Raw genomic sequence first — 135,118 nt, 5'->3', positions numbered from 1 at the left:
TCCAATAACAAAATGTATTTTTTTTTCTTTTGTTGAATCAAAGCTATGTCCAGGGCCCAGTCTTCAGCACGTGTGAGTGGGACTTGTGCCATCAACTCTAAAGGGCAGGGCTGGTTTCGCCAGTCATGGTTTGGCCTACTGCTTAAAGATGGATGTTCCCTCCCCACAGCCAATGCATTCTGTATTTTCACCTTCAGTCACTGCAGGGGTTTGATTTGTTCATCTGCAGAGATGTGGTTCCTTCATTCCCTGCTGGAAATATCCTTGGGGTGGGACATCTCGTTCAGGGATGTCATCATGGGTGAAAGCTGAGGCCATTGTCTTTTCTGCAGCCTCAGCTAGGGAGGAACTGGGGGGTGCTGGGGACAGGGGTGGAGGGCACGGTGCTCTGTTCCCCTCCAGTGTAAATATTTTCTGAGGCTAAACCAGGCAGGCTGGATTCATCAGTAGGACACAACAGGGAACACACATGAAGTGCAATGGTGTGTGGTCTGTTCCCTTTGCTTTGAGGTCTGGGTAAGTCCTCTGTGCTGTATAAGGTGATCTGGTCGACGCGTTTACATCCTTTGCCCCATGCACAGAGTAACACCCTATCGTGTTTCTTGAAGAGTTTATACTATTTTTGCTCTTTGTTTATCTAAGAGGGACTGGGATTAGAGGCAACTAAAACCACGTGGGTCAGGAAAGCCACTTCCCATCTGGATTGTCGCTCCAAGGCCCTGGCAGTGCCCTGACCAATGGGCCAGCCTCCGCTTTCCTTCCTCCTTTCCCTGCTGTCCCCATGGCACACTGGTCCTGCTGTGCCACTGAAGGAGAAGCATCATGCCCACTTGGAGGTGAACCCTGTCTCCATTGAAATAGCTGTACAGCTTTGTGACTGGGCTGTGTGACAGGGGATATCGTATGGCTCTGGATGGTGTCAGTGGGAGTGGGACGGGTCTTTCCCTCCACCAGCTCTCCTCCCATGCCCCCCTTGCTGGCCAAGACACATCTGCATCTCATCTCCAAGCCCTTGGCGCCAGCTTGGAGAGTGCCGTGTCCTCTCAGAGGCTCTGAGGGGTGTTGCATCAACCCTGCCTTCTTGTCGGAGTGATCCTTGAGGGAACAGGATGGAAGAGAGGATCCCCACAGAGAGAAAATACGCACAGCTTTTGCCTGCATCGCCTCTGGTCCAAGTCTCTCTGGGGCAGAGGGACGCCAGGGCCCTGCCTGGTGGGGAATTGTACAGAGCAGGGAAAAAAAAAAGGGAGAAAAACACAACGGGGGAAGGGGTGGGGAGGAAAAGACAGGCAAAGAAGTTGCTCAAAGCATTGTCTGGCCCTGGTCAGTTCCAGATGCTGATCTCTGATCACTGTACCATATTTTTGTGAGAATTGGGATTTCTGCCTCAAAGGCATCAGGAACAATTGCCAGCATGTGAGAAATGCCAAGGGCTCTCAGGGGCAGCCAAAGCCCAGCATGTGGAACCGAGATGCGAACAGAAGAGCTCTTTGGTAATGAAAGAAGCATTGGGCGTCTCTTGGAAAGATAATTGAAGGCCTTCGCAGGAGGTAACCCAGCCCACTAAACAATGTGAAACTCTCTTGGTGGTTCCTCCCTACTAGAAACTGCACGGTTTTCTGTCTCCAAAACCCATGTCCTTTTTTCTAACTGGGCTGATAGATGTTATTCATGTGAAGAGCTGTCTTCCTCTGGCAGAAGAGAATGAGGTAAATGCAGAAAGGAATGAGGCCAATGCTGCAGCAGCCCAGCTCTGCTTTCCAAGGCGAGACTGGCATCTGTGGATATATAAAAAATCCCACCCCTGGAGAGCAGCCAGTCTGCCTGAAGGCCCTTAGCTGGTAACATTTGAAAACAAAGCCATGCCTTGTACTGCTGCTGCCTTTCTCATTGTGCTTCTGTGTCCCATAAAGCAGGAAGAACTCCCGCAGGACTTGTGCCACATCACTGTGCCAGCTGCACCACAAAAGTCGGTGGAAAGTATGGCCCTGGTGGCAATGAGCACTTGGAGCAGAACGATGACAGAATTGTAGATGAGTGTGAGAATTGTGGTGTCACCATTGGGCTGTCAAGTGTCAAAGGCTATGGCAGCAGCCTGGGGTCAGGTCCTTGGGTACAACCAGTTGCCATGACTCCTCAGTGCCAGTTGTGTCACCCAGCTCCAAACACAGCCTGACCAGCAGGAGAAGAGCTGGGGGAACCTCCACATGGCCCACACCAAGGAAGCACGTACTTGTGGCAATGAAGGTCAGCCACAGACCAAGCTGTGTTAACAAGGACACAGTCAGTGGGCTCGGTGACATACCTTCCTTTCTTCAGCACGGGTGAGCCTGCATGTGGAGTACTATTGGTCCTCCAGTACAAGGCAAACTGGAGTGGACCAATGAGAGGGTGACCGCAATGGTTAGGGGGCTGGTGCACAGGATGTACAAGGAGAGGCTGAGCACTGGGTTTGTTCAACTTTGGGGAGGGAAGGCTTGGCTGGTAGTGTTGGATCAAGTCGATCTTCAACAGCTCAATGGGATTGTAAAGAAGATGGAATCACACTTTTCTGAGAGACAAATAGTGAAATCAAAAAGGCCAATGAACACAAACTCCAACATGGGAAATTCCAATGAAGCATTAAGAAAATATTTTTATCATGGGGGTGATCAAGCACAGGGACATCAACCTAGAGAAGTGGGGGAAACTCCATCCCTGAAGTTGCTCATAACTGGCCTGGAGAGGACCGTGAGTAACCTGATCTACCTTTGATGTTGGCCTTGCTTTTAGCAGTGTGTTTGACCTGAGTTGCAAAGGTTCCTTTCAACCTGAAGAAGTGTACAAGTCCATGAATAATACCAACCACTATGTCATGCAGCCAGACAAAACCATAGTCAAAATTTCACAGAAGCAAAGCTCAAGTTCCAGGAAGTTTTCACAGTGCATTTATTTATTGGGTAAAATGATCATAGACCTACACCATGGCTGTGGTAGGAATGGACCTCTGAGGATCATCTAGCCCGATCCCCCTCTGCTGAAAGCAGAACCAGCTACAGCAGGTTACTCAGGACTGTGTCCTTTCATATTTTAAATGAAAGGATCAGCTTTTTGGAAATACACTTCTTTTTTTTTTTTTCCTAAATGGAAGTTACAAGCTGGCTCCCAGAGGAAAGTATGACCATTTGTGAGGGATGCTGTGAGGGCAAGAGAGGGAAGGAGTGTAGTCTCCTAGAGTGTCATTAAGAATTCTGATCTTGATTTCTTGCTGTGAGTAGTTCCTGCACATCCTTTCCAAATGTGACTTGGGCAAGCTCACAGCTGCATCTGGGGATCAGGTCAAATGTGAGCACTGGAGATACCCTCATGCTTATGCAAAAAGCCTCTAGATGGCAGGAGATGCTATTTGGCCAGGCCTTGCAGCAGGCCATTACAGCAGGGGATGAGTGGCAGGAGTGCAGATGGCATGTACATTCAGCATTGTACACACATAGCAAGAAAATTGTTTTAATGAGAGCACTGTTTCGATTCAGGAGAAGCAGAGTCCATTCCCGGGTCTTAGAGAGAATCTCTGAAAAAGAGCCCATCCCTCACAAGGCAAAACTTGCACTCTGTTATGTCTAAAGCTTTGGAAGGTTATAAGTAAAAACAGACAAAGTGCAAATACACAATGTGCTCCTGCTGTGCTTTCTCAGGAGATACTTTCCTGAAATTGCAGGCTGATTTTTTCTGGAGTACTGTGGGCAGCAAGAATCAGTTTATCTTGTAGTAGGAGTAAAAGCATTACAGGCTGTTTCCAAGAGGCTTTCAAACTCTTCTTAAATGTAACTGCAGTAGCGTTTCTGCCCACCTAATTGCTTTCCACACCTCATTCTTCTGGGAGTCTTTTTTGCTGTGAACTGCAGGTCCTCTTCATCCATGAAAAATATGGGCTGTGTTTATTTAGGCTGCTAATTAAATCCCCATAAGCTTTCACTGATTATCCATCATTAACTTCCATTTTTCCATTCATTCTCCCTTCTGTAATTGGAGATTCATTCTTGGAGCTGAGCGAAGCACTGACTGTGTCCTGAAAGTATGGTCTAAGTTATGTCCAAAACTGCTTTACAATGGAGGACTTGGAGGTTGGTGTTCTCTCCTGGCACCCATGCACATGATCCATCTTGTCCCATTCGATGTCTTCTGGATGATGTTTAACCTGCCTTGCCCACACATTTTCCTCCTGCATAAACAGAGCAGATGTTAATGCCGCAACCCTGTGTGTCCCCCAAAACAAACCAGTAGCAGTATTTCCCCCTTCACTATGGTCAGTAGCATCATGAGGAAATGAAACGGAGACAATAACAGATACAGAGGACCTGAGGTTGAATCCTTTCCACTCCTCCAGGTCATCTCTGTCTTCATGCAGGCCCGTGTCCTGCCTGGCCCGTGCTGCAAAACTTCTCCTGTATGAACCCTTCTTCTGCTGCCTATGGGTGTCCCTACCAAGCAGTAGTGTTGGCATCATGTCTCTTGCTTGAGTCAAGCTCATGGGCTGGACTCAAGCACTACTGAGTCACCTCCTTCACCCAGGCTACATGTGCCATCACACTGAGTGGTGATCATTTTGGCCAGCCTTGGAAGGCTGGTATTCATAGATCAGCTGTGGAGAGGAGAATCACAGAATCATAGAATAACCAGGTTGGAAGAGACCTCAAGGATCATCTGGTCCAACCTTTCTTGGCAAAAGCATGGTCTAGACAAGATGGTCCAGCACCCTGTCCAGCTGAACCTTAAAAGTGTCCAATGTTGGGGAATTCACTGCTTCCCTTGGGAGATTATTCGAATGGCTGATTGTTCTCATTGCGAAAATTTTTCCTCATGTATCCAATCAGCATCTCCCCAGGAGTAACTTGTACCCTTTTCCATGGAACTCCCTGTAAAAAGGGTGGCTTCTTTGTAGCCACCCTTTAAATACTGGAACATGGTGATAAGGTCTCTCCTCAGCCTTCTTTGTCCCAAGGCTGAACTAACCCAGTTCTCTCAGCCTTTCCTCATGGCAGGTTTCCCGGTCCTTTGATCATCTTTGTGGCCCTTCTCTGGACCCTCTCCAGCCTGTCCACATCTTTTTTGTATAGTGGGGACCAAAACTGAACACAGTCTTCCAGGTGTGGCCTGACAAACACAGAGAGGAGTGAAGGGACTGCTCAAGATGGCTCCTCACAGGGTCCTGGCTGCACTACTTTTTGGTTGGGACAGCCTTGAGAAAGGCAGAGACCATCTGCAGAGATGCACCCCTCATCCCACCATGGGCATCCATGGGCAGGTGCTGGGAGTCCCATTGCCCAGGAAAGGGCAGGGTGAGAGCCAAAACCTCTATGACATGGTCACCTGTACAAGCAGAGCTGCCTAAAGGCACCAGCATACCAATGAGAGAGGCCCACAGGCTGCAGAGCTGTATTTGTTCTCTACCCAAACAGCAGAGTATATAAATAAAAGTCAGCTGAGGTCCTGTTTAGTTTATGCTAATCAGCAGTGAACAAACAACAGAAAACAGTTCCAAGCTGTGAATATGTTACCATTTTCTGCCCCCGAATGTGAGAAAAAACAAGACCTTCAAAATGAATAGTATTGTCAACACTGGCTTAGGCAGCGGGAACCTAAACAAAACAGAGAAGTGACTAACCAGAATGAGGACTTAATCTCAAGGAGCACTATGGGTTATTATTATTTTTGTTATCTTTGCAGTTCATTTTTTGGTACTTTCCTGCTCTGAATGTTTACCTTTCAAAACTGCACACTGATAACCTGGGCTCCTGCACAGAGTGTCCATGGTCATACTGCAGCCCACCAGGACTCCTGCCAGGTGCTGTACTAGCCCTCTGGCTGCAAAAGCTCGAAACTGATCTTTCCAACAAACACGGCATGACTTTCAAGGTGATGGGGGATCTTCCTCTGGTGGGAAAGATGATGATTCCCTGCTTTCCAGCTTCCTTTTGGCACAGAAGTGGTCTAGCTGAGGTTAGAGATCTTGTAACTGACCAACCATTTCCTGGTTGACTTTGCTGCTGCTGTAGCTCTCATTTTACGTTTAAAGGTTATACTATTCTTCTGGATTTTCAACTCTCCTGTTATAAATATGCTTTAAGATTCTTCATTCCAAACTGAAATCTGCTCAGGTTTCTTCCTTTTGAATTTTTCTTTTGAAAAATTATTCTGGAATCATGTGTGCTGAGAAATCTGCTTGGACTTGTTTTCTTTAAAAGTCCAGAAACAAGAAAAAACATGTTTCTCAGGGTAACTGAAATGCCATTTACTCACGTAATTATTGAATACTTGTGTACATCTGGAGTATGTTATAATATTGTATACATCTATTGATATATTATATTGCATCACATTTGATTAACCTTTACTGAAAACAGGATTGGTTCAAAGAACCTTTATATAAGATATATAGAGAAAAAGGTTTGTAAGAATGGTTTGAATTGCATCTGAGGAGAAAAATGTATGGTACTGAAGTATATAGTGGATGTACAACTCATGGTACTACACAGCAAATTCTTAGTAAATCTTAGTGATATACTGATGTTTTTAAGAATTGGATTATGTGTGTATTAGAAGAGTTATGAAGCTTGTGCATTTTGCCCAAGACTGAGTTTGTGTCACTGGATAGAGTGAGGGCACAGGGTTGCTGTTAGGCTGAAGACCCACCACCATACTCTTCTGGAGACTTTGCAAGTCTATTGGGCCTGCTTTAGAATCCCAGCAGCAGGAGGAAAAAGACATCCTCCTTAGACAAGGGAAAGATATGCTAAGTATGTATCAGTGGGGGAGTGACTTAGTGCATGTGAAACCTGTGTGCAAGGTGCAAGAACTTGGAAAATTCTGAAAACATTTGGAAGTCTTTCACTGGTCTACCTGCTGCAGCTCTCTCAAGAGGTTGCACAATGTCCCTTGCTACCGCCAGTGACCCCAAACAGCTTGGGGTTAATTCAGCTGAGTGATCAAAATGTGATGCACTTCTTGTCATCCTTCAGACTTTTGAGATTCCCAGGCCTTGGCTTCCTTTCCAAAAAGGGAGAGCTGAGCCAATGCAAGCATGTTTCCTTCAGGGGCCTTTGTGATCAGCAAAAGCAAGCTGCTGAAGACAGGTGTCTAGTTTCTCCACACTGAGGGGCGTTCCTATCATCTTGGTGCCTAATTGCAGTTTTCCGGTCTTGTCATCCAAATTTTCATTTGTACAAACATTCTGTGCACCTGAGGGGTTGCAGCTCCAAAGAAAAGCTAATGAAAAACATTTTCTTGAAATAATCGTATAATATATCAGTAGGGACGTAAAAATACTGTAATGCAGGTTGATGTCTGCACATACATGGGTCTGTAGTCCTTTTTCTGGGTCTCAACTACCAGCCAGAATTGCAGGTTCCTCTGTTATTTGGATACCCAGGGTATGGGTTAGCCAGCTGCCAACAGCTGCAAGGAAACAGACTGGAGCTGGAGTCTCCAGACCAGCTGATTAATCCCCACCTCTTTCCCTAGATTGCGGTAGAAAATCTTTTCACTTCCTGAAAATGCAAAATCTGTCTTCTGAAAGCTGAGGTTTCCCATAAAAAATGGCATTAATTAGCAAAATTTGATTGCCTCAGTACTGGGTTGGGGACAAGTTACGGTTTCACATCAATTGTCAGCCTCAGGAGAAGAACATTCAGTCATCTTGAATTTGAATTGGTATATAAAATTGGACAACTAACTGTTTACAGCTGCAATAAACTAAACGCTTGTGTTTGGGCTCACATTGCCATTTCTGCCCTCCTGTACTGCCAGGCGGGTAGAGCATCTGTGAAAATATACCCACATGATGTGTCAGCAGAGATGTCTCTGCTGTGGTCCATCTATGAGGCTCATTACTTCTAGGGTTGGAAGTCACTATAGAAAACGCAGTATTTTAGAAAGTATGAACAGTGCTGTGTAAGGTCTTGTTTGCCATTTCCCCCATTCCTGATTGATTCTAGGAATCTGTTTTACTCTCACAGGAAATGTGGCTTTCTTTACATGCATATTATCGCCACATTTCCCTATTTTATGAGAAATGTTTATTTGGCTACTGTTATGTTGCTTTGTGTTTTATAACGTTGAACTGGGAAGTGGTTCTCCTCCAAGATCTAAGGAGGTCTAATGGGAAATAATACATGCCAGAACATGCAGACGTGGTTCGACAGAGACAGTCAAACCCCAGACGAATTGAAATTCTTCCACTTAGGTAGGAAATGGGGATCTTAATATCTGGAATAACCACAGAGAAGCCAACAGAGCAGTGCCAGGTTTACATTTGGCTCCCTTGCCGTGCTGATGCTCCAGTTGTTGGCTCTATCAACATGGACAGCTTAACCCGCTCTTGAACTCCAGAGAGCCTCTCAAGGAATGGTGCATCCACATCTGAACATGTCTTGCTTGCTTAGACTTGTCTTCCAGAGCTTTCAGCTTTTCATATAGACCTTAAATGGGCCACATTCAGACACATGTATTTGCTTATCCAGTTTGTCCCTGTGAAACCAGCAGGAGCTAGCCAGCTGTTAGAGGGGCTGGAAGCCAGCTATAGAAGAGATGTTGCTGTTTCTGAAAACAGTCAGTCAATTAGTCACATGCTTTTTGCAATGTCGTATGATGAATACTTCATATGAACTAGCTACAGGGGAAACTCCATATAATAAATGTTGGCAAGGTTACCAACACTTGATATTTCACTCTTGCAAATGGTCTTTCAAACAAACTGCACTGTACTTCCAGAGTTTCTGAGCGAACAGCCTCAGACAGTAAGTAATTATAATCTAGAGTTGCATGAGAAGGAAATGGAGAGAAGTGATTTCTCATCCTCCAGAAAATAAAAGTGGCAAAAAAAAATGCATTAAGAAGCCTAATGTGGGTATTCAAAGAGACCTTTTGCAGGTCTGACATCAGTGTAGGAGGGATGTGAGCTTGGACAGTGCTGAGGTTGAGTCACAGGTAGATGTGGGTGTTACCTGAGACCATGGGACTTTGTTTTACTGTAACCTGCTCCTAGCACAAGGGGAAAGAGCTTCCAAATGCCAACACCTTCACTGGAACTTTGCTTTCAGGAGCCAGAGTGTTTCTTTTTAAGTCAGTAGCATAGATGGTAGTAAGAGAGATGAAGGCACGTAGGTATGGGTAAGAAAAGTTTCCATATAAGAAATGGTTGAAAGCAAGGAGATTTGAGTGTCACTTGGCGGCCAAGAAAATTGAGACAAGTCCATAGCAGACTGCAGTTGTCCCAGGAGAAACCTGGAGATGAGAAGAACCCAGCAGAGCCCAAGGACAGGATGCTGAAAAATCCCTTCCTCTTCTCTTGAGGTTGGTGTGAAAGAAGAGTAGCAGGAAACTTGGCATTCATTGTGTGGGAAGCCAACTCCTATTTAAGTGAGAGGAAGAAGAGTTAATTGCTGAGTGGGAGGGAGGCAGAACTTCACACTGGGAGGTTTTACTTATTTTATGGGGCTAGCTCTGGGCTGTAGAGCTTTTATGAGTCTCTGAGGAAACATCTGAGCTGGCTGAACTGGAAAAAGGACAAAAGTACAGTGAGCTGGAGATAAGAAAAACTACTTACCCCAATTTATTTTACCCTTTTTTGTAATCCACACATTATTCATATGCCAATATATACCTTCCCCTGCAATGATAAAGCTTTCAAAGCACTGAAGTGCCAGAACATTTTTTTTCCTAAAAAACACTACAAAAATCCCTGGAAATCTTAAATTGGAAAAAAAAATGTCACATTCCTAATCCCTGCCATTTCCAGGATGTTGGGGACAGGGACAGAAATCCCTCAAGAAATGAAAAGTCATCAGCTTGGTTTGACGTTTCAGCGGTTTCCCTGTTTGGCCTGTGCTGAGAAGTCATTCCAAAACACACAATTCCTGCTAACGCCACTGCCAGAACACTGCTCCCTCACCCATGTTTTAAAGAGTCTTCTCAAACATATGAAGCAGAAGAAAGGGCCAAGAGTAGAAAGCCTGAAGACCTAACAGAGACAGAACATTTCTGAGGTGGGTACCTACATTTTGCATCCAGACCATAAGTGGCCAGGATGAGTTTGTCTGATCTGTACTGCCAGTACAACACAGACTGGTACGGGGCAGCTCTGACCCCAAGCTTTTCAAACCCAATCACTTCCCTGTCAGGTTTCACCAAAACTGTCTCTTCTCCAGGTTGAGCAGGCCCAGCTCCCTCGGCCTCTCCTCAGAATGCAAGTGCTTCTGCCTTGACCATAGTGGTGGCCCTCTGCTGAATTTTCTCCAGTTTATCGATGTCCTCCTAGTATTGGAGCACCCAAAAATGGACACAATATTCTGGCTGTTCTCTATTGAGTGCTGAGTAAAAAGACCAGTCACTTCCCTCAATCTGCTGGCTGTGCTCTTGCCCATGCAGGCCAGGAACCTGCTGGCCTTCTCCACTGCCTTTGGACAGACAGAAAGGGCAGAGAGAACAGTCCAGACTTTGTTCATACTTAAATTAGTCACTAATTTTATCCCGGTGGACCCAAGAGCAGAATATGGATCAGACTAAATAGCTTTCGGCCTCAGTACTTGAGCTTTGTCTCCCATCATGAGCTGAGGAGAGCAACAGAGGGATGCAGAAACCAATTTAAAAGAGAACAAAAATACATTGAACCACAAAAACCAATGAATTTTTAAACTGCTAACTACTAAAATTTCAAGGGATGAAAGCAGAGGAAACTGCTATTTATCTGATCCAATCTGATCTGAACTAAGTCCAATTCCCAGCCACACACTAAGACCTTGCTAGGAAGGAACCTCCTTCCACCTAGCACCAGACCAAAGTCCATGGTGCTCTCAGCCTGAATCTTTAACCACTCATTTATTTTCTACACTCATATGATTAATGCACACAACTACAGCCATGAGTTTTCCGGGGATCAAGGGTGAACCACCCCTCTAGGTTTCCTCGAAAGCACTACCCATGCTCCCTTGCAAGTGGGTGATGTCCCCAGATGCATGACTGTACAGTGTCCCTGGTCATACTAGAGCTGCATCCACTATTGCAAAATGTGAGACTGATATGGAAATTCAGAGATGTGGTGAAATGCTGGCCCTACAAAGTCAGTGAGAGCCAAAGGAAAATGTTTGTATTCCTTCATCAAGCTGAGCTGCCCATTTAGATCTGTGATTCTTTTACATACTTTGCATACATGGTCATGGTACTGCCTGTAAAACATCTGCACTGGCTCAAGGTCAGCTGCCCACAGCATCCTGGAAGCCTGGCAGGATAGATGCCTCCAGCCAGCGGGACACTGGCAGTGGCATTACAGTGATGAGGGGCCTGGACTGGTGACATTGCATTTCAGAAAACAAGAAGGTTCAAGTTACAAATCCACTGAAGGGTTGACTGGCATGGACCTGGAAAGGCTAACCATTTCTCATAATGTGTCATATTCTTTCCATCTGCAACAAACTTTTATTACCATTTCAGCAAAGTTTGGTTAATTTAATTTCCAGCAATTTTTTTTTCCTCCATGATGCTCTTCTGCTCTTCGGCAGTCTGACTAATAGTAGAAGTGCTACAATTCTTTCCACTGTCCTACTCCTTGTATTTGCAGCCAAGTGTTGCCGATCCAGAAGGTTTACATAAGTGTCATAAGCATCCAAATCTCTGCACTGGACCCCTATCCATCAGGAGTTTTGCTGATCTTTGCTAAAAAGATTCTTTTTGGGGACCCAGTTGTGCAAACACTTACGTGCATGAGCCACTTCCATAGATTTATTGACTTAGGGACATTCGCAGAATCAGATCATGAAGTACTTGTTTTGCATTCAAGAAATTTCCTACTTAGGCCCAGGAGTTATGTCTTCATGGATCCAGGAAAAGGTTTTGGGTCATTCAAGATGAACATTTTGAACTCTTGTCAGGGTTGAGAATCCATTCTTGGGCAAGGAGGCAACAAGTACATGGGATATACTGACTTGATTTAGAAAAGAGGTTGAAGAGAGAGAGGCATTTAGGTAACCCTTAGCCTTAGAGTGTGCTCTTTAATTACTACAACTCACACAAAATCACCAAGAGACACTGTACATCTCAGCTGAAAGACAGTTATATCAATTAAGCATTTTTTTTTTAAAACAGCAAATTAAGAGTTCTCTTCATGTCCATTCTTGAGTTGGAGCACGTTGTTCTCACAAGGTTTCCTCTGAGATCACAAAAGCTGGGCACAAGAAATGAAATACCTCTGGTACACTTCTGCCACCTTGATTTCAGAAGTTACAGGGCAAGCAGAACATCAAACACTGTAAGAATTGCCCTCAAAGAAGGCAAATTTGCCCTTGAGACCTGACAGTGCTGCATCTGAGCAGCACTGTGCTCTCCCAGAACAGCTCAGGGTTGCACTGCACTACCTGCATCTGTCACCCTTGTAGGGATCAAGGTGGATCAGTGATCAGGGGGTTTCTGTGCTTTCTCTCTTTGCTGCCTACTCCTCCAAGCAGGAATAATCATATAAATGACAACTAAAGTGAGCCTGAACTAGTGACTCCTATCAAGTGCAGTCCAGAGGTTAAGTGGTTTATGTTTTTACAGGCTGGATGAACTGCAATCAGCCTGGTAGGTGTTACCTGCATCCTAACATGTAGCTGTCAGCACCTGAGCGCAAGCTGAGCTGGTGCCTTTTAGGGAGAGGTGACTGGAAAGGAGCTTTCTCCCTCTCCCTTTCTTAATAATGCCAGCTTAGTGCTTAACTCTTCATTAACCATTTCTTACACACTCATTTCTGTACCCCCAGGCGCTCTGGATGGGTTGGATTAGCATGGTTTGTTGTGGGAAAAATAGTTGGAGCTGCCTATAGCTGCCTATAGTTAACGTCTTGATAGCAGCCATATCTGACTTTGCAGGCTCATGTCCCATCTGGTGCCACACCAGCACTTCCCAAATGGCATTGCTGTAGCTGGGAGCACCGTGGTTCAGTCTGCTCTGTTGGAGCCAAAGGGGTGAGCTATTCTGTTGTCCCTGCATTACAGCTACCTGCGGCTGTGCTGCCACCAGCACTTGGTTGGAACAAGAGTGTGCTTTTAGAGTGAGTGTCTGCCTTCCCCGTGCCCAACCTGCAAGGATTTGTACTGCAGACTGGCCTCAGGGAGCTCAAGCTGGGTTCCTACCAGGTGAAACCAGGGTGAGAGTGGTCCCTGGGAGTGCCTGTAGCATGTGCCTCGTCGTCCCGGGCACCCAGTCCAGGCTGGAGCTGGTCTGAAGAAAACCCCAAGGTGATGAACAGTGTAAGGTGGGTCCTCAGCACTGACTCACTCTGCAGATCTGCTCCGACTGTGCTGCACTGCTTGTTGGTGCAGATGGAGCCACAGACTCCTCCAAAATCCACCTCGGTTATGAAGCGCAGAGTTTTGAAAACAGCTAAACATTCCTCAGAGTGATTACATACAGCAACAGGAAAGCTAGGAAATAATAACCAAAAAATAATCCTGCACACAGAGAGTGAAGCTAGGAAATCTGGTTTGGATAAAGGCAGCACAGCCCTGAACTTTCACCCAGTTTCAGGCTGTACTTTTATGGCCTTCAAAAAAAAGTCTTCACCTTGCCTTCCTCAGACCTCCTCCCGAACCACTTCCACTCCTGACAGCCTCCTTCAGCTCTTCATTGCTCTGCTGCTTTGAAATCCCTTTGTAGCATCCCTGGGCAAAGTGCGTGGCATTTGAGGGTATTTCTGCCCCACTTTAAGATCTCAGAGCTACTTGTCTGAATTTTCCCTGTGGTGGCCTGAGCTACCTCAGCTGGGGATCCTATGTTGGGGAAGAACTAAAGCCTGTGGAAGTGCTTTGATCACAAAAATTAGGGGCAAAATCTTACCCTTGCTGAAGTTCATAGGAGACTTTCCATCATTTTTGTCTGGACAAGATTTCATGCTGGAGTGCTGCTTGCCTTCAGCATCACTGTGAGGGATGCAACCACATCTTTGTGCAGCCAAACGTTGTGCAGCCACAAAGTTTTCACTAGGCTGCAGACCTGAAATGGGCAAGAAATGCATGCTAGTCAGTGTTGAAGAGATCTGTCAACCTGATATTTATTTTAGAACAAATAAAATAATTTCCCTCTTTTCCCCCACCGTCTGCCCCCAAATTCCTAAAACATTTCATTGGAAAGAAGTGTATACTTCCAAAGGATTTTTTTGAAACACACATGAAGAGCCCCTCGATGCTCACCTGGGGTGGTGATGGTCATGGCATGCCCCAAGATGGAGGGTCTCCAGCATCTGCAGCACAGCTGCTGACATCTACCCATCTGCATGGATGGATTTCCTGTACAAAGAAGAGAAATAGGCACACTTACGGAAATAGTCAGCTCATCCTGAAGCAGGGGAGGGATGTAGCTCTAAGCAAACACCTGAAGGTTGGTACCTACATGCTCTCTAGTGGTGGGAATCACTTGCCTGAATGCAGGTTTCTCCCCGAGATGCAATATCCTGTCTTGTGTGGTCCCTAGACACAACCCTGGAAGGTTGTAGGCCACCCATAGGACTTGTGCTGTACCTAACAGCCCCACAGGGTGCTTACCTTTAGACGCCTATATTTAGGCAAGGGAATGAAGATGAACTGCACAGCTCTCTAGGCTCTGCTGGCTCCATGGGGTAGCTCTTCACTTGAGGCTTTAAATGTTACCACAGGCCCTTACGTGTGGGCACAGACATTTAGGTACCCGTATCTGGACATAAAATCCATAGTAGCTACCTAAGTTGGTCAGATAGTTGTTATCCTAAGGTTTCCTGCTGCTTTCTATTGCCCTATGCAGAGAGGTTAAATTGGGCAAAATTACTTTTAGGCAGCAGCATAGCAGGTGGCTCAAGTTAGGTGGGATGAGTACCTTTTGAGGTGACCTGAGGTCAAACTCTTCCTATATCTGGTCATGACCCAGGCCTAGAGTGATGCAGGCTCCATGGAGAAGGTAGCTTTTCTGGGGCACCTTGCCCTCAGCCCCTTTCCACAGCTGGGGAAAGGCCCAGGATGCAGCCTCAGGAATTGGGAGCTAACATGGGCACGGCCCCTTTTAGCATCTGCTACCAGATCACTTGTCAGCCTGCAGCTGGCTTCCCTTCAGTCCTTTTTTTAATCTCAGCCATCAAATCAGAATCAGGTGAGGTCATAGCCTCCATGGTTGGGGGTCAGGGCTTGGTGATTTGCAGTGGATGGCTTGGGGTGCCAGAGGCTGGCCATGCAGAAAGACATTCATGTTTATTATTTTAGAAAATTTCATGCATTCTGAGCAAAGCCAATAGCTTGTAGGGCCCTTTGAACTGTCAGAGTGAGGGACACAGGATATCTGCCTCTGTGGAAGGACACTGGGTATTTAGGGCAGCTCTGAAACCCTACGATGTGGCACAGATTTATAACAGGGGTAAGAGAACAAGGGGTCTGAGAAGCTGAAGTTCTGCCTGGCAGCACCACTAGTGCCCAGGGAGCATCGCTGGGAATTTAGAAACCTGCACTATGGTGAGAGCAAAGCATTTGTCATGGCTTTGCATTTAGGTCATCAGATGGTCATTACATTTAGGATATCAGATGCAGAGTGAGAATAAATGCAGGGTTAAGTAACCCTATACTCACCGATAGCCTTATGAGCGAAGCCTAGAGATGTCCCAGCCGCCTCATGCTGTTGCCTTCACAGGGTCAGAGAGAGGGCACCACCAATACCTTACAAATCCCCGCTTGTCAGAAGACAACTTTTGAAATAGAGATGTTTTAAAAATAACGCCAAGGACAACAAACAGGTTAAGGCTGAAGGACAAATTGCAGGATGACTGCAGACACAGGGTTTCTCTTTTATTTTGGTATCCAAGTGCTGTAAGGTTTGTTACCAGTTTCAGACTTCAATTATTAGATTTTTTTCTTGACTGAGAGAGAAATGATGAAAAACAAGAAACTAGTAATAATGTTCTACATCTGTTTGGCAAACAATTTCCCCCTATTGCTTAAAGCGTGTTCAGCAGCTCTACATGTCTGCCGATCTGAGAATATTTAGTGAGCAGCAAGGGTGAAATATATTGACTTCTAAATAACTATGTTAAAATTGCAATGAGAAAAACAGAAAGAGAGAAAACTTCAAAGTTACAGTTCTTGTATGGCTTGGCACATTCCTCTTTATTTATTATCTGTACTGGTGTAGTGCCTGCATCAGGGAGCAGCAGCCCACTGTGCTTTGGAAAGCGGGTAATAGATGTATCCCTGCCCCGTGGACCTGACAAGCAAAGTCAGAGAAACTACAGGGAGCGTAAAATTCTCAGAATTCAAGTGACACATAACTGGGAGAAAGATAAGCCTTAGGTCAAGCCTGCGGAGGAGAGAGAGTGGGATCTTTGTTTTTGAATGACAAAGCTGTAGGAAATGGGATACAGTGGAAGCTGTTTTCAGCACTGATTTCCTTTATCACATTAAACAATAACTTTTGTTCTCGACATCTTTTTCTACTCTGGTGGTGGTTTCCTCTTGGAAGCAAATTGCTCAACTGGTTTACGGTCCAACGGCCCATTTCTCATGTGAATGATGCACAGAAGGGCTGAGTGGGAGAGGCTCCTCCATCCACACAAGGATTGTCAGGGTCTGACATTCTTTTCTGACCAGAAAAGAAGAAATGGTAAGTCCTTGAAAAAAAAAAATTATGCACAGCAAATCCAAAGGAAATGAACATTTCAGACTGGGTGAGTGGATTCTCTGTTTTCCAAATGTTTATTTTGATTTTGACCTTTTAAAAATGTTTCCAAATGTTTTTTCTTCTCAATTAACTTACCAAACCTTTGAAAAGGAAATGCCATTTCAAATGTTAGAAAGCGAATCTTTGGGATGCCAGAGTGTCCAAATATTCCAGCTATCCCTAAACTTCTCTCTTCGCACTGGGACACTGCACGAGTGTGAGAGCTTTGTGCAGTGGCAGCTCCTCAGTGAGGCGTGGGGATGGCTAGAGGGAGGGAGTGGCAAGAGTTTGCCCACGGCATGGCTCTGGTGGCCAGACTGGCATTGGCTGTTTCTGCAGAGGCCAGACCCAAAAAGACCCACATCCAATATCCAAGCCATGCAGAAGGTATGCACAAGTGATGTTTTGACCTAAAACCTCATATGTGTTTGTCTTCCTTACAGTGGCTGTGTGTCAGTGGAGGCAGCTGGAAGTACTTCTGGTCCTCAGTGGTCCTGTTTAGTTCCAGTTTGCTTCTGACCAGATCAGCTCTTCTTAAAAGACAGGTTTTGCCTCCTGTCCTTTCAGCCATGACCCAGACAGTGTATAGATGGGGGCTTCTCTGCTCATGTGGCCTGCTACTGTATAATTTGAAAGAAAATTGGCAAAGGATGGTCCAGCAGCTTGCAGTACCATGAGGAGCTGCTGTGAAAAGGTTATCGGTTCTTGGGGGATTTTAAGGTTATGAGAGACTTTCTCAACTGATCCTAGGACAGGATTCCTCAGCTTTAGGACTGAATCTCAGACTGATGTTTAAATAAACAGTTTAGTTGGTTTTATCCACCTGCCTATCAGAAACTACAATTCTTCAGCTCTCCTCCTCTGGAATACAGTTCATGGTAGCTTGAAAGCCCTCAGCAGACTCGCATCACATTCCCAGCACCTTCCAGGCATCCCAGATCTGAGTTCCCAGAACTTCTCTCTTCTAAATCCTTCCAAGCCAGGCTCCCTTACTCAGTGGTTTTGGCTGCTGCAGGGAATTTATGGCTTGAACTTTGATGGAGCCTGAGTTCTGCTATCAATCAAAGGAATATTTTCCTGCCACCAAAAAAAAAAAAAAAAAAAAAAAAAAAAGGGTATAGCATGTTAAGTCTGGAAAGTTCTGTGGCTCAGAAAGCAAGCTTAAACATTTAAGTAGAACCCACCCAGTCTTTATCACAATACCCCACCCTTCTGAACTGGAAGGACAATAATGACAGGATGAATCTCATCAAGAGCTACTGTCTCAGAGGTGTTTCTTCCCATTTCATAAAACAAGTGAAATCTTGGACTGCAGACATTTCCATGCCAGAAGGACTAATTTTATCTCTGTAAGTTAATGGGAGAAACTCAAGTCAGCCAAAGGAGGATGAGTCCTTATGGTAATCAGCAGTTTTGTAGCTCATTATCTCTTTCTTTCAACTCATAAGACTCTTTTCCCCATAAATATTTCAACATCCAGGAGAATGTGGTGGGAAGCCAGAAGCACAACATGCATTCAAACCTGCTCTCATAAATTTATCTCACACTGAAGTTGTCCTGGAGCCTGACCCAGCTGTGAGTATCCTCTTACACAAGCTGGAAGAACAGGAGGAGAGCTAGCCACCTTGGTCCTTCAGTTGCCCAGTGTAACTGGTTTGCCTTAATCATATAGTTTGGATGCACAGAGATGTAGGGTAAACCTGGCTCCCATCCCTCCGTCTGGGCAGCAGAAGTAAAGCCAGGCACATGGCCTGCTGCTGGTAGATGGAAATAACACCACGCCCTTTCACATTTTCTTGGCGTGGCCACTGAGAAGCAGATCTCCCAAACAGATTACTTCAGATGCCTAGGAAGAAGCTCTACAGCCCATTTTTGCAAGGAAAGGACTGCTTTGCTTGCTCCCTTTCCCTGCAGTGGATACACTGCTCCTAATGATCACTTACGGTTGTTAAAGACAATGTCTTTGGATGTATCAAGGCATATTCTGTATGTCTTATACCTCTTCAAAATATTCCTTCTCTCTTTTACTTTTTGCTCTGACATTCTTTATTATGCTGATCTTTCTTTGCACAAATAGCTGAGTTTCTTCTCTGATCCTGTGATTGACTCGGAGCTCCTATTTCCTCTTTGCATTCCTCTAAACCTTTATACCCTTTGTTAATTCAGTTGCTTCAGTCTCTTCTTGTTTTCATCTTCTTTAGTAGGTCTTTCAGCCCCAGTCCAGTCTTTCAAATCAGAAAGACCAATAAATAGTAAAGCTTTGATGTTTTTGAGGTCTTACAATGCTCAGTGGTAGGAGGCTGTCTAGATCCGGAAAGAGAACATTGCAAATGCTTGGAGGACGTCTTGCTTGACTTACTGGCCGTTTGGGATCCACTCTTGGGATACCTGACCCTGTATGCACTATACACTGTACGTATGGGGAGCCTGAAATCCAAATCCACCTTGAGGCCCCAGTTCAATTGGTTATGGGGACTGATTTTCTTCACCTGTGGTAAGGTGACCTAACTGTGCTGAAGCTGGTGCAGCCGTATGAGTTTAGATTCCTTCTTTTGTCTGTGAGCTGATTGATAACTGAATTATTTTTCATATCTTCCAAGGTGAACCAAGGTTCCCCATCATATCACCCTGCAAGGTGAATGCAGATATTATTTTGCACTAATCACTTGTCCTACATGGCAAAAAGCCTCATTTTCTCCAGGAAACATTGTCCCAGTTGCTCCTGCCATTTTTTTGCCACAGAACCGTAGACACCGGTAGCCTGCCAGAGATGTGTAACATTGAGCAGAAACATCAAGAGAGAGACAGCAGAGTCACCTGTTAATGGTGGGTAAGGCAATGAGGTGTAGCTGGAGGGGACACAACATACAGTCAGCAAAAAACACGAAAGATAAACAAAGAAGAGTCAAAGAAGATTAAAAAAACCCACCCTGATATCCACATTGAATCCATGGTGGCTTTTGGATCAGCTCCTGCATGGGCAGGAGGCAGGCAGGCTGCACAGATGTTATGTTTTGAGAGAACCCTCAACAATCTATTGTTGTTTAGGCAATTATTCTATCACCCAATGACCCTTCCCCACCCAGAAAGGGGAATCAGGGAACCCAAAGCAACACAAGGGTTGAAATATAAATAGACTTAATAGACTAAGACTAAATAATTGACAATAATACTAAAGAACCAGTATTAATCCCAATACTGATACAAAATATACAAGAATTAGCCAATTCTCTCAGCAGGAAGCTGTGAACTCCCAGCAGGGACAGCAAATGGTGGACACTGTGAGCGCAATGGCTTCAGGAGGAAGGGAAGGCCTCAGGAGGAAGGGAAGGCCTCAGGGGTCTGGCACCGGGGCAAGGAGTTGTCTGGACCCGCCGCCATCAAGGGAAAGAGAGCTACGCAGCAAACTTTTCTAATTTATATTGAATGTGACGTTCATGGTAGGAAATAATCCTGTTGGCCAGCCTGGGTCAAATGCCCAGGCCTTGCTCCTCCTTGTCCCTGCACCTGGCAAGGCTCGAAAACACTAAGACCTTGAATCCCACAGAGCCTGGCTGGCTATAAAGTAAATATTTTCACAAATTCAGACACTAGAGTCTTCTAGAAGTGCAATTTCCCCCAGCATTAGAAGAAAAGTTAGTCCTGTGTCTCTCAACCCGGGACAGCAGAGCATGTGCCGCAGCCTGTGGTAGCCATGCCTCAACAGTGATTGCAGGGACAGTAAGCCGCTAATTGGCAATGTAATGATATGCATCACGTAACAACAATCCGGTTACCAGATTTCAAGCTGGATGAGAAAGGAGCACAGGCCTTGGGGTGGGGGATGCTACACCCTGGCCCTGCAGCTCAGGGCAGCCGCTGGCAAGAGACAGGGCAGGGGCAAAGCCTGAGGGTCTGGTCCTGGCTGGGGAGGGTGGTGGGCAGGCTTGTGCCCTCCCGGGGATTGCTGAGAAGGGCACGGTGTGTGGCTGGGCCGGGGTGCAGCCCCACTGGATGCCGAGCAGACGTGTGGGCTGGTCTGGCCAGGACATTTCACGCTATCACGTCAAACAGTTTGACAACGGCCCCGCAGAGACTCAGCAACATCAGGTTGTTTTTACAGCAGCAGCCCCTGTGCGCTAAGTAAGTCGATCCTTTGCTAACCCTGTGGTATTTGGAATAAAAAGAAAGGAAGGGAATCAGAAAACCAAATCCTGAGTGTGCCTGAAGCAGGGCTTTGGGATTTTGGTCAGATGCTGAGCAAAAAGTGGCCTGGCCCCAGTGATGGCAGCCCTAACGCACTCCTGCTGGTGCAGAGGCTGCGAATCCCACCCAGCCTGCCCCACAGACCTTGGTTAGACCCCAGCCATGTCCCACTAAGCCTGCCCCACAGACTTTGGTTAGACCCCAGTCATGTCCCATCCAGCCTGCCCCACAGACCTTGGCAAGACCCCATCCCAGAGCCGCCCACCCAAAACCTTGGGGAGCACAGTGATGCCCAGGCCAGGAGGACACCTGGGGAAGGCTGGCAAGCCCACAGGATTGCAGCAGGAACTTCTCTCTGCCAGGGCATGGGAAACCTGCATTTTGGGTCATTTTGGCTGTACCTCATGCCCAGAGATCCTGGGGCATCGGTGGCCACACAACACATGGCCAGCTCTCCCTGCTTGTGGGAGGAGACGCAGCTCCTTGTGATGTTTCTGCTCCTGTGCTCCAGGAAACAGGACATCAGTGAATACAAAACCTTTGGTAAAACTTTTTGCCTGTTCACAGTGTGACCAGCTTCCACAAGTCCCTCCAACCGACTGATGCACAGCAGGCTTGAGGAAAGACAGGGGACAGGTAAGTCAAGATATGAAGGTTTAAACATGGTCATGGCTGGTCAATCTGAGCCCCACTCATCCCAGTTCCCTGGGATGCAGTGGCAAGGCCTAAAGACCTATGTGCCCCATGGCCACCTACACTGTGTCAGCTCAAGGAGGTACCTTGGGGATGAAGAGCTGGTAACCGGAACAGAGATGAACCTGTGCTAACAAGGTGCCTCCATTGCTCTTACAAAGCCTCATTGGTTTTGCCGGTGCATGTAACAACGCCCCTGCTCTGGGTCTGCCTCCAAAGGCAGGACGATAAATCCTACCCCTGGGTATCAGCACTGGGAATCAGATGGCCATCTCCAGCCCAGTTTTACACCCAGGATATCATTCTGCACTGCTGTCCTCCGTCTCCCCTGCCTTTACAGAGCAGAGGATAACACAAAGGAAGAGCTCCCAGGCAAGAAAGTCAGGGTTTTCCTCCGGCTTTCAGAGAGCACAGGAGAATAGTAGCTGTCCTATAGCCACATATGGCTTATTCCTGCATCACTCCAGATCCAAAGCAGCAGCTACAAACTTGTAAATGGTGTGGGACATGGTGAGGGGCAGAGTATAGAGCTATGGTGTGCCTGCACCCTGACACAAGCTTGCAGACTAGCCTGAAGGGCTACTAGTGAACAGATAAATGACAGTGGTCTGAAGGCTGACATGTTTTACCAGTTTTAGGTCAATCCAAGCCAGCAAATGGGAAGGACACAAATGATCATACATCTCCTTTTAACCAGTTTCCATTTGATGTTATGGAGAACACCGTTTTTTTGGATAGCTGGATGTCAGCATGGGGCACAGGGCTGTAACAAGATGTGGTGGTTTTAAATCAGCTCGTAGCAAAACTGGTGTGACCTCAGCTTGCAGCCTGCTGTCCAGTATCCTGGTTTGAAGACACACAACACTCTGTATGCCAAGTGCTGGATCCAGCGTCGTTCCCTAGGCCAGACCAGGAGCCGAGGCTGGTTTGCATTTGTCTTTGGCTGCTTCCATGCTGTCTGAACTCATACATGTCCATATTTATGATCTATTATCAGGCTGTTTGTTTGCTCCATGTCTCCTAAGATTCATATTTATAGATCAAAAATACATCTTATTTTCATATGACCAATGTTGTTTGGAAAACTGACCAAAGTAACAGAGGGCTGTGAGGCTGCGAAGGGGAAAAGTATCTCCAGAAGCAGCTGAAAAGAAGTGAAAGCCAAATCCACTTCTTCTTGAGAAGGTGATTATAGTTAGTATAGAGGGGTTCTGCTCTGGTCTGGGCTGTTTATGACCACACCTAATCACGACAACCTTCTTCACTGTTTTTGGACAGCTCTTGTAATATGCCTGAGCATTTCCCCATTCTTCTGGTTTACAACTATCGGTCAGCAGCTTGAGGTCGTATTTGTATATATAACATCAGAAAACAATAAAACACTCATGGATTTGGTGGTCACATCCCACTTACTATTACATTTTCTTCTCCTTGCTATTTTATTCAAACCTCAAGGACCAGCAAGTGTTTCCCAAGGTCTGGAAAAGATGATACGGGAACTGTGTTGCCCGTTGGCACAAAACTAGAAACAGGAATTGCAGTGGATGTGACAGTAGGAGGTGGTGTGGTGGCAATCGATGTGGATTTGCGCAAATTCAGTCCAGTATATGGAGAATAAGCTCTCAAAGATACTCTGGAAGGCTGTGTAAATTGTTATATGCTAAGACCAGTGTTGCATTTTACAAGGTCAGTCCATGCTCTCTTTTCTACATTGCAAAATCCTTTCATGCCAGAATTCAGCTCTTATGGGAACTTAATGCCTAGAAGGAGTATGATGGGATTGTATATAGTGAGGCCATGGATGCTGGGTCAGGACTTAAAGTCACAACTTAATTTAAAGACAGGTTTGAGCCAGGTCTTAGCTGCAGCCAACAGCACCTGGCAGAGGAATAATGCAGGAATATTGCAGGAGGAGAAACCAGGGTTTCTTGGACAAGGGAGAGCTGGAGGATGTTCATACCATCCAACTTTGGGCATCTGAGTCAGAAATATGACAGGAATCTCTTGATAGACTTTCAATCAAGACCAATCAAGACTACCTTGATGCCTCACTTAATACCACCATCTGTCTTCATACAACATATCCTTAAAGCTATGTGACTGGTATGGGAATTATCCATGCGATAAAGGATCAGAGTAAATGAAGGAAATCCTGGACTCCAATAGTATCATTTACCCTTTGGCACCACTTTTTACCTGAGAGAAAGCATGCTGAGCTCAGTGTGGCTTGTGACTTGGATAAGGTGAAACCCTTTATTGAAGAGTTGTTTTCTTTGCTGTCAAGTGTGGAGCAACTCTATGGTGGCCAGCCGTGCATGGATTTGGGAGACTGTGTGAAAAACTGTCAGGCTGGACTGACTAGACCCTGCACAAGGTGTTAGAGACTAGGCTGCAAGTGCAAAAGCCCAGGAGAGCTCAGGGGTTCTGGACAGATGGGTGAGAGCCAGTGCCAAGGGGCAAGAGTGCCCGTGTTACACAGTGTTCACTCCATTCTATAGCATTCAATCACTACTCAGAATTCAAATTTAGTGACTGTGCTCCAGACCTTGCAAAGCAGATACGTGTTGAGCTTTGCATCCCTTACAAGATCAGTTCTGGCTTTCTTGTTCACCACAAGCAACATGCTACTGCCTGTGCTGAAGGGATGGTCTTGCAGAGAACCTGGGATGAACCAGGCAGGGAAGCCTCCTTGCATGTCAACTGCCTGGTGCAGGAGGACTGCACAGGGTACAATCTGTACTGCAGCCTTAGACAGGGCCTCACTCTTCTTTCATTCCTTTCCAAACCTTGATTTTTCACAAATCTGTACAAACAATATTAGTCCTCACATGCACCAACAAGGCAATGAGCAAAGGAACCTTGGTTATTACCAGGCGGCCTGCCAGGGAAGAAGAAAATGAACCCCTATGGCTCCAAATGTTCAGATAGATGGCTGTGGTAAACAGAAATTTCCAGACCTTGGTAAAACACCTTCCTTCTTATAACACTGATGGAATTATGGGGAACTTACTGTGCTTGGTAATCGATCAAGCTGTTTAAAATAGTAAGAGAAAACATCAGTTGCAATGCCAGTGAAAAACATTTTTAAAAGTGCTGATGAATATGATTTTAATCCCATATAAAATTGTGGTGAGAAAAAGGAAATTTGTATTGGATGCTCTCCACAGAAAACCTTCCTTTTTTGGTTGGTATTAATCCTCCCTGAATAGCTTCTGGTCTGATTATATTTTACAATAATGTGAAAAGGAACACCAGGCCAGTCATGCCCTGTGCTTTGTCCAGGTAGCTTTTCACATGAAAAGAGAACAGGAAATTAATGCTGGAAAAATAAAAAACCACCCTTGATATTGACTAGACTTTCCTGGTCCTTTTAAACCTTCCACAGTTCAAGAGGAGAAGACAGTAATGAGTGAGCTGTCTGCTACTGGGAGGCTGTTGCATTTCACAAGCAAAACCTAGCCCTGCCAAACCCTTGAAGGGCCAGAAATTTTGAAGGGTAGTGTAAGGTTCTGGTTTGGTTTCTTTTCTTTGGGGGGTTTGGTGGGGTGTAACTGAAGTTTCAACTGAGATTTTGCAAATGCAGAACAACAGAGCAGACTGCAAGGTTTCAGTTCTTTTCTCCAAACATCTGTGACTTAACCTCTTTCTAACCTGGTTAGTACTCAAAGCCATTGACAAACTAAGCAGCTGCTCCTAGAATATTAGGCACAAGCTGCTGGGTTTGTGCAGTGTATTACTTATATCTGTCCTTTGTGTTTAAATGAAGAGGAAGGAAAGGTGTCACTCAAACTTACCCATCAAAAATGTTTTCTACCACGAGAAACATTTGCCAGCAGTGACTTCAAGCTTTTTCCTGTGAAGCTGAGGTCACTAAGTCACTTACTTAAGCACTTTTGAATATTGGTCATCACCGCCCGATTTTCTGTGGCTTTCACATTGGAAACAACATTATTTAGTTCGCTAAGTTATGGGTCCTGATGCAAGAAGCTCCATTTGCAAAGCAGCTTGCTTTATAGACATAAATCCTAGGATAAGAAAGTTAAGTACACAAAATGAAAGAAATTCAGCTTTCCCAGATTTAAATCCTTCTCACTTTATGCTTTGGATATGAAAAGAAATCTTGGAGGAGATTGGATTGGAAATAACATTGTTCTTTTGAATTACAAATTACATTTTGTCACAGAGGCACCGGAAAGACATTATCAGCAGGGTGTCTATAATTTGTTGACATGTACAACAAGAATCTGGAATTATGCACATTTTAATATAGATACTCACTTTGATCACAGTGTGCTATCAAGGATTTTCATGCTGGGATCTGACCTCTTCTGCATGAGACCTCTGTGTTCCCTAGTACCAAAATGGCTTGTAAACACTTTTAGCTGCCCTTGTGAGTGGAGCTGTTGATTCTGCGTGTTGGTGGGTGGAAGATCTATGAAAAGCCATGCACCCCTGTGAAAGGATCTTTGACTCCAGGCACCTGTTTCCCTTAGATTTGTTTCTTCACCTGTTTGTGTTTCAGTTTTTCTTTATTCTGCATTTGCCATGGCTTTTCTGTGTATCTAGGACTAGAAAGAGTAGATAGTGATCTAGGACTAGAGTACACTAGATCTAGCACTGGAAAGACTACAGTGACCCATTTAACTGATAATTTAACATGGTTTATCTTCTACATTTGTGCAATATCTGTTAAAGTGTGCGTTTGGCCTAGAACTGTCCAAGAAGTAGGCACTGCGAGAGTCACAACTCCACTCCAGGAAGAGACAGAGATTCAGAAAGTCAGGTGTGGGAAGGGACCAGCTATCAATGACGTGCTCCTGAAGTGGCAATTCACACTAAATGAAGGAAATGAAATACACTACCAGTTCACACATCTGGCATGGCGATGAATGATCACAAAATCGGCAGGGAAAAGCCAAGCAAAAAAATTGTCTCAAGATGATCCCTCACTCAGAAGATTTTCTTAGAAATAGGCAGGAGAGCAAAAGGGAAAGTCTGCTGGAGGCAGCAAAATCCCTGCCTCAGCTGTCCTGGTTTGGCTCAGTGCAAGCCAACCTTGATCGCAGCGGGGCAGAAAAGTCTGATAATGAAGGGATGAAATCTGGGTATTCCTAAACTACTTGAAATGTGAAATTGCTTTAGAAGACATTTATAAAGAAAGCTTTGAGATAAAAACAATGCCCTCTAAAAAATTTTCTTCTTTTTCCCAAACTAGGATGGCAATAGTTGACTTGATTTGCCTTGCTAAATCTCTGGGGCATCCTGAATTAGTGAAACCCACATCTGCTCTTAGCTTGGACAATCAGGCAACAGTGGGTCAGAAAAAGGCCACCTGTGCTGCTGGGTTCCTGTTTCTGAGTCTGGCTGGTGGCCAGGACCAAGATCCTTGTTCTGGGAGGGCTGGCAGATCCCACACAGGATCAGACACAGCATACTGCCCAACAACTTGCAGCAAACTCCAGGCCTTTAGCAGGTGAAACCAGAAGCCGAAAAAAAAAAGACCCTGTGCTTCAGGAAAGCAGAAGGCAAGATCAAAGATACCATCACTGTCCTCAGTCCATGCAACAGCAGAGAATTTATGGAGTTAAAATTGAGTTGTAAGGAAGTTGCCTGTGAAACAACTGGAGTTGCTTTTCTGCCATCTCGAAGTTTGAAACCTGGAGGATAGAAATCTGAGTTGCTGATGCTCACCAGGCTGCCTGCCACATCGGTCTGTTCAGATGGGGGGTCGTTTCCCTTTCTTCACTTCAGAGGTTAGAAATAGTTGGCAGGATTGTCCTACAGAGACCAGGAAGAAGACTTTATTACACATGAGCGTGGCCCAGGGCAGGGTATGGCACACATTGTGCACACATGCCAGGCTGTGGCTACTCAGGGATGGTGCAAATTTTGCCACACACACCTGAACCTGCCCAAAGTCCCCCCAGCTGGATGAATTGAGGGGGTGAAGACATGCACATACACAGCCTGTCCCCAGCCTGCTCCCCACGGCTTGCTGCCCACCAGAGGTATGTCACAGCTGTGTCCCTTGCTGCATTTGAGCTCTCCAGGTACCAGAAGAGAAGCGGGAGCTCCTGCTGCCTGCGTGCTGCCTGACGTAGCTGGCTGGCAGCCCCTCGGCCGTCTGCTGTGTGGCCAGTGGGTGAAGTCATGCAATTGTCTGCAGCGGAGAGGAATTCAAGATACCAGCCCAGTTCTAGTCTGTAAACACATTTATCTCAGTGCTGTTGTCACTAACATGATTAAAAGGGGGAAAATGGAGAGAGACAAAATGTCTGAGGAAGAATAGCTTGATGAAAAGGGGAAAAAAAAAGAAGAACAAAAAAGAGCTTGATTAATGGGCTGGTATTCAGGCCAAGGGATAGATACACTGGAGTGCTTTGATTCATTCCTATTCACTTCCCATTTTGATGCACATTCAGTTCATTGAGGAAGGGCTTATCTGGTCTGTGCCATGTGCACACTGCTGCAGTGCCAGCGGTGACAAGAAGGTGGTTACGCTGACATGTGTTGCTCTGCCATCTCTTCTCCCTCGGCTTTCTCAAAAGGTATCTGCAAAAGGATGGGAAGGGAGCCTTGATAAACCTTCACATTATGTTCCCACTCCTGACATACTAGTTTCCTTACTAGTTCCTTTGTGTCCTTGAAGTGACCACAGCCCAGGATGAACAGGCAACAATGCCACAGCAAACAATGAAATGAAAACTGCTTTGCAGTCACTGAAAACTGCTTCACCGTCACATTTAGGTACCATATTGTGCCTTTTCCAGACTTGTCATTAGTATGAAAAAGTGGCTGGATAGCGAAGGAGTGACAATCTTTGTCACAAAACTTTGGCTTAGTTCCTAGACATCTGTTGAATACTGTTATTTCCGGCCATAAAATGTAAGGTTCTAGCATTACTGGTTGGAAAATGCCATTGGGGTTTTTGAATTTGCTTGCAGTTTTGCCTTGTTAAAAGTTTGATTTGTTTTCCACGTCAGGAGACTTTGTTCTAACACAGGTTTAAAGAGCGTTCTCAAGCAGCAGTATTCAAAGCTATTTTTCCAACTTTTCATTTACTAGAAGGACTGACTTCTCCACTCCCTTCCCAGTGCCTGGGGGAGCTCTGCTGTTCGGGTTAGCATGGAAGAAGGCTGTGGTAGCCTTGGAGAGAATGGACAGGCCCTCAACCTACTCTTCTTGCAACATCATGCCGGCAATATATTGAGGGCCTGTTTCACTAGCTGACTCCAGCCCTGGGAGACATCCAGGCATTTTACAAAAGCAGTTTTTCATGGCTTTTGCTTTTAAAGAATCTGCAAATGGCCTGGATGCCCAGAAGAACAGATGCTGAGGCTCATCAGTACCTTGAAAGCAAGGAGCTACAACTGTTAAGTACAATATGGGTGCATGGATTTTTTAAGCATTAAATAGTCTTCAAATCCTGTTCCATGTCCCAGAGAAGAGGGAGTATACGCAGGCCAAACGCTGAGAAGAGGGAAGAGATTTAAGTAGTGCCTTGCAGTCTGGTTGCAAGGAATGCTTTGCACCCAGGACAACCAGAGACATGATGCTCAGTGCATCTGGTCACGGGACCAACTTCTGACTGATGTGAGACTGGCTGAATGAGATCATGTTCATGAAAACATGCAGAGCCATCTATTTGCACATCTCAGTTGTTCTTGTCATAGTGTATGTGATTAGTCCTGCTTACTCACCCCAAGGTACATAAAGCTATTCTTGTAGGCTGAATCGCATCTATAGGGCATGGAGTTGCCTTGCCAGTGACACTGTCCAGCTGGTGACTGGAGGAAATCACTTGGAGGACAGTTTCCATTAGGGTGAGAACCAGTTATACAAATGGAGGCTATCTGACATCACCTCCCGAGGAAGTAGGGGCAGCAGCAGTGGCTGCCAACTCTGTTCCCAAACCTGCTGGCCCGGCAGCTTGTCAAGCTCGATCTGCCACTCACATTGGGCATCAATCCTCCTGGCTTTGCCTGTTCAATACACATTCCCCAGCCCACCACCAGAGAAAACCCCTGTCTGTGTGCTGGGGCTGCTTGCAGTGTGGCTGGCAGCAGCCTGAGCCTCTTGCTCTTTTCCTTAGACGAAAGGTCTTGACAGCTCTTCAATCTGACAGCTCATTCTGCCATGGCTTTAATGAAGCCTGTAATTGTCTTGGACTACAGTAGTTAATTTTGGACTGTAAAAGCAGCCAGTAATTGGATAGGAAAAGAAAGGACCTTTATATTGCCTGCCAAAGCGACCTCCCTTTCTCAGACACTCTCTCTTCTCCCACAGAGTCTCAATTGTGACTTTCTTCTACTTCTCCTTTTCTCACTGGCTCCAGGCACCTCCTCATCCTCCCACGGAGGTCTACATGGCTCCCCCTTCCCCTGCCTTCCTGTGATGCTTTCCCCCTCTCCCTTTCCCAGGTGGTGCCAGATGCCATCTCCCTCCCTGTCCAGGTCCACTCTCCTGCCAGCACTGCCCCAGTCTGGGGCATGCGGTTGTGGCAGGGTGCTGGCCATGCCATGGCTGACAGCCTTGCCTGCAGAGCCTGCTGGAGCTGGGTTCCACCGGTCAGGCAAATGGGAGAAGTCAGGCAGAGTGCAATTTTAAATTGCCTTCGTTTTTAAATCTGACTGAATTGCATGGGTGCAGCCCCGTGGCAGAGAAGACTCGTGCTGTTAAGCAAGCAACAGCCCAAGGAAGGCCAGGAGCCTTTCCAAGTGCAGGAAACAGTTTCAGCTCGGTGAAGTCTCCTACCAAGGCTCAGTAGAGCACAGCACAGGTACTTTGAGTTGGGGAAGTGATTAAGTACTCTGCTATTTCAGACCCTCAAACTGTGCAGCTTCATGACAGCAAAGAAAGATGTCTCAGCAAAATGGAGCCAACTTTCTTTTACAAAACCTGTGACATCTTGGATACTGTTTCAGAGAAAAGCTGCAAGTATCAGGGAATGTACGACTGCCTGTGGATATCCTTGTGTTCCCATGTTGAGCACATTCCCTCATGGGGTTTGCTTGCCTTGAGATGGATTTGATAAAGGAGAACTCCTTACAGGAAAGACAAGTTTTGATGCTGTTTGAAGCAGGTCATCAGAGCAGAAAAGGTAATCTCGCGTGCAGGGCCACCTGTCAAGCTGTGCTTTCCTCTGCTCTGGGCTGGCAGTGTCTGTGCCAAGTGCCTGGCTGCCTTGCATCAAATGCCATCAGGAAAGCAGCCGGGGCAGAGGCTGCTTTCAGAGGCTGCAAGCGCCTGCAGCGTTCAGAGGAGTCGGTGGGCTACTGGTCTTGTTGCTTGCTTTTGCCTGGGAAATGCTGGTTTCTGCTTCTTTCGCACAGGACTAGTGTTATATTCTGCTGGGCATGATGACATTTTAAGGGATTCTGCAGGTTTCTTTGTTAAATCAGTCCCTGGCGATATCAGCGCTGGGTCCTGTTGGTTGGTTTCCTCAGGCACACTGAACTCACCAGTAATGACTGCAAATGCATTGAAAGGTTACTGCTCGCCACGGGTCTGCAGGGACCTCCAACGCGTCTACCCAGCTCTTGTAGGTTGCCTGATTTCGCTTTTTTTCTTCTGGGCCTTTTGTATTGCAACAGTGTAATGGAAAAATCCCTGTGGGGTCCAAGCCCCGGCAAGCCCTTTGCATTATGGCTCCTGCACTTTTGGAATGAGTGGATCCGTGGGGGCTTTGAGATGAAAGGGGACAGCTGAGCTGCCAGGTGCAGAGCTAATGCTGTTCAAGCCTCAGGGACTTCAAAGAAGAGAGATAAACCAGGAGTCGGGGGGAAAGAGGAGGTGTGGAAAGGGGTTTACAAGCTGTCTCACTTGGCAAGGCATTTTAGGGGCAGCGTCATGCAGAAGCCCAGCAGTACGAGGCAGACAGGAGTTCACTGCTGTCCCATGCAGAATTGTGCAAGTGACAGGGTGGCTGTTTCTTGGGGTGTCCTGTTGGTGCCCCTGAGGCTCGAGGGGGTCCCCAGACTGGCACTCCTGGCCATGCACAGAGGTGCCTCGATTTGAAAGTGCCAGCCGTTCTGCAGACCAGGAACAGAGCACACTTCTGGAAACAAGCCCTTTCCACACCTGGTCTGTTCCACTGCAGTGGGTAAGGCAAACCCTCTGTCCACAAGTTAAAACCCTGAGCATGCTCTTCTCATGGCATGTGGCACCGTGGGCTGGAGCTGCCCCAAACCAGGCAGGGTTGGAGCAAAGCCCTGGGCTCTGGTTTCACCAGTCCCTCAAGTAGGCACTTTTGCAGTTCTCCATCTAACAGCTACCTTATTAATGCTCCCAGAAAACAGAGATGGGGGATGTACTTTGAGGTGCAGCTGAAAGTTGCCTCCAGTTTCAGTTTGCTGGCTGCTGAGATGCTCCTGGGGCAGGGGTGTGCAGGGGAACCAAGGCAGCTCCGGGGAGCTGGCAGCCAGGGCTTCCCACGCTGAGCCATGGCTGATGCCGAGACCCATCTCGGTGAGATGCTCTGCACCTCCACGTGCCTTGGCCAGCGAGCACCTCAGCTCTGCAGGCTCACACCACTCCTTGGGTGTTATTCCGTGGGTGATACGGGAGATGATCCTTCCTTCTGCTTTTAGTTTGCTGACAGATATGTTGTTACGGGTCAGCAGAAAGCGTTTGTGTGGCTGGCTTTGCCTCCTCGTGACAGTCATTTATCTGGAAGCAGTGGTGATTACGCAGCCTGCCGCAGCGCTCCCGTACACTCTCTCAGTGCTGCACAACCATGTGGCCTTCGGTGGTGGTTTTGGAGTCAGATCCTCAGTTCCCAAGATAAATCTCAGGCACGGGTATGTCTATTTAACCCGATTTCTTCTCAACATAACAAGCCCTTTCCCGCCTCTGTCTTGTCATGTCAGCAGCTTCATTGTGCTCTGCTCTGGAGAGCATAATCAGGTTTGACCTGTGCATTTTTCACACTCATTTTCCAAATGGCCCAGAGTGGAGTAATATGTGTTCTTCCAGTTTTTCTCACAAGTACGTTTTGTTGGCCACATTTGATTATGGGCCAATAGTTATCCCGGCAAGACACCCATGGACCAGGGACACGGCTTGGATTCCTCACTAACAAAGGATGCTTGTTTTTGCCGAGGTGTTTCAGCGTGGAGACAATCAATATCCAGCTCTCAACATTGAGGAATGGCTGGTTTCTGGGTGAGCCTCATTTTTTCCTGTACGCTGTATTCTCATAGCTCCCGAGCAGACAGGAAAGTTTGGACTCTATGAGTGGAATTTTTTGTTCTCACAAGTGGATTTCTAGAGACACATGACATTGGATAGCAACATGCGAAGGGTAAATCATTAATTTCTGCTTTAAAAATGTGCTGTTAGAAATTGCTCTCCTAGCAACAAAGCACCTTTGTTTGCCAAGTGCTGAACCTTAACAACACCATATTTCTGCTAATTCCATCTGTTTCAGTTCAAGACAAGAGTTACTAAATGAATCAACGGCAAGCAATGTGCCAATTTCAGAGATTTAATAAAAAGTAGAATATCATTGCCATGTAACCTGTCATCTCTTTGAAAAACTGAATTATTGCGATTGTCCCAAAGCTTCTGCATCACGTGGAAGAATCATGCAAAGGAGGGGAAACGCTAGTATGAACTGCTAATAACTTTATGTTGCTCACTGATACACTGTTGGACTTCATGCAGTTATAAACCTCCATTTTTAGGTATTTCCCCAAAGTCTTGGCTAATGTAAACAGAAGACGCTGGATGGCTAAGTGCACTGAATAAATGTTTTCCTCCTCATTATATAGTGTTTCTTTAAATAACTATGGATCTCTGCTGGCTACGTGTGCTTTCCTCAAAGAGAAGAGACGGGGCTAGAGTTTCTAAAGCCTGCAGAAGTGAACGCTGCTGCAATTAGCTTCAGTTGTGGATGAAGGCACATTGCCTACCTTGGTGGGAACCTCCCTGCAGCCAAGGGGGATTGGGTCTCACCAGAGGCAATTCATGTTTCTTCTGGAAACTCCTTCTATCTTCTCCCAGTTTCAATTGCTTATTTCAACTGACAACAAGCAGCTTCCTTTCTTGCTCTGTGGTGGCTGGTGTCCCTTCTTAAACTGTAACATGCATTGCTCTGAAAAGAAGTGGGGATGGCAGAGGAAATCACTTAGTAACACAAATTTGAATAGTGGCACAATACCCTCTAAGGCCTCTTTACATCTTTTAATGCCTCTCTTCAAATTTCCTGTCTGCTGCATGGTTTCTGACACACAAAGACCTAATGAGGAATATGCTGGAATATTTCGAAGAGAAGTGCCAAGCCTCGAGATGGATCCATTGAGGGTAGCAAGGGTTACTTCCTAGGGCTGCTCTGCACAGCTGCAGTTTTTTCTCCTTGGGGTAAACCCATGGGACCAGAGACACACTTATTGAGGAAGGTCTTGGGAATTTAGTTTGGAGCACAACACAAAGCACCTATGGCTGTGCCTCTCCCCCAGCAAGGGAGGACTTCGCTGACTTTGGCAGACTGCCTCTTGATCTCTTCTCTGCAACCAGCCATGGGGGACAAACTGGAGCATGCTGTGAGCCTGGGCAGCCCCTGTCAGCAACACACGGCCAGATAGGAGAGGCAGAAAGTCTCTGAGCAATTGCAGAGCTGGAGAAGGGAACACATGCCTGTGGCATCTCCAGAGGAGCAGAATTCACTGATGTTGTCAATTATAAGCTTGTTTGTTATTGTTGTTTGTTTCCTTTTAAAAGATAGACTACAGGGTAATATTATAAAGCAGCAGGAAATTATTATAAGCTTAAGAAGCCTCCCTTTGCAATTGTTGGCCTGGCACAAGCAGGTTCAAATATTCCTCCTTCTGTCTTCCCTGTCACTCCCCTTCAGAAAGAAGTGACTGGTTTTGTGTGCAGCTGAGTGCATGTCCATTCAGAGGGACTGGCCACACATAAGCAGTGCTAGGTGCTAGAGGAAGGTGCTAGGATGAACTCTATTCTCTTACCCTTCCTAAAAATGTTACAGTTAAAATTTCCTAAGAACTATTTGGAAAGTTATAGGTCAGGGCATGATTTTCTAATGCTCACACATTAAATAAAGTGAAGATCTGTAAAAATCCAAATGTTAAGAAACGGGTTTTTTTCATAAGAAGGCATGGTCTTGGGCTTTTTTATTTATTTATATTTAGAATTGACATTTAGAAATACACACAGCTGAAAATGTCAAGAGTTATGGGACTGTGTGATCTAATGTGGCTAATGACAGAAGAATCAGTAAATGCATCTGACCCAGCAGAAATAGACCACGGCTGGCACAATAAAATAGCCACTTTTAATCTCATTCCAGATGAAGCTCAGTTTAGTCGTATTGTTAGCTGAGCCTTCCATCACACGGGCACTGATGACTCCAAAAGAATACTTGCAGAGAAATAAAGACAGCATCTGGGTACAAGGAAATGGGTTCATGTGTTCTCCAGACAGTTAGGCGTATGCACCCTTCCCAGACTCAAGGACTGTAAAAGCAAAATGCACAGCCTTTGCTCCAGCCTCTGTTAGATGCTTTCAGCTCAGCAGTCAGCTGTAGATTAGTCCATCTGAGCCAGGGTCCTGGCAGGATGGTGTCTTGCCAGGGAACAGGCAGAGAGGAATTCCCTGCTTGGCCTGGGTGCTCCCCGCCTGCGGCATCAAGGGCCCAGACCCCTGTCACCTGCTGTAAAGCGGGGTCACCACCCGTGTTTGGTGATAACGGGTAGTCACTTCTCCTGTGAGGTGTCAGTACCAACAGGGGAGGTGGCCTCTCTGTACATGAGTCTGTTACAGAGGTGTAGGCTCCTTTCGTGGCCATTTTGAGTAAGGGCAGGTGGACAATCAGGTACGAGCAATGGAGCACTGAATTTCTGAGCTTGCTCAGTGGGACCTGAGGGTACCATCTTCACCCAGTTTTATACCAGTACAATTACACTGATTTCCACAAGGAGTAAAACCACATTTTGTTCCTGCTTTGCCATCTGAAAGCTCTTCTTGTAGTTACCTGAAATGGAACAGACTATGACCATTTTCACTCACCTTTCCAGGAGCATATGGAAAGTTTTGTCAGCAGAGCTGGTCCAAATTACCTTAATTCTTTCTGCCACAGCTTATGACACAAACAGTGTATTAAGTAGAGCATATGATAGGAACAGACATAAAATTGGTTAAAGGAACCTCACCTAAATTTGTTCCCTGTCTAAACTGCTCAGTTTAGGTTTGTGTCAAAATGAGGAACTACAGATGGGCGGCAGCTCACTTTCAGTGACAGCACCTTGTCGTGACATACACTGGGGAGAGCATCGCTCAGCCGTGAGTGTGTTACAGGCACCGCACACAGCACCACGCAGGTGGGATGCAGAGTGCTTCCAATAAAACATTCCAGCTCTACGAGATGGAAAACAACTCTTCCGGATATCAGAAGGGCCTCAAGGCTAGATCCAAAAGGGATTTAGGCAGAGGCACACACAGGCTAAAAAATAACGCAGGATCACATGTGCCTATTAAGGAGTATTTAATTTTTGTAGGTAATGGCACCTCTTCTGAGTACCAGCCTGCACTACTGTCGTGGCTGGGGCAGGACAGCTACAGGACAACTGTCTTAATTCCTCCAGTACTTCTCAGATCTTAGCCCCTGAAGTAAATTTTCAGGTCTTTCCCAAACATATTTCCTACTTCTTCTCAGAGTTTTCTTATGTATTTTATAAAGCTGCTTCAAAGGAATAATTCTTTCCTGTATTTTTCCTGCTTTGTATCATCACATAGTGATTAATACCAGCCTCCATAAACTCCCCTTTCTAAGTCACTTTATAGTCTACATGCAAAACGCCATACCAGCTAAGATTATTAAATGGAGTGTATGTTTTTTTTCTCATGAGGCAGTTCCCAGTAGGTTATAGGCAAGTATTTGTATTTCACAGTATGAAGGCTTCATAAGCATCCTTTTAATTACACTCTGGTGCTCAGCAGAGATCATTCAAGACTGATCATTTTGGGCTGTGTGGCACTGCAGGCATAAATTTTTCATTTACTCCCGTCTGTTTTCAAAATTGTCTTTTTTCTGGAAAAGTGATAGGGGCTTTAACGAAGTCTGTGAAAGGTCAAAAAACAACCTCACTAATTGAATGCACTCTTGGGAATTCATTTGGAAATAATACACTTCATTTTTGTCTCCCTGTCTGGCTGCCAGTGTTGAACCACAGAATTATAGCAGCCCACTAAAATAAGCTGGCTTGTGTGTCAGGTCCAGCCACAGCCATCTCTAAACCTTTCCATTTGCTGATACCAGAAGAATAATGGAGGGGAAGCATGCAGCTGGGGTGGAGTGTGAAGATGGCTTAGCTGGATATGAGAAATGCCTTCCTTTGGTTAATAAGCCCCTGCAGTCCATATGTGGAGGACCAAGAGTGAAAGGAAAGGGCAAATGACAGTTGTTTCAGAAGAAAGCTGTGCAATTCGCTCCCTTATCTGGGGTACACAGGGTATAACTTTCCCTCCAAGTCTCCCTGTTAGTCTCAGTTTGCAAAAATCTTGAAGACTGAGGGAGACAAGCACGTGGGGCTCCAAGATCTAAAGCAGTGGATGACAAGCAGTGCACAGCAACCACTGTCGCTGTTGCTGGTGGCTCTTGGCTAGGTAGGAGCAGAGGCACCACTGTGGTCTCCAAGGGAGGGGACACACACAGCACTGGGACCGACTGAGACTGGCCTCACCCTGCCTCCGTCAGGGGCTGCCAGCTTGCAGGATCAGTTCAGAGCCGGCTGTCGGGTTTGCCAAGAGGCTGTGTAAACAGTAATTAGCATCTCCCACAGAAGCTTAGCTTACAGTGAATGGAAGACGGCCAAATCCCACGCCATCTCCTGCAAACCATCCCTTCCACATCCTTGGTGCTCCTCCAGCCAGTGACAGCTACTGAATGGTCCTCCCATTACTCCAAGCTCAGAGATGATCTGACATCTAGATATGATGTTTTTTTGTCAGTTTTTGACAAGTCCCTTGAGACATCCAGTCACCCACAGGCACAGCCATGGAGACACGGGCCTCTTTAAATTCCATGCTGGCAGATCAGGAAAGAAATGCCATCAGATTAGATCATTTTAGTGTGCTGCCAAACTTTTATTAAATTGAAAAGCTTAAATCTGAATGAATGAACAAGCATCTTCAGATACCAAAATGGACTGCATAGGGGCATCTGAGACTTTCCGTGTTCTACAGAAGGTTCATTTTTAACAAGTGAGATTGCCTGATGTACTTTCCTTCAGCCAGTTTGCTCTCATTTTTAAAAAGCCTCTTGAGAATTTTGCTCATGTAGTAAAACGGGGAAGGATTAATACTAAAGGAGTGCCAGATACATGAGTCCAAGACATAAATGAAGCTTTTGTTAGTTGTAGGAATATAGCGATTTATACTTCTAAAGACTGTTTTCTTGTGCTATAAACTTAACTAGATACTTGAACATGGTCTTCACAGCCTTATCTGTGTTGTTGTAATGTCTCACTTCTATGGGATTTTGTACCCCATCACTTCTAGCAGCATGGGAATGGTTTGCCATTAAGAGTGCTAAAATGACAGTGATCTGTATTCATGTCTTCTGAATTAGCTGTCACAGGCACTCAGGCAGGCGGAGTAGGAACCACATTAGGAAGTAAAGGAATTCTTCATTTCTACAGTGAGGTTAAAGCCATGATGTCTCTCCTGCATGGCAGAGTTCTTGCCACCCCTCAGGACACAAGTTGCTGAAAATCTGCTGCTCCCAGGATTTCCCATCTGAGGCCATCTCATCCTACCCATAAGTGATTCTCCAGAGAGAAAGCTACTCAGCCAGGCACCACATCACATCTAGGGAATCATGTTATTTGCGGTACTTGTTTTTGGTGAATTAGTTCCAGCAGGGCTCTGCTGAGACCCAGCACTCGACACAGTAACCGGCAGTTGGGCTCTGCTCACACAAATGTGCCAGGAGGATTTTATCAAGGTGTAATTGAAATAATTCATAATTTTCCAATACAGCAGAGTAGGACAAGTACGACTCTGGGCTTGCTCTAGGGCTAGTTATGGAGGGCAACAGACACCTGATTACAGCAAACAACCAAGAGCCTACTGTGCTTTTTTTTCTGTGCTGGGTCTGTCACCTCTGAAGGGATGGGATAGGAGATATGGGAAGGTGACAGCTGTGGGGATTGTCACCTGCTATTCTTTCTCCCTCCCTTTTTCACTCTTGTGACAGACGTGATAAGGCCTTATGGCTCCAGACCTGCCCCTCCTTCTTGGGACAGACACTTTCAATTTTCCTCCACTGCTGGGAAACCCAACACGAGCTCTGGCATGACTAGTTCAACCAGTGAAAATTCTGGATGAGCTGATTTGCTCCAGCTCTACAGCTCTTCTGTGTTAGGGTGTGCAAAATGTCCACTTTTCTTTATTGCCCTTGAAATGGCAACCAGAGCAAAGGTACACATACAGACATGCCTTTGAAGAGTTTGTAGACAAATGCAATCAGTCTTGAGTAACAGAAGTTTTTCCTTTTGACTAAAGCAGGGATGCAACATGACTTGTTTGCCTCTGAGCAGGGTGAGGTGGGAAATGTTGTCCTTTTCAATAAACTCCAGCTGTAGATTTTATAAAATAGACAATAGCTGTGGTCTTCAAGAGACATGTCCTGGGTGCAGCTGCGGGATCCACAGCTGCTCTGTTAAAGTTAAGCATAGGAATGCAGGATCGGTTCAGTGCTGGGTGACCAGGCCTGACAGATGTTCACCACATCTGCTTTTCAGAGCTTCCAGTGGACAAAAGCCCACCACCTCTCTGGCACTGAAGTGAACGTTTCCTCATCCCAGCAGTCACAATCTTTCCTCATATTGATCCAAAACCTCTTTTGCCACAAATTATGGAGATTTCTTCTTGCCCTTAAGCTATGTTGAGAAACCATTAAAAGAGAAATGAAAAGTGCTATAAGGCAGAAGTGAAAGGCATAGATATAAAGAGGAAAACAGTCAGCCAGACAGGAATGTTACAGGGAAAGGTCAAATAGCTATACACAATAAAAAATAGAATGAGTCAATAATGTAATTTTGGTATTGTCTCTCAGTTTTATTAAAATAATTTTAGATTTAAGGCCTGCTCTCACCTGTCTTGCCAATAAATTTTACAGGAGTTCTCTCTATGCCCAAGTTCAAATTGTAAATAGAAAAAGTTATGGAGCAGATCTTTGGATTTCCTTGTTGGATTGGACAGCATGACATACAGACAACTGCTCCTTGCACGTGGTTATACAACTGGTTGTGCACAGCAGTTCCACAGAGACTATTTCACTTTGTTTCACAAACGAAAATCAGAAATCCACTCTCAGGTGGAGAGCTTAAAAAACGTCAGGATAATCTGGCTTGCTTCCTCTTTACCCTCGATGTGAATTATCCCTTCAGAGGAAGAAATGAGATTGGTCTGAGGCAATCAGTTCTTGACAAGATCATGCTGATGTTTTTTTTATCCCCTCATTCTCTTTCAATCCTTATTAATTGTTTTGTTAACAGCCATGGTGCCATGGACATCATGCTGATGTCTGAGTCATTAAAAGAGCATATGACTGTCTGCTTCCTGCTGCTCTCTTTTGATGAAGGGGTCTGGGTCCTCTGGGGCTAAGACAACAGATGCTAGTGAAACACCTGCCAAAAGAGCAGGAGGGGATGGAATGATGCATGTGGTGGCATCCAGCACCAGACAATTAATAAAAACCAAAGCCTGACTCTTTCATCACTTCAACAGAAACCCACAACTTAAATGTAGATCAGAGAGTATCATAACACATTCTTGTGGGGCATCCCAGGCTCACTGCAAGTGTCCTTCCAAACCAGCGACTTCTCTCCAGAAGGATGCTGGTTTGGGCAGTGTCTCTGAGTAAACACAATTTTCAGTACCACAGGCAACACGTGCTCTGAGTCACCCAAGTACAGCATGCTTACCTGCCTCACCAGAAGGGTTGTTGTGCTGTACGTCCTGGTCTGTGGGGAAGGCTCGGCATGCTTGTGGCTCTCACACCGAGGAGGAATGTGAGGAGCAGCCAGGCTGGGGCTGAGCTGCTCTCCTCTGCCTGCTCAGCCCAGGCAGGCAGGCTGTCCTTCAGGTGACTTTCCCTTCCCGCCTGTTGGGGTGCCTGGAGGAGTTGGCAGGGCAGAAGCTATGGAACACATGGAAATGAGGCTTTAGGAGCATGTGTTGCTGCCCAGGTCCTGCCTGCCCCCTCTCTTGGACCAAAGACAGCAGAAACAGTAAATACCAAGTTTGCAGATGCCCCTTGACAAGACCCCTTGGGGTTATGCCAGACTGGAGGGGACTGCTCTCGCACTCAAGTCAGCAAAAGATGTGAGCGATCTGTAACAGTTTTCTTTTTATGCCATGCAACAAAACCCTGTCTTGGTCCTCACAATTTCCCTGCTTTTGTGCTCTTCTTAAACTCGGCGAGCTCCCTGCCATGAGGGGCTTTGTACTCCCGTAGGCTTATAGGTGGAAAATACTCTCTGACACTTGGAGTTGGCTGATCCTGACCTGCCTCAGCCTGGAGTTAAATAGCTGGATTTCAGGCTGCCAACACCTTGGCAAAGTTCTCAGGGGACAAAGAACAGAAACTTTTAAGAACTGAAATCCAGACCTCTCTAAATGACTCAGAGGCAACTACCCTCATGGGCATGGAAAGAACAGGAAGGGGGGCTAGAAAAAATAAAAACAAAACAAACAATAAAGATGTCTCTAGGGGAAGTGTAGAGTTCTGCTACTGCAGGCTTCTGGAGACATGTCTCTGCAGAGTTCCCCATGATTTGCTCCAGATTTATACACCCTCCAATGTAAAGGCAACTGACCCAGTGTCTTTCTGAGAAGAATGCTAAAATGAGGGGAATTTCCAAAAAAAAATTGCTAATGATTGAAACAGTTGTTTTACTAATGGTCACTCCTAATTACTTAGTCATGAGGAAACTAGAGGCCCAATTTATACTCAGAGATTTTTAAAACTGTTGCCCTGGAGGTGTTGCAATACCTTTTCCCTCAAATGCTAACATCGGCATATACATTTTCCTGCATAACTGTAGCAGAATATTCCTAGAAGATGCTGCCTCTATATAATTTTTATAACAATATTTTAAACATATGAACTACTTTCTTCCCAAAACAGTTTGCTGGATTCCGGGCTGAGTTCTTCCCTTACTTATGTCATTAATTGTCCTATTAGCTTTAATGGGTTGGAATGGGAACAGTTCTGTCCCCTGCAAATCAAATTAAACTCTTGTTTTCAGAACATAGACTTGCAAGGACAGAGAAATCCAAGCCTGCAGTACAGCAGTTCTAGTTCTAACTGCCCCAAAGCCCTATCTGAATAAGTATATGTCTTATTAGCATCATAAGGATGTTTACAAATATGTTAATATTTAAGTCATCGATTGCAGGAGGGAACTTTTATTTTTGACAGCGTTTGCTGCAAGGCAGTGGTGAATAAACATGTAAATTCAGTATTTTCAACAAGCATTGTGCTGAAGCTGCTCCTGTAGGCATTCAGATGTGGCTGAAAAGACATGCAATACCATATGACTGGCTAACTAGTCCCATAGCTCAAATATTTGATCTCAGATACGTGAGCAAATAGTTGTGGTGAACAACTCTTGAGCCAGTCACAGGCAGATGTTAACTTGTGGAAAACATTTAGCTAATAGTAAGTATTTCTGGAGAAGTCATGGAGTGTTTACAGGCAATTTCTGGCATGAAGGCACTGTATTCGTCAATTAAAATGTTTAGTCTGAATTGGTTTCCAACTCTAACTGAAAGTAAATGAAGAACTAGCTAATCTGGGTTGTAGTACTTTTCTTTTATAAAGCTCCAAGACATATGCCTCTTCTTGATGTATTGGTAACTATGCATGAGTTTATTCAACTTCATCTTTTCTCAAGGGTGTGGTAAGCATGCTCCTTTTCTTGATCTTCTGTGCTGGCTGACAGCTTCTTGGTGAAGCTTCTCTTAAAACTGAAGAAAGAAGGAAATTAGTAAGAGCAGGAAATTGTAGCATTTCCAAATAACGTTACTATATCACATAGGTCTTCCAAACCACGGTCACTCATAGCTAATCACAAAGTGGGTGTTTAGTTCAAGAAGGAGCATCCTCACCTTGTGCCTTTCCATGGGAGCTTTGTTCTATCAGGAGCCTGGCTGGGGCTCCTCGGCAGGCTGCACCACTCGCTCTGCCAGCAGTAGCTGTCACCCAGCCAGGGAGACCCTACTTCCCCTGGCACGTTTCTCCAGTCTCTGTAGCTGCATCATGTTGGGAAGGAGAGACCTCATGTCCCGCTGCAGCTACGTAACAGAAATAATCAGCTGTAGATGTCAGGATGCTGTTTGGCTGCAAAACCACTGTAAGCCAAAAAACATTGCTGACAACAAAAACCTTTGGGTAGGAGGGCAGAAGGACTCTGTAGTTCACATATGCTGCCAGAATTCATGGCAATCCGTGAAATGAGAAGCTCCTTGAAAGGTCTGCCCCAAAAGATAAAAGGCTATTGGGGTATGGGTTAATCACATCAGCACACACCCCTGGATCTCAGGGGTCACCCAAAATCTCAGACCACCACAGGGTGTTCTTCACCAGGAAAGTCTATAATAACTTCCCAAGTTGGCTTATCCATAGACAAATGCCAGACTAGGGCAAAACTAATGGGAACCCATTTTCTTCCTGCCCTTGTTTTCACACAAGAGAAACCCGGGTCGGGTGGGAGATAAAATGCTTACTCTCAAGTCAATTTAGGCCATTGCTCCTCAGTTCCCTGCTTGTAAAATGGAGCTACCAAAAGGTTTGTATAGACTGGTTCTGGCAGCCAAATGAGTAGTGTTGATGAATGAACTATTAACATCCTCATTGGGAAACTGAGGCAGTATGGGCTGGATGAGGGGACAGTGAGGTGGATTGAGAACTGGCTGTGTGACAGGACCCAAAGGGTAATTATTAATGGAGCAGGTTCAAGTTGGAAGCCTGTAACCAGTGGAGTCCCCCAGGGGTCAATACTTGGACCCGTGCTGTTTAATATATTCATCAGTGACCTGGACGAGGGGACAGAGTGTATCCTCAGCAAGTTTGCTGATGATACCAAACTGGGAGGAGTGGCTGACACCCCGGAGGGCTGTGCTGCCATCCAGCGAGACTTGGACAGGCTGGAGGGCTGGGCAAAGAAGAACCTCATGAGGTTCAACAGGGAAAAGTGTAGGGTCCTGCACCTGGGGAAGAAAAATGTCAGGTACCAGTATAGGTTAGGGGTGGACCCGCTAGAGGCAACTACTGAAGAGAGAGATCTAGGGGTCCTGGTGGACAGTAAAATGACAATGAGTAAACAGTGTGCTCTTGCGGCCAGGAAGGCCAATGGTATCTTGGGTTGTATAGGGAAGAGTGTAGCCAGCAGGTCAAGGGAAGTCATTCTCCCCCTCTACTCTGCACTGGTGAGGCCACAACTGGAGTACTGTGTCCAGTTCTGGGCTCCCCAGTTCAAGAGGGACAGGGAACTACTGGAAAGAGTCCAGCGTAGGGCTACAAAGATGATTCAAGGATTGGAGCATCTCCCTTATGAGGAGAGACTGAGAGAGCTGGGACTCTTTAGTCTGGAGAAGAGAAGGCTGAGGGGAGACCTTATCAACGCCTACAAGTATCTCAAGGGAGGGTTGAAGGAGGAGGGAGCCAGACTCTTTTCAGTGGTTCCCACTGAGAGGACGAGGGGCAACGGGCACAAGTTGGAACATAAGAGGTTCCACTCAAATATGAGGAGAAACTTCTTCACGGTGAGGGTGACGGAACCCTGGAACAGGCTGCCCAGGGAGGTTGTGGAGTCCCCTTCTTTGGAGATTTTCAAAACCCGCCTGGATGCAGTCCTGAGCAACATGCTCTAGCTCTAGGCAATCCTGCTTCAGCAGGGGAGTTGGACTAGATGATCTCTATGGTCCCTTCCAACTCTAGAAATTCAGTGAAATTCAGTGAACTTCAGTGAAATTGCGGCTGCTCACCCTTGGGATTTTCCAGGCATTTGAGAAAACCTGGATCTGTCTATAAGGGAAATGCGACATGCTGTCTCTTAGTTTTATTGTTGTCTTTGGCAATGTGGAAATATCTTCAGCATGCTCCATTACCCAATACCAGAAGAAACACAGCCGTCTCATAGAGAATACGGTTTCAGCTTGTATCTTACAGTGTAATGAGCAAGACAGATTTGAAAAATATTATATTTAATGGCAGTTTAACTGTATATACAGCCTTTGAAAATCATCAACAGCTAAAGAGAAAACCAATATTGATACTCAAATGTCTCTAAAACCACAGAGCTTGTGACTGGAGCCAAGAAATAAAGCCAGTATTCTCACTCCATGAGGATTAAAACAAGAGTCATTTGGGAACTGGAGGTGTTGACCGGGCTGCACAAACTGCTGGAATGATAGGGTGTGCTGGAATAGTCACAGACACGCTAATGTCTCATAAAGTTGAGACATTTTCAACTGAGTTGAAAACTAGTTGGTGCTTTTTGCATAAACTTGTTTCTGAAATGCTGGAAACAAATTTGTCTTTTGTTTTAGAAGGAAAGCCAGATGCAGTAAATTAGGTAGGCTTGCTGGGTACAGATCTCAGAATAAAGGTTTTCCTTTTTGCCAACTTCATTCAGGTTTTCTTCTATGCTGATGATGACAAGTATCAGAGGTCTCAGGTGACTAGAAAAATGTGACTAACCTTCCACAAATGTCTCCTCCAACTACACTGTGGAAAATGAATGGAGGAAGCAGAAAGAGCAGTCACTATTTTAGTGCAGTATCCAATGTCATTTCTTCAAGACACTGTTCCGTGACAGTGAGGGAATGCTGGCCTTGATCGTTAAAAAGTGATCCAGAGCAATGCAGGCTAGTAAAACTGTGTCTTGAAGGCTCAAAAACCTGGAGACAAGGAAAAAACGCCAAACCACCATATATATTAATTTTGAAATCCTGTGATTTCCTAAACGAACCTGATTTACGACTTCTGGGCGCTGGTCTTGGCTGCACAGCAGGCTCAGACAAGCCATAGCAGTCAGAGGAGAAGAACAGAAGGATGGCAGAAAGTGGCTCAGTTCCCTTGCTGGAGTAGCAGTGGTTCTGGCTGGGCTGGTAACGCAAACATAAAGTGAACAAAGCACCAAGCCTCTGCTGGTAAACACTGTTGACTTGACATCAGTGGGAAGACATGAGAAGAGCTCAGTGAGCCCTTCTGGGTGAAGACAAAAGCTGGAGCTTTCCAGGCAGGAGTATTGAACGAAGGAAAGTCCAAGGGGTAACTCCCATGGGAATGCTGTCAGCATTATCATGCCAGATGCTGGTTGTGGTCTGGACAGTGGACATGGGTCTGTACAGTCTGGACACAAACACCCTTCAGCCAAATGCTGTCCAAGGGGAGATGCCCTGCGCCCCCAGAGAAACCCAGTAGCTGTCCATGCAGGGATTTGGTTCCATTGGTGTCCCAGTCAAACATCTCCATATGTACTCGTTCATGTAGCCACCAAAACATTGCCGTAACCCAGAACTGGCCATAGGTCTGGCCAATTTGGAAGCAGGCTCTCAGGGGCTAGAAGGGCGCAAGTGAAACATCAGCTCTTGGAAAGCCCATAAAAATTTCTACAGCTTGTCAGCAGCTTTCTGAGAGAAACACAAATTTCTGAGGCTCGGTATCTTCTGAACGATATAAAATAATTGTGAGATTGGAGAGCCAGGCCAAAACCGTAGCTGCACCGAGCTCTTTCCCAGACGGTTGGAAATGAGCGTACATGCCTGTTAGAGACTTTCAGCCCCTTCACATCCCCAACACCTACTTCCTCCCCCAGCTTGGCAGGAGAAGACAAGCAGGGCTGAACTCAGCTCAGGTACAGCCTGTCCCTTGAAGGTATCTGCAGGCTCTGCATGCCAGGGGAGGGCTGCAAACCCTGGCCTCCCAGTGTGCTTTCCCACCTGGCACCAAACTTACTCATTATTTTGAGCGACAGGGGCTATGCTGCCAAAAGGAGATAGTTCAATTACTGTTTCCCTCCCTCATGAAGTGGCTTATGAAGTGGCTGTAAAACTGCTCACTGCTGAACCTGAGCCATCCCAAGGAACTGAGTGAGTTAAATATTTAAGAGGGCTATTTATTTAGGCATCAGCCCCACAGGCTTCCTTCATAGCTGTTTGTACAACTCTTAAGCCACCAAGTATTTCCATAGCAAATAGTACGATTTATTAGGACTATCTTGTAATCCTATGCACAAACTCTCTCAATCATCTCCATGGATGGATGGTGCAAAATGGAATCGAATATCAGGGGAGCTGGTTCAAATCAAGGGGCATCAACATGAGGCCTCCTCAGACTGGAAGGCACTCGGACCAGGGTTTCTGGACTCCCCTATTCTTGAACATAACAGCTTGCATGAAATCTTCAGGGGTGGGAGAAGACAGGATTAGTTTATTGGGAAACAAGAAAGTCAGCATGCATGTACTTACTCAGAGTGCTAGCTTGATCATAGCATCTCTGGAAGTTTTTTCTCTCAGTAAAAAGTCAGTTTAAGCTGTTGCAAGATTGCAATTCCCTTGCGCTATCTGCCAGCACACAGTATATGGAACATGTTGGTAGCCATCAGCCTAGTGAACCCAGCAGCAAGGAAGTGGGTTTGATTAGTAGACAAACAAAGTGGCAGATGGGAATAGACAGCGTGAGATTTTCAGACCACCAAGAAAGCTGGTTGTCCAGATAAAAAAAATTCTGAAGCATGAACACAATGTAAGCAAGACTTTGGTTTACTTATTGAACTTCCTTCGGGGGGGCTGGTAAAAGAAATTGAAAGGAAAGCAATTTTCTATCTATCTCCTACATGGGGGGAGTGAGGCAGGGTGAATAAAGCATTGATGCTTGCAGAAATTCTTGAAACACCTTGAAAGAGCAGAGAGGAGCATTGGAATATTGTGTCTTGAAACAGAATTTAGAGATGTAATATCAGAATATTCTAAGATACATATTTTTTTTTTTTAAACCTGAAAGCAAGAAACAGAGAGAGATCAAGCATCCAGAAAGCATTGATATACTTTGGCTCTCATCTCCCTATGTATTTTGAGGTACTAAAGCAGGTTCATATATGGGATCCGCCAGGATGAAAGAAAATAAATCTGGCCCCATAGACAGGCTTCCAAATGGCAAGAAGAAGAGTCCCCATGATGATGGCCATATCATGTACAAGGCCACAGACTCAACCTGGAGCAACCCAGGAAGCAAGGCAGAGACAAACCGAAGTAATAAAACCTGAAGGAGATTGTTCCTGGACATTGAAGAAGAGCAAACACAGTGCCCTTCCTTTAGAGAAAGGGGTAAGAGAGACAGGGAATTACAAAATAACCAACATAATTTTAGTTAACCAAAGAAATATCAAAGAAATTGTCGAACTATTTATTTTTGGGCTCCTGGAAGGTGAAAAAGAGTTGAAGAGCAATTAACACAGTATCTCAATGATAGATCATTGCAAACCACTCTTCGTTCTTTCAAGGAGAAATTAACTGGTCTCAAAAACTGGATGAAGCAGAGATGGAATACTTTGTGACTTTATAAGGCTTTCTCCCAGTGTTTTACAAGATATCCTTATAAGACAGCTTGGGAAACAGAAACCAAGTGGGTACAAAACTGGTTGGAAAGCCATACAAAAAGAGTAGCTATCACTGGTGCAGCATTGCATTTGAAGTTGGGTACTGAATAGACCTCTCCAGGGGACAGCAGTATTCAGTTTTCCTCAATGACTAGAAAGATGAAAGACAGAGAACGCTTATTAAAGTCAGATCTTCTGCCAAGTTTCCAAAATGCTAGAAGACAGGGTGAGAGTTCAAAATGATCTTGACAAGTTGGAGCAGAGGTCTGAACTGATGGAAAAAGGGAACAATTTGGGAAGCTGAATGTAAAATGCCATGCTTGGATAGAAAAAAATTGTCCGGTTCAGTATACCAGAAGATAAACCGACAAGACTGCAGGCATGTAGAAGATTGATCTGGGGATTACACACATGATGTCAGGATGGTTGAATCAACAGTGTCAGGCTGCTGCAGAAAAAAAACCCAGGTATTTTACTGGGATGTGTAGGCAGAATTGTAGCAAGGCATGCAAAATTAGGCAAGGTTGAAAGAAAGGAGGAGCCTTGCCAGAAGACTGAAAGGACATTCTCTAGCAGTATTCAGATACGTAAAAATGCATAGAGGAAGAAAATTAGCTCTTTTCTGTGTCCCCTCTAAGTAAGATATGGAGCACTGAATGAAGCTGAAGGACAGAAGGTTTGAGGTTAGTTAGATATTAGGAAATGTTTTCTCAAAGCAAGGCCAGCAGCCGCTGAAACAGATTCCCTAGGGGGGCTGTGAAATCTCTGCCCTGTTGAGAGGCCAGAAGTAGATGGAGTTGATCCTACCCTGAGCAAAGGGGACAGATACAAGTTTTTACAGAAATGCCTTTTCAGCTTTGTTTAATGTTCTGGGGCCAATAAAACAATGGCCCAAAACAGTGGCAAAATCAACTATCCAAGCTGAAGTGCGGAAGATACGGTGTGAGAGCTTCAGGCACAGGATTGTGAAACTTGTGGAACCGAAGACAGCAGCGGTGGCGTGAAGGGAAAGAGCACACAAGCCTGGGAAGGTGGGATTAGGGGCAGCACATCTGACCTTGAATGTGTCCAGGGATGGGGCATCTACCACCTCTCTGGGCAACCCTTCACAGTGTTTCACCACCCTCATTGTAAAAAATGTCTTCCTTCTATGTCGTCTAAATCTTCCCACTTTTAGTTTAAAACCATTATTCCTTGCCCTATGACAACAGCCTCTGCTAAAAAGTTTATCCTCATCTTTCTTATAAGCCCCCTTTAAGTACTGAAAGGCCACAAGAAAGTCTACTCAGAGCCTGCTCTTCTCCAGGCTGAACAACACCAGCTCTCTCAGCCTGTCTTCACAGGAGAGGTGCTCCAGCCTTTTGATCATTTTTGTGGCCCTCTTCTGCACTCACTACAACAGGTCCATGTCCTTATGTTGGGGGCTTCAGAGCTGGGCACAGTACTCCAGGTGGGTCTCACCAGAGTGGAGCAGAGGGGCAGAATCACCTCCCTTGACCTGCTGGCCACGCTTCTTTAGATGCAGCCCAGCATTGATCTGGGGATTACACACATGATGTCAGGATGGTTGAATCAACAGTGTCAGGCTGCTGCAGAAAAAAAACCCAGGTATTTTACTGGGATGTGTAGGCAGAATTGTAGCAAGGCATGCAAAATTAGGCAAGGTTGAAAGAAAGGAGGAGCCTTGCCAGAAGACTGAAAGGACATTCTCTAGCAGTATTCAGATACGTAAAAATGCATAGAGGAAGAAAATTAGCTCTTTTCTGTGTCCCCTCTAAGTAAGATATGGAGCACTGAATGAAGCTGAAGGACAGAAGGTTTGAGGTTAGTTAGATATTAGGAAATGTTTTCTCAAAGCAAGGCCAGCAGCCGCTGAAACAGATTCCCTAGGGGGGCTGTGAAATCTCTGCCCTGTTGAGAGGCCAGAAGTAGATGGAGTTGATCCTACCCTGAGCAAAGGGGACAGATACAAGTTTTTACAGAAATGCCTTTTCAGCTTTGTTTAATGTTCTGGGGCCAATAAAACAATGGCCCAAAACAGTGGCAAAATCAACTATCCAAGCTGAAGTGCGGAAGATACGGTGTGAGAGCTTCAGGCACAGGATTGTGAAACTTGTGGAACCGAAGACAGCAGCGGTGGCGTGAAGGGAAAGAGCACACAAGCCTGGGAAGGTGGGATTAGGGGCAGCACATCTGACCTTGAATGTGTCCAGGGATGGGGCATCTACCACCTCTCTGGGCAACCCTTCACAGTGTTTCACCACCCTCATTGTAAAAAATGTCTTCCTTCTATGTCGTCTAAATCTTCCCACTTTTAGTTTAAAACCATTATTCCTTGCCCTATGACAACAGCCTCTGCTAAAAAGTTTATCCTCATCTTTCTTATAAGCCCCCTTTAAGTACTGAAAGGCCACAAGAAAGTCTACTCAGAGCCTGCTCTTCTCCAGGCTGAACAACACCAGCTCTCTCAGCCTGTCTTCACAGGAGAGGTGCTCCAGCCTTTTGATCATTTTTGTGGCCCTCTTCTGCACTCACTACAACAGGTCCATGTCCTTATGTTGGGGGCTTCAGAGCTGGGCACAGTACTCCAGGTGGGTCTCACCAGAGTGGAGCAGAGGGGCAGAATCACCTCCCTTGACCTGCTGGCCACGCTTCTTTAGATGCAGCCCAGCATATAGTTGGCTGGCTGGGCTGTGAACGCACATTGTGGGCTCACGTCCAGCTTTTCATCCACCAGTACCCCCAAGTTCTTCTCAGCAGAGATGCTCTTAATCCATCCCCCAGCCTGTACTGATACAGAGGTTCCCTGACCAAGGTGCAGGACCCTGCACTTGGCCTTTTTGAACCTCGTGAGGTTCACAGGGACCTGCTTCTTGACCTTAAGGGGGATTAAGCTGGAAAAAAAATTCCAGAACCTTAACAAAACAGCACTTACGTGCAAGTGTAACATTGCTCAAATCAGCTTTTGAATATCTTATTATATTCACTGTCTTGCCCTTGAGAAACCTGTCATGGTTGACAGAGTGCTTTTGTGCCTGATGAGGGGTCAGTGACACTACAGTCAGTGGCTGGAACCAACAGAGATTTGAGCTGGCACTGAGGATCTACAGGGCTTTTAAAAATAAGCTTAGCAAGAGATACCAATTAAGTTTACCAGCAGTGCCTTTCTCATTTCAGCCTTTGTCTGCGCTTAGATTATAGGGATGGACACAAGTTTCCTGCTGCTTCAGATTTAGCAACAATTAATCAGCACCTTTCTAAATGTCACGGTTCCTGTAGCTCCTAAAAACACTGGCAAGGATTAGCACACATCCTATAGGGCTTGCTGTCATATATCACTGTATCTACGACATCTATGGAGAAGCTGAGAGACTTCTCCAACCGACTGCTGCATATAGCAAAAAGATAAAGCAATTGCTGCAGAAAGAAGTAGGTCTTTGGTACTACACTGTAAAAGCAGCACGCTAGGACTTCCCAGGGAGGTCAAAGGGAAACTGCTAATTTGTGAAAGAAGAGTCAGGGGCTGAGGGGGGAAGGCAGCAGGGAATGGTTGTATGACACAGATCACTGCAAATTGGAAAGAATAGGCATGGTTATGCTCCCTCCCTTCCCTGCTGGCCAAGCATCCCAGAGCAGCACTGACACGATCAGTGAAATCGAGTGACAGACTAGCAGGGGTACAAGAGGTGCTGGGCCAGACCATGGGCATGTTGTTATGAGCACCCACGTTAAATGGAGTTATATGAGGAATAAGCACAAGTCATTCATATGTGTGTAAATTCTCTGATATCCCTTAGCAGAACCAGAGTTTGTGTTTTAAAATTTTCTTTTCATGGGGGTCAGATGTTCTTATCAATGTCCCTCCACTCGTGACGCTTCTCATGAAAACGGAATGAGAAGTTTCCTCTCTCAGACAACCAACAGTAAGCTGGGTGGTCCCTTCCCATACAACAATGTTGGAGGGTCAGTTGGGTCAAGGGCATCCAGGTGCCCCTGCCAGGGCACCCTTCCACGTCTGAGTGCTGGCATTGCAGAAATGGGGACAGACACCAGGTGATGCAACTCCCTGGGCCCTGCATGTGCCACAGCTGCCCCCACAGCATCCCTCCTTCTCCATTGTGCCACTGGGTCAGATGCAGCTTCCTGCCGTGAAACCTGTGTCCAAAGCATCCCTGAGAGAAGGAAGCAGAAATAGCACAGAGAGCCAAAGAAGTCATCTGAGGACTAGGCAGTGATCCATGTGGTGGGAGATCAGCGTATTCAACCTTTCTGATGGCTGGAAGTTGAAAGCAGAAAAATTCATAATTTAAATAAGTCCCTACTTTTACAAGCAGGGAGAGAACTATAGTGCAGATTTATTACTGGCTGGGCTCTTGAAGGAGGGATTGGATATCTTCCTAAAGACAGGCTTTGATGCAGGATAAATCACTTGCCGTCTGTGTGTGCAGCTGGGTCAAGTCAGATAGCTGCACTGATCATTTCTAATGTTGGCATTTTATACATTCCCCTTCCTCAAGGCATTGAAGGCTACAGAATTACTCTGTTACCTTGCTGGCCACCTCATTCTTCAGCTCCTTTTTAAGCTGATGATTGGAGTTAAAGTGCATGTTTTGGGAGGTCAGTTGATCCCACCTGTGATATTTATGAAAGAAATTTTTGCCCTACCGCATCCTTCTGCAAAAGCTGAGAAGAAGTGTAGGTGAGGGTGGTATTTAGCAGGATGTGGGGCATGGGGACTCCAGCAGCCAGTAGTGCCACCAGGCTGTCACAGCCCCTGATTGGGAAGAGTGGTCTTCCTTCACCGCTACCTGCCACATTGGCCATGTCTCCCCCCATGGACATTTCCCCAGGACTACTTCAGCTGTGGGGTGGGTGTAGGGGACATGGAGGTGGGGTGGCATGACCAGCAGCTCCCAGTGCACAGGCAGGTGGCTGTCCCAGCCTCTTTGCAGCCCAAGCCATGCCACTCATGACACTGAGGGACATCTCTGGCCATCATCTCTTTACCTTTCCCTTGGAATATAGACCCTGCTGAAACTGTAGCCCTTATTGGGAGATAAAAGAGTGAAAGGCATGAAACACATAGGGAAAGGGTATGTTCCATCTTCATTCACCACACTTTGGAAAGTGTGTACCTGGGTTGTGGACAAGTCAAACATATAATGAGTGCCATCTGCTGGCAAATGCGAATAGGGTATTGGGGATAATGGAGTAAAAGGTTCACGGTTATTGCACCCTGAGTGTCTGCCCTACTCTTTGGTGCTATGAGGCTGTGTTTGCATCTCCTGGCTCCTGTTGCACCATGGCCATAGGTGTCAGGGACTAGATGGATGGCGTCATCTTCTGCATTCATGAGCTGGTGATCCCTATGGCTGTGTGCTGGCAGGGGCAGATGGACAGCTGTGAGAGCAGGGGCCTTGGTGTGTGGGACTGGCACCGACACGGGGCAAGAGGGAGCTGAAGTGGCCTGGTCAGAGGAAGGGCATTGGGAAGGTGTGGAGAATGGTGCTGAGCCACCACGGGAGGAAGGCAGCCTTGGGCAAGTCGCTCTGCCTGTGTCTCCCTTCAGAGCAGAGTCCTTATTTCTGGATAGATCTGCCACTGTTGCTCATCCAGTGAGAAAGAAAGCTTCCTTTTTGGGATGTATAGCTTTGGGATATTTCTGAGTCATTTCTGGGAGCTTTTAACCCTGTGACTGCAGTGGTAGGTGGAAGGAGGACAACACCCTGCAGCACATGGTCCTTACAGCCTGTAATGCACAACAGGCCTGGTCTTGTGACACGGCTTCTTCACAGGACTCACTGCTCTGTTTTAGGCCAAAACAGTAGGCAATTTTAGAGTGCATGTGTGGGTGTGTATGTGGTTTCTATTTACTTTATTACGTAAAAAACAAATGACACACAATCTAAGTAAATCTATTGTATTTATCTTTGTTGGTGAGAACCTTGAAAGATAAGAAAATACACACTGGTCACCAAGTATCAATTTTTTGTGCAAATACAGAGGTATAATAATGAAACAAACGTCAACCCTTTTTCAGGGAAAAGTATTTCCATGCAGGCATTTCCAAACCAAAGGCCATTCGGACAAGTGTTCTGTAGGAAGTTTTTGCTAATAGATGGGAGGACTGAGAAGCACTTCAGAGAGGTCATTTTTGTTCATCAATGGGATGGTGTAAATCCCAGGAGAATATAAGATAGCCATGTATTATCTACAAGGGAGTTTTACTCAGTGAAGGAAAACAAAAGCCTAATTATACATACCTTATCAGCTACAAGAGCCGAAGTATGATGTTGATTTGGAGGGGACTAAACTGCAGAACATTTTTTCTGTTATAACTCTCACGTATTACCCTTTAATTTGGCAAAATAGTTGTTTCTTTCCTGCCAGTTTTTCAGGGACACTGCTATACTTGGTCTGCCTGAGGATGCTGGAAACTTCCTAGAGAATAAAAACATGTACAATGTGTATGAAAACCCCTGCTCATAGTTTTCAAGTGAGCCTAAGTTAGACATTGCTTCCTTTACCGAAGGAAGTAATCACTAGTGTTGGTATGTGAATCCACCAGCACCATAGATCTGATCTTGAGATAGATTTTTTCTTACTTGCACTATGCAATGAGATGTAATTTTTAAGAGCAAAGTTGAACAAGGTTGTCAACCTCGAAGGCAATTGGTCTTACAACAGCCTTTGGGTGTGAACATGAAAGATCTGAAAAATGAAAACCATGAGCAGTATTTTTGCTGATTTGTTTTGAAGTCTAACTTCAAATTCAGTTTGGAATGGTTGTTCCAATTTTTCCAAACCAGAACTAGTAGAGAAAGCACTTCCTGAGTTAACATCTACAATGGCCCTGTGAAGCCATTACTACAGGCATAATGAGGAAAAGAGGTTTTTGCCCAAGTCCTCCAAATGTCAGTTTGGTCATCTGCTGTGCTAACATGTTACAGGCAGTGCCTATAAAAACAGTGTTGCCCAAAACATGTTTAGATACATGGCTTTTGTAAGACGTTATAAAGACAATGAAAACTTCCTAGGCAGAAACCTAAGGAAGGAAAGAAAATCACATTCCGTGGAGTTATTTTCACAGTAAAAGCAACTCAATGCAGGCAAGCTGGAGGGTGTTTATTTGCATTCTCAGAGGTACAATGGGCTAATCAAGGCTGAAATATGTGAGACAGACTACTACTAAACTAGATAGTAAGAAGGAAAAGTGAGAGAGGTCCTCAGAGATGCTTTGAGGCTTCATTGCACTAAGACAGCAAACAGAAAAACTCCAGGTCTAACCAGGGAAATGACCGACCAAGAGAAGAGATGAATGATGAAGGGCAATATTTTGGAGTGCTGCTGAATTGCCTTGTTTCATGGACAAGAAGATCCTAAGGACACTGAAGGTCCCTAGGAGAAGGTGAAGGAATGCACCTTAGATTAAGTCTACTCCTATAATTTGTTGTGATTTGCAATGAAGGATTCAGCCAGCTGCTTTCTAAACTGAATTTCCAAAAATCTCTGCTTTTGGCAAGGCTAGTGGGATGGGTGTGTCTGTTGTGTGTGTCTGCATGGCTGTTTGCATGCCCTCATGCTTTGGCGGGTGTGCAGTGTGATCTCAGGTGAACCTAGCAAGAAGGTGGCATGCTGTTGCTCCAGAAGCAACAGATTTAGATAAAACAGTGAGAGCAAACAAGCCTCTGGAGGTGCCTGCCTTGGGGAAGGGTTTGTGTATTTCAAATTCTGGTCTACATTTGCCATTTATCTGCAAAGATAAGATTAAAGACTGGAATTAGCAGGTGTCAGCTGCTGTAAAGAGATCTCCTCTGGCAGATGTAAGGACCACCTAGCAGTGGGATGATGGTGAGACAGCTTGCGGCTCTGAGCTGTCACATAGTGGCAGGAGCCAGGCTGACACCCAACCAGTCGAGGTGGCTTTAGACCCAGGGAACTCAACTCAGTCCTCTGCCCTCAGACAGCACAGAATGAGAAGTTGGGTTTTAAACCCTTTTCAATCTGTTCTTACATTTGTCACAAATGCAAATATACTAAAACCTTGATGTTGTCCTTTCTCAGTAGCTCTGTACGTACTATAACTATTTACTTATGCTCTTGCTATACCAGCCTAGAGTACTGATTTCCTCACCAGCAGCCAGCCTAGGGCTGAAGGTAGGTGGTGTTGCAGCGTGGTATGCCAGGTGTCCAAATACATGGCTTTCCTGCTGCACTTAATCTAAATCATTCTTGTTTTGGGAACTGAACTTAAAATGGTTGAACCACCAAATTTAGTGATGTTGGGAGGACAGCAGAGAGCTGGAAAGCTGATATGGCCACTGTAGTCAGCACAGCTGTCTGCTGAGTGGGAAAAAACAAGTTATATGCCATCAGGCCAAGCAGAATGTATAGCTCTGACCCAAGCTGCGGTCAGTAGATAGTTTTTCACTACCTTCAGTGGGATCTGGCCTTTGCTCAAGTATGTTGAAGTCCATGGAGAAAAGGGACGTGATGCAGAACATGCATATTATGTCCCAGTACAGAACTTGGCTTTGCTCAGGGGGGTGGGTAAGAGCTGTTAATAAAATGTTTTTTACACAAGGGTTATATCCATGGGTGTATATTCGCACATGGGATTGCAGCTGAAAGAGGAAAGGCTGTCAGTGCCCCGCGTCCATCCTTGCTCTCTGAGCTCTGTGTTATGGAAACATGATGGATTAAATGAGCAGCTTGCCAGCTGCTAATGTAAGAGCCTCTTTCAACCCAATTTATTTATACTTGAAAAAAAGAAAAAATTAAACTTCTTTGACAAATATTTACTGTTTATTTTTACAATATGTAAAATTAATTAACCTCCAAGTGTATTTCGTGATTGCTCCAGTAGCTAACTATTTATGTTCATAAGGAACATGCACATGCAGCAAAGGCAGATGCATTGTGAAGGGGACTCAATTCTTTGAGATTCATTTGTAAGCAGCTCAAAGAGAGGAACTCACAGGTGCTCCTGACTGAGAAGGATAGAGAGATCCTAGCTATATAGAGTCCATGAACTCTCTGCCTTATAGTCTGTTTTTTAAAGATAGTGTGTAAACAGAGATGCCTTGTTTATCAAAAAACCTCTTCATTTTAAAGAAATATGCACCTAGTTGTAGACAGTAGTGAGGTTTCAAGAGGTTTCTGCTGTTGCTCTTGTAATCTCGTGTACCTGAAGTGACACCCAGTTACTCCATGCTTAGAATTTTAAATAATAGTATATAAAATCTGAAATGGTTGAGAATAAGAAAGAGCAAAGTATGATGGACTCATATTTTGTAAAACATTTGCTCCACTTGGAGTCTGGGCTGGTCGAAAACGGATGGACTGAATCCAGTGTAACACAGATCAATCTGTGCAAATCCCAGCTACAGTTTTAGGAAATAGATGTGAAAAGCAGGACTTCTAGAGCAGGGTTCATCTCCCCTAACCTTGGATGTCCACAGTGCGTTTGCACAGAGCAAATAATCTCTGATTTAGAAGGAGCTAAATTCTCCCCATTTCTCACCATGTGAAGGTGGTCTGACCTACTTGTTCAGCTGTTAGGTGAAGTGGGTTCTACCCAACTTTATAATGCACTGAAGATCTCATCTTCAAAAGTACCAAGCTCCGTGCTTTCTTGGGATTACTGACTTTGGTCACTGGGAACTCCATCTTCCCTTCTCCACAGTGTTCAAATGCACCACTGGGCTCTATTGACACTGTAGCTACAGAATTCTGTTGCACACCTACCGATTTAGGGGAGCTCCAAGGATTCTCATGTGAAGGTATATTGTTCTGAAGACCCCAGCATGCTGCTGTTCTCTGTGGGGTTTGCAGCTCCCTCCGAGCATATTTGTGATTTGGACAGCCTCACCATTGACACAAAGAGTTGCCTGTAGGTTCCAGAAGTGAAGCTCTAGCACAGCTGGGAACCACAGTTGTCTAAGTGTACACATTTCCCAGATAGCCTGTTCCCAGCTTTAGTCCAGCTAACCGAATAGCAGTGAACAAGCTGGGGGGCTGAGTCTGAGGGGTCCTCAGGAAGGCTCACAGGATGGAAGCAGGCTTGTAGAGCCTGTGCTAAATGCCACACTGTTCTTATGGTCACCATCTCCTGCCCCATCAGACAGCGTGGGAGCCCTGGTGGTATGTCCTGCTGGGGGAGGTGAGGCGTGGGAAGGCAGTTCAGCCCACACATGGAGAACCCTGCACTCCGCACTAGCATCACACTGGAGAAGATCCTTCACAGATGGGAACACCCTGCTGCTCTTGGTCTTGGAAAGGTCTCTTTGACACATCTCTCACTGGAAGAGTGAAAAACTGTTTCCAGACATATGGCCTACATTTCTTTCCCCACTCCTCCATTCGCATCTAGATACCCTCTACCCTGCCCTCCCTGTACCCCTCACCCCGATCTTATTTGTGCAGTACCAAAAATAGAAAACTAAGATGGTTTATTTAATTTTGTAATGACAATTTTACAAACATTGTTGGTTGGCTAGCTGGATTTTCCGGGTGGATGTGGAATGTGGGAAAGAAAAGATTGTTTTTACTTTGGGATAAATTTTTTGGACTCTGTTACAGTTTCTGTCTTATCCCTATAACTCTTGGCAAAAAGACTTAAACAAGATGAGGAGAAGAACTCCAGATGAATAAGCCTGTGTGAAATTAAAAGATTGTTGGATTTTGTTCAACAGAGGCTAATTAATTAGTGTGTTGGAATGATCTCCTCATGGTGGACCAACTTCTGTTTTCTAGACACTTAAGTCTGGACACTGGAGAAGACCTTTGTACTGAGGTCCTTGTTTTGAGAATTCCAGTTTTATTGGATGAAATGAAACCAGGAATTCTGAACATATTGTGATAATTTTCAATGTAGTTGTGCTTTTCCTGGCGGATGTCTCAATGTTTGTAATGGACATATATTTATGATGCACATAAACATCCTCAGCTTACAAAAGGGAAGTTATTACAGATAAATGGAGAGTCAGCTTGTGCTGCTCCAGCAGTTCTGTTTACACACCTGACACATCACCTTCTGCATCAGCAGACAGGCTCTGCTATATTTGATAAAATACCTTTAAATTATCACTTAGCCTGAAGAAATGTCATGCAAAAAGAAATGTGGATTCTAGACCCATACATATAAAACAGATTTTAGAACCTTAATGAGGAAGAAAAGGATACAAAAGATAAGAAAAATTATGTAGATGAAAAGATAAACTCAAAAACTATTTGATAAATGAGGTAAAAATAAAGCCCACATCTGGTGTTATACTGAAACTTGAGGAGGTCTGGCAAGCAAAACTCTTAAACTGTCCTGTGTTAACTCTTGGAGATAACAAGAAGATAATGTCCATCCTTTTATCTCGACCCTTTGGACGCTGACAGGTCACATTAGCAGAACTTGCAGCTATGTTGTCCTTTAGATAGATAGAAGAAACAAGAGTGTGGTTTCTAAGTTTTGATAAAAACCTGAACTTCCTTTCCTGGTCCAAGGCATGGTGCAGGAGGTGAGGGATAACTGGGGAATTGCCCCTTGTGGGATCTCTTTCCAACTGACTGTAAGTACCTCTGGTAACAGAGACTCCCTGCTCACACCCTCACACAAAATTTCTTGTTTGCCCAGTGAGGACCTCACTGTGGCTCTTGGTAGGAGTTTACCAATTGGTTGAAAGAATCCTTGCTGAGTTGATGCTGAGCTCATGTTGTGGGGCAGTCCATCTTCCTGAGCACAACCAGGAAGAGAGAGCAGCATGAGATAAACAGTCAGTGAGATGCTGGCTGCTTCTTTCCTCTTCTGACTCAAGCTCTTGGACTCACCCACACAGAGCAATGGAGAGCAGCAGAGATAGTGCTCCTACCCACTGAAGGTGTTAACACAAAGTTTAGGTGAAGAAGTTAAAATCCCCTTACACCAGAAACTGAGAAGATTTAAGCAGCAGTGTGGGATTGCACAGAATGAAGATGGCAGTGCACAGCTTGTAAATGGTCATGGTATATAAGCAGTGGAATTTGGAGCTGTTTACTGAACTGGAAAGAAAAAATAGGGATCATGCAGGATAAAATTCAGGTCTCCTTTAAATTAACTTTATTGACTAGGGATGCATCTGTGCACACAGTAACTAGAACTGACCTTTTTAAGCAGCCTGGTAAATTTAATATAACTGGTTTGAACCTTTTTTAATATGTATTTTTTCAGTTTGTTCTCATTTTAACGGTGCAACTTCTTTTGTAATTTCCTAATTAATCTTAAAAGTCAAATTAATGAAAAAGAGACCTGTGATTTAGCAGTGTTGTCAGAGCACTGTGTGCAACAAACAGGAGTTAGCAGTGGACACCTGGAATAAGATCTAGTTTCAGTGAAGGTCGGTCCGTGTGCACCAGATTTGTAAGGTCCCATGATAGTCTACAGACCTGACTGAGTCAGGAGCATGTGCTAGCATGTCAGCTAACCAGCCACCAGTAGGTTTCAGTTGCCAAAGCACAAGCATCTAATGCCACCTGAGACACTATAAGACATGTGAGAAGTCTGCACAGGGCTAATAGATATGGTGCAGAACCTACAGAAGACCCACACCTTGCTGAAGTGGCACATGGGGGCCAGAAGGGATATGTGAAGGCACATAAAATGGCACGTTTAGACAACCCTAGATCTCCACTGACTAGCTTATATCCATGCCTAGGCAAGAAAATCTCTGTGAACAGTCTGTTTCCATGAAATTAGGCAGTCTTCAGATGTCCATGAAGCCATGATTTTCTAACAAGTTGCGTTCAGGGTATGTGCAAAGGTGCTCACAGACCTCTGAATTAATATTACATACAGGTACTTGAAAGCAGAACTGGGATCAAGCAGTAGAAACTTGGGCTGGCAGTTACTGATTTTTTACTTCTCAAAGAAAGATTAAATTGAGGATCTTGGTGGGATGAAGTCCCTGAGTAAGGAATTACTGTGGAATGGAAGTATTCTGTACTGTCACCCTCCTTTGTGTCCTTCCCAGCCACCTGCCATTGAACACGGGCACTAGTAATCCATCTGTGTAGGTGGACTTTGGGTCTGATCCAACATGTCTACTCATACTTTTCTATCACAATTTAGTAAGGGAATTCTCTCAATATCTTCAGACACAGTGGTCTGAGACACTCAACACCCAAGCCTCCAAACACCCAAGCCTCCCTCTATACCTAGTGAAGAGAAAGAGCTTTCCAGATGTCTTAAGGCAAGAAGAATTGCACCCAAAGGAGGCTTTTTCTCCCCAGGAGAGTTGAGGTGACTGACCTGGGCTTAGATGAGTAATTTTAGGCAGTTAAGTGAGATGACAGGACTTCCACCTGTCCTATTCCCAGGCATAAAGAGAGGTCTGGGAGACTCGGAGGAGAGGTTTTCAAGTGCTAACAGCTTCCACTCAGATCACGAGATCTCTTGGCACCCAATAAAAAGAATAAAGAGTATGTCTGATTCAAAGCCTTTCCCTTCCACCCCCATTCACTTGCCTTTTGACTTTGAATTTTCCTGCCAGGATTTGAATAATCTACAACATACTGACTGGCAGGGTTCCCTCCAGCTGAAAGACAAATGGGAGGGAGAGGGGAGACTGCTGCTTCATCTTGCCAGCAGGCTCGCTTTAAACAAAATCACTGCACCAGTCCGTGGTGGCAGCAACGCTGCTGTAAAACTGCTGCCTGTGCAGGCAGGGAGGTGATGTTGATGGTGGACAATATTGATGTCAGCCAAGCCATAATCGGACACGCAGTAGCCCAGCGAGCAGCAGTGGTGGTGATGCTCTGCTCCCCTCCTAGCAGCTTGCTTGGCAGGCAGCGTTCTGCGAGCTGGGCTGGAGTCAGAGTCCAACCATGAGGGTTTCCACACAGTTAGCACCTCTGCAGACACTAACCACACAGTCAATGGCATTGTCCACCTGCTTAAAATTAAGCATGTGTTTAAGACCTGGCGGCCCCTCCTTACCCATATGAGGCTCAGGATTGCCTGGATGCTGCTCAGAACTGCACAACTCTTGAGCTCTCTGAAGAGTTTACTGCTCTGCAGACTGATGGTGCTCAGCTGTGCTGTCCAGGCCACTTCCCTGCAGTAATTACCCCTGCTTTGCAGTGCACTCATGTCTCCAGAGCCCTCAGATAGGATTCTCAGTGTCCTACCTCTTCCAGTGTTCAACCTGGAGCACTCCATGAATTCATTTTCCTACAAGCTGTTGTGATCCCTCTCCCAGAGACCACAGCCTGCTAGCAAATCCTTATCATGGTACTGTGTCCATGAATTAACCCATACTTTTAGGTTTTAATGAGAAGAACACATGCAGGTACGCTGAAACAGAAATCCTCCTTCAGCTTTCTGTCTTTAAGTCATGCAGTGCTGGAGCAGGAATTAACCTCTGAATCCTCTTCTATAGACAGGTGCTTTGCATAGCTACACAGCAGGAAAAAGGTATTATCATCAATAATATGCTGCTGTTGCTTTTGGTTAGACTTCTGCTATCACATAGAAACATGCAGCAATTCAGCATGTCTACCAAAAGCCCTTACAAGTCTGGAGCAACTGCTGTTAACAGTGTCCTCAGTGGATGACAAGCCAGAAATGACAAAACAGACATATGCAATGTCAGGTCAAACCCCACAATTTAGAGGGTGCTCTTCTCTGAAATGCGATTGAATGGGTCAAACTGGTCTTTGCCCCAGAGGAGCCAGATGGGCAGCCATCCTAGAGGAGCAGAGGAAGCTGCTCCTACTTTGGCGTTCAGTGAGGAGAAACACACCCAGCCAAGTAATGTTAGAAAACTTCAGGTTCTCAAAGTTTAATCCATTGTGAGACAGATGTTCAAATACAAACACAAAGTGGCATTTCTTTTTTTTTTTAATACAGTATAAACTGCGTTACGTCTTTTGCTGGTTTAAAATGCTATAGCTCCAATATAAGTTACAGATGTATCTGGTTTTACATCATATGAAGGTCCAATGGTCTAAGCCAGCCTTTGTGAAAGAAACAATGGCTCATTCATGACATTATTCTATTGACTTTTTAAAATAAAGTTCACTCCATCTAAGATAGTGTTAGACTAAGTAAGAAAAGCCAACAGGTGGTTTCTCACCCTCAAGATAAATGCATGCTTCTTTTTTTCTGTGTATAAATAATAATTATAAAAAGGAATGTCTTTCTCATTGATCAGCATTTCTTAGAGGTGACATAAGAAAAAATGCTTAGCTTCAGAAAGACTCACCAAGCTGTGTGGTGTTGTTGATACCCACCTGGAGAGGTGGGCCCAGGTGAACCTCATGAGGTTCAACGAGCAAATGCAAGGTTCTGCACCTGGGCCGGAACAATCCTCGCCACCAATACAAACTAGGGGGTGAGGTACTAGAAGGCAGCCCTGAGGAAAGGGACTTGGGGGTGCTGGTGGACGAGAAGCTGGATGTGAGCAGGCAGTGTGCACTTGCAGTCCAGAAGGCCAATCACATCCTGGGCTGTATCAAAAGATGCGTTGCCAGCAGGTCCAGAGAGGTAATTCTTCTACTTTGCTCTGGTGAGACCTCACCTGGAGTATTGTGTGCAGGTCTGGAGCCTTCAATATAAGAAGGACATGGACCTGATGGAGAGGGTCCAGAGGAGGGCCACGAGGATGATCAAGGGGATGGAGCACCTCTGCTATGAGGACAGGCTGAGGGAGTTGGGGTTCTTCAGCCTGAAGAAGAGGAGGCTCCAGGGAGACCTAATAGCGGCCTTCCAGTGCCTGAGGGGGGGCTACAGGAAGGCCGGGGAGAGCCTGTTTACAAAGGCCTGCAGTGACAGGATGAGGGGCAATGGCTTTAAGCTGTAGGGGAGCAGATTTAGATTGGAGATTAGGGGAAAGTTCTTTACTATGAGGGTGGTGGAGCACTGGAACAGGTTGCCCAGGGAGGTGGTTGAGGCCCCATTCCTGGAGATACTCAAATTGAGGCTCAATGAGGCCCTGGGCAACCTGGTCTAGTTGGGGGTGTCCCCGCTGACAGCGGGGAGGTCGGACTAGATGACCTTTGGAGGTCCCTTCCGGCCTGGACAACTCTATGACTACGATTCTATGACTCTTAAATAGCACACAGAGCAAGATAAAATCTGAGGTGTGGGACCATGTGAAATCTGCATATAAAGATTTCTTTAGGCAGCTGCCTTCTCAGACTTGTGCACAATTTTGATTAGAGGCATGAGGAGGGAAAAGGAAAAATGAGCTACACAGAAATAACTTTTAAAGTGCCATCTTAAAATATTTTAATATTTAAAAATAATAGGGACTCACAAAACTTTATTTTTTATATATCATTGCCAATATTTGAACATTATATTTACCTACAAATGTCACCTACCGTGCATATTTTTTTTCAGAAAAAAAGATTCAAATATAGCTGTCCTACATACATTTGCCTTCTCTGCATGGGATAGGGCGTGCCAGTTGATTTTTTTTTTTGACTGAGTAGTGCGAGCAGAGGAAGAGCATCCAGGGGGATAATCTGACTAGCATGCTCAATCCATCTGGATCACATTAGCTTTTTTTCCTCACATAAGGATATAGGAGAGAGGCAAAGGAAAAACCTGATGAATTGCTCCCTCAGATTAGCTGGTCACTTACGTAAACTTCATAAAATATGGCCCCAATACTTTTCTAACCTCACCATACTTCATGATTTTCAACTCAACCCACTCAAAAGTCTATTTGGGATCTAGGTTGCTTAATCTTAAAAAGTCTATTTGGGATCTAGGTTGCTTAATCAAGCATATGAGCAGAACATCCCTGAGGATCCCATCACACAAAGTGCATTCTAGCAACTTCTAACGAATACTTACTGACTTAGCTCAGCTACTTTTAAATTGTGTTTTACAGTCATTTAAGTAATCCTCTTGCTTTTTCAGACCCTTTTAAGCAATGAGATCACTGATGAGAACAACACGTGAAATCTCTGTCTTATTTGTTTCTGGCCGAACTCGTGTTCTTCTCGCAGAAAGAGAACAGAATGACCGTCCACTCCATTCCTCTACCCTTGGGTAGGTACAGCTGAGTAATTGCTGACTGGTGCTTGTCTAATCTCTTCCTACAGAACTGCAGTGATGGAAACTGTATGAGCTCTGCGGGAAGTCTGTTCAAAAGCTTCACTGTTCATAATGCTTTAAATTTCTTCCTAATGCCATTTCTAGCTAAGCATTGAACAGCTCAGTCAAGAAATAGACCAAATTTCTTTTGAATCGTTTAAAAAATCCCCAAAGTAACCTTCCCAGGGCAGAGCCGTGATTTTTCTTCTAACAGTGAGGAATGCATAGCTACATTTTTATAAAATACAAAAAGAGTAAATAGATATTTGATTAAACAGGTGAAAGTGCAGAGCTTTGAAACAGCTATGTACAAGCTGAATCTGTAAAGATGTCAGCAGCTCTGTCTGAAATTAACATAGTGTAGGATTGCTTATTTGACTCTGTCTGACTAAAACACTTTCTGCAGCCATGGGTAATGTTTCCTTGATGTGCAATATCAGTGAAAACTCTTTATTTACCAAAAGCCAGATTTATCCAACTGCAGCTGTACCCGTCCTCCTTTGTTTTAATGTATTGGGCTCTATTGTATCAAACTCTTGAGACACAGGCTCCTTTTTCTCAAATGTTTCCCAATAAGGGGTTAGAAAGCTCTTGCCTTTAACAAACTGGTACAACTAACTGCTCTTAAAATGCTGGCATATCGTGGGAGTACCTCAGATGCCTCAGGTTTGGACACACTTAAGCATATCTTGGAGGTTTGGTATATCTTAAATATATCTTAAATATTTCTTATATGGAGACAGTACTGCAACCTCAGGGACAGGTGCAGTCATCCCATCCCTGCTATTGTTGCAGTAATCCTGTGCTTTGTCAGGCCAACAGGACTGTACATGTGGGGATACTGTGTGGACCACAATCATCTAAAACCCAGCTTTGGGATATGTCACAAAATACATTCTCCACTCTCCTTCCTGTTCTTACACAAAAAAAGAAAACCACCACATTTTCTCATTATAGTGAGTAAAGCCACAATTCCCAGTGGCTCTATCACCAGGACTTCTTTTATGCAGAAACTCTTCCTTGGAAGTCCAATTGCTGGTCCCTTCCTTCTCCTTTCTATCATACACAACAGCTGGGACTGATATGTCTGAGCCCATCTGTATCTACTCTTTCTGTACAGAGCTGAAAGGAAAAAACGAGCTATAGGACTTGGCTTTCTTTAAGCAGCACAACACAGCTAACCCCGAGTCTCAGGAGACCAAGAAAGCTGATACTCCCTGTCACAGGATGCTTCAGAAATGGAGACGCTGTCGAAATTGAAGAGGTCTGGTCCAAGATGTTTCCAAGAAACAAGAATGAAAACTGGTGTGTGTAAATATTTTCACAAGAGTTAATAAAGCTGTACGTTTCTGGCCTGGTTTTCACTTGCTAATCAATACTAAGCCCTCAACAGCACGGGATCAAAGCTCACCCTTGGGGAGATGGGGAGCTTGAATACGCCTGCTGACCTGCCAGCTCCAGCTCTTTTGGGGAAGACTACCACTTCCTCCACTTTTTTACTGCCTTCCCTCCCCATGCTCAGTGGCATAACAACTGGGGAGCTCTGTTCCCCAAGTCGCTTAAATCATGGCCTTCCCGTGGTCACCTCTACCCAAGCTCATCTCCTTCCAGAGGGGACAGATGCAGGTTCACTCTCATACCTCTTCCCTGTCTGTGTCTCCTCAGGACATTGCAGCCCTGCTTGTGGCTTCCTGCTTACTGGCCAGTCTATGCCTCCAAAACTGCAGCACCCGGGACCTCTTGTGCCTTGCCTTTCTCCATCACGTGCTGCCATGTGGGATATACTGTTCCTAGTACAACTGAGGACTGAGACGTGTCTCAGTGACAGACCAAAAATGACTGAAATCTGTTGTTTTCTGAATGACAAATGTTGGCAAGCATGTGTTTCATGCTAAATTTCCGTTTTCTATATCAACAGAGCATAACATACAAAAAGACAGATTTTTTTCCATAGCACTTTTTTCCACAGTTCTGAACAATCTGGAGATAAATTGCCATGCAAAAAATCTTTCTTTTCAGCCCACATATGGCCTAATACGGGGCTTTGAACTCCGTGAAGCTAAGATGGCCTGCATATGACACATTCTGCCCATAGGAAGTCATTATTGATTTAAAGAACTGTGGGAATGAGTCAGGACTTTAGCACTTATCGGTGAAATACCTTTTGAAAACAGTTTTTAAGATTTACTCCTGTCCTTTCCAAACACAGATTGTAGGGCAGCTTCTCCTTCTCATGTGGTGCACCAGTTCCCATCTGTGTTTTAACTTGATAGTGGCTGTCTTTCCAGCAATCAGATTGCCCTCTGTTAAGGGAGAAGCAGGCCAAGTAAAATCTTTGTGAGATCCTGGCACAACAGTAGACCAAGAGCTCTGTCTTGGATTGAAACCATAAAACCTGTGCTAAGGAGTCGCCATAGATTGCTTCATCACTGGCAAATCAAGGCTGGCATAATTAGGTGTGCTCCAGCAGCTGCAGCTCTAAGCATACCTACAGATGGGGAATAAGGCACATGTGTGAGCAGAGGTCTACCAGCTCCCCTGATTAGTGCTGGCAGCCACTTTGGTCTCTGGCCAGCTCTGTGCCGGAGAGAAGAACGTGTCCCAGCACTATTTCCTATCACCTCTGAGCAATTCAGTCCTTTGCAGCACTCATTGTAAGCCCAACCTGATAAGGATCGAGCCTTGAGTGTTTCTCACAAGAAAGCTGGTTTGCTTTAATTTGTGTATTGAACAGCAGCTCTTGCTGTGCCGAAGGCTGCTTGTAGCAGCTGATGGTTTCCACATGGCTATCTACAAGTCTGTGGTGCGTTTAACTTCACACCAGGACAAGTGTGTACTGAAGCTCCCAGCCAGGCCCAGAGCTGGGCTCTAGAGGGAAGGTCCAGGACCAGGTCCAGAAGAGAGCAGACAGAATCCGAGCCCAAGCAAAACAGGGAGTCCACAAGGCTACTCATGTTGCTTCTTCCTCTGCTGAGGCTGAACACTTTCCTGCAGGTAAGATCAGCGTGTTTTTAAGCGTAATAGTGCAGCTAAAGCAGTGCTACCTGAATATGAATGCATTTAATCCTGTGTAACTTATTTACAGAATATAAGAAGTATCATTTATTCCACTATAGATACCAGTAGCCTCACCATTGTCTTTACCCCTCCAGTCACACTGACTGTACAAGCTCAAATCTCACATTGCAGCTGCTCTTTCTCACTCTCTTAATTTTACAAATGTCAGTTAGTTGTGAGCCACTTGGAGATTTCCTAAGCCTGCCTTGGACAAGATGCCTAATCTCTCTATTTTCTCTCCCCAAGGCCATCATCAGGCAGAACCTTTCTTTACTACTACACAGACAAAATAGTCCACTTACAGACACCTTCTTTGGTTCTTTAGGGCAGTAGAGACCCCAAGTGATCCCCCAGCACAAAAAAAGTGGAGCCAGCCAAGCCCCAAAACTCTGCATGAAGCTCCCCCTTGGGAGGAGATGCTCTGGCTGCAGTTCTGTGCTAGTCCACAGAAGACTTTTGCCAGTACTAGTGTGGAAACTTCTGCTTCTCTCCTCTCCGTGAACATGCTACAGTGCCAAAATCCAAGTTAAGAACATGCCTCTGTCAATGTGCTCTGTAAATCTCTCTCAAAATAGTCATCTTGGTCAAAAGACATTTCAGAACTTTAGTTCAAATCTAGATGATCTCATAGGGGGAATTGCAGCAAAATGAAGCCATTTATTAAAGACAGAAGACCTGGAAATCAGTTAGAAACCTAAACCTCAGGAAAACATATTTATATACATCCATTCAATATAGATTTTCTTTTAATTGTTCCCAAATCCCTGGTCCCTTGCTAAGACACCACTCAAAATACTGATCTATCCCATCTCCATTCAACATAACAGAAGTCAAAGAATAGAAAACTCTATGTTTCCAGATACTGTGTGGAAACTTAACCAGAGAAGTAAAAGATGGTCATAGATACAGCCTAGCCTCTGATGCTTTGTATTCATCTTGGCAAGTGTTACAGGATGCCCGTTGCTGTCAGTAATACTGACAGATTTGTGACTTACTGCACTGGCACTTCTTGGAACACGGGCTGCCCAGGTTTCATATCAGGATTGTTCAATATTCACTTTAAAGGACAACTTTAACTAATTGTGTAGAATACTTGGGTTTTAAAGTGGTTAGTTACCCTACTTCTATAAAGGAATTTTAAAGTCTACCAGAGTAAAACCAACACAGTTCGGTCACATTTAAAGGCTAGGGTTTTTATTTAATCATCTCTCACACTCGAGTGGGCAAAAATAGATTAAAATTAAAGTAGCCTAACATTTTTGCAAAGTCTAATATAGGTAAAATATACACTCTCAAGTGTAAAATTATCCTTTATCACTTCACATACACCATGGTCTAAATGAAGGATTGAAAAATGTCCAGATTGATGTATAGTTGGCGAGCTGGCATTGCCTGTGAGTGCTCTCCATGGAGGATCAGGACACTGCCCAGCCACAGACCGTTACTCAGCACATGGTGCATCTACGAGGCAAATCCAGGAGAACTGGGGCATTTTTCCCCAAAGGGCGTGATGCTGGCCAGGAAGACTCTTTTGGCTGCTGCAGATTTCGGTTCCTGGCTAAATCCAGGCCCCCTCTGTGAACAGGCAGAGCCCCCTTGTAAGAAGTAGGTCTCAAGGCCATTCCAGAAGTACTCTTAGCAGGATTGTGGCTTTGGGCATCCACGCACTCAGAACTCAGACGTGTGCCCAGCTGCATAAACGTACAGGACCCCAGCTCAGAACCGAGAAAGGCTAGAAAATCTAATCACAGGATGAGGAAATGAATTCCTAGGAATCACTTTGAAGAGAATTTTGTCTCCCCGAGGGCCAGAGAGTGCTGCCTGCTGAGGAGGAAAAGTTTCTACCCCAGAACACCTGGGTTCCACTCAAACGATCTCGGTAATAAATATAATGAAAAACGATAAATTATACCTACTTGAGCTGCGTGCCTTAAGCAATTGACATTTGCAAGGCACAATGAAATCCTTGAAATGAAAGACAGCACATGTGGTGCATGAAAAGAATTACACCGTTGCCTAATTTCATTCCAGAGGAAAGCGTCTGCTACCTGGAATTACAGTGTGTGTGCTACAAAGAGCAGATAACGTGTGGGCCTTTCCTTCTGTGATAAATAGATTTTTACCATAATAAAGCTCATGAAAAGAGTGTTCTGCTCTCTCTGGATCTTTGAAGCTGGACTAGGGAGTTATCTCCCTCTCCAATATAGAAAGCATAAATCCTAAAATTCAGGTGTGCCTACAGATCGTATGCTGGTTAACGTAAGGTAGCTGCTGTGATTTTCCTGAAATTCACCAGTCCTAAAACGGACTGAAAAAATGATCTTACATATTGGCAATAGGGGTAGTAAATGTTCTGGTTTATTTCTGTGACTAGCGACTGAGATTCGCCAAATTGTGGAAAGTCTGGAGGCTACAGCTTCATCTCACCTTGGTGAGGAGTGGGTGACTCCATTCCCTGTGAACTCTTGGGAGGGAACAGTCTTCTCCTCAACAAATCCGTCTCCTGCCTGCATGTGAGAGCCCTGCAGTGGCCCGGGAGCATGCTGGGGACCGATACACAGCTCCTTTGCCCTGCCCCACTTCCAGCCCTGAGGGACCTGCTGCAGAATCTGTGCTGGAGCTAACCCCTGTATCTCAGCTGCTTTTACAGTTGCATTGATGCTGTCCTGCTCATCTGCCCTGATGAAGACATCTGTTTCAGGCAGAGGTGCACTGCACCATTTCTCTCCACCATCCACTAATGGGTAGAGGATAGATGAAGTGGACACTTCATCTCTTCACCATTTCTCTCCACCATCCACTAATGGGTAGAGGATAGCATGCATGGAGATGAAGTGTAAGACACATTTGGAGAGATGAGTCCAAGTCTCAATCCTAAACCTTCCTAGTCTGTTAGCATATGCTCCTGTAATATTAAGAATGGTAACCAGAAAACTGTATCTGAATTGGTTTTTCTTTTTCAATAGATGCCCCTAATCCTGTACATTCAGGAAGAAAACGTTTTGATCCTCACTTGAAGGTAACTGTTGCTCTCCCGAGCCTGAAAACAGCTTTCAACACTTGGCTGGAGGAATTGCAAGGCCCTCGTTCCAATGCGTGGGGAGTTCTTCCAACAGCTACAAGAAGCTCTGAAGAAATGTTGCAGACAACCCCGCATCCTGCTGACCACATAATATTTTCCAGGAAGATGAGGGGTTCCTCTGCTGATGTGTCCTTGAGAGAGGCTTCGAGGGCTGAAAGCAGCAGGAAAAGTCTGACGCACTTGTACATCATCACTGAAAATGCCTGTGGCACGCTGGAAACAGGGGTGTCACAGCTGGGATAAAATGAATTGAACATAACACGAGAGATGAGGGCTTCTGGGGGATTTGCATGGGCTGGGCTGTTTCTTTTTCATAGTCTGTTCACAGTTTTCTCAAGGATCCACCAAAGTGCTAAGGAAACCAAGGCACCTGGTCAGCACTGTCATCTGACTTGGCAGGAAATGACACTGCTATGGGACAGACTTATGAGGGAGCCTAACGCTGGTTTTGTTCCAGACTGGGAAAAAGCCACAATGTTTTCACAAAGCAGAATAAAGTCACAGCTCCTGTCTATCACTAGCTCCTAGATGTCCTATCATCTGCCTTTCTCTCAGTGCCTCAGGAGCTCTCTCATCAGAAATACTTTTGCAAAATACTATATCCTTGCAAAACATTTTCACCATCAAACCAATATCTAGATATAAAATAAAAAATGCCATGAAAATGTTCAAATCAGCTCTCCATTCTAGGTTTATCTGCCTTCAGGGGCCAGATCTGCTTTATATTTCACAAGTTTCAAATATTTTTTTCAGATATTTGACTGAAAAATGCAGAATACTTGAATACTAGCAAAGCACTTGACACCATGAACTTTTGGATACAGTGTAAAAGCACCTGACCCAAGGAAATGCTTTCCAAAAAAACCATTTTTGGTCAAAAATGCTGTTTTATTGAAATACAAACATCTTTGCAGAAGCATGTCGGCATTGACCAACCTTGTCTTGAGTCCAGGATGGAATTTTTGCTGGAGAAAAGCTGTAACCCCAGAATAGCCTGATAATTATCACATACTCTCCTGCGTCAGCCAGAGGAGACAGGAACTTGGATCAGACAGGATCCCACTTCTTGGGGTTCTGGTAAGGACAGCAATCACTTGGGAAAACATCTTTGGCTCTCTTGTGGTGTGTTTTTTTATCAAAAGCTTCAAACAGACTTGTGTTTTCAGCTTTATTACTGCAAACAATAATTAAAACCCCCTAGATTTTCCCAAAACAGAGTTATTTTCGCTGCAGTACATGAGCCATTGTCTGTAGGAAAGGTCCTGGTTTCCCACCACAGTCAATGGCTGGGACAGCAAGGACCCAGCATGTTCACACTTGCTCTCAACAGCCTTTTGAAGCAGAAAGCTGCATCTCAAAACAACAATTTTCTTAGCAGGCACACACACACACTGTTGCCACTGCTGGAGGCGCGTTTCCAGTCCAAGTATGACCATGTCATCTTCACTTATCTCATATACCTTGATCAAGTTACTCTTTGATCGCCTGTAGGGGAAACAAGGCCTCACGTACTATCTGTCAGGCTGTTGACAGCAAAACAAGATCTGTTTCTTTTGGGTTTGTGGTGTTTTGATTGGGTTCTTCTTAACTTTTGCACATCAGTCAAAGAGCCAGCCTCAACTGTGACGTTCCAGCAATTCAGTGTATAAAATGAAACATCTGCTGGTGGAGATAGCCTTACACTGAGGTTGAAATTGGCCCTATAGGTCTGGGAAGGATCTTCTAGCTTGTTTCTCTCCTGCCAAAACAACAAAAAATAACCTTTGGGGGGATTTACAGTCAAACTTTTGAAAGATTGTCTCCCACTTGGGTTTAGATTGAGAAAATTATTTTAAAAAGAAAACAGAGACTCACTTGTCAGTTAAGCTCTATCAAAAATGTTAAGGGACTTCTAATGGACTTCTGGCATCGCTGTCTGTGCAAAGTGAGTAAGCCTGAGCCTCATGCACAACGTGAACATTACTGAAGATCACCAGGCATCTCTGCACGGGCTGAGCAGCGGCACTTGCTTTATGCACATCTGCAGGAATTGCTAGGTGATGACATTTATCCTGGATATTTTATTCCTGGAACTATATAAAGATGCCTTGCTTTGTCTGCCATCCTCTAAGAGCGCTTGTATGGTCAGGTACCATGACAGAGCTGATAGGAGAGTACCTTAGTCCTCTGCATATATTTTCTTAAGTGGAGTGGCTGTTCTTAAGACACTGATCTAATTAATTTTTCCAATCAACTGCATTCACTGAAGAATGAAATGAATAACCTGGTTAATCTGCTGCTGCTGCCATTGTTATTGTCATCACCTTTATTGCCATTATTGCTATTATTTTTTATTTATCACAGTACAAAGAAGGTTTACTCGTTCCAGTCATTGATATATCCCCCAGAGAAGATACTGTCTAAATAGATAATGCAGAAGAGAAAAGTTGAAGAAATGAGTGAAATGCACAGGCAAATTCAATGGTGTGGTGGCAGCCAGCATCACGTCGACTGCACAGTGCGAGGGCTGTCAGGTTTCTGGAGGGAAGGCAGGGAGCTACCTGCAAGGGGTTGAGCAGGAGGGGAGGAGAGGCGATGGGGGAGTGAAGTCGCTGAGATTTGCAACTGCTTTGTGTTGGTCGGCTTTTACTCATGCACTCCCTCTTTCCAAGGTGATGAATGCCAATTTTAATGCGAGAAAATGTAGAAGTCCCTCTTCCAATCCAAACAAAACTAATTGCACCAAAATTTGTCAAATGATAGTGTCAGAGCAGATAAACCTAAACTCCTTGTATGAAAAAAAGCACCAGTAAAAATAAAACCAGATCATTTCTTATCCTTGCATGTCACCATTCCTCAGCTATCAGGTACTGCTGAGGCACCGTGTTAGAAATTACTGGGAGCATCTGGAAACACCATCTGCTTGCATTTACTAGCTGGTTCTTTTGTCTGGGTTCATTATCACTGATCTCTTATAAAGAAGTGGTGTTCCAAAAATACTTCTGTGTAGAAAACCTCACCATTTCCTCATGGCTTGGCTTCGGAACACTCGGCTGTGCACATTCCCTCCCTGCCCCTGCTGGGACAATCTTGGTGTCAGTTGCTGGAGGAGCGGGCCCTCTGTTACCATCAAATAATTTTTTTCAGAGACAGATGGGAATGTGATCCTTTGGCAGGAGGTTCTTCAGTACCAAAAGAGGGCAATCCAATCTTATGTCAAGGTCCAATGGATCAGATAAAACCCTAGCCAAATGCATGTCAGCACCAGCTCAAGACATTTTAACATGCTTTTATACTGAATGGGCTATGACTTCATTAGCGCTATTCAACAGCAATTACAGCTACAGACAGCTTCGTGGTGGGTCACAATGGTGTTAGGCAGATATACCCCCCAAGTAACTGGAAACTAGCTCAGTTTCACTAGTGGAGTAGCTGCCTGCAAAACCCATCTGGAATGCAGCCGGTTATATCTCTGCTCTGCCATGCCTCCCACTACTCTGTGCTTGACTTTGGTAAACCCAAATATGAGCACAGGCTATCATAGGGTCCAGAGGAGGGCAATGAAGCTGGTGAGGGGTCTGGAGAACAAGTCTTATGAGGAGAGGCTGAGGGAGCTGGGGGTGTTCAGCCTGGAGAAGAGGAGGTTGAGGGGAGACCTTATTGCTCTCTACAACTACCTGAAAGGAGGGTGTAGAGAGATGGGGGTCGGTCTCTTTTCTCAAGTCACAGGCGACAGGCTGAGAGGAAATGGCCTCAAGTTGCGCCAGGGTAGGTTCAGGCTGGATATTAGGAAAAAAATTTTCACTGAAAGGGTTATCAGACATTGGAATGGGCTGCCCAGGGAGGTGGTTGAGGCACCATCCCTGGAGGTGTTCAAAAGACGGGTTGATGTAGTGCTGGGAGGTATGGTTTAGTGATGATGCTCCTTGTTTGTTGTGTGGGTGTCTATTTTTGTCAGTTAGGTTGACGGTTGGACAAGATGATCTTTAAGGTCCCTTCCAACCTAGAAGATTCTGTGATTCTGTGATTATCTCAGAAGCTTACCTAGTGACAGGCAGCAGCATCAGCAGCAGAATATGGGATGCATCCTGTCACAGACATCAGGAGAAGATTGTTAATTATTTCAGCTGATCTGTTACAGACTCCCCTGAAGCTCATGGGAGTCTTGCCATAGAAGTTGCTTGTTGTTTGCTGGAGCCCAATGTGGCAGGGGATGGTTGTATGGACAATTAACTTTTCATGTACATGGCAAAGGGCAGAGGGGAAGAGGTGTTGTACTACTCTATTTCTTTAATTCTTTTTACTTATGGGGTCCTGAGCTCAAGGCCAGGGTTTTTTTCCATCACTTCAAGTGCCTAAAGCAATGCCCAGAAACACAAAGCTAAAGGATATCAGGGGAAGAGAAATCAACTTTACATTTCTGTACTTCCCCCTGGGCAGAGCGCTTATTTATTTAGGAGAAGAGCTGCCTTTGCTTAGTTTCCCATATGACAATTCTCTACTCAGTCTTATCTTGGAGTGACTCATAGGATGGGTCAAAAGGTGAAGAGAAACTTTATGGTAACCTCTTCATAACCTTCTTGTAAAGCCTGTTTTCTTTGGACTCTCCATTTGCATTTGTAGTCAGTGGGCAATTTCCCCTCATCTCTCCATTTTCCACCCTTCTTTTTTTTAATTGAAAACTTGGTAAAGTTAAGATTCTTTTTGTACCAAAAGCCCTCCCCCTTCCTGCCTTGCATGTTGTGTGCGTTCATTCAATTCCCCTTGGGCCACATCCTCAGCTACTGAAAAATGACAAAACTCCATTCACTCTGTAGGGATGTCCATCAGTGCTTCAGGAGGGCTGCTACCTTGCTCCAGGAAAAGTAGTGCCCTGGCGGGGCTGGTGGTGGGCTGGATGAAGACCTCAGGGGCTCCTTCCCTACCTGTGGAAGGGATGTTTCCTGATTGCCTCCAAACACAAAATCACTCCTCTTGAGATAATGTATTCTGATACCCTGAAATACTTTTCAGCCTGGATTTGGGCTAGAGAGATTTGTAGCGAACATCAGAGTCTGTCAAGCAACATTCTTGGGAAAGATGCCAAGCGCATCCCACCAATGCCTTTGTCTCCGTTTCCCCTTCAAACACAAGTAAGGTCTCCCCACTCCTTCCAGCCATAAAATACAAGTCTGAGAAACAAAGTGCTCATGAACCCGACTCTGCACATCCTTTCACTGCATGGGATTGACCACCAGCCCTTCCATGTTAACAGTCATGACTACAAACCATTGCAGCTGACAGAAGATGATGGACTACCTGGCAAGTGGGTGTCCCCCAGCTCCCAGGCTCCTGAGTCCCTAAGCAAACCAGTATTCTTCAGAACATCCTTCAGTGTGCATCTGATTCTCAATGTGGGTTTAAAGACCATTAAAGCTAATGGAACTGAGCATGTGGATATCATTAAATTTATGCTCCAGTGCTTCACTGATGGATTTAAATATATAAGTATTTTGTTGAACAGAGACTTGTGAACACCAGCCTAGCAGGATTTATTTATTGTTCTAAAACTAAGGGTTGATCTTAGTCATACAGAAGTGTACCTATCTGCTGCAATGGACACATACCAAACAGAGAGACAGAAGCGCAGACAAAGTATATTTCCTAACTTTTTTCCTTTATCAGTGACCAAGCACGTGGAGATGCTTGAGGAGTGAGTCTGGAAAGTGCAGGCAAAAAAATTTCAGAGAGTAAAATGGAAACAGTCCTTCCTTTTGCAGATACATAGAGCAGTATCACCTCGGTGTTAGCGGCAGCAAACTGTTCTGCTCCCCATCTGCTGGCATTCGTTTTAATTCCTGCAGTAGTGCACTATGGAAAATATGGCGTCAGGGAGCCCTTGCTCTTTTCTTAATTCATTTGTTTCTCTTTTCACCCGTAGAGGAAATGTTTCTGTTTCTACAGTATGTCCCCTTGCAGTTGCTTGTTATTCATCACCAAAGGGAAAAAAAAAGAAAAGGAAAAAAAAAAAAGCAGTAGATTTTTTTCTACAGACCTAATGTCTGAGTCACAGTCAGGAAGAGGGTAATGTACCTTGTTCCAAATGGCATCAGTGTTGCGTCTTTCCAGACAGTTGGGTTTTTTTTCTCACAGCCAGTTATAGGAAAAATAGGATGTCAGTTAAAAATATACAACTTTTATGCTCTCCATACATAACTGCTCGCTTAAAGATTCAGACAAACCTCCTACCAAGCTGCCCCTCTCTGAAGCTGATACAACATTTCAAAGTAGTTCATGGGCACTGAAACATTTCTTGTAAATTGGTTAGGCCTTCATCATTTTGGTCTTGATTTAAGAAATATGGTTAATTGGGACTGCAAAAAACTTTATATCAAGCACATGCTTGTTTTTTTCAGGAGTGAAACCTAATTTGATTTCTAGTTAGGAAATATTTATGAACAGAAACTGATTTGGGCGACTCTTTCTCTAATTCTGGCTTCTTGATAAGACCCTTCTTTTGTAATACCTTCTCAGGTAGAAGGTCATCAACTACTGAACATTTCTCAGGCACTGAATGCCATCAGAACGAATGTTTTTCTCAGCAGTATGAAAAAGTATAGTGTCTATTCAAAGCCTGCTGAGCAAACAAAGTTACAGACCACGAGAGGTCATCAAATGGAAAACAACAGTTTGTTCCCTGTGAGCATTAACTTTGCCTTCTTTGCTGTTACTCTCTCCATCAGGAGAAACGTGAGATGACCATCTAATTTGTTACAGAGCTCTGATATTTAAGTGCCAAACCCTTTGCTGCTCCTTTGAAAGATGATCTGAACAAAAGAGAGGTCTTGCAAAAAACTATGCATAAAGATGCAATCAGATAAATTAGAGAAGCTCTTGGCAACGACAAATTAAATTAATAAATCCTGGTAGTTTGGGCCATATGGTCTAAAGAAGTTTGTTTGACTGTGCAGTGCATTATTGTAAAGGGGAAATAGCAAAAATAATGCTATATATTGGGAATCTCCACCAGGCCTCCTGGCTTTCCGATGGGTAGCAGGTCCCACAGAAGTTACTTTCTTTGTTTTTAAAATAAATAAACAGTTTTCTCTTGGAAAAAGGGAGAGAGGCAGGCTAAAAATTACATAAGATAGATGTAAAGCTCAGCACTTCTTTCAATCAAGAAGGGTTTAGGAACAGTGCATATTGTAAAATACTAAAGAAAACAGATTAAAATAAAACCAGTTAGTGCCTGTATTCCTAGCCACCCTGGTTATTTTGAGCTGCATGTGCCTACACTGCAGTCTGTAAGGAAAAAACTAGGTGTAAGTGGCCAGTAGGTACAAAAGCACCTATCTCTAAATGTCTTTTTCTGAGGCTTTCCCACTCCTGACACATTGTGTTTCCATGGTGTGCTGCATGTTAGGAGGAAAACAGAGGCAGAAATGAGCAGCATTAAATCATTTTTCAATTAGCAAGTGATTACATCTCTGGCAGCCCACAGCAAAACCAAAGTATATTTGAACAAGCTGGCTCGTACGCTGGAGGGACAATGGACTTGGAGGAGACAGGATGCAGAGCCGTGCTCCTGTCCTGCTGGCATGTCAGCAGGAGCACAGTCCTGCCCTTTCCATCCCTGCAACAGCCTTTAAGAGACTGATACACCTGAAATAATGTGCATCCACCATTTGGTTAGCAGTGTAGCTGTGGGGGAGAGTACTGCGTTGGCGAATTCAAGGTTTGACCCACCAAACCTTTCCAGGTGACCAGTGCCACTGGCTATGTCACCCAGGAGCTGCAAAGAGCTCACTCTGCAGAGAGAGAAACAAGAGAGGAAATAAGCTGGGGTGTTGGTGTTACCCAGAGGAATAACACCTGTGTCCAGGCTGCCATGGGATTCCTCTCAGACGCAGGAAGAAGGTCGCTGTAAGGGAAGGCTTGGGGCTGAGGGGCTAGACACCATTTTTAATGCCACTGCTGTTCTGGCCAGTACAAAGTACCTTTTAGCCATACAGCACCTCTGTTCCTCACCTGTGACCCTGGGGTGCTCACGTTCCCACCCTACTGTCCTTCTTGCTGTCTCATGAAAGGGTCAGTGTTGATGGTGGGACAGCATGTCTGCCCACTGGAGCCCCTCCAAGCACTACAACTACTGATGAGGAGCCCACCCAGGCTCAGGTATGGGCAGGGGTGTCCTGCCTGATCTTCAGCCCTGTCACTGCCACCTCCCTGCCTGCTGCAGACCACAGCCACGCTGTGCTTGGGGCTGAGCTGCAGCCTGAAGCTGGAAACAGGCTTTGGGGACAGGCAGAGACAACCTGTTGCCCTCTGACACCCGCCAGCGTGCCTCTTCTCTCATGGAAACAGTCACTGCTCACAGCACCAGCAGAGCCAGAGCTGGGTGCCAGCATCCATCACCAGCTGAGGCTCTGGCTAAAGGCATTTACAGTTAAGAATAACAGTGAAGAATAACAGAAATTAAACTTTATCTGTTACACGTGTCTTGCACCTAAAACACTTGCAGGGCACCGTATATGTGGTCATAAAAACGATCGTCTGAATGCCTACACATTTCCTCAACCGCTGCATAAATTCCGAAATGCTGTATAAACATACTCCGTACAGCACTCGTGGGTGACAGGCAAATTCTTCTCATAACAACGGGCCTGTTGTTTCCTGAGTAACAAATGTATGCCAGAGGGTAAGCAGCAAAAAAAAAAAAAAAAAGAGATGTTAAAAAAACATAATTGAATTAATTCTTGTCAACCAAGGAAATGTAGGAGAATGGCTTTAGTAGATTAATTTTATCAGAGACTAAGATGCCTAAGTAGTTCTGATAATGCCATTTTTCCACCTTAATCCTCGGATGAGAATGTTGCCAGAAAATAACAGACATTTATACTCACACCTTTGTTACAGGATATTCTGCATCTGCTTGTTTAAAGTTGATGTGTAACTTGTCCATTAATAAGCCAACATAATATCATTATATCTTTCCTTTCTGTGTCTTTTTAAAGGTAAATAATTTTTGAGAACCAGATGGAAAATAGGGAGCTGGCGGGTGGGGGAGGGGGCTGATGGAGACAGGAACATATAAAAACCCCACATATACATTTCCATAATGTGCAGCTTTTCATACATTTCAGTTAAGAAGAAAAAAAAAAAAAAAAAAAAGAGATGTTAGAAAAACCTAAATGCAAACTGGAGGGAAAAACATGAAGAATAAATAAAAAAGGCCAAATGAACAACTTCAGTGATTCCACTGGAAGGACTATAACTGTGACAGAAGTGAAATTTAACCCGACGAATAGCACTGACAGTGTTTAGCTGGTGCGGGAATTTATCTGACAGCTGCAGAATGGTTCTTTGAGCAGCTAATCATGACCGTACGTTTCCATAAACCAGGCTGTGGTCCCCCAGCTCTGTTCCTGCTCGCACACATCCCAGCACTGAGCTTTCACTTTGGATAGTAGGTTGGGATGAAACCCCCGGCTGATGCTGGATTTAGTCCAAGAGCTCCAAAGAACAGCAGTGCTGAAAGGGCCGTTACCTTAGCAAGCTACTAAACAAGTGCTGTTTCTGTTTTTCTGAAGAAAAGGGGGGTTTCATTATTTTGATAATGGTTTCAGTAAGAATGCCAGAACAATCTTTCTTGTAAAACTTACCTGAACCAATCTGAAATCTCTCTGCTTTGGCTGCCTTAAGAAAAACTGTTTTCAGCTCCTTTAAATAACTTTTTTCCTTATCTTTTGCAAAAATAGGTGGGGGTTTTGATCCACTCTAGAAATGTAGTTTTCGATAGGATGGGAATAATGTTCCCAGTTCTGCAAGCACTTGTTACCTGGTGTGCCTTACTCTCAAGTCCAGTCTCATAAAAGTCCACAAGCCTGTTCATAATCATAAATATTTACAGCACTAACTTCACAGCTTTTCCAGGAGGGTTTCTAAATATATCTGTGTGAATCACACCTAGTCTAAGTGTAACATGGTCCCTCTAGACAGGTAGGTGTCATTGGTTTTCAAATATGGCATAAGAGTTCAATGAGCAACAGAAAGTTCTTATGTCAGAAGTGCTCCAAAGTGAACAAAAGAATAAAAAATCTATATAAGAGTCTTTTTCATTTTCTCAGTCAGCAAAACAGCATACAGCACTACCTTATATTCATGGAGCTTCTCATGCACATGGATTAGGAACACACTTTCCTAAAATGTCATATTCTACAAAGTCCAATTTTAATTTTTGTAGTCCCTCACCCTGCTGTTTGTGCATGCATGGGAAGAATGGAGTCTCCATGGGTAAGATTGGAGTCCCAAGGTGGGCAAAACCTCAGTGCTAAGTTCCCAGGGATCCCAAGAAACCCTTTGTGTGGACTGCAAGCCCTGCACAGACCTCCCTGCTCCGTGGGGAGCTGAGCAGCCTGCGTGCTTGGTGCAGCACCACAGCGTGTGTAGGGTGCTGCTACCTGCCCCTGGACTGCCCCAGGTCTGGCACCGTGTCACCCTTTCTGCTGTGCTGCCAGAGGAGCTGAGCGTCACCTCCACGAGGATGGGGGCAGAGAACACAAGTCACAGTGCACTTCCCGTGCATCACAGTGCGCTTTTGCGTCCAGCGATTTACAAAACCAGCAGAGCAGAAGAGCTTGCACTACGTGAAACACAAGTGACTAAGAAACTTAACAGTTTTCAAATTGCATTTTTATGACTGCGATTTCTTCCTCTAAGTTGTGGATGCACAACTGTGACACTTGGATCACTACCAAGGTAAAAGCTTGACAGGCTGTTGACAAAACAATAACCACAACAAAGGGACAGTGACTGTCTCTTTGTCTCTTAAATTAATGATTTAATACAATTAAAACACAGTGCTGGCTTATTTCTCAGCCTGGTGGACATGCTGAGTCTATTTACTAATGGTTTCACATGCCTGAAAAGTAGGAAACAACTCATCATGGAGATCAGATTTTGAACCACTTACTTTTTCGTAACGATGCTAGCGCTGAGCCCCAGGTGATTACTCCAGCTTTAGCTCACATTCCTACACTGGATTCAGAAAATGTGTAGGAGTCATGACATGAATTCATAAAATTTACACAGGTGTTAGCAATGCAAAAGCTTCAGCTGCATCAGTTTCCACCCCAGAGAGTCCCTGATGACCAGCAGATGGGTGATTCCCCACCCCAGCCCACTTGGGAAGACCAGGCGTGTTTGAGGACTCGTCTGTCCCACGTGCACATCTCGCTGCCCCACTGTTGGAAGTCTCTTACCAGCAAGATGTGTGTGCAGCACCCTGAAGGCTGAGCTGCACCGCTCCCGTGGTCTCACGGGAGGGATGGAGATCCCCCTGGAGGGGGCTGTCACTGGTTTGCACCACACAAAAGGGCTGGAAGGGCCCCCAGACACAGGCCAGGGGTGTCACGCGAGGACAAGTTGATGTGTGGTGGGCAACGCACAGATGAGGAGAAAAGCCATACCTCCGTACTGCATCTGGTAAGGAGGGGTGCTCCCCCCGCCACTGCCCTTCCTCCTGCTCCCCACACGGAAGAAGAGGTGCAAGGGCACTGGGCTCATGGCTGCTTTCTTGCCCTTGCCACCAGCTGCAGCTGGTCTTGGAAACTTGGATCTGCCCTGCATGCCTGGGGGCATTCCTAGAAGATCTTTCTACTGTTGGTGGTGTCGTTCCCATCCTATCCCCCAGGTTTAGTGCCTGGGGGATACGGTGGGAACTGAGGGCTGTGGAGCTCTTCTGGTACACCAATGCAGGCTCCAACTGTCTCCATGTGCAGCCATGGAGGTGTTACTGCACCGCGTGTCTCTGATGGACCAGTCCAGGTGAGCAGCCCACAAGTGGTGGGTAAGGGTCTGTGCTGCACCGCAGCCCTCTTTGTTGAGCATTAGGGGCCATGGGCAGTGATGGAGCTCTATCAGTGAGGATGCAGGTGCAGCAGCATTAACAGCTTGTTTATTCATGCTGGATCCTCTTAACTTCTCTGGGAGAAGCAAGATGTCCTAACAAACCATCAGTGCAGCGGATCTCCTATCAGCCATGGAATTAGCCAGGTCTGTGTTTTAGCAACCTGTAGGTCATTGCAATGGACCCTCGGATGTTTTGGCAACCAGGTGCGAACAGCCAAAACCAGAAAGCAAGCCTCTGCTCTTTTCCCACCTCTTGCATCCATGCTGTAGGTGTCCTGGTGCCTCTGCACGGTGAAAGGGCCCCTGCCAGCGGGGAAACAACTTCTTCCCTGGGAACCCCAGGCTGTGCTCATACATCTTCCCACCAACTCTGCAAAACAGCTTTGCTTGGTCTGACCTCCAGTCCCTGTGAAGGACTTGCCAGCCTCAGAGATTACTTGGATAACAAAACGTTCATCCTCAAATCTCTACTGTGATTGCCTTCCAGAAGCGCACCAGGGGCGCGACTAAGGGGGCATGACATTGCACAGCCTGGCACCTCACCATGAATCTAAGTCTAAAGAGGGTACCAAATACCACCCTATCAGGATGGCCTTTAGGGTACTGTTGAGAATGGTAAAACAGGAGAAACAGGTTTGGGGTGTCTTTTGCAGAAAGTAAGTGTGTTTGTCTCCCCCCCTTTTTTTCTCTCTCTATGGGTAGGACTAAGAATTTGAAGATCTCTGTTCGCATCTATGTGCTAGATTCTCCTCTGCAGTCCCAGAATAAAGGTTACTCACAAGGATAAAGGAAACAGTCACAGACAGGTGGGACTTCTGATCTCTGGTCTTGTGCTGAAAAGATGGGTTATTTTCCTATTTGCATGATTTCTGTTTTACATTACATTTGGTGACAACGCAAGTTGCAATGAGTTATCCCATTTTGGGAAACAGATAAAGAGGGAAAATGCCATACTTGGTCAGTTACAGTACATGGTGCACTGCAGTGAGCATCAGGGATAGTAACATCTTTTACTCCAAAAGCTCATACTTCAGAATCACTGGTTTTATCTTGTGCCTAATGTGAATGATAACAAAAATAATAATCCCCCTTATTTACACTACAAATCAGCTCCACTGAAAAAAATAATCTTATGTTCAGGTTCTCTTTGCAGCACAGTTTTAAAGACTACTAGGGGAACATAAAACTAACGTCCAAACCATCTGCTCATCAGCATTTCATCTCTTTTGCTCTAATCTCCTCACACATAGGAAAATTATCTGTCTGTCTGAATATATGGACATATGGGATTTCAAATATGCAGAGATTTGTTATATTCTTTCTGCTGCCAAAAAATTCTTGTGCACATTACCTGGTTAAACCTTATCCTTCTCTGCAGCAGGAAAACTACCTATGCTGGGAGAATCAGGTCATGGGATTTACACAAATAACTGCTGATCCAACTTCATGTCAAGCATTTATCTTCTTCTAATAAAACTTTTTTGGATTTCAACACATAAAACCATCATAAAGCATTTTTAGATGACACTAAGATATTGGTCCTTCAGCCAAAGTTAACAGAACAAAGATTGTAGAAATAAAAATTCTTTTACTGAGAAAATGTATGAAAAATATAATACAAAATGGATATGACTGTTATTTCACCAGTAAGATGACAGTCAATCCTGTCAATGGTTTGTCCGGAATCCCATCCTGCCTACTTTAAAATAGAAAAAGATTTGCATTAAAATGATTTGTTAAATTCTGAAACTCATTACAATGAAAAAGCCTTTCCAATAGTAACAATTAAGCCACTCAGTACCATAGGTCCCAGAATCTTATCTCTGCAGCTATTGATAGCTAAGGAGGAGCTGTTTCTTGCCTTTCAGAGGCTCACGTAGCATCCCCAGTGGCAGCAAAGAGTTAAAAACCAGACACTCATGCCTCCAGTTTAGAGGCCAAAAATTACTTCATGTTCTTGGGAGTAAACTAATTGCCAGATGCACATGAGAGTAGATCCATGTGTAAAAACACAGTACAGAAACATTCCTAATTAATGAAGGGTTGTACAGTCAAAGCACCCATACTGCCCAAGGTTCCTGCAGGACCTACTAAACTCTCCAGCTCGCCCAGCCCAGCCATAAGTCAGCTATTTGCAGACAGTATAAATGCAAATTTGTTAACAACAGAGGTTCTTGCTCAGTGGGCAAGTGCTGTGATGGCTTTGGGCCGTGCTTTTCACGGCACAGTGGTACCAGGGAGTCAGGCATGGGGCAGACTCACGGTGGACCCATGGGACAGGCTTCAGGTCAGACCTGGAGGCTGGGTAGCAGGTCCTTAGCAAGACCTGGGCTACAGCAGGGCACAGCCCATGCTTGGGAGGCTGCTAGCCAGTGTCTCTGTGTCCCTCTTCACTGACGGCTGTGAGCCCTACCACAGTGAGAACCAGCCTCCCCCTGTCATCTCAGGCTTCACCTCCTCAGTTTGGGCCATCTAGGTGGATGTCTGGTGACCTTCTCCTGTGGAAGGGGGAGGCTGGTCTCTGTGGGGGGAGGCAGTGAGGAGGTAATGTCACAGGTGAAGGACAAACCTGCCTGACACACACTTCTAGCCCCAGCACTTGTACAAAGTCGTTGGCCAGCTGCCTTTCTCCTCCATCCATGCTCCCCTCACCCGCCAGGAGCCACAGGTTGTGGCTTCAAGGAGGGAATGGCAAGAACTTCTCCCACGGCTGCCTTTCCCCTCGGGCCTCATTTTTTGTTTGAATTTGTCTCCGTTTGGTTTCCAGCCTTCAGTTCCTGTTATTCAACAGGATTAAATAACTCTTCATGGCCCTGGATTTTCTCCCCGAGGTGGAATTCACAGGCTACAAGCAAGCTGTTTTCAGATTGTTTTCCTTGCTGTTAAGCTGTGCTAAATTTACCAAGCCCGAAGACTCTTGCAATAAGGGATTTTCTCCTGGACTCAACTGTCTTGTCTTTCCCTTTCCTCCAGGTATCTCAGTTTTGTCAGAACCTCTAAAAATTTTTACACCATCTTCCAAGGTGAGTCCATTTGTCCAGTGTCCTGAGGCAACCTCTCTTTCTCTTCATTTGTCATCCAAACATGTTTGAGCAAAGGAAGGACACAGAGGAAACACTTGATTTATCCTTATAGCCCTGACTGATTCAGTGCACTAGTGCACAGAGGCACTAAATGGGACCTGGACAGCTATTAAAGAAGATTTAGTTTAGATTAGCGTTAGATCAGAATTAGCCATCTGAAGCAGGATGCTCACAGACATGTCCAGTCTTGAAGATCTATGAAGACAGAGACTCCACTGCCTTTCTGGGCAACCCGTGTCCATGTTTGGTCACCCTCCTAAGCTTTTAGCCAGCAAGCTTTTAGCCTTCTTTGCCATGAGGGCACATTTCATGACCAACTCATCGGCCACCAATGCAGTGAGTTTAAAGCCTGCAGGCCTGCATGAAAATAAGTGTAAGAATAATGAAAACAGGGCACAAATTAAAACTGTGGAGCTCCAATTCAGTTTTGGGGAAGGGTTTTGGGAGAGTGAGGACAGGAGAGTGGGATGTGTGGACCTTTTGTAGAGGTTGCTGGTTGTGACACAGTAAATGACAAGTGGTGGCAGAGCCGTGTGTACCTAATTGTGGCCCTAACAAGCTGCTTCTGAACAATTAAAATGACACAGTGTTTATGGCAGAGTCCAATCCTGAAATACAGGCAAGTTTAATAGGGCCCGGGCAGGTCCAAACACGACTTTTTGGACTCAGAGTCTAAAATCAATCTTCTGGGACAAGCTGGCTCCTCACACCTCTTCAGGACTCTTGGAGTGCATTACTTTTTCCTATTTCTTTTAAAATAAAGCCAACTAGGCAGTTCCCAGGGGTGCAGAGCAGGAGTCAAAATGCTGAGCAAATGTAAACGCGTGCCAAGGTGTGTGCTGATCTGGCAGGACCCTGGTCCAGGATTCCCACTTCTCTTCTTCTGCTTCAGCAGAACTAATTCCAACCTAACAGTTAGGATTACTCAGTTATTCCAACTTGCACATGCTATAATGGCACCCCAAAGCTGCAGTTATGATTGAGGACTTCTCTGGGAGAAGGCTTTGCTCCTGGCCCAGAAAATTTAAATAAAGAGAAGTCCGTGTTTGTCTCTCTGGTGACAAACTTCCCTAGCACATACAGCATGCAACAGCGTGAGTCATTGCTCTGTGTACTCTGAGCTCATGTCATTGGTAGCCAACCACATGATTTTCTTAATCCAATATAATGAAATCAATGGAATAATAGGAAACCCTTTCATTTTTGACAGCAGAAACACCAGCTGATTTCATTGTGTGCTGGCAAGTAGAGCTATTAGCTGTCAAAACAAACCAAAACAAAACAAAAAGGAAAATTGTTACAGAATAGAAAACCAGTTTTCTAATAATCTGTCCCAACGTTCAGGTTGGGTGAAGAAGAAGCTTTAAAATCCTCTTTTTACTTGAAGTTTCTGATGCTTTCCTCTCCCTTTTTCTCTCTTTCACACACGTACAAGTACTCACACATCATGTTTCAGCTCATGACGCTGCTATTCCAAAGCACAAACATGATACAGAAAAATTTTAAATATAAGTCAAAAACCTATAAGAAACGTTCAATGCCCTTTGTCTCAGCTGAGACACAATGGTGATCAGACATGTAAAAATGTCTTCACCTTACCTAAATGACTTGCTTTCTCACCAAAGAGCTTAGGAGAACAGTTTTGGTGACTGTGGTAGGAATATTCTTGCAAGAAAAAATTGCAGTCCTTGAAAAACCATCCTGAATATTCCACTTTGTGAAACAGAAACAGCAAGTCATGTGAAGGACGTGCCTGTGGGAGCCAGCAGACTCTGGGTGTCAAGTGCAGAGAGGTCCCCACTGAAAAGGAAGTATAATTTTATCGTGCGAAGGAAACGTGGTGTTCCTGTCATCCCCTGCTTGCTGCAAGGAAGCAGAATGCCCCTCTGGCATGTTCTGTGCTGGGGATGACGCCGCACGCTGCACTGCTCTCCAAACCCAGGATGACATAGTCTTCCCAAGGCTCTACTGTGGGAAACTGGAAAGAAAATACCAAAGCTCTTTTCTTCCCAGACATGGGGGGAAAGACAGGAAAATCAGAGCACTCGTTGTCAGCATTCTTCTGCTTGTAGATCCTTCAAAAATATTAAAAAAATAGAATTCTAGCACTGCCAAGGAAACAATCCAAGAAGAAACATGGGCTGCTTTTAAAGCCTTCACACAAGTTATGTCAGCCACCTTTACATAATGGCAGAGGAGCCAAGCCCTTCAGCTGGGTTGTTTCCCCCAGATTTCTTCATCCCTTATGATTTCAGCCTTCACAGGCGTCCCTGAGTTCAGTTTACATCAGCACAGTCACGCTTTGAGCTAAACTGACCCCAAAGGTCCAGCTGAGAGCAAGCAACCTCTACAAATCAGATAAGTTTAGCTACACATCTAAGTTTAGATTTGTGGTACCTCTCCTCTTGACAGCCACCGCAGCAAGGAGATTTCAGTTTAGGAGGGAATGTGGTGCAACAGGGAAGACTTGGGTCAAAGGAAGGGTTGATGCATGTGCTACAGAAGCATAGTTCAGTAACAGCTGTATTTTACCAGCAAGAAAGAGCATCCTGCCCGAGAAAGAGCAGGTTCACTTGTACTAAGGCAGACATGGTCTTATGCTTGCTGACTCATGAGAGGTGATGTTCAGGAGACAGATAAAGCGGCTGGCAATCAGCAGCGCTCAGTGCAGAGCAGGACACGCCGCGGTGGGGACGCACGTGGAAGCTGCACCTTGCTTTTTGGGATCACTGAGGAGCATCTGGACAGGCTCACAGAGGCCATGGTGTTCTGCATGAGCGGCTGTTTGAAATAAATAAGTGTGATTGCCTCACAGGCTGCTGTTGAGAGGGAAATGTAAGCATGCTGTGTCCGAGTTACTTTTCGGAGGGTTAGCTGAGTGCTCTGGCACCAGCAGCCCAAAATACATTTGGTGTGCGTGCTTAACTTACAGCGTGGCTGTTCCAGGGCTGTGTATGTTGCTAAATAACTTTCCCATTGTTTCACTGGTTAGATTGCTCTCAGTATTTGGCTTGGCTTTTGTTTTATGTCCCAGTCCCTTTAAAGCCTGCCTAATGGAAAATACGCAGCCCTTTCTTGAATCTAATTTAAAAGAGCCTTTTTTGTCCTTAGTTATGTGAATCTTCCACCTCCCTGGCAATTTTACGTTTCATATCTTACCTACAAAAAAATGCTTACTCTTATGGCTTCAAAAAGAAAAAGTTAAGGATGGGCTGTAAAATTTGGTCATTTTGTATACAGAATAGCTTGCATACAGGTCCAGTCTGCAGGATCACTTTATACACAGGAAAAGGAGGTGGAAAGGTCCATCTTGTGACAGCAGCAGTGCTTTGTGCAGGCTGTGCACAGAGCTGGGCACCTGGCAAAGTCCATGCCGTGGCTGATATGGCAGGAGACACACATCTGGGGGGGGCTGCAGGACCCCAGACACGCTCCCACAGCATTCCTGCCAGACCCTGGGAATGAACTGATCTCAGCCCCTCACACTCACAAGCCGGGGGTGTCCTGCCCCAGACTGTGCTGAGGTCTGCACTTGACAGCAACGGCCAAACACTGTTCCTGCTCCACTCCTGCCTGTCACTGCTGCTAGTGGCTTAGCTCAGGGGAGCCAGCATCTCTACCTTGAGCTGAGCCTGGAATTCAGCTACCCTATGTCCTTGGACACAGCTTGGAGGCTCTTATGCCCCTCATTCCAGGGTCAGCTACATCTTTGACTGCCCCAAAATGGGCACCCATGCTGTTGGTGTGGCATACCAGCTGGCGTGGCAGCCAGAATTCTGTGTTTTCAGGACTTCCAGACCCTGCTTATCCTACCTGACGGTTTTCAGTGAAGTTAGGACACATGGACAATCCAAGTGACTTGGGCAGATCGAAGTTCAGGTCCTGTAGCTTACAGTCTCCCAGTTCACCATCACCAAGACTGACTGGGAACTGCGACTGGGAGCATGGAAGCTCCAGCCTCCCTTTTCCAGGGGAGCTGGGAAGAAGCTGAACATTTAGTTTAGGATTCTTCAACTGTTGGAGCTTTGGCTCTCTGCAAACCACTGTGCAGACCACCAAGAAGTCATGAAGACATCCAGGATTCTAGCAAGAGAAAAAATGAACCCATTAGCACCCCAAAGACTGTACCAGACTTACTAGGACTCTGTGGTGGCACCTTGCTGCAAGTGAGCTGCTTGCACAAGGCTCCGGAGAAGCATCAGTGGGGAAATAAGGAGATAAAGACCTTCTCCCAAGCATTAGGAAGTACAGTCCTGCAGCTGTCCCTACACAAGGCACGAGAGACACTTGAAACACAAGGTTCACAGGCTGTGACAGGGCTTGTTGTTGGGACCTGATCTGGGATTTACGTTCCTTAGGCTTAAACTAGAAAGGGTTAAAATATGTTGAAGACAATTGATTATGATATTAATTACGTTTCAGGCTTTTGATGGCTGCTGTTTCCCCATTTCTTAATACATACCTTCAGAAAGAAGTTTTTGTCTTTTGGTGATGCATCAGAGATGTGTTACTGGGATGTATTTGTGCTCCTATGTACTAAAAACCTCCAAATCCTAGTCTCTTGCTCACATGGGATCAGGTGAATAGGAGGAGAGGTTAGGAGGCAGCAGCTGCCTTTGTCTGGGATGAGGTATGTTTCCTAAAATAATTTCTTCTCCTAAGAATTCTTCTGGTATTCAGAGACTTAGAATGCTGGTGACCTCTTTGCTTTATCTCCTTCTCTCTTCTTGACGTACATTGCACAGTTTTTTGGCTTTTGATCTTACCAGCTAAAATCAGTTTGCTTGACAAACGCTATCAATAAATGTTTTTGATGTATAGAGTGCAGGAAGCAAAAGCTGCAGGAACCCTTCCATCCCAGGGTCTGTGAGGCAGCTAGGAAGCTGTGTGGCAACTGCAAGGAACTGGACCCAAGAACTTAAATGATCTTCCCTGCATTCCCACATCCAGCGCAAGGCAGGGATTTGTTTCAGAAGCATTGCAGAACAGACAAGGAGAAGTTATAGACTGACAAAGAGTTCAAGGACTTCTTACAACTTTCCCTTCAAAGTGGACCACTGACTGCTGCGGACACTTAAGCTGCTTTGCCACAGCCATGCAGGCCTCCTACGCACCGCAGGGTCTGTCAGCCAAGTGTGAGCACTCCCTACAGACCTAACAAGGAGGTGAGGAACTTGTTTTGGCATTTTGTTGGAAAGAAGACTCTCTATAGTTATAAAACTTCACAGACACAAGCGTGTTGTTGGTGTGTGTCAGAAGAGGGGGTAAAGAGAGAGAGAGGGTGAGAGCACAAAAGCCAACTGTGGTCCCTGAGCCGCAGGGGGGATGCTGCTACCTGACAACCCATGGGTTGGAAATATTTATGGTGAGGAGTTTGGATTGCACTCCAGCAGCCAAATGGGTTTTCTGATCCCAGCATAGGTCAAAGGAAATATGAAGAGAAAAGGAATTTGGAAGAAGAAAATATCAGTAACTAGAAGCAGCTTGTTGTATATTTTGCAGGATGGTGGTGTCTATATGACCATAATGGCAACACATCTCTTACAGATATCTAACGTTTGCTTTCTTCCTTTTTAACCTTAAGTCTCATACCACCACTTTCCTGTGATCACACAGACCTTCACAGCTGTCACCAGCTGAGCATGCAGCTGCTGGGACCTTCACTGGCAGACCAGGGTGGGACAACTGTGTATATAAAGCTGAGGTCAGCAACCGGTTCTGTATCCAGAGACACACCAAACAGAATTACATTCAGCAGGAAAAACAGTCCCCTTAAAAGCCCAAGGCAGATCACCAATAACAACATTCATATGAAAAACAGTAGAGAATACATCTGAGTCAAATCTGGAGGCAAGGGCCCTTCCTCTTCTCTCATCCCTTGACCTTGCTGGCACTGGTAGGAGGAAACACGGACACTAATACAGCAATCCTGTTGTAGTTATGTGCCACCATTCATCTTTCCTCCCTCTCTGAATGTAAATACAGGGCTCCTGCAGACTGACTTCACTGGATATGAAAGAAAGACAAGTTTGGCATGCTCAGGGTTTGGGTTGGGACAACACTTTGCTCCTCATCCATTTCAGCTGAAGCCTCAGCTATTATCTTTTGGCTACACATCTGACTCCTGAGCATTTTTCTGACTCTTGAACATTGTTCCTAAAGGGTATTCCAACACCAGGCCCTTGGCAAGAACAGTGCAGGATGGCCGTGTGAAGGGAAGTCAGCTCCTGGGTTTATTCAAATTTCTTTGGCAAAACCTTTGCAGAAATTGCCTGCACTCTTGCCATGCTGCTGCAGGTCTGGTTCCACCGAGTGACTAAGGAACAAGGCAGAAAACTTTGTCAGTTGTAGCTCGGAGACTTGAGTGACAGCCAGAGATATACCTTCTCCTCTGAGGACAGGAAGTCGTTTGGCGCTTGGCCATCCTGTGAATCTTTCCAAAAGAAGCCTTTGACATCTAGGAGCTGATTGTAGTCTAAGGCCCTGGTTCAACAGAGGTCTAAGTCACATAGGACCATCAATCACAGAAATGCAGGGCTAGAAGAGATGTTAGGAGAACACCTTCTCCACCCCATGCATGGATGCAAGGTAACTATAACTTAGCCTCTCCTGGCAGCTGTACCTCTGATCTGTCCTTAAAAATCTTCAATCTCAAGAGTAACAATTCTTTCTAGGCATTCTCCTCCAGTCGTGGATTTTCCTAAAAGTAAAAAGTGTTTCCTAATGCCTAACCTAAATCACCTTTGCCATAATTTAAACCAGTTCTTCCTATATCCATATGGGCATAATTCATCCTAGTCTTTCACAGTAATGTTTTAAGTACGGGAAGCCTTTCATTATGTCCCATGTCATGATCCTTTTTTTCTAGATTAAAAAAAAGCAACAAGAACATTTCTTCACAGGTCAGGTTTTCCAAACTTCTCAGCGTCCTTGTTGGTCTCCTCTGGCTCTTTTCCAATTAGTCTCCATCTCTCATCAGGTGCGTGGTCCCAGACCAGACACAGTGCTCCAGTAAAGACCTCACCCACACTGAGCAAAGATGAAAAATTACCTCCTGTGGATTACACAACACATCTGTTATTAAATAACAGTACGAGACTGACTGTGGGGTTTTTCCACTTTCTTCACAACATCCTATTGTTCAGTTATTATTTCAAGAATTGTCAGTCCTTACAAATCCACCATCAGCTTCACCTTCTGCCCTGTGGTACTGCCAAAATATGTTACTAAATCAAGACCTAAATTGTAAGTAAATCCATGGAAATGAATGGTGTAATGGCAGCAGCAAAAATGGTGTAATAAAAGCAGCAAGGAGCAACGTCAGGACCCAGTCATAAACTGAATATCAGTGTACTCAGACTTCAGAGAGCTAATAATGCTTCTTACGTGTTGGCCAGTAGAAATCTGTAGAGTTCTTATATTCCTAAATGTGGCTGTCAAGTTCTTGTTTGCACTGCTGTATCACTCAATACCCACCATGAGATGCATACTTCTTACTTCTCTAATTTCCCATAACTTTTGCTTGTTTTATGAAAAATTAGAATTAGATCACAAAATGTTTGAATAAATTTAGCTCCTGGCCATATCTCTAACAGAGATGATGTGTATTAATATATTTAGTCATGAGCAGCTCTCTTACCAAACCTTATGTGCATCTGTAGGAACAAAATCCTAAACCTTGCTCCCATCTTGCACAGGCAGGGCTTAAAACATGTATTTGTGGATCACTCAAGAATGTAGATATGCAGATAGTGACAGAAACCTAAAAAAATGGGCACCAAAGATTTGAAAATATAGTCGTTGGTTTTGACTTACAATGTTTTCATCTCCTAGTCATACCTGGTGTTCTAGGTATTCGATACACAGAGTAGAGATGCTGAATGCTGTGTGTGGGGACTACCTGTGATGATTCCTGACCAACTAAATTCTGTAAGAAGTTGCTGTCCCTTAGCCAGTGAATATTTGCTTATTCCTGTTTCATGAAGCAATATTTGCCTGTCTAGTGGTTCGATAAATATTTTTCAGTAACTGTTTCCATCTCAGTCAGTTTGCTGCAAAATAAGATTTCTATAAATCTTGGTAATGCAGGGAGTGCACCCAAAAATATTTCGGTACTTTTTTTTTTCCACATAAAATATGTTTTATAAGCTACCCAACAAAAAAGCCTACAAAAGATAGAGGCAGGTTTTTGCAAGGACTATGGGAACCCTATCAGAAAAAAAATTCCTTTGTCTGTTATTATATTCATTTCACTTTTCCCCACAAAGCAAAAGCAGAGCACAGATCTAGGAAAGCCGAGAAAGATAAGAGGAGTGAATGAATCTAGGCTCTTCAATTAGACCAAGAAAAAAGTTTTGTAAATCTGGCCAAGAAGAGGTCACTGGTGACCCTGAATATTTAGACATATGACTCATATATAAAAGAAGCTACAAGAAATGAAAGATTAATCATCTGATGGCCTCTCTTTACTCTCTCTCCATTTGCTTATTCCTGTTTCATGAAGCAATATTTGCCTGTCTAGTGGTTCGATAAATATTTTTCAGTAACTGTTTCCATCTCAGTCAGTTTGCTGCAAAATAAGATTTCTATAAATCTTGGTAATGCAGGGAGTGCACCCAAAAATATTTCGGTACTTTTTTTTTTCCACATAAAATATGTTTTATAAGCTACCCAACAAAAAAGCCTACAAAAGATAGAGGCAGGTTTTTGCAAGGACTATGGGAACCCTATCAGAAAAAAAATTCCTTTGTCTGTTATTATATTCATTTCACTTTTCCCCACAAAGCAAAAGCAGAGCACAGATCTAGGAAAGCCGAGAAAGATAAGAGGAGTGAATGAATCTAGGCTCTTCAATTAGACCAAGAAAAAAGTTTTGTAAATCTGGCCAAGAAGAGGTCACTGGTGACCCTGAATATTTAGACATATGACTCATATATAAAAGAAGCTACAAGAAATGAAAGATTAATCATCTGATAGCCTCTCTTTACTCTCTCTCCCCTGGAAAAAAAATTTAAAAAAAAAAAAATTTCCCCCCTCACATTTAATTGTTCTATTAATCTACAGTAAAGCACCAGGCTTGGACAGCAAGGAATGGATAGCTTTCTGGTTGACAGTAGCATGTACTAACAGGAGTCTCTGGGCATCAAAAGATGGGTACGGGCTTCCCTTGGCTACTTCACCATTTTAGCAAGTGTTGGTGGCCTCTGAGAAAGAGAGCTTTCATAAACCCAACACTGGGGGACAACAGAGATAGAGTTGATCTCAAGCAGAGGAGGTCCCATAGGAGTACTCATGTCAAGGAAAAAAGTTTGGGACTAAGCTATTTTTAAACTGTTCTCTTCAAAAGCTTCAAGAAAGAGGATATTTGGGCTCCACAAAATGACTATGTAATTGGCTCAGGGGCATCAGGCCACAAGACTGCTGGATCTGACAGATGCAAAGGATCAGAGCGCCAGAAGAGCTTCTCCAGTTTAATAGCGTTACTTAAATATCTCAACTCAAGAAATTCACCCTGGAGATCAAATGCTGGTGTCCTTGTTGCCATGCAGAGTATGGATTTGATCTGAAAGTCTGCGTGATCACTAAGTGACCACCTCAAATCTGTCTGCAGGGTGGATTTTTTTCTAGCAGCTGGAATAACCTTCCTCACCAGCTACTTGCAAGCTGAAAAGTTCAGCACCATAAATCATGAAAGAACCACAAGTATTTGGGAGTTTCTCTGAAAGCAAAGCTGTGGTGGAATGGTCCAGCACTACTGGCATGGTACCTCTCCCCCAGTCACTACTGATCAAAGCCACGGCCTTTCAGAAAAATCCAAAGAAAATCATTGTATTGTGACACTGTCCGTCAGCTCTGCCGACACTGTAGCTGAAATTTACAACTACCTACAAATACCTCTTTGTTCAGGAGGAAGTACTGAAAGACTTCTTGAAAACAGACTAACCTAATCATGGCACACCATTAAAAGAAAAAGCTAGCACATTAGTCATATTAGTTGTTTCTGCTGGAAAAAGCATAGATGCAGTATCTCTGGCAAACAAGATAAATGATGCACGTAAGGTCTGATTTCAGATACAACAAAGTCAAAGGCTTTCAGGACTCTGGCAGGCTTTGGATAAAGTCATCGCACTGCTCCACACACAGCTGGAGGCCCCGCTGTGCGATGCCGTTTACTGTGCCTGTCTCATTCAGTGACTTACAGCTGCCTTCCCTCTAGCCATGGAAAACTTTGACCCCATCAGTCTAAAGACCACATCATGATGTTTCACCACATCTTGGATATAATACGCTCCCTCATTTATTATTGTGACTTAGATTAAAAGCATATAATCCCCTTGGAGCTAGTGGGAGTTTCTGTTAAAAAGGGATGAAACATCAGTGTTTCCTCACTTCTTTTTTTTTTTTTTTCTGGAGACACACATCCATCCGCTTGTGATCCGCTTGTGAGTATTTTATTTAGGTTTAGTTTGTTTGGGGAGTTTGTTTGTTTCCAAGGGAATACTAAGCAAGAGAATAATAGTAACTTACTCACAAGTGCCACCTCATCCATAATCATCCCAAGCAATATGCCCTTACCCCTACAGGACAGCCCTCCCAAATGTATACAAGAATGAAATTAATTGCTGTTGATACTTTCATGGTATCTGGAATAATAAATTGCAATCCGAACAGGATTAATACCACCTTTCACAACTCAGTTTTCTTGTACCTTGCAACATCTGTTCTCATAGGACTTCTACCCTGTCTCCCTTTTCCCTGAGGTAGGACAGTGCTCAGTGTGTGGCTGCTCAGCAATGCCGTTGCACATGTGGTCCCAGGAAGGGGAAGGGGATTTAACTAGATTACGGAGCTGAAGCCTAGGGGATTAAGAGAGAAGTCTCTCTGCCACCAGCTTCCTCCACAAGCTGTCCCACATCCATCATGAGATCTGATCTGGGAATCAGGGCTCAACGGAGAGACACTGACCTGACCTGCCTCTATCAGTCTCTTGGGTGCCATTGATCCCTTACCCAAAAAGTTCAAAAGTGTTATGGTACCCTGTGATATTGCAATACCTTCATCAAACATCAATATTGTGAAACGTTCAAGCCACATCCACAGGAATGGAACACCAGGAGTCTGGGCAGAGTAAAAAAAAAATTGTTCTCATGACCATGTGTGAGCTCAGGTGACCCTCTGGAAGCTGAGCTGCTTTCCTGGAGGGGCAGACTTAACAGAAACTCCTACACATCTGGTGGTCCAGCAGTGAGACTCCTCCGAGTTCTGCCATCTTTCAGCGAAGGAGGATGGAGATCAGTCATCACTAATAACAGACTAATTGAACTCAAGTGTAATTTCATTATGTTAGGCATCTTTAAAAAGGCAGTAATGCTGTGACCAGCAAGTTCAGCCACCGAATTTCCAGCAGGTAGCAAAGTTTTGGTTTTTTTTACAAGTTTGACCTACTAACCCCAGCGTGAAGGACTTTATTTATTCTGCACAATCTAGCTTTCCATTTTGAATGACTTAGGAAGGGCATATTCCTCTGAATGCATATTTGAAAGGGTGTGTGCACCATAGATGTTGTTTATCAACTTTTCTGCATTCCTGTCAGCTTTTTATCTCCTCCTTGCAATTAAATTGACAATCAAGAGTGGCAAAGAGTACTTTAATTTATGAGCCTACTGTGAACAGTAAGGCAAAGATTTCCAAAACAAGAAGGTTCAAGTCTGACCCATTTACCTGTCAAATTACTGTTTTCAAACTGCATTTTCCCACTGCACTTTGTTGCAACTGAAAGATGCCAAAACAGCTGTTTTCTGTTATATGTAGTTTTTCCATTCCAGTGGGAGTTTTTTTATAATGATCACAGAAAAATAATTTTCACAAAGTCCACATATATCAGGAAACACTGTGTTTTTAACTGCAGGTGAAAAAAAAAAATTAATGTTTTCCTTCCACATTTTCAGATAGTTCAGGCCAGCTACCATCCCTGTGCAGCTGGTCTGTCACTAGTTCCTTTCATTCCTGCTCAACAGCCCCCATGAATTAATCAGGAAGGTTGCTTCTTTCCAACCTTTTCATGAAGAGAGTGTTTGCAATGTGAAATCCAAAGCACCCATATCCTCAGTGAAGGAGGTGTCAGTTCGCTCCAGAACACCTCAGACATCAAGCACTTCCCTCCTTGAGTTCTTCAAGAGGCTGAGACCAGTCCCACTGCCCTCCAAGAGCCTCCCAATTCTCTCTTGAACTCAGTCCTTAAATGAAAAGCATGGCCCCAGAAACCAGAGCAGATCAGGTAAGCTAACAAGGTCAGAAGCATGTATAACTCCACTAAAACAGTGGTTAAGATGATGATTGAAGTCTTTTACTTTCTTTCAAGTTTTAATATGAAAGAAAACAGTGTAATGACATCTTGTGTTCCTGGCTAACACTGCATACAGCCTGGTTTATGTTAGTGCTCAAAGCATGAATCATATAAGTGACACCCTTACACTGAAGTGTTTACCTCAGTGTGTTGTCTGTATCACACATCAGTTTACTTTTACTGGGCTGGAAATTAATTTTGGCTCTGATGTTGCTGTAACGTCACGAGTTTATAGCTTGAAAATGTAAAGATAAATTGCAAGATTTAACAGACCAAAACAACTGAAAAAGAGACCTCTGAAACAGAAAAGCAAATACTGAGCCTGATAACTCAGATGACCTCTCTTAATACAATGGTAAGATGTTTTACGTTTGCACTTCAGATTTTTAGATATGTGCCCCTCAATGGAGATTCTCTATCTTCTTTACTCTTAGAATCATAGAATCATTTAGATTGGAAAAGACCCTCGGGATCATCGAGTCCAACCATCAGCCCTACTCTACAAAGTTCTCCCCTACACCATATCGCCCAGCTCCACATATAAACAACTCTTAAACACATCCACAGATGGTGACTCAACCACCTCCCTGGGCAGCCTATTCCAGTTTCTGACCACTCTTTCTGTGAAAAACTCTTTCCTAATGTTCAGTTTAAACCTATCCTGTTGTAGCTTGAAGCCATTCCCTGTTGTTCTGTCCCTAATTACTTGGGAGATGAGACCTGCACCTCTCTACAGTGTCCTTTCAAGTAGTTGTAGAGAGAGATGCTTGCTATAAGAGATCTCATCCAAAGTCCAGAACAGTCAGTGGAAAACCTCTCACCACCTTTGGAGGCAACTTAGCTAAACATCTAGATGCAGTGAGGGACTTCTGTATTTATTTCAGCTGTAGTCCCCTTGATGGGACACTGAGAGCTACAAAAATGAGACCCACAGTGGCTGTTCTTCTGAGTCCCATCCTTTGACATGTCTTCTTTCACCATCACACCAGTGTGTGAGGAGGCCCAGCCCTTGCACAGCCTTTGCACACCAGCCTTGCACACCACCACAGCCTTTGCAAGAGAGGAGGCTCTCCCACAAAGTAGCGACCTTTCACAGCCTTGTTGGAAGGAACAGGTTGGCACAGAAGGACACAGATGGATTCAAGTTTGGTAGAATCAGGCAGGGAAGGAAGTGCCACTGCCAAGATTTTTGTTAAACCCAGCTCCTCAGGAGCAGGAGTCTGAAATAGCAGGCAAGTGTACAGGAAGATAGAGGAGACTGGGGAAAGTGACCTGTGAAAGACTTTGGGGTATGTGAAAGGAGAGGGTTATTGCAGCTAGGAAGGAAACTAGAAATTGGGACAAGATGCAGCAGGAATATGCTTGAATAACATGGTATCATTTTTTGATAAAATGGATGTCTTTCAGAAGAGTACAAGTCAGTCAAATCTCTCTGGACATCTGTATGGTATCACATGGGAATTATTAACTAAAACTAAGAAAATAGGAATCAGCACAGAAATGGTTAGCAGATGAGGACATTCCTGGGGAGATGACAAAGGATTATCCCCCGAAGTAATCTAATGAACTGAAGCAGCTTTCTTGGGAATGAGATTAAGCATCAATTCTATGTGATCATTAGCAGAGAAAGTGGGAACTTCTGGTAGTATTTATTGATGTAAAAAAGCTGGGGGGCATTATCAGCATAGAGACCACCTGTGATGCCAAATGGGTCAAACCCAATCACCTAGAGGGCCAGACTAATGAATCAGAACAAAGTGTAATAATTTACAAAAGCCAAGCTCATGCACATGGGGACATGTTACCAGGCTTTTGCAGTCATCAGGAGTCCTCCCAGCTCAAAATGAGCGTGGAAGACCTGTGTATACATGTTGCATGACGACTCAGAGCTCTGACCCAGCTCTTGCCGCTCACCTTCCAAAGCCAAACTGGCCACAAGAGGGGAAAAGGCAGGCACAGGATGGTGCAGGAGAGGGATTTCCAAAAAAAAGACAGATAAAGAGTAGTGCTCACTAGACACAGGACAGTCCTGGGGAGAGATCACAGGGTTGCTGCATACAGCTTTCCTCTGACACATTCATGTTGAAGAAACAGATTAAGTGAAAGCAAAGCAGGTGCTGACTGTGGGTTTACTGGGGAGGCATTTTAAGACACCAAACTAGATAAGTCTGGCTTTTCAACCAAAAGAAAGCCAAAGCCGAGAACAGACATGACTGTCCTTTGTAAATGCAGTAGCAGAGTAAAAAGCAGCTTGAGCCAAGTACAAAGCTCAAATGGGTATAAACTACCCATAACTACCCTTACTCTGGAAATCACGAGCCTGTTCCTCGCTGCTAGAGGAACCTTGTGCTGAAGCAGCATCCAAATAGCTGCAGTGAAGACAAGAAGTCTCCCTGCTTCCCAGACAGACCTGCATAAGGGCTTGGACACAACGGTTGTAGATGAGAGGACTGACCTTCATGACCCAGTGAAGTCAAGTGCCAAGAAGTCAGCAAAAGTCCAAAAGATATGGATGACACATGCTTACAGCAGGGAAAATGGAAGAAGGAAAGGCCATTTAAATACAGGGAGGAAGCCCTGGGTGAGTGCAGTTGTCTATAAGCAGTAGTATTTGCTTGTGAGAGTCTATGCACATATAGCTACAACCATAATTAAACCCCACACTCTTCATCACTCAATTTTAAAATCCCTATTAAGTCAAACTATCTAATAAGATCATTAAAAATACTATTTCTTTCCCCCTCTGTTAATGACATGGGAACAGAAGTGACCCTACCTGAGCCAGTTTGCATCCTCACTGTGCAGTGCGTGGCAGTATCAGCTCCGGGCATCACTTCCCTCCTGCAGGTAGCAAACATCCCTCAGCACCATCATCTGCAGTTCATTATCTCTGCGAAGAGGAAACAGAGCATTATGCTATGCTGAATTACAAAATGTCCCTAAGCATCTTGTGTAAAGGAGCAGAGAGTGAATACAAATTGACTGCAAAGGAAATAAATCCCAGAGAAAGTACAAAAGCAACAGTACTGTATTTATTAAACTTGACCCTTTTTTTTTTTTCAGTTTGCAAAAATTTCAAAAATCTCCAGGAAAATGTAATGGGCCAGACTGCATTTGTTCCACTTGGATAACAAGCTTCCTGAAAACCTTACAAAATAGCATGGAATGCAGCTTTGGCTTTACAGGAAAAAGTCATCACGGGTTGATAAAGAAATCACTAAACTGTCTGTGCCCAGAGCTTCAGTGTTTTGCTTAAAGTCTGCTTTGTCAGGGAGGAAGGGTAGGAGCAGAGCTGCCTGCCAGATTGCTCATTCCTGGCCAGAGGATGGGAATCGATGTTTGCAAATCTACAGTCTGCTGAAAGGAAGTATTTTTTGAACTGAAATAAAAGGTTAACTGCCAAGGACGATGATTTTTCTTCAGGATATTTGTACAAAGTAGATCATAGTCTAGGTCTGATTCTGAAAATAATCATACGTGCAATGAGTTTAGTAGGTTTAGCAGCAGCTGATCAGTTTGTGGACCTGGGCTGATTATGCACAAGTTTTAAACCTAAACTCAGACAAGTTGTGTAACTTCCTGGGTTGGATCTTACTGCAAGGTAAGAATTGGCTATGGTGGCAATCTGCACAGAGTAACGAATATTAAAGTGGAGTTGAAACTGCACTTGGCTCTTCCATGTTATCAAGCCTTACTTTGGCATGATTTTCCTCTGTATATAGCTTAGTTTCCTGTATGCCACCTCTGCCCTGCTGACTTCTGTAGTGCCATGGACACGGGACTCACAGGGGCTGGAAGGACAGGCAGGGACCTGCAGAGATGCGATGGGAATATTGCTGTTTGACAGAATCATAGAATCATAGAATGGTTAGGGTTGGAAGGGACCTTAAAGATCATCTCATTCCAACCCCCCCGACATGGGCAGGGACACCTCCCACTAGACCAGGTTGCTCAAAGCCTCATCCAGCCTGGCCTTGAACACTTCCAGGGATGGGGCATCCACAGTTTCCCTGGGCAGCCTGTTCCAGTGCTTCACCAATCATACACTAAAGAATTTCTTCCTAGTATCTAATCTAAATCTCCCCTCTTCCAATTTAAAACCATTACCCCTTGTCCTGTCACTGCATTTCCTGACAAAGAGTCCCTCCCCATCTCTCCTGTAGATTTTGGATATTTTGGATTTTGGATTTAGATATTGGAAGGCTGCTATGAGGTCTCCCTGGAGCCTTCTCTTCTCCAGGCTGAACAACCCCAACTCTCTCAGCCTGTCTTCATAGGAGAGGGGCTCCAGTTCTTTCATCATCTTCGTGGCCCTCCTCTGGACACGTTCCAACAGGTTTGCATTGTGCAGCTTAAATGGGCAGATGGCTATCGTGAAGGATGAGGGAAGGATGCACTTGTTGCAAGCTCTTCTCTTCTCACGAGGAGAGGCACACTCTTTCTGGACACTGCCCTCATTACTGACACCTTTGTGCTGAGAAGGGAGCAGGACTTTACCTACCTTCCAGTGAGAAACGATGCGCCAGTCTTACCATGACCATATAATAAACTGTATAATTATAAACCCTAAATACACCCTAAATATAAACCCTAATCATGTGCCTGTGATTCATCACATAATGTACTGCCTACACCAGACACCTTGGTAGCTGTGCCAGCTCTCAAGGAGTGGAGAATTGGAGGCTTTGAGATCAAACCAAAAACGAGTGCAATGCATCATCCAAAATAGCGAAGTTTTAAATTTCTTTTCTTTGTGTGGCCTCAGAAAAGAACAGGACCGGCTGGCTGTCCACGGGGGACAGTTGTTATTGTTTGTTTATTGAAGTCATTCACTTCAATAGTGGATCACTATTTAACGTGCAATCTGGCTTAACAACAACCATAAGAAAAAAGCTTCTCTATTTGTAACTTTTTGTTTCCAGAATGGTTTACATTTTGCTGGTTTTTCCACCTTTTCTTTCCCTCTTTGGCAAGGGAAAACAAAGTTTGGGGGGAGGATGGAGAGAAAGGGCAAAAATAGAAAGAAACCCCTTGTCTGCTGAAATTCAAAAGACCGACCAAGGCTGCATTTTTCATATGGCTGTTTCTTTGGAAGAATTGGACACTGAGATTTCAAGAAAAGGACTGATTTCCACTGAGAAAAAGGGACTTGGTTTTTTTCCCTTTGAAAAATTTTAATTGGCTTCATTAAGTACTTCTCAAAGAGGTAACCAGAGAAACATAAAAACACATGCTTTCTAGTTCATATTTACAATGACTTCTCTCTAAACCTCATACACCATTGTAAGACTGTCTCATACAGTAGTGCCTGGGGACAGGATGGAAGTGAGTGTTGGTGTGTACCTTAATCCCAGGAGGAAAACATCCCCTTCAATATTTTTTGCATTTACTCAAAAATACCTAAACCCGCCTTGATTCTTTGTACTCCATGCACGCCAAGAAGGGAGCCAAGAACTCAAGGATATTCATTTCTTCTCTCCAAACAGCATATTTCTCCACTCAAAAGGGAAAAAAAAAAATCCCATCAGTTTGACAGACTTCCAAGAAGCACTGGGATTAATTTATTTATTGCCAGGGTCCAAGCTCTGTTTCTTTAGGCACTGGCAAGAAAGGGTCTATTTTACATCCCTATTTACATAACTAATGAATATAGGAGACTGCTTAGCAACGTCTCATCAAGCAGCATGAGACTCACCTTCCAAAAAACAGACTCACCAAGATGCAGTGCAATCATTTAGCTCTGTTTTAGTGTGTGTTAATAGGGGAAATTATGACTTTTCTTCGCATTACACAGGCATGTTTTTTCCATGTTTTCTAAAGGTTCCAGGTTTTTTAAAGGTACATTTCTATTTAATGTTTATGATCTGTTTTGCCCTTTCTACTCAATAAGGCTTTTATCTCTTATTTCCTCATAAAAAGCTTATTATGCTAAGAGTATACTAAAACATGTTGCATTTTCCTCATTCGGTTTCATCAACAGGGAGCTCTTAGATAACGGCAAAAGTGGTTTGGCTTGGGGGACAGGAGGCAGAGATCAAATGCAAGAAAGAAATTATACAGACAGGCTCTAACATGTTACATTAAAGTGAACTTAAATGTCACAACTGCCGTCTCAAAGTTTACCCCCCTTCGAAGGGACGAACCAGCAGACACAGCTTTCTCTAGGGGACGTAGTTCATATGGAGAAGACAGTGTGCTGTCACCCCAAACATGATAACCAGTTTGCACCGTAGTATGAAACGGGGGCAATCTAAGCATGAGACAAAAGCAGGGACAGAAAGAGGAGAGCTTGGTGGCCCCCCATACCCAACTGCAGCCACAGACGGGAGGGCAGGGCTGGGCTCGGGGCCATGCTCCCTGACAAAGTGAGTTTGGTCTCGTAGGGAGCTGATGGGCAGAGAGGGGAGCAACTGGTTTGGGCTTCTGCCCCAGGACAAACCAGTCCCTCCGGAGACACCTTGGTAGCTGCTTGCTGTGTTACAGCTGCCCATGGTGAAACCCCAGCTCTCTTTCGACTGAAGTTCTAATTTAAAAGTGGTTCGAGCTGCTGGAGAAGCACCTGGCTTTCCAGACAAATTACTAAAATAGTTTCTTCACATTAATTTTTCCCTTCCCCCTGAAGCCAGCAGGTGACATCTGGAAAGCATACGAAACAAAGAGCAAATTGTGATTTCAAAGAGATGAGTGACTCCACCCTGTCCGTGTGGGCTCAGCAGCCCCTCTGTCAGGCTGCCTCACACTAAAGAATTTCTTCCTAATATCTAATCTAAATCTCCCCTCTTCCAATTTAAAACCATTACCCCTTGTCCTGTCACTACACTTCCTGACAAAGAGTCCCTCCCCATCTCTCCTGAAGGCTCCCTTCAGACATTGGAAGGTTGCTATGAGGTCTCCCCAGAGCCTTCTCTTCTCCAGGCTGAACAACCCCAGCTCTCTCAGTCTTGTGTGCAGTGGCAGGCTTAGCCTGTCTGTGCGGGCTGCACCAAGCAGACGTGACACCAGCCACCCCAAGAAGGCAGTGCTCCTCTGCACGGTCGGCTCCTGCTCTTCCAGGGCTCACAGCTGAGGAGATGCACAGATAAACAGCATCGTTCCCCATAGCTTACTGTGCAGGTGGATCTCAGCAACCCAATGCTTAAGGTGTAAAACTCAGGCAGGCACAAGAGCTGAGTGACCCTTCGTGTGTTTGCACGGTGGGGAAGAGGCAGGTGGGGAACCCACTTCTCTCATGTTTTCCTCCCTGAGTCTAAGAAATTTACTCCTAGGGGAATGACCACAGGGCCAGGAGCAGACCGTAATCCCAGATTGTGCTGTGTTTTGGCCCCTCTGGGGGTGGGATAGGACCTTGGGCACGGTGCTGGGCTCATGTGGCTGGCCAGCTTCCAGGCCAGAGCCGGCGCTCACCCTCTCGGCTGGGAGCAGGAGCCGAGGAACGAGCGTCCGGCTGCACCCCCTGCGGGAACACGTCCCCTGCCTAATGGATTTTACAAATGTGTTTGATAAAAAGTCCCAGACTCCAAGACTGCAGCAAGAACAGGGATGAGACAAGACTTGCCGGAGCCACGTGACCCTCATCATTTTTGGCACGTACTGAAGTACAAAAAACCCCATGCTATGCCTAGGAACTCATAAAAAAATAAATCAACTGAGCCTTACTGTAAATGTGTTATAAACTTTACACAAAAGGTTAATGAGAATGTTATTTAAAATTTGCAGAGATATGTTGGCTTTGACTTGTCTGAGTGACAACAGAAAGCGAGGATGAGGAACATCTAACACTATCATACTACAGACTAAAAAAAATGTTAAAGTAACAACCACAGCCAGGCATTTCAAAACAATGCATGATATTCTGTGGCAAAAACTCACAGTAATAATTAAATCACATTTTTTTTTCAACACAGCTGGTATTGAGTTCAAAGTCAAATTCATGTCAACAAATGGTCTAATGAGCGACATCACACTGGTTGTGTAATGACACATAAGAAGATTGCTTCTGGTAGTCCAACAGAGCCATTCCAGCATGCTGGATGATGCTAGAGCATCCTGCTCGGGTCTTCACACCCAGACACAGAGCTCGCTTTTGGACAGAGCTGTGGGAGGGAGAGTTGATGTGATCAGCAGGAGGCAGAAGGAGGCAAAGGTGGCTTTGTGGTGCTCAGAGGAGATGAGGAATAGCTGTCAAGTGGGAGAAAAAAACATATATTTGCCATGTATATGGAGGCTTTTCTCCCAAAGGACATGGGATAATAAGAAATAAGGAAACCGGATTATAAAAAACATAGCAATTTTGGGGGAACCTCAGTCTCCTCAACAGGCAATGGGAAGCTGTTGGAGAACTGTGTGTGAGCTTTAACTGGTGGGAAGGAGAAGAGTGGCTGGGAGGTGTGTGGGGGCCAATGGCCAGAGGCAGAGAGGGTGCACAAGATAGGAGGTATGGGCAGGTACATCAGAGACTCAAGAAGCGGGAGGTAAAGAGCAGGGGACTATTCTTCTTTGAACCATCAAGTTCTGAGGATTTCATCTGGCTTGTTTCCTCCTCCAAGCTCCCAATGACAAATCTCTACGCAGCTGAGAAGAACAGAAAGAGAAAATCCAGAGACCCACATGAGAGACCTCCAAGGTTGACCAAAGATGTATATGCCTGAAAAGAGATCTTCTGAGGCTGTTGCCAAGCAATACTATGTGTACAGTACAACACACTCTTACTTACATTCTGAGAAACTTTCAGAAGACAAGTACATGAAACATGATAAGTGCTTTTCTCTGCTGATAAATCAACAACAACAAAAAATGGCATGATGATTGATTTCACTACCTTAGTTTGCTTCATATGCGGTCTTCCAGAATGCCAGCTGCACAGATGCCGAGGCAAAATCAAACTACAAATATTTTTCCCCTTGGGATGCAAGGGAGACCACAGATTCAGATTCAAACCCCAGGTTTCCCTTCGGGCTTTGGTTCCGAACTGGATCCCCAAAACTCTGAGGGACCATCTAACCTGCAGTCACACCTGTTGTGATAATGTTTGCTCAGGGAGTAGGAAACATGAAAGATCCCAACAAGGTTTTGTAAATTCTCATCCCTTTCAAGACCCTGGTTTTGGTCAGGCTTACCTTAAGCCTGAACCAGGTCTGAAGACTGGTGTCACAGTGCAGAATACACCAGGGAGACACCGCATCTTTTCTCTGAATATCTCCTTAGGAAAAGAGAGCTTTTGCTAGAAGGCAAAACCTGCCCATTTTTATATAACAGCTTGTCTGAGTACATTGCATCCCATCCCCTGTCACCAAGCTGCTGGCCAGGTGTGAAGAATGTTATTTCACTTTAACTCTGATGCACCTCTATAACAATTCTTAAAAACTGGAGATGATGATTCTGCTGAGCAGAGGAAAACCATCCCGTCTAATAGTGAAGCTGTCCAAACAAAAATTAATTTCCTGAGCTGGCATGTCTCGCCCAATTAATCTTGTGGCAGTCTGGCCAAAGTCAGACTGCATTTGCTCTTTGTTTATTTTCAGCCAGAACTACACGTGTTGGAGCAAACTTGCTTAGTTGGCTGTCATAAAAACTTCTTAGGAAATGTGATTTTAGGAACTTCAGAAAACTGAGTTGAAAGTAATCTCTGATCTGTCCCATAGCCTATTTTTTATTTCTTTAGCACAAAGGGATGGCATACAATCATGTGAAGAAGTAGTTTTACTTACTAAAGTAAGCAGGGTAAGATTATAACCATGGTTTCTAAATGTTGCCTAAAGAGACAACCTGTCCAACGCTCTTTTTACATCTTCTTGGCTGACATATGAAGCTTGGAGCCAGGATTTCCAGTTAGCCAGAAAGCCAGAAATGGTGCTCAGAGTTGTTCCAAATGAAACTCTTACTGCAGTATTTTAAAGCCATCTGTGCAGCTTCTGACCAACCAAACTCCCTCACCTTGGAGGGCGGGCTGTGGCACGGTATGATGATAACCCAATGCTTTCTATTTGCTGTCTGTGACTTCAGCGAAAAACACTCCAGCATTACACATCCTATGGCATGTCCACAGAAACTTGCTGTGCCAGCAAAAGGTAACAGCCTGGAAAGCAGCTCTACCTCATGAAAATCACAGACCTGTTACTGTGACATCCTATGAGTTAATATTCCCTAGAAGGGAAGAAATTAAACCATCCAATTAAATGTGGAATACCTTCACTTTTCTGAGAGTCTCATCCATACCTGTAAAGTCTTTGCACTGAGTAATTGCAGCCCATGTACACATGCCATATTCACTTGACAATCTCCACCATAAGACCCTCTTGCAGCTTAATCAGAAGCTTACCTGTATTTAAGTCCTTTGACCAAGATTCGCATTCTGTGAAGATGGTTGATGTCATCTGGACTTCAGACAACAAACAAGGTTTAAGCCTTGTGTAATGGGGGAAAGCAGGGCTGTCTGAGGGGCTGAGGATCCCCTCTCAGGCACAGCTGCCTATGATCCCTGGGACCTGTTCTCCCTTGGTGTCTCTCTTTCAGGTCTGAGGAGGTGCAGGACCTGCAGCTAGTGTTTCTGAGTGCTAATGGCTGCAGGGAGGTTGCAGGGAGGCTCCAGGATGGGGAGGGATTGGCATGCAAAGAGTAGGAACAAACTCCATGGTCTGAATGCAAAAGCAGGGAACCAGTGAGAGGAACAGAATGTGAAAAAGAATTGGGGAGTACCTGGGAATATGTAACTGACCAATCAGAAGATAGATTTGAGAGAGAGAGGGGAGGAAGGGAAGAGGGATATACTGTAAGTCAGTACAGCTGTGGAGCATGCTGGGGTCAGGTGAGAGCAGATAACCTGATAGGTAGAAAAAGAAACTTAAACTGGGAGTTGAGATGAGGAGAAGACTGAGATGTGGAAGAGAGAAAAGGTCTGGAACTAGCAGCAAAGCAGGAGAGAGGTAGAGGCTTGGACTAAGAGAAACAGGAGGCTGGAGCTGGTGAAAAGATCCTAAGAGACAGGTGATGCTATCAAAAGCTGAAGGCTGGTTGATATGGCACAGGAAACCTTAAAGGTATCTTTTCTTAACGACTGAATGCTTGACTTACTAACTGTACAGCTGCTTCAGAGGAGAGCTCACATGCAATGACAGCACATGTGCTTTCAAGCAAACATAGCCCAATAGACCTGATGAAGGGCTGACATTCATGTCTGGCTTGTGTGGCTATTGAGGTGGACAAGCCACCAGGAAAGCAGGCAATCTCAGGTGAAACCTTTGGCAAGTCTGTGACAAATAAGCTAAAATGGATGGTGTGCAGATGAGCAATCCAGGTGAGCTGGCAATGGCTCAGTCTTAATCCATATGGGCACAGCTCCCCAGAGTAGAACCTGATTCTTTCTTCCTGCTCAAGGCTGGGCTCAGGTCAGGCACATGCCAGGGACCAGCTCCCTCCACCAAGGTAGAAGAAAGGATGGACATCTCTGCAGTCTGCAGCTGCCCACAGCTGAACAGGCAGCTCTGCAGGGTGCCTCTTCATTGGCACCCCAGGTGATGCTTGTGTGGATCAGTGTTTTATGGCATCCTCCTCAGAAACCTGAAGGTAGCCCCAGATGGAAAGGCCAAGTATCTAACTTTTTCCCATTGCTTGTACAAACCCAGTTTGGCAGCATGTGGTGGGGGTTTATCTCCCTTTTAACCAGTCAGAGAATGACGTGGTACCAGAAAGCATAAAGCAGACCCTCAGGAACACCTACTCCCCAGCCCCACGTGCTGCTGCTGTTTTACCAGCCTCTAAAAGCTCTCTGCAGGAGATGGATGACTTTGCAGCAGCCAGAGATGTCTCCCTGCCCACAGCGTGCAGGGCCAGCTGCTCTCCCAGCAGTATGCCCCATGGGGCAGAGCCAGTGAAGCCATCTGACTCACACATGAGTTGCCTGTCAAGAAACAGCTGGAGGCACTCAGCAGTGCTGGGGTGCTGGACACAGATCCTCCTGAGGCTGCAAAAGGCATACTCTGGGGTTTCGTGATGGGCCTCATCCTTTGGAGCCAAAAGTCATGGGGTTCATGGCCAAACAGATGGACTTCACTCAGAGGAGGGGGAGGCCACCTGAGGAAGGGTAAGAGGAGCCAACACCAAACATGTGTAGGGCTCCTTAGCAACATGAGATTAGCCAAAACATGCCGTTGCATTGCAGACCTCTGGATATCCACACACTCTCCCTTACTCACACACACTAAGCCTTCCCTGGACTCCAGCATCTTCAGTGGCCTTCATCCAGCAACCTCCCTGCGCTGCTCCATCCTGCTCAGTAGAGGCCATGAGCCAAGCCCCGACATCCCTTGCTGCCTTCCCACACCAACTAACACAATATCAAACACCAAATACACCTCAGTCTACCCCTCTCTTTCACCCTGGCTTATAACAGGCTCTTCAACGTCATTAACCTATGAGAGGAAAAGTCAAAGCAGGGGTTTCTGAATGGATACGAATGCCACCAGCAATGCACAAACCATGTCACAGTGCTGGTGGCTTGTGGACACCCAGAAATGGCTGCAGACAGCAGTGCCTGTCACAACTACTGAAGATGCTGATGCTAATTCAGAAAAGCCTTAATGACTCCATTTAACACTGTCCTTTAACCGGGCCCCCAGTGCCACCTTGGTGGGTTTTCCTTTGGTTGCAGTCCTTTGCCAGACCTGACCCACGCGGCCCAGAGCTCCTGCATGTGTCCAGTGCAGGTTCCACCTGAGAGGCCCATGGCAGAACTGTGGTGAGGAGCAAGCCAGGGAGCCTTCTCCTGGAAAACATAACCAGGAGTAGGGCCAAGCTTAGCATTTGTGTCCTTCCCACATATAAAAACCTCATCACGCTGGGCCTGCCATGCGCAGCACAGAGCTCTGTCTTCCTCTCAAAGATTTCTCCTTAGCTTGTTGCCTTTCATTTCAAAGCCATACCTCCTCTCTGGATTTCCTTTCACCAGGCACGCAAAGCTTGTCCTCTTGCTGTTACCTTCTCCAGCCATGCCAATGCCCATGGCTGTCTAACACTGTCCCGTGGTCTCAGGGGTATGTAAAACTGAGCAGGGCTCGTGAAAAATCCCCCTCTCCCTCCCTATCTGTGTCACGTGTCCAGAAACAAAACAGCCTCGAGGCATCTCTGCTGCATGTTCTGGGTCCTGTCATCAGCAGCGTGTGATCTTACCAGGACGTAACCCAGCTGGTCTTGTTTCTGCTCTCTGCTCCTTGCTGTCTTAGTGTGGCTGATGAGAGGAAAGAGCTAGACAGAAGAAAGAGAACAGAGACCAAAGAAAGAAATGGGAGAGAAGGCGGAAGATGAAAGGTGGTGAAAAAAACTCCCACCTTTATAATAGTGGAAAACAGGCAGAAAAGAAAAAAAGAAGAAAGAAAAGGCAGATGGTGATGAGCAAATAGAGAGAAGGAAAGAAAAGAATAGAGAGGATACAAAGTGTAAAGCAGCAGAAAAGCGAGGAAGTAAAAAATGGAGTGAATGAGGAAATAAGAGCAGAGGCAATCCCCACCTTGAAGATATACGTTCCTAGAGAAAGCCATTTGAGCAGCACACGGTAAAGAGCTCTGTAATGAGGTAGCAGATGCTGCCCTCTCTGTGGGACTGGGACAGCCATTCGTCACAGGCAGGACGAAAGGCAGCCTTTGAAGGGAGCTATCCCAACAGGGTCAGAGGCAAAACCTCTTCTACAAGCTGGAAGGGGTCATTAAATCAGTTATCAGAAGACCTATCTGTTGCAAGTTCATGCTCGGTTTGTTTGGCAGCAGCATGTTTGTGTGCCCATGTCCCCCCTCACCGCACTTGCCCAGGGAGCACAGATGGGCAGACAAGGGAGATCACGGTGTGCCAGCAGTAAAGCTTTCTGCCTCCACGCTCCCCGTGAAAGTGGAGCCAAACCCACACTACATGCAGAATTCTGTACTCTCTTCCAACGTAGTTATCCAACTAGTTTTCAAGTTGGTCCCTCACAAAATAAAAGACTATTTGAACTCTGCTTTATATCAGTTTTTTTCGTTGCTAAGACACAAATCTTACAATGAAAGCCCACATTTAAGGAACACTAAATAAAACCAATGCTGATACATTAAATGTTAAATGAGAGGAAATGAGTAAAGCCCACTTTATCCTCCTTATAATCTTCTGAGCACACATACTAGCAACCAAAGTCTGAGTTATCTCTATGCAGTATCACAAGTGGAAGGAGGCTGCAGTCATGAATATGGGGGCAGAAGTTGTGCAAGGAAGCTTTTTTGAGGGAGTTCACAGCAATAGTGCTTTTGTCCCTGTGAGGACAACTACTCTGCTGAAGCATGTGATTGCTGGCACACACTAGGCTTGCTAGGTCAGAAAATGCTGGAGCCCTTCCACGGGCTCTTTGCTTTTGAAGCTTCAGCTCTCTGTGTTCAGAGTAACTGAATACATTGGGTTTTGGAAGAAGGTTTTACTAATCTGCAAGATCTAGGGTAAGATTTTCCAAAAATTCCCAAGTGATTTAGAAGCACTTCTTGCTTTCTAGCAGAGTGTGGGTTCCTGCACTGTCTGGACATGTTCTAAAGCACCACCACAAATCAGAAAATACTCACCAAATTGGGCTTATTCATACTTGGTGAACAGCCAGCAAAGAGCCACAGAAGGGAGACACTAGGTGGGACCCTGGCCTCGGTGTCACTGGTGACGCACCTCAGGAGCATAACTGGGGGCAGAAGCCAGCTCCTCACCACCTCCAGCTAACGGCAGGCAGTCAATTCCTGCATTCAGAGAAAAAACCCTCAAATTCATAAAATGTGGTTAATGTTTGGGCCTGACATGAGTATTGGAAGCACTCTTGTTGCAGATTCTATAGCCATGATATTACGTCATACTACGTAATACTACGTAATAGCCTCGAGTTACAGTATACGGTATATATACAGTATATAGGATATGCAGATATCCCTATGCAAGTATCTGAATTGATACTTCCTCAGAATTGGTGTTCAGAGAGCAATGGGAATTTGCACCACGTGAGTCTCTGCCCTTGGCTGCCCACTCTTTACACACCAAACCAGCCAAAACATCCTTAGCATTAAAGGCTATGCTGGCACAACAAAGCCACACTCTTCAGAATATGCCATTCATGAAAAACCACATAATCAAGCAATTAAGACATTTACAATATAAAGACTATTTCTGATTCATTAAGGCATTTTGGAGGTCTTGGTTTGAAGTACTATTTGAATCTTTCCCAAAAACTAAAAAACAGGAAAGTGGCAGTAACACGCAAATTAGACTTGACTAAATTGGTTGACATAGCGTTTAGTGACATGTTTTAGGGTTTTTTGTTGTTTGTTTTTTTTTAATCAGAGTTAGGTTGATGGTTGGACTAGATGATCTTAAAGGTCCCTTCCAGCCCAGACAATTCCATGATTCTATGATTCTATAAATAAAGGCATTTGGTAAGTAGAATAACTAGTTAATTATATCTTTTTAAACAATTAGCAAGGAATGGGATTAGTTTTGGTTTAGAGCAGTGAAGGTGTAAAAGCATTTGAAGGCATAAAATGGAGAAGGTAAAATCTTTTAATTGCATCAGATGCAAAACCATTCTTCTAGACACACACATATACAGCTAGAAAAAGTATGATGTCAATGTAAAAATGTTGTGTCAAGAAAAAACGATACAAACAGGTATCTTGCTGTTTTCTTGTGTCTGTTTCTTAGATTAGCAAGTCTGCAATTCTGTATATCACAGTCTTTTAATCACCTTGCACTCAGGGAAGTTACTTCCATTATATAAAAGTGTGGTTCGTCGTGCTGTGGTTGATGGACATAGTTGTGGAGGGGTGATGCTTCTCAAGGGTTCCCCAGTCAAGGTTATAAAGGGCTCACAGTATTTCTTCACTGGTACTGGAGAAAGGAGTGTCAGGAACCTTCTGACCCTGGAAGCAGAGTATTTCTCATTTCTACTGCTTCTCGTGTTGTTACCCTGTCAGTGGAGGCTACAAGGCTACACCAGGCTACAAGAGCAACCATTCAGAAATGTTTCTTCAACACAACACTCTAGCATGTCCCTTCTTGTTCAAATCCGTCATGTATGTGATGTTGTCTTGAAGCTGGACTGTGGAACTGCTGCACTTTAACATCTCAGCTCTTTCCTAGCCCAAAGCTCTTCGCCTTCCCCACACCACATATCATTCTAGAAACTTGTATCCAACTCTGAGATGGTGGCCGCTGGAATTCATCTTTACAGACACTCCTACCTTACATGCTCTCAGTCACAAGTGAGGGGACTGACTCTGCAACCACACAGATCCTCTTACCCATGTCATTATCAGTTCCACACTGTACCTTGGTTAATTAATCATGGGTGTGCACTTGGGCTTGTTTGAGGTCCATCTGTTGGAGCAGGACTGCAGTCTCTCGGAGGAGGGAGGCTGATTCTCGTTTCTCAATTTCTTCCTTTGGTTGTATCTTGCCTGGTGTCTTCTTCAGGTCTCACTCTGTATCTGTGAGGCAATTTCATACATTAAACTGTGATGGTGTTCCTTCAGTTCTACATCTCATAGTGGCAGGTTTGTTTTAGACATAGTTGGCCAAAACTTTAGCAATGTGTTAAAAAGAATGTGAAGCTGACATTTTCTAGAAACCAACTCAGTAACCACATCATCTATTTTCACTGTCTAAACTAAAAAAGAATGTAACATGTAAACATACAGTATCAACTGCCATAAGCTATTTCAAAGTGGTTTTTATCTTTGAATTTTAATTTTAAAAGCTCTTGGTCATAAAAGCACAAAAAAAGTTTATTTTCTTTAAAAGAAAAAGCATTTTTCACATTCTTATGAGCATATTTTTGAACAGCTGTATTCAAGTCTTGAGATATTAAATCCAACATGATCTAAACGTGTATTCCTATAGTTCTAAATAGTGAAGCTAATCAGTATGTCATTCTTTCTCCAAAGGATTAACTTTTTCCTTTGTCACATCTGACTTTTGAAAACATCCGTCTCGGCACTGGGTAGGCTGCATTAACATAGAAGATGAAATCACTTCATGACAAATACTCAGCGTACTGCTATATGCTATTATTCCAAAGCCTAACAGAAAACTTCAGCCTTTACAAGCAGAACACTGGCCAAACTGCTTAGTTACCACATGTGTTTGCATTTGTGTTTACAACTGAACACATCCCTTCCTTCTTTTAATTAAAAAAATAAAAATAAAAAAATCCTTCTAATTTATTAAACTAACCCTGCGCTTGGGATGGGGGAATGTCCCTTACAGTCAACCACCAAAATTAGTGTCTGCACTTCTCCTCATAATCCCTTTGCCACACCCTGTGTCAGCGGAGACATCTCCACCCCACTCAGAAACTATTCATCTCCTCTGGACGAGAACACAATGTATGCTCAGAAAATCAGTTAGTCTTTGGCAACTGCATGTTTGTGGGCACTAGAAAATCTCCCGTGCTTCTGGTGCAAGTAGGGCTGATAACTCTTCCTTATCTGACGGGGTTATTTTGAAATGGTTCTCTTTATCTTTGTGAGGAAGACCTACATTCAGTGCAGCCTGCAGGAGAAAATCCTGCCAATAAACCAGGGATGCAGCTCTGAAGAAGATGCTGAGAACTGCTTCAAAGTGCGATGAACTGGTCCAGCAGAGAGGAGGTGCCAATGGGATCCAAAGGTTCGGGAGGAAGTCAACGTTTCACAGCCTGATCTGTCTGAGAGCTGATGGAAAATTAGTGAAAAAAAAAAAGAAAAAAAAAAACAAGCAAAACAGTATCATCATGTTACAACAGGAGCAGCCAACCAAGAGCGACAGACTGACTGACTGGCCAAAACTGTAACATCATATTTTCCGAGGAGGCTGTGTTAGAAAACAAAAGTGCACACTGGGGGCAGTCCTCATCAGCTGTGATTGCACCGACACAGAGCCTTTGAAGAAAAGCCACAAGTACGCACGCGGGGTTAGGATCTTGCTGGCATATGACAAAACTAAGTGGGCAGAAAACAGGCTCTTTCTACTTATTGCCCTCACAGAGGTTTTTCCAGGCTTCTCTATCCTTGAAGAAGAAATGACCCAGTATAACTCTGGTGGAAAACACATAAGCAGGTGTAATATCAAACTCTTATTTACCCATGCACCAAATTTTCCCTGTCATATTATCATTTTCCCCATCATATATAACAATACAGTTAAAAAAATCCTGTCTGTAGGGAGGCTCCTGTATCGCATGATCAGTGGCAAAATTCCCATCCACTTCGGCAGGGCTGGAGTTTCACCCAGTCTCTCTTTCCTTCTACAGCCATTTTCTGCCTGGAGGAGGAAGGTTTGTGCTCACGTTTCATCTCACAGGCTGGTTCCTATATACTCTCAGGTACACCAAGCCACAGCTTTAGGTGCACCTCCCCACCTTTAAGCCCTTACAAACCACAGCAGCAGAAGCTGGAGGAGCATCCTGTCGTAAAAATGCTTCTGTGGTGTTAGATTTTGCAATTTCATTATTCTTAGCCAGTCCCTTTATTTTTGTATTACTCAGCTTGTATTTCAAAGTACATTGTCCCCTGAGTGACCTGAAACAGATTAAAAGGTACCATATGCTAGAGGACTTAAAAAAGAAAAAGTGCATACATTATCTGAGCAAATATGCAGAAATCAAGTCCATTGTGGGGCTCTTTCCTTACAGAAATCCCATCTTTGAGGTGTGATACATAACACAGTTGCCTGCCAGACATTTATTCTGCCTACTCCTCACCATGCGCAGAATAAATTAGGGGCTAACACACAGTGATGTGAGATAAGGACAAAAGCGATGGCTCAAGCTGCTGTAGCCCAGGGCTTGCAGGAATCTTCACTACCCACCGTATCAGGGCAGGCTGGTGGAAGCTGTGTGCCCCTCACTCCCTCCTCTGCTCCTGGGCACAGGGGGCTGGATTGGCAAGAACAGAGCCCTGTGGGATGTAGGAAATGCAGTGGGGCAGCCCACTGGGATGCTGCAGCTCCTCATGCTGCTGAGCCAGCAGGAAAGAGTGCCCCATTGCTGCAGGGTACCTGGTACCACTAAGGCCAGACAACAGGGAAAACCTGCTGCAGGGTCCCAGAAAGGAGGAGGAGGAGGAGGTCTCTCTCCATCCCAAAGCGTCCTGTGTCGCAGTGAGGCACCGGGCCCCTCCAAAATGCTGATGCCAGCAAAGCCATTTGCTAATGAAGGTCTGATTGAGGTGTCCCCACCACTACTGAGGAGCATGTTCCTCACAGAGCCATCTGATCCCTCTGCCTGTGTGAACCATCACCTTGCACCCCTGCTCAGACCTGCTCAGCCCCCGTGTGCCTGCCCAGCTCTGGGTAACTCTCCTTGGGATGCTGAGGCTGCCAGCTCCCATACCAGCTCAGGGATGTGCCAAAGAGAGCTCTGCCTCCACTCACACTGGCAAAAAAGGTGGTCACCAGACCTCGCAACGTTGTGAAGTCCAGAGTGACTTTATTCTTAATATGCTATCCCTAAGAGGAGAAAAAAATAGCACTAAGAAAGAAGCTGTGCAAAATCTGAGGAGATACAGGCAATGCTTTGCAAAGAAAATCTGACTTTAGGATTAGATCATTTTAATAAGCAGCAATAGCAGTGTTTGCCAAAATACGTGGACCGTTATGTCTCTCTAGCAAAGGAGCACGTGCTGAAACCAGCAGGCTGTACAGCAAACCTCACTCCCTTCTATAAAATCAGAGTTATCTCCTTACTTTATTTATAAGTGGTCAGGTGATCAGTTCAATTAAACTACTCTTAACTGGTGTTTATTGCATTTGCATGTCAGTGTTACTCCAAAAAAACAGTCAAAATTGGTGTGAAGAGGAGTTAAAGCCTCAAACAAAAAAAAAAAAAAAAAAAAAAAGGGGGGGAAAGATTTGATTTTACAAAATGAAGTCAAAAGAAAATTACTTTAGGCACAAGTTTAAAGAGCTTTTATCACAGGTACAAAAACTGTCTACAGCCTGTGTTTCAAACAATTAAAAAATCTTACACAGAGGATTGCATATCTATCTAACTGAAGAAAACGCTAGAGCACAAAGTAGCATTGCCACAAAAAGGCGTATTAGGAGCAAGCACAGAATTTGTAAGGAATGGGAAAGAAGAATTAGTAAATAAAGAAGTCTCTGACTAGAGTTTAGGAAGTACAGGTATAGCAATTAGAGAGGCAAGGAATCGGAAAGAAATCAAGAAAGCTTTTCTATCATATATAGAAAGAGTAGAAGGACTGAAAAGCGAGGCTGAGGGGTGGAATTGAAAAGGTTGAAATGAAGAATAATTTAGACAAGGTCCAAGTTTCTGAGCTTTAAATAAAGATGGTAATCTTGAACATGGGAGCAAGGTTGTGATAGCTAAAAGCAGTAGCTGGAAATAGTAGTTGCCCAAAACAAGGGTGTAAGTAAATTTGAAAGAAGATAATACTTGGATGGAACATACATTCATTCTCCAGAAACTGTGGAGAAACTATCACCTGGAACTGTAAAATAGTGAAATCAAAGCAACTAAATGCCACCTGTGACTGTGGAAAAGGCAATAAACCCTAGAGTGCATTTAGTAGGGTTAACATGATTATTGGGGTACAAGATAACTGATTTCTGGAAGAAGAAAATGCAGGAGACATTCCTTTTGGCCTGGGGTAGAACATTTCCTACTGTATTGCCTGGGGAGATTACTGCAGGTGACAGCAGACTAAAAGCAGAGAACAGGCTGCAGAGAAAGGGCATGACGGTGCTGAAGGGAGGTGATTAGTGGAGTTCACCCAGTGGAAAGTATTGGATCTTATGGCAACACTTTCAGGAATGACCTGAATGACTTGTGTTCATCATGTGTTAATGAAATTGCTGCTAAGGCAGCACAGAAGGAACTGCCAAGAGAGAAGGACTGTAATGTCATTTGGGAAAAACTGGATGACCTTGAAGTCTGGAGCAGTAGAACTGGAATTAAAAGTACAAGGTCATATACTTAATATCTAATAAGAAGGGTGTCTGCTGTAGCCCAGGAATTTGTTTGTGTGAAACAACTGAAAAGCAAGACCTCAGTGTATTATGCAGGGTGAGGTCAAGCCACAAATGTGGTGCATCCATAAGAAAGGCAGACATGACCATAAGATGAATCAGATATTTCCAATACAAGAAGTAATGAATCAATGAGATTGCACAAAATTCTTGTGATGCCTAATTTGTACTGCTGTGCATAATTTTGGTCACCTCTACTCTGAAAAGAAGCAGCACCACTACTCCGAAATTGGAAACTGGAGCAGTGCTAAGTGAGGTTACCGAGGGATCAAGTGACATGAGAAGAACAGAAAGCCAAAGGCTGAATGCATGCTATTGCTCGCTTAAAATACAGCTATTGGAACATAACAGGGATGGGAAATCATTTTTTAAATGAAAGGGATGGACTTAAGGGTTGAACTTAAATGCAGAGCTGCCCGTGTTGAACAATTAAGATGCAGCAGAAGAAAAGTTACCCCTGAACTGAAGCTTTTATTTCACTGGGAAGGTCATTGGCTCCAACCCCACCCAAGGCAGCTGTGTTCAAGTTTTTCAAACCAAGCCCAAAACTTATGACTTTGTTTTTTGGCTGAAACAGAGAACAGAAGACTGCTTGAAAGGAATGCTTAGAAGGAACGGGGAGGGTGGGAGAAGAAAGCTGCACATGCTGGGCTGGTTAGAGAGGATGCAATGGGGCATCTCAGGGGTGGTATAATGAAGATCCAGCAATGGTGAGAAATACCTGACAATCAGCAGAAAAGAAGTAAGGGTAGCTAATATGAAGTAACAGGTCAGGCTCTAAGTGTGCCTGACACAAAGAGTAAAAGCAGCCCTGAGCACATCTCTTCAAAGGACTTTTTTTGGAGACAACTGAAATTTACAACTCATCTGGGATTTATTTTTATTTTATTTTATTTTCTAAGGAAGTGCTTTGCATTTCATTTGATCATTTGCAAATGGAAGGAAAAGGTTGGATGTGTTCAGGAATCCCCCAATACATGTTTTACAAATAACAGTGCGACTCACCTTGGTCATGCCTCTGCTCCGGGTGAGTCACCAGCACACATAAAAGAGAAGGAAGGAAGTGCTTGCAGTCTTAACTCTAACCTTAACAATTAAAGAAAACAGAAAATAAAGTATTCCTTCCAAACTGAAAAATACCGTTTGTTCAGAGCAAGCCAGAATCAAAACAGGGATAATCTATTCCCCCCAGTGCTGCAGAGGAAGAAAAATATAGAATAAGCATTACGCATAGGAAAAGTTCTGCATTTTCTATAGGATCAGCAATAATAGTGGGAACTGTACACACTGATAATGGAAGCAACTCTTGGACGTGATTACTTTCTAAGTGGGTCTCCATTTACACTTGCCATCGCTCACCCAGTAGCCTTGCAGATTTTCTCAACACCCAGCAGGGACCTGCTGGTGAGTGTCCAGCAGAATAGACATTCCCTGGGTACTGCTCTCAGCGTTCCCACTTGAGCTGCCCTCTCAGTTTAGCAGAGTCCTTCATTTCAGAGATGAGCTGTTTCTAGTTTGCCTAGGACACCACGATACCAGATACCTCACTGTCAGCTCCATCATCCATCCCAACACCACTGCAGGTGTAGGTATGGGCACTGTGGTGTGACAGTGGACAGTCCATGTCAGCTGAATGGGGATGAACAGGGGTCTGTATGGAACCTGCCTTATACATAACCTTATATATAACTGCCTCTGGTGGCTGGAGCTCACTTGGGACAGACCAGAAATTCCGAAGAACAGAAAAGCCTGAGACATAAATCACTCAGGTGAAGTATGTACATTTTGAAAGGCCAGCTCTTGGTGGAAGAGAAACCTAGCCCTAACTGCTACATCAGACATTGGCCAGCAAAGACAGACAAGAAGTGGTGAAGCCAATTCTTTCTCTCAAAGACTTTGACACCGGAGCTGAGCGATCCTGGCTGGTCCCTCCGCAGAGGTCCAGCAAAGGAGCTGTGTCGCTGGGATAGCTGGATGGGATAGCTCCTGGGATGGAGCTCCGTGCTGCCAGGTGGGTATTGTGCTGGCACGGTTGGCACTGCCTGCCTAAAACTATTGCTGTGTGGTGTGCTCCTTCCTCAAAATCCCCAAACGTGGCTGTGCAGAAGAAGCTGGAGTTTAACATCCCCTCCTGTCACATTCCCCACACTAGTCAGAACAGGATTTTATACAACAGGAATAGGTTTGTTACCCTGGGGTATCTCTTTCAAAATAAATCTATAGATCCTATCTGCAAACATTATCTTCTGTGTATATAGAGAGACAGAGAAGTCAATCAATCAATCAATCAATGTACCTGTCTATCTCAATCAGCATCCCCCATCCTATACCCTCTGCTTAAATGAACATTCATTTGCAGTCAGGTCAATAAAGGGCAGTCTCTGCTGCAAGTCTACATGAGGCTCACGCCTCTGGATCTACCACTATAATCGTGCTGCTATCACGTGTGTATCTGGCCAGGTGTGACATTTTTCACACATGTTCTCTCAGAAAGTATGGCTGCTACAGTCACCTAGGAAGGAGGCTCCTGCAGCAGAAAGACAAGAATTCAGCTGCCGAAGGAGTCATACACAAAGAATTTTTCCCAGAAAGCATATTTTCCAGCCCACACATTGCATTATTTGAAAACCTGAAATTCATATAATCTTCAGAAATGGATGAAAGCATGTCCTTTCCTGGTAAACGACTTCAGGGCCAATCAGAAAACTATCTTTCTATAGTGCAAGTTGCTTATTTCCCTAAACTCCTGAACCATGAGGCTTTGCATCCAGTATACATTTAATTTGCTGACCTTCTCAAAGGTCTTTATTGTCTGTTAGAAAGACCTGCAGCTTGTTGAAATTATACTGCATCATAGCTGCTTGTAAATTCCTTGTGCCTTCCCTTGGCGTTCAGTCAAATAAGCAAATGTGTGTACAACAACCTTTTCCTCCTTAACAAGAAATCTTGTAAACAATAGAAAAACAAATTAAGTCTTTGCAAGTACTACATAAACAAAGCTAAAAATGTGTTCCTCCTGTAGGAAATGTTGTAAGCTTTACTCAGAAAAAAAGTTTACTCAGAAAAACAATTGGTAACATTGACTCTTATAGAATCATAGAATCATAGAATCATCTGGGTCAGAAGGGACCTTCAAGGTCATCTAGTCCGACCTCCCCACAGTCAGCAGAGACACCCCCAACTAGACCAGGTTACCCAGGGCCTCGACGAGCCTCACCTTGAATACCTCCAGGGATGGGGCCTCTGTGCCCCTGATCCCTCAACCAGTTTTCCCAGTGTCTTAAAGTCCTTTTTTGATTGTTTTTAAATTTCTGGTATTGACCTTGTCACTTCCCACCTGCATAACTACTAAGGGATAGTAGTCAAAGTGCTGTACCAGACTAGGCAGCCTTCTGGTTACATATCTGACGTGGGCTCCAGGGAGGCAGCAGACTTCCCTGTGGGAAGTATCTGGCCGACATATGGGGCCCTCTGTTCCGTTCAGAAGTGAGTCACCAATAGCAATTACCCTCTTTTTTTTTTAGGGTTGAGGTTTTGATTTTGATGCAAGGGGGGGACTGATTTGCTGTAGACAACCAACCCCCCAGGTGGTGTTTCTTCTGCCTTCTCATTTGTTTCACCTTCAACCTGCCATGCCCCATACTTGTTATGCAGGGGCAAATGGAAAGATGAGGGAGGCTGTGAAGGGTTTCCCTTGTCTCTTCCAACAAGCACCTGTATCCATTCCTCCCTGTCCTTGTGTCACCTCCCTCTGCTACAGGGGTCTGTAGAGCCTGGTACCACACATCTAACTCCCTTTCACACTTCCTTATCGACCTTAGTCTATTCACTTCTTCCCGCAGTTCAGCCACCACGTGGAGCAGATCATTGATGTGCTCACCCCTAACACAGGTGTTGTCTCTACCACCCGCCATTGCCAGGTTCCGGCGCTCACCGCAACCAGCTCCCTGGGGGCCTGCGTGTTTGTGTGGGGCCTCTGTTTGGGTACCCACAGTTTTTTTTAATAGCCTTTGACCGAGTTCCAACCATGACTAGATCCGATCTCTTTTGTGTGTTTGCTTCTTTTCTTTGTGTGCCTGTTTCTCTCCCCTCACACTCCCCTGCCGCGCGCCGCAGTCTGTGTCGTCCCCTCCGCGCCCGATCGGCTGCGCCGGACTTCCGGTTCCGGCTGGGGCCCGGGCTGTGAGTGGGGGGTCCCTGAGCTGGGAAACCCCTCCATGGCGCCATGCCATCCGCTCCCCCCCGCCAGCTCACCTTGGTTCTCGTCGCCAGTGCTGCGGGTGCTGCTGCTGCCGGTGCCGCTCTTCAAGCCTTTCACTGGGCTAACCTTATGGAAGAAAGCTGCAGCGGTGGAAACTATTTCGAAGCGCTTCAGCAATGCGCATCAGCCTTGTTTCAGCGTAACCCACCCTTCAGATGAGCACGGCAAACCCGGCAATCAACACCTCTGCCCATTCTGCTTTGGCTTTGCCTATAGGCAGGTTACCAGATAACACAGTAGCTTCAGTTCTGTGGACAAAGTTTGTAAGTGGGATGAAACCACAAAACTTTTAGACAACCATCAGTTGCTATTTGCCTTCGTGCTTAATTATTCCACGTCATGATGGGTGATGCTATTTGGACCTGGTGGTTCTCTTGTTACACCCTATCTCCCAGGAAATACGAGGTTTAGAACCAGCCTGGGCAAACCTTCCTCTGTAGAGGTGGCTGTAACACTGGTGGGATGAGGTGTTTTGTCACATCAGCTTCAGGTCCAATATAGTCAGGCTGTTTCCTGGGATGAGGAAACACCTCATGCCAGCCATGGATGTGGGAATGGGAGCAGGGCCACCCCTGCAGAGGAGGTCTGTACAGGTAGCACCATCACAGTTACAGGGAGGGGGACCAAGGGAGGATATGTTTATGAAGACTGAGGTTCAGCAAGTAATTTTAACAATATGAAACAGGACATCTCTAGAGGAAACAATCAATCAGCTGCTGTTAGAGACATGGTACAGCTCACCACCTGACATCCCTCCATTAAGATACCAACATCTCTGTGAACCTGATAGAGCAGTGTTGACTTGACTACCTGCTGAAAGACTGGTACTTCTGTTTTGTCTCTGGAGAAGCTCAGATTCAGAGAGATCAAAAACATTGCAAGACAAAGCCTGCATGTCTTTTTCCTGAACAGTGCTGATATTTTTGATAATTTGCACTGATACAATGATAAGCTGACCGAAGGTTTCTCATCTAGTTCTATTGGTATTATGAATGTTCTGCAAGAGGACAAAGTTCATCACTTTTGCCTGAAAATTATAAAAGCAGACATAAATACATAGCAAAGGAGGGATCCACCCTGAAGTCTGGTTCTCTAATATGTGCTAAAAATATTTGGTTAAGTCTTGATGCAGTCCCTTTGAGTAAAGTCATTATATACCATTGACTTTGATGTAATAAATTTAGTATTATCTACTGTCATATTTTATGATAGTTTCATACCCTGATTGACATAAACCTCTATAAAACCTCATATCTGAACTCAGATCAAAAGAGATTATGCACTAGCTCAGACAGATGCTTTTTATTCAGTTCTTTCAGAAATGCCTGGAATTTCTATTGCAAGCCTTCTTGGGACTTTCAGCAGTTAGCTGGTCATCCAGTGAGCAGCCTACAGATTTCCAGAGATTGCTGCAGATTTTATGAGAGCTGGAAGAAAACTCATTTTCCATAGCTCAGGCCACATTTTTTCCTGGGGAAGCCTGCATTCCACGGGTTTCACTGTCTGAATTTGATATATGTGAAATCCAAGCTTCTAAACATGTTCCCCATGAGAGATTTATTATTTTTTTTTTTGCTACCACAAATACTTTAAAGCAGGCATCATGGTAGGAAAAACACTGGAAGAGGAGAAGTATTAGAATACATGATAGAAGGGTGAGGTAACAGTATCATAATTTCCCAAAGGCTAAGACATTCAGAGAAGTCTACACACACTAGCCAATCATTTAGAAAGGAGGGTTCGTAGGAGGTAAGTGCCAAATTTTTTGCTGGTACCTGAAAATCCTAACACCTACTGACCACCAGCTACCCTTGGCTTCAAGGCTTCACAAGGTGTGACATTCCTCCTCACACCAGAAAAATCCTCTATGTCAGGAGAGCAGACATGGTGTTTCTGACCATACCGACAATTTTGACATTTCCTGATAGTACCAACAGTCACAGAAGGAGCTTCCTGTGACCACGAGCAGCAGGTGCCCCGTGTCATAAGCCTGGCATGTGGAGTTACTTAGATCAAAAACGAATCTTGTCCTCCCATCTCCTACATCCCAGTAGGATTGTGTTTAAGCATTGGGATTCTGGAGTGACTTTTTGTTTGACTTGTGCTCCTAAATCTCTACAGTCATTTGTAAAAGCCTACTACCCACATAGCAGTGGTTACTGCAAGTGTTGGTGAGACTTAGCAGCAAGAAACTGCTCAATGTAAAATGACAGTGCAGGTCAGTGCCTTGTTTCCTGCACAATGCGTGACACTAAGCTGATGCTCCCCTTGAGGACAGAGGACTCACTTGCCTTGCTGCAGTAATTCTCCTTGCTATGCTCTGTAGGAGCATTTCTGCATTGTCCAAGAGCAAGAGAAGGGCCTCCTTCTCCACCCCTTGGTCACCTTGAGTGCCTCAGCTGGACAAAGGTAAACACACAATACTGGGAAGGTCCTCTTGCCAGACTAGTGCTACCCACCATGTCCACAAATACCCTTATTTCGTTGACCATGTCAGCAAAGCTGGGAGGCAAAGCTCAGCTGTGGGAAGGTTTACCTGTACCTGCCAAGTGCTATGTGACAGCCATCTCAGCTAATCCTAACACCTGATACCCTTCCCACACACTGGGCTCTCTCAGTTTGTAGCTGGAGGAGTGGGTACCCCAGACTCTCCTGTGCCTGGCCCTGCCAGCATGGAGGGAAGAGCTGTGCTAAGGGGGAATAAGGGGGCCCAGGGCTTGGACTTGGTCATGATCCATCTCATCCCTGCATGCGGGCTTGGGCACTGAAACGGGAAGAAGAGCAGTCTGCCTAAAACACACTTCTTTGCAGGCAGCAGCAACATGGAGAGCAGGCCAGAAACATGATGTCATCCTTTTTATCATCCATAAATCTCTTGCTTTCCATACTCCTAGCCAACTCTATGATGCGGTGGATCAAAATTTGCTAGAGAAGGAATAGGAGCCCACTCATTATTTCTTATGAAATGACCGGTAGGTCTGCCACAATGGATATCAAACATCGTTTATCCAAATCTATAAATCTTGTATGACTTAACATGGGGATTAGGATGTAACTACAGTGCAGCTCCGTTACGTAAGCTGTAAGAGAAATAACTTTGCCCTGAATAGACAGAATTTGCAATTTTTGAGAAAACCAGTGCCATGGAACATCCCCTTTCCTTCATATAAATGGAGTCACTAAAGACTTGAGCCTTTAGCTCTGCTGAAATCATCAGACAAGCAAGTATCCGTGGTATCCAGATAAGCATGATGGGGATGGATGTGCCATCTTGAGTTTTAGGGCTGGTTCCATGTGATTACAATACTGCAGAACTAATAAGAATAAAATGACTGAGGAGACACGGAGGAGGAAAAAGATATGTCCACAAGCAGGTATCTTTTTATGTAAGTATTTAAATCTCATAGGACATAGCAAAAATCCAAGTCTGTTCAAGGTGAAAGAGCAATTGACCATTACATTAAAAAATATCAGTCAAGAACACATTCTTCTCCTTTGCAATATATTACCTCAGTTTGATTGAAAAGTTAAAAGAAACATATAACTTGTAATGTGAGTCCAGAAATGTTGGTGAGCTGAGTTGATAGCCTCAAACCCTCCAAAGCCAATGGGACAACCCCTGACAGCAGTCCTAGCAAAAAGCATCTGCTTTTTGCCCAAGGCACAGTTCCAGGGAGGGGCAGGCATTCATCCAAGGCACAGTATCTGTCATTCCCTAAATACCTTTGTGCAGAAAAAATGAGGGACATTTTCATACCTGAAACTGCTATCAGAGCGCAATGCCCAACTCCATCTCTACTGTCTGGAGCCCTCTGCCATACGCTGAGCAAGTGCTTCTGGAGGGTCCAAAGGAAACCAGCCAAAGAGACCACTTAACCTTCTGCCTCATCACAGAAAACTGCCTCTCTGCCAGTGGCATCTTTCTCTCCCCAGAGGAAAGGACAGTGGAAACGGAGCCCATGGTACAGTCAGAAGCACAGCTGTGTTTCCCTCAGGAAGGACTGGCCAGCTCTGTGCCTTCTGAAGGCTACAGCATTTTTGACACGAAAAAGCACAGAGGAATCAAGTACCTCATAATCCTGCATTGGAAAGAAATGGTGGTAAAAGGACTTTGAAAGGACACCAGTGGGATGAGAGACAAGTCTGTAGTCAGTAACTACAGCTAGATTTCTGTGCATGGTGGAGCTTGTAAAAGTATTAAATGAAGTGAACCACTAAATTTTTCTCCAGCTTTGTAGGGGCTCAAGATCACATTTTCGCTCAGATGCTGCATACACCCAACGCACACCGTTATGCTCTTCCACTGCTGACAGTGTGTGCTTCTTATAATTACCACTTCTCTAATTTGGCAGAGAGCTATCAATATAACAGTCTTGGAGGGCTCCTTGTAAAGATGAGCTCAAGAGGTAAGCATAAAGCATCGTTCCGTGTAAGTATCTCCCAGGGTCCTGAGATCACTACATATTAAAATGTGGCCAGATTGCTCAGCCAAGAACAAAATCCCAAGAAACTTTATGGGCTTTGTGTGAGCTGAAGAGATAATGAATTCCTGGGGAAGGAAGCATGGTTTTTTTATTATATAATGTTTACTTAGATAAAATCAGACAATGCAATGGGCATTTAATTTAAGAGGACAGGAGTTACTACTAGATCACAGTTTTGGCCCTGGCAGGACTCAGGCTGTGACATACATAAGGATGGTTTGAAGGAAACATTTGTTCGTATTAATATGAGAAGAAACCATGTCTTAAACACCTTTTTGAGACAGTCATTTCTGAGCCAGCAACAAGAATGTCTGGAAGAAAAATCACATAGCGCAATGTGGGACTTGTAACTGGAAAAACCCACCGTGGGGACTCACTGTCAGTGCCCCCAACCCCAGTTTCATTCCTTGTGGTACCTTGTACTTTTGACTTTTTCATGTTTACTAAGGGTTTGCTAAAAGCTATTGGGAAGTCCAGGAGGCAGTTGTGGGTGTGGGGCTGATGTGAGGTTGATGTATGTCAAGTGTGGGGCAGGAGGAACAAGTGTTCCTCACCCCTTTCCAGACTGAAGCCTGGTTCCTGCTGCTGGTGCTGTGGGACTGGGCTCACCCCACCACTTCCACACCTACACTCTTCAACTAAAACAGAAATTCAGTTTTATTGTCCTTATTCACAGTACATGCTAACTCAGCCATGGAGAAAGGTGATGTACAAAGTACCTGAAGCTGAAGGTGCCCTTGTATCTTTAAGAAGTTGTTGAAGAACTGTTCATACTTATGAAACTATTACTTCTACTAAGGTGCTGCCAAAGTTATGGCTTGCACGGTTACCAACAACATTGGCTGCATAAAAGAAATGTGACTTTGCAGCAGCACTGGCTGCCAGACTTAACTCCTGTAAGCATTTTCTGACTCATTGGGTAGCCTCATCCTTGCCTATCACCCTTGCCAGGCCCAGTGCATAACGTGCTTTCCATCTCCTGCAAAATTGGCAGAGCGACAGGAGTGCAGGTGAGACAAGCACTGGAAAGAACGGGTGTATCGCTTGGCTTTTGCCAGGTCACTGACATCCATCCTGAGCTGGACTCTCACACACATGAGCAGTCTTGCCTCTGAGCCAAGGGATCTGGACACTGGTATAGACCAACACCAATATGTGAAGGGTGCTAGCAAAATCCCATTCCCTTCCTCGCTTCAGTTCTGCTTAGTGGTCTTCCCTTCCCTCCAGGACAAATACCATTGATTCCTCCTATGTTTAAAATCAGCATGAAAATCTATAGTGTTTGTCCAGACTTTGAAGGAAAGGCATTAAGGGTCTTTTTCTGAGGAGCTGTGCAGAACATTTTTCAGTACAATGAAGGAAAGATCATCCTCCAGTTCCCCATATGATCTCATGCTAGTTCTGCCTCCTGAACGCTAAACTTAGGCTTCTCTTTAAAAAGTAATCTGACACGGACAACTGAATCTTCAATGGGAAATGTGTATCAACCTTTCTTCCCCTGCAGCAAGGATGGAACAGAGCCTACCTGTGTTGCATGACAAGGCAAACTCCATCTCCCTGCTACAGGGAAAACACTGAGGACCAAAACTGGGCATTCTGCGATCCACCAACATCCCCATGCCTCATGTCTCCTTCCAGGACACAGTCCTCAACGGGTCCCTGCTCAGCTCCTCCTCAGAGACCCCCAGGCCCTTCTGCTGGCAGATGGAATTTGCTGCACATGGCTCACGGCATGCAATGGGTAATTCAACCCACTGATTTAGTCACCTGCATCCCAGCATCCCAGAGTATCCAGTTCTAAGAAAGATCTGGAATCAGCTGTGATCATGGCTACCAGCATGCATGAAGTATTTTTAAAGGAGGCTATTTTGTGGAGGAAGAGCTACAACACTGTGCCACTATGGACACACGATGAATCTGTTCAGAGCTCAGGGAGCACAGTACAAAGACTGTCTTCAGTGGATGCGGAGCAGGAGAAGCCCATCCTTGTGTCCTACAGCTACCACCAGTTTATGCCAGAGTTATGCTCAGTCTTGCAGGCATCTTTTGGCTTACTCACTTTAATCAGACAATTTAAACGTAACAGAGGAAATGCCATTGCTGTAACGCTGCTTCGCTTCCATCAAGATATTCATGCATAAGAGACGCAGGTGTGGGTTTCTGTCTGTGTGTACACAACAGCTACTCTTTCAGAGGAATAATTCAATGTTTGTTCTTAGTTTTCCATTACTATTACTTCCCCTCCCAATGGGTTTCAAAATTTAATAGAATTTCTTCAAAATGATGATACTGTTCCCTCTTCTTGAATATCAGGAAAATCTGATACTCTCAGTAATTATTTATTTGAAAAATCTTTCCACTCACCTACAGCTATGAGTAATGCTTAAACATACTGTAAGATCATCAGTCTGAGACATCTGAGGCCAAATTCTTCTTTCTGTGATATTTTTGAGTCCAACTGAAGCTGAAGGGATTTCATAAAGACATTTATACAAAGTGAGCACTGTTGGAAGAGAGTGTAAAAGCACTTCCAGGTGCAAAATGTTTCTCACCTGGGCACTCTCACAGCAGATGCAGGTGGATGGCTCCGGGGACAGAGGTGCTTACAAATACGGATCTCTCACATCCTGCAAGCTGGGACAATGTAGGGGTCAAATGCCTTTCCCTTGCTGTTTAGTTTGTAGCTGGTAATTTCCTTTCTGTTCTTGTAAGTGCCTGAAGTGGCACATTTAATTTGGACTCAAAAAGAATATTTCCTGCCAAACTAAGTGGAATTAGTTTGGTTCTGCTTCACTGGGTGAGAAACAAAACCTCTTCCTTTTTACACTAATTCAATCCAAAGCCAACCATTTTTTTCCCCTTCATCTGGCCGTTTAAACAAAAAGCCTTGACATTGCCTTATGGAGACAAAAAAAGAAAAGCACAGCCATGCACCACACAACCAGCAGCTCAAGTGCACGAGGAGAGACAGTGGATGAACACAGCCCTCTTGACTTCACCTATCTTTGCGGAAGTTACAAGAGTGGACGTAGTCTGCCCTGGTCCCCATATCTATGGCTAGTTGTTGTTGTTCCAAATGCTGATTTCCTAGGGCAGATGGGCTTCTCATCTTTAATTCAATGGTGAACCTTTGCATGGTGTCTGCCATTTTATGGGCACTTGGGATGAGATAATGATTTACAAGACAATCTGTTTTCAGGTGCACCAGAGATCAAAACAAAACTGGCCTACTGAGTAGAATAAGGAGGATCTTACATCTCAGCAGCTGTCCTGCATCTTTTCTGTACCTTAGGGCTTGGCATTTAACCCCACCAATAGAGTTGTTTCCCCCTTACAGGTGAAAGACAGCACTCTCAAACTAAAGGATGTTTTACCTGGTGTAGTGATGAGGGGAATACATCTCACACAAACCCATGGGACCATTTCTTGCTGCTCAGCAGGGTATGTGTCCCAGTCCCCTCATAAGATCCTGGGCCTTTCTGCCTGGGACAAGTTTTCATTACACAAATTAAATAAACGAGCTGTAGAAAAAAAAAGGAAAAACCACCAAGACAAACCCCTTGATAATACAATTTGGACTGCAGTCACTGGTGTAACACCCAAAGGAAATTAAAAGAAAAAAGACAGGCCAGGATGGAGTTTAAGCCACTAAAACTGGAATTCACATTACCTCTTCTGGACTGTTTTCAAGTAAATCTGGGCTAGGTGGAAGTATTTCTCTGTTGGCTAGATCACAGGTTGCTGCACTGGGAGTTTCAGGGACGCCAAGATGAATGACCTGTCTATGCTGTACTGGCCTTGAAGGACTGGTTTGAGGCTGGTGTGTTTTGGCTATTTGCCTCTGTAGATTCCCCAAAACACCATTGAGCCTCAGAAAAAAAGGTGCTCATAAAAGAGATGTGCAGAATGTGGCTGTGAGGCCCCACAAGAGCATCCTGTTCTGCCATCCTGGACTTGCTGCCTGGCAGATTTCAGGTGCTGTTCAAGGCATTGGTTTAGGTCTACCAACTTTTGCACTGAGGTTACTACAAAGACATTCTGGGCAAATGTGTCATCTTTGTGATCATCAGAATTACTGAGGAGAAGTTTCCACCTCTTGGTTTATGTGTCTCCAGACAAAGGAGAATCCTGTCTTTTCTTTCAGTAGAATCCTGTGTTTCCTTTCAGGGATTTGGAAAGAAGCTGGGGCTAGTGGGTTATGGCCAGTTCAGCATACACACTCATTTCTTGCTTCTTGGCTTGTTCCAGACTGCTTCCTCTGGAAAACAGCTTTTCTAATGGCCAGCATCTCTCCAGGTTGCCTGTTTCATGTCTGCAGATGCTGTCTTTTCATCCTACTGGCCCTAGTCTTGCCTCTTAAACAGGCCCTCTTAAACAACCCTTTGCCACCATGCACTGTGGATGTGAGCATTGGGTACTGCCATGAGGAAAGGGCATTCCCTGAACTAACTAACTTTATTCAAGTGGTGGTGCCTAGAACTGTTGAACATTGGCAGTCATTTTTAGCAGAGCCTGTTGCAATAGGACAAGGGGTCATGGTTTTAAACCAAAGGAGGATAAATTTAAACTATACATAAGAAAAAATTCTTTTACAATGAGGATGGAGAAACGCTGGAACAGGTTATCCAGAGAGGTGGTAGATGCCCCATCCCTGGAAATATTCAAGGTCAGGTTGGATGAGGCTCTGAGCACACTGATCTGTTTGAAGATGTCCCTGCTTATTGCAGGAGAGGTTGGACTAGATGACTTTTAAAGTTCCCTTCCCACCCAAACTAATCTATGATGCTGTGATTGCTCTGTGGTTCAGATCCTATTATCTCCTCCAGCTTTGACTCACAGCAACCTAGAAGACTGCCTTCTATTTCTGATGGGAATTTCAGATTTCTAAGTGGAAATTCAATCAATATATTATTGGGACAAATTTTGGTACAAGATAAAATCTCATGTTAAATTCTGTAAAGCAACAAGGGTTTGCTAGTGTGGTGGTTTTGGCTCGGATAGAGTTAATTTTCTTCACAGTAGCTGGTATGGGATTTTGGATTTGTGCTGAAAATAGCGTTGATAATACAGAGACATTTTTGTTACTGCTGAGCAGTGCTTACACACAGTCGAGGTCTTTTCTGCTTCTTACACCACCCCATGGCCTTGTAGGCTGGGGGTGCACAAGAATTCAGGAGGGGACACAGATGAAACAGCTGACCCCAACTGACCAAAGGGTTATTCCATATCATGTGACGTCATGCTCAGCATATAAAGCTGGGGGAAGAAGAAAGGGGAGATGTTCAGAGTGATGTCTTCCTGAGTAACTGTTATGCGTGATGGAACCCTGCTCTCCTGGATGGGAAGCAGTGAATTAATTCCTTGTTTTGCTTTGATTTACTTATTAAACTGTTTTTATCTCAACCCATGAGTTTTCTCACTTTTACTCTTCGAGTTCTTTCCCCCATCCCACCAGGGGGGAGTGAGCGAGTGACTGTGTGGTGCTTAGTTGCTGGCTGGGGTTAAACCACGACAGCTCGTGGTGCCTTAAGACACCAGAACACACAGTGTTGCACAGGGCTGCTGTGAGCATCTCTTCTCAATTTCTTTGGATTACGTCAAGACAGACTGATTAGTTTCAGCTGCAGCACGAGGCACATCTATAGATGTAACACCCCCTGATAATGTCCCAAAACATCCAGCTTTTTTTTTGCCTCCCTAGCTTCCATCTCTCCCTCCCGAGGGTAAAACAGCTGCTCCCTCTCTTGTGCTGCACATCTGGAAATGCTGCTGCGACCACCCCAACCAGTAATACAAGCTCTGCCAGGCTGCTCGGGAGCAACACAGCCCTGTGGCCCCTGCTTAATTGCAGGCAGTTAATTGCAGTAGCAAATTCCATGGCGGTAACCAGCCTCCTCTCTCTCTAGAGGAAATCCCCCTAAAAGCTTGACTCAGGGTTAGAGTCCTTGGGGCTTTGGTAGAGGCTGGCTAATTGCTACAGAAGAGCCAGGCAGCCAGTGGCTTGGATACTTGTGGCTGGAGGGGTAAGTGGATTGTCTGAAGCAATCTCCCCTGATTATAGGGGTCTCTGTAATTAGGAGGTTATTGCTGTCCCAGGAGCCCAGAAGAGGAGCTGGTTTCCTGCAGGGGTCAGTGAGGAATTTTCCTTGCCATCACTTGCTGTGCAGCATGGCACTGCCTGGGGCGATGTCCTGGCAGACAGGCACCTACCCCCAGCCTTCAGCCTTGTGACCTGATGGCCAGCAGGAAAGCACAACAAATAACCAGTGCCAGGCTTCAGCCCTCAAGGGGAACATCATGAACTTGTGACCACCGTGGAAGTGAGCTTTGTCTTACACCAGAAACCATGGCCATGCCATTCCAGAGCATTATCTGAGCTGTTCCCAGCACTCTGCTGTGGCTGCCCACACAGCCCAGCATCGCTTGGCTTGAGGTACATCAGTGCCCGAGTCCTCTTTGCAGAGTCACCCTGGTTTACCCAGACAGCAATTCCAGCAACCTCCTCTCCTTCTCTTCCCCTGGCCCTACAACAAAGCAGCATTTGGGGAAAGTGCAGCTGAGGCAGGAGACAGTGTCTGTCCCACTGCTGCAGAGGCAAGTGACAGGCTCAGGCAATGAAGCTGGATACCTGAAGACAAAGGTCTCGTTCATGGCTCTCCACCTTTA

General features: G+C 44.8%; 1 long non-coding RNA gene across 1 annotated transcript; it reads right to left on the bottom strand.

The window, feature by feature from the left end:
* Positions 1-42,226: 42,226 nt before the first annotated feature.
* Positions 42,227-111,716, bottom strand: LOC106893025. The gene is made up of 3 exons (XR_001412974.1): positions 111,613-111,716; positions 101,472-101,585; positions 42,227-42,552 (listed from the first exon to the last, which is right to left on the bottom strand). It is a non-coding gene; the product is annotated as an uncharacterized LOC106893025 (long non-coding RNA).
* Positions 111,717-135,118: the final 23,402 nt, after the last annotated feature.

This window comes from Calidris pugnax, unplaced genomic scaffold, assembly GCF_001431845.1.
Source record: "Calidris pugnax isolate Ruff unplaced genomic scaffold, ASM143184v1 scaffold24, whole genome shotgun sequence".
NCBI classification, from domain to species: Eukaryota; Metazoa; Chordata; class Aves; order Charadriiformes; family Scolopacidae; genus Calidris; species Calidris pugnax.
Note: the sequence above shows the minus strand (reverse complement) of the source record. Positions and strands in the feature narration are given on the sequence as shown.